Source organism: Gymnodraco acuticeps, unplaced genomic scaffold (assembly GCF_902827175.1).
Source record: "Gymnodraco acuticeps unplaced genomic scaffold, fGymAcu1.1, whole genome shotgun sequence".
NCBI lineage: Eukaryota > Metazoa > Chordata > Actinopteri > Perciformes > Bathydraconidae > Gymnodraco > Gymnodraco acuticeps.
Genome location: NW_022992079.1, coordinates 967,771 through 1,093,570, shown reverse-complemented (window position 1 = coordinate 1,093,570; position 125,800 = coordinate 967,771). Strand labels below are relative to the sequence as shown.

Below are 125,800 nucleotides of genomic sequence, written 5' to 3'. Positions count from 1 at the left end.
TGCCTTTATTCCTAACTGTGCAGCTCTTACACTGCGACTCTGAGGGGTCAAGCACAGAAACAATAACAATGAAAACTGCTGCATACAGATTATTTTGTTTTTGCAACCTCGTGTTAAGAATCTTGTTGCAATTGTTTAAAGTTTGAATGACCGTAATAAACGGACCTTTGTCTTATTGAAACATTTATTTTGGACCTTTAAGATTTGTATTTGAGTACCCCTGGCCTAGGTGTACATTTAATTCTGGTAAACTTCGACATTCAACAGACTGCTATATCACAATATGTTTTGAAAAAGAATGAATTACCAGCCTGCATTGTTACAGACTCTCACTGACAAATCGGCCATTCTCAACTGCTTTAATGAACATTTTATTTCTTCTGGTTCTTTGTTTGTGTCCCTACATTCGGACCCTGAACAGAACGTTGATTCCTCACCACCTCCATCCCATCCCGTGGCTCAGCCATTCAATTTCACTTTTATCGAGGCGATAGAGGTCCATAAAGCATTGCAGAATCTGGATTCACACAAATCGGCAGGTCCGGACAAACTTCCTCCTCATTTTCTTAAATTAGCTGCAGACTTTATAGCTGAGCCGCTTACTTATCTTTTTAATTTATCTCTTTCCAACGATGAGATTCCTAACATATGGACATCTGCATATGTTCTTCCTTTACTGAAGGAGGGGATCCCTCATCTGTTAATAATTATAGGCCAATTTCAAAATGATGTGTTGTAGCGAAGGTCCTTGAAAGGCTTCTCAGTGAACAACTTAAATTATTCTTGGACACAAATGATATTTTGTCAGAGCACCAATCCGGTTGGTTTTAAGAAACAACACAGCACAACAACTGGCTGCTGGTTTTTTAATTATTTATCAGCGAGAACCCAATGCGTCCAATTTTCTGGGTCCTCTTCTTCCTTCCTCCCGATAGCAAAGGTGTGCCACAAGGTTCCATATTAGGACCCATTCTTTTTTTACCATATATGTAAATAATCTATATAATAATTTAGCAAATGCTTCTTACAATTTTGATGCAGATGATACTGTTATTTATTGTTTCCTCCGCTTCTATAGAGCAAAGTCTAGATTTCCTCAGTCTGCCTTTGATGTCATACAAACCCATTATATCAACTAAAGTTGGTATTAAATGAAGAAAAATCCAAAGTGATGATATTTTCGAATGGCAAAAAGTTACCATCTATTCTACCCAAGATTTGTGCTGCTCAAGGGACTGACATTGAGAGGGTCACTACTTACCACATATCTGGGATTTCTTATTGAACAGAACTTGTCTTTCAAGTTACACACGGAAAATGTTGTTTCAAAGCTAAAACTAAAATTAGGTTTCTTTTACAGGAATAAATCCTGTTTCTCTTTTCAGACAAGGAAACATTTGATATCTGCAACGTTTTTACCTGTATTAGATTATGGTGATCTGCTATACATGAATGCCTCCGACCAGTGCCTAAAGAGCTTGGATACATTTGCACATATATGTGTCAAAGAGAAGTCTATATGGCCTGCCGCTCCCAAGATTTGATTCAGATGCTGGTTCCTACAGTGAGAACAAAACTGGGTAAAACAGCTTTTAAATATGCTGCCCCACAGCTTGGAACAATGTACAGAAGGAGCTGAAACCTCTCAGATGTAATCACTATTGGGGAATTCAGGTCCATCTTAAAGGACAGAGAACACGACACCATTGGTAGATGCGAGTGCTCGTTTATCCTAAAATCGATTTAAATGTTGTCAGTTTTTAATGATTTTTAATAGTTTGCTTTACTTCGCATATTGACTGGCTAATGTGCCATTTTATTTGTGTTTTACAGCTGTATTTGTCTGCCTGTCATGTCTGTGTTTTATCTGTAACTTCGTACATGCTGCCCCTCTTGGCCAGGTCACTTTTGGAAAGAGATTTTAATCTCAATGAGTCTTTTACCTGGTTAAATAAAGGATATATATATATATGTTTACTTAGTAAGAAGCCGTGTAATAAACAGGATACTATGCAGCAAGTGGGTCATCATAGGAAAAGTAACTTTGCATGGAATAATGACCGCTTTGTATTTAGATATGAATATATATTTAAGCAACAGCTCACGACAGGCCGTGGTATATATGTATATTATATCACAGCTAAGGGCTGTGGTTCAGCCCAACTGTATACAGTTGTTCTCAGACGCGGAGGGATACTGACTTGTTGTGAAAAGTAACTACAATTCTACCCGTGATATACGCTCATTATATCACGGCTAAGAACCAATCAGATTGCTTGATTTGACTTGTCCGTTTTATAAATATATTTATAAAACGGACACGTCAAATAAAAAATGTATTAACAGAAATCATTCTCAATCTCTTCTCATTATGGATATGTAGATATTTGATATTGCTTGTGAAAATATTTCTCTTTATTTTTTAGTAATCTTTCTATTTTTGATCCTTCTCTTACAAATGATTTCCCTATACTGTGTTTAGGTTTGCAGCACTGTGCACACAAACAAGTTCATTGTTTCTGTGAACCTACATGGCAATAAACCTGATTCTTATGTTATCGGAGGTTAAATGACTTCTGGGTAATTCTGTGTCGTCAGGTTCGTATGGAGAACGTGACGGTGCTGGGGGAGGATGTGATCGTGAACGACGAGCTTTACCTGAACGGTGCCAACGTGCTGCCTCACAAATCCATCAACGAGTCGGTCCCAGAGCCGCGGATCATCATGTAGCGGCAGGAGGAAGGGAAGACCAGCGCCTCTCTTTTTATACGAACTCGACTGACACCCAAACTGTGCCAGAGAGAAGGACGAGGGTGGAGGAAAGAAGAAGAAAGAGGAGGCAAAGGGGAAGAAGGTGTTTTTTCCCCCCCGTTCTGTTTATAATTTGGACTATTTTTAGCCCTGCTTGGCTGCACCGTCCATCAATAAGAAACAATGGCGTACGCACGATCTTGGACGATAATGTCCTGAATGTTGCCGAGGTTAAAGGTCTTGCGTGAGCACTGCTATAGAGAGCGGGAAATTCACACCAAACGCAGAGCGACATTTCAGTGGTCTGTTCATTACAATGGTACGAACCCAAAATAAAATATATTTACTTATGGCTAAACTGCAATAAAAAGATCCAAAGGTTACTGAAGTAATTCGATCATGACGCCGAACAAATCCACTCATAATCTTGTCTCTGCATTATATTTGTAAGCAATCGAACCACAGGAAACATTAGCTCTGCGTTTGATGTGGACGCTCCATTAGAGTTATGGGGCTGATATGTTTCTGTCAGAAGGTGGAGGGACTACTGTGAAGTGTAATCGGGGGGGAGGGGGTTAGTGAGCGATATGAACATTGCTGTTTTAGATTCACTCTGCATTAACATGTCCTGGGTGAACAGGCAATGAAGGATCACACTAAATGTGTCTCTGCTGTTGCAGCGACTGGAATCCTAACTGACATTGAGATTTCTAAATGCAGTATAAGTTATAGTTGATCAATTATTATAGTCTTTTTTTAAACTGGGTTATATGAGGTACCGATCCATAGTCAGTGTAACACCTACAGTACATGGCAGTAGCAGTTTGGAAAAACAAACACAACAGAGGAAAAAACAAGAGGCCTTCTTAAATAAAATCTATATCAGTTTTAAGTGAATGCTTAAAAATAATATTTTCAAAGCTTACATTTTCTGTCAGGGAACTGAAGCTGCAACCAGTCTCCAATCTGTACCTTGCAGAACATGGTAGCTGCAGGCCTGCTGCTGCTTCAATAGTTGAGTTTGTTGTTTTAAAATCAACCCTATCACATACCTACAGTACGTTGCATAATAACACAATGCTCTTGCTTTCTGTCAGCTAGGGTTGTAACGGCATAAGATTTTGAAAGTATAATATAGTCAAATATTACAGTATCTTATTCAAATGAGTTTTCTTATTATTTACAGTGACCCTTTAAAGAATAGGACCCGAATTACAGTATAAACCTGATACAAAAAACATACCTCTGTTATGATGGATGAATTGTAAAGGCCTTTTTGCTGCATTCTGTTCATATACAGATGCTGTATGACTAACATGAATTAGTTCCTAATTTAACTAAAGCATGTAAGTGTACACTGTAGGAGCAAACACAATAGTGGTGGCTTAAAGCCCACCTCTGCTCCGCGCCGTCCTTTAGATGAGCCTGGTCAGATTTAATAAAAGGAGTTTAAAACACCGGCATAAAAGTTATAACAATAATCTGATTTTAATACAGTAAAAAACACCAATACAAGTTTACAGAGTACTCCGGACTCCCAGTTCTACTGCTGTGCGATACAGGTATCGGGACCAGCCAGTCAGAAACAGGGGGCATTTTGCATGAAGAAACAACAGTATATATGGATATGTTTTGAGGTGTAGAATCACTTCTTATCTTCCACCGGACCCAACTCCTTTAATTTCCCAGGGAAGGTTTCACACAAGCTATTCTTTTAAAACAATCAAACATTATACACAGATATATTGGTGCTTGGGATTATTCCCAGAAAGAACCTTGAAAAAGAACATGTGTGTGTGTGTTAGTGAGGGGAAGTGTGTGTGTGTGTGTGTGTGTGTGTGTGTGTGTGTGCTGATAAGCGGAGGTGTATGTGTGTGTGTTGCTGATATCTGGGTTAAGGAGTTTATGTGTGTGTGCTGCATGGAGACAGGAGGTGTGTGTCAGGGTCTCTGGGTCATGGAGTGTAAGTAAGAAGGTTTATATATATATATATATATAGGATTACTTTAAACAGTCCCAAATAATACATGTTCACTTCAATACAGTTCAAGATAATACCTGTTTACTTTAATACAGTTTAGAACAATATCTGGGTGCTTTAACATGCAAGCACTATTTTAGCATGTTCAATTCATAAATGAAAATGACATCAGCTTAATAATGTCCTAATGTGAACATATTGTGTATGTGTGTACCTTTTACTCACACACCTAAACGTAATTTCTTTTCAACACTGTCTATAAACAAATGTACACAATTTGATAAGTTGGTCAACTTTAATACCAAGATACCTTTATACCCTTACAACCCTAGTGTCATCCTTGTTGTAAAAACTAGATTTTAACATTCAACAAGGACAAATCCATGTATCCCTGATATTCAAATAACTGGTTAAAGGTTTCTGAAGATCATCGTCACAACAGGCGGCCATGTTTGTGTCTTAAAGTCTCTCATTTGATCCTGAACACTGTCAGATCTGATCCCTGAACAGATTGCAGTTCTTTCAAGTTGTCTTTCTGTTTTTCTGTAGTGATGAACAGTTTAGGACACTGACCATGTAAAGACTTGAGTCTGAATGAATGAAGTAAACTCTTGTAATGAAATATTTTTTAAAGGAAATAATATAATCTGCTGATCACATCTCGTGTCATCCCTACCTTTCATTTTGTGTTAGTTTGACTAGTTTGAATTAGTATTCATTCTTATGCAAACAGTTGTTGTCCGTTGCTTTTTTATTATTCTTTTTTTATGACAAAAAAATACCATGTCAAAATGCAAGAAAAACAATAGCAGCACTTTTAGAACCAATACTGATAATACAAATATGAAGAATATGTAGGTGGAATGATGTGTAACATAAAGAGGTTATTTTTAAAGAGTGCATATGAACTCTGTCACAATATGAATACCTATATTATTTAAAAATAATTATAATGCTAATCAATGTAGTTAACTTTGTTAATTGTGAAGACACCATTAAGCAAAAAGTAAATTGCATACTTAAAAATGTATATATGCAGACTAAAACACACACACACGTACACTACATAGACAAAAGTGTTGGGCCACCTACACGTTACACCTACAGGAGCTTTTATGACATCCCATTCCAAATTCTTAGGCATTAATATGAAGTTGTTCCCCCCTTTGCAGCTACAACAGCTTCCACTCTTCTGGGAAGGCTTTCTACAAGATTTTGGAGTGTGTCTGTGAATGCTTGCCCATTCATCAAGAAGAGCATTTGTGAGGTCAGACACTGATGTTGGACCAGAGGCTGGCTCTCTGTTCTAGTTCATCCCAAAGGTGTTCAATGGAGTTGAGGTCAAGGCTCTGTGCGGGCCAGTCAGGTTCTTCCACACCAAACTCATCCAACCAGGCCTTTATGCACCTTGCTTTGTGGGGCACAGTCAGTTTGGAACAGAAAAGGGCCTTCCCCAAGCTGTCCAAGATGACTTGGATTCTTGGCATTGTGTCTGGTGATGTAAGGCTTGATTCAGCTGCTCGGCCATGAAGCTCCCGGCGCACAGTTTGGTGCTGATATTAATGCCAGAGCTGGAACTCTGCAGAGCTTTGGCCACTTTTACGCACTATGCTCCTCAGCACAAAAAACGCAAAAATATATGCGAATAACATTTTTTTGATGAATGGCTGAATTTGCCTTACTTTGCCAATGTGAACTAACTTAGCACTCGAGAAGCAAGTGCACCTTCCTCTTGCTTTTTCATTAATACTTTTATGTTAATTCACCTGTAAAACATTAATGTGTTTATTTCTTATTGTTACCATGGTAACAATAAGTGCATTTGTTTTGAACTGCAATTTTTACACATCACATGGAACGTGATGACATCTTCAAAGCCAATTTGACTGTCAGATGGAATGCTATGACATCAAAGCGATATTGCTGTCAGAGGGAATGCTATAAGACAACTTGGGAAACTAATTTTCTGTCATTAGGCAAAGGTTAGCACAAGTGACTTTGAGTAGCAAGACATCATTACATTTTTCATTATTTACTTGTTCAAATATTACTCTCATTAGTAGAAAGTTACAGGTTTGCACAAGTTCTTCCTCAATCTATTCAGTTCAACACAAACCAGAGACAAGCAAACATGGCAAAGGCAAATAACAGTGATTTGAGAAGCCGTGTGGATGCATATATTAATAAACATTGGGAGATGGACACCTGTAGAGAACTTGATTCCACCAGGACCGACCTTTTGTCGTGTAAGACAAGAGAAAGAGCCAAACTGAAAAGCAAGTATGAGACCCTGGGTGCAGTCCTTGATCGGCTGCGTGGCGTAGATGCAGTAAAAGGGTCAAGCTCTGGGCACCGAGATGAAATTGCAAGTCTGAAATTGAAGCTGAATGCGGCTGTGGGCAGGGGGAAAGACACTGCTGGAAACCTTGAATTCCAAATCAAATTAAATAAGGACTTAAAGTGCCAGCTTCAGAACATGTGTGCAAAGCAGTCCAAGACTAAACTGGACGAAGAGAAAACAAACGAGGTCCTCCGCAGTCAGTTGAAGGAGATCCAGGTAAGGTCAGCCTCCAGATTGAGCCTTGAATCTGCCATCAACATGGATCTCCAAAACAAGCTGGAGGTGGCCAGTAAACGGCTGGAGATGGCCAGTAAACAGCTGCAGCCGCCTCCAAGTCACATGAGCACACAGGCTCCTGAGGATCTGTCAGAGTGGCAGCTGAAGAAATCCCCAGGATTGCTGGACCTTTCCAACATCCTGTCTAGTGATGAGCAGGAAGAGCCAGAAACAGAAGCTACAAGAACAAATATCTGTTTCACAGCTGAGGAGGAGGTACCGCTCCAAGGAGCGGAGAAGGAAAATGCACCCGCTGCAGAGACCTCAGGGAGCAGCCTTGGAGGTCTCCCAAGGTTTTCAGATAGTGTAGAAGACCTTGCTGAAGACAAGTTTATCGAGAAAGTAAAACAGAGAATGGTTCACATCAAGATCAGCCAGCTGCGGGAAATAACAGAGGAAGCAGTGAATCAGGTGTGGGAGACCATAGACACCCTGCTGAGGAGCCAGCGGGTGCAGATGGACCAGCTGGTGCGTGCTGTGAAGCTGGCCCAGAAGCAGCTGGTGGACCAGCGTGAAGAGGACTCTAAAGTTCTGCTGCGGACGGAGAAGGACTGGGAGTGGAGGTTTCAACAGATCCTGACCAGGAGGTCCCCCAGAAGGAGTTGGGTTGTCCGCATGTTTGGATGCGGAAGTGAGGAGGATTGGGGACCCCCCTATGGGTAATGGCCCCCTGTTGAAGTCCCTTGCATTAATGCATCAATATTAGTTTTAATCAACAACAAAAAGAAAATAAATAGTAATAATGAGAAAAATAATAGTAAAGGTAATAATAATAACAATAGTAATGATGATATTAATAACAACAATAGTAATGATAATAATAACAATAGTAACAATACAAATAATAATAACAATAGTAATGATGATATTAATAACAACAATAGTAATGATAATAATAACAATAGTAACAATACAAATAATAATAACAATAGTAATGATGATAATAATTTGTATAAAAATACCAATAGTAATGATAGTGATAATAATATCAACTGTTTAAATAATGTAATACATATATTTATGTACATTTATTACATGGCTTAGTTGAATACTCGATTCTGATTGGTCAATTCAGAACACGTGACACGTTGTTAATCCAGAACAGACAGAGCGTTGTTAAGGACGCTCACATCTGCACAAAGAAGTCCGGTCGATTGAACTGTATACAGTTTGGCTGAAAAGCAAAGTGCATCAGGTGATCTGCCTGTCGGGTGTTCTTTTACCCACAATGACCACCTCGCTGCACATTATCCCTTACATATACAATTTCAATCATTATTATATTTGTAAATCATTTTTTTAAGACATATATATTTTATAAATATTAAATAATGCATTTGTAATATAACATGTCAATACAATGTAAACCCAAAACAGAAGTCAGACCTGTTGTTTCATTTCTGTATAAACCTATAGAGGGCATTTTAGACAATATCTCACTTCAAAACTGCTGTTCTAAGTATCACTCTTTAAAGATCTTATTTATCATTTCTGATCAGGGTGTAAGGTACTTTTGTTTGGAACTTAAAGATTTGCAAGAGTTACATTTCGGTGGTACAAAAGTAACTTAGTACATTTACTCATGCATTATGGAAAGGAGAAGAAACATTTCCAAATTGGCCCCCGTCCAGTACAAACCTGTCCTGACAAATCATTTAAACTGTCCAGAAGTCAATGTAAACTGCCACTAAATGATTATCTCTTTACTGTTGTATTGCCATCCATAGCAGTTATTGACAAACAATTAAAATGTTTAGGAAATAAATTGTTTTTTTTAATTCAATATATCAATCAATCAAATCATACGTCCCAATGACACAAATCATAAATTGCCTCGGGGGGGCTTTCATACAGTTTGTCCTTAGACTGTTGCAGCTGACAAGAAATAACTCCCCATAAGAACCCTTACAATAAGTATAGGCTTTGAACAATCTTTAGTTTTATAATTATGGTGTAAATGCGCTTACACTTTTCTCTCACTTCTCACGAATCTGGAAACTTTAACGTTTAAAAAATAAAATAAACACAAATTCACAACATTGAACCCAACTGCCTCCCGTAATTCCAGCATGGGATTTTACCATGAATTGTCTGTGATAGCTGGTTTGTTGATGCTTTGAGTGTAATTTTTGGACTTCATGCCAATACATCTGAAATCATCAGAACAAGGCTGATAAGTTATAATAAAATAAACAAACTCTCTAATTTCTCTTAACAGTGTGTAATACATTTCTTCATAACACCACCACACATATTTTTGTTTCATCTCCACCCAAAAAACCAACCCGGTATCACGGCAAGACGTGAACATGTGACGATTTACCATGCTGGGAGACGTGAAGATGTCACGGTTTCGTCCCTTCAAACGTGACAGTTACACGGTATTGTTAACATGGCCCAACCAGTGGAGAAATACCCGGAAGTGCCAAGCAAATGCTCTACCGCGACTATTGGTCGGTTTTTATTGTCCAAATTTGATATTTTTAATAAAAAAATGTAATCGTCACACTCGATCTCGACGATTTTCTTGTGGCCCTAGCTGGTCGACACCTCTTTTAGCAGAAACAAAGGCTACATTAATGTATTAAATCGATGTTAATCCATTTGCATTGTTGTGGAAATACCGGACGTGACGTTGTGTGATCGCTTAGCAACTGACCTCCGTGGAAATAAACACCACTAAGGTTCAAGGGTTTTTGTTATCAGATGCTAGCTACAGTGTAATTTTGGCATTTAAAATCTTAGATCCCGAGCTCCTCCAACAGTGCAACATAATATAAATAGGACATAATAAGAAAATTAGAAAAAGATAAATAAAAAATTGTGCAAAATACACCACTTTTGGTTCAAATTATGAAACCAGTAGATTCATTCATGTATTTATTTTTCAACCAAAAGCTGCTGCAATTGCTGAATCTCATCTTCTGGAAACAAACAAAAAAGAAAATGTTCAGCATCACAACAGCGTAATCATATTGCATCACGTATTCGTTTGATTATGTTGACACATTTCCTAACTTTCAATGATAGTAAATGTCATCCTACCAACAAGCTGAGGGGGTACTGCAGAGGTTGCTCCCGCTGGTTCCACAGTCACTGGACTGTCAATGGCAACAGTTCTGACTGAAAAATAATAATTATAATAGATATATTGATAACAGATCATAATTACAGAGAACAGGAGGCAATCGCAGGCAAATGTTATGCATTAAAAGAGTTCTAACAGTTCTAACCAACTCTAACTATTTATTACAATGGCCTATTTTTATACGTACGACGGAATAACAGATATTTGTTCAATACCTCTCTAAGCTGAAACATGCTGTACCAATCATGTTGCGAACAATCAAAACAAAAACGACATATGTTAATCATGAATACCTGTATACATGCACAAACCTTTAGTACGTCGGCAGGTTGCCCCACTTCTGCTCCTCCTTGTTAGAGGACACCCCTGAGCATCTTTGCCTACCCAGCGGATTCTGCTCCTGCTAGATGCTGCTCTGGCCCTGTCTTCTTCCTCCTTCAATAAAGTAGTCATGCATTATCACAACAAGCTGCTTTTCATTCCCAGTTTATTCCTATTCACTTTGAATTACAAGCACATAATCAATCAACCTAATCAGTACATCGGGCACAAAACCAATACCATTGAAATTAAACAATTTACCTTTAGTTGTTTACAAAGTAAATCGGCAAGGAAAATGGCGTCTTCTAGCTGTCCCTCGCCTTGTTTAGCAGCCATTTCAGGAACATCAATTAGTGTGTGTGTGTGCTTATAAATACAAAAGAGAAAGTGGTAAAGAGACAGAGATGAAGATGGTAAGAATGGGGAGAAGACAGGAAGAAATGTAGGGAATATAGCTCTGAGTAGGGAGAAGAGAAGAACTAGAAAAAGTGCTGTTTGATCTTGCTTTGGTTTGGAATCTGTTGAAGGAAAAAATACAGTTAACACTTTTGAATGCATGACAATTTACAATCTCACATATCATCAACAAGCTTTAACATTGGGGTAAATTACGAGTTAAAGCACTAATCAATCAGGGGCGGACTGGAACAAAGACAGCTCTGAACGTTTTGTCCTAAATAGGACCACAATAATCAGCGTGCAGTAACAGTCTGTAGATGGTTGTCATGACATTTCTTCACAATACTATTAGTTGCCACTGTATGCAAGTATGACAGCCACAATAGGCCTTTTTCCAAGCTTTGTATATACAGTGCCAAAAGTATTTAACTCAACATTTTCTTACATGAACTTTTTTTCCAACACAACATTTACATTGTTAGCAGTTATGTTTTGGTGTACTTCTAAAGGTAATTAGTTATTTGCTCGCTGTCAATTTATTGCCATTTATTTCAGATATATTTATTTATTTCAATTTAACAGCTAACTTGAATTTAACTTCTGTTAGACAGCTATCATACTGAATACATATTTACTGTAAATGTATGCAAAAATGTATGGCATATAGCTGTCTAACAGAAGTTAAATCCATTTCTCACTTATTCTGACAATGTACTTAACCCCAAATAAAATAACCCAATAAAAAGAGTTGTTAAATAGTAAAGTCACGTTGTAATAACAATAACTCATCTCTCTCGAGTTTTCTTTTTTGAGCTTTGCCAAAAGCCACTGTGTCAAGTGTCCTACTTGGTTTGCCGTCCGGAGTTGTCCATCTCGCACATGCGCACTGCAGATCGGGCAGAGCAGCAGATCGGGTAGTGACAATAGCATAACGTTAGCATTTTGCTTCTGGCCATTAGATTTATGATTCGAAAATTATAAAAGTAGGGTAGATATGTGGAGATTATCCGGCTGAACAAAACGTGCCTTTATCTAACAGGTTCGTTTTCCACAGATCTTATTACGAGCTATTTTCCAAAATCCTATGGAGAAATCCCATTGACTCTGATACGAGGGAACCAATAGTTGTAAAATGCTAACTCACTTCCGAGTTGTAGGACTCATCACTGCACTATATCCCCGGTCAAGTAAAGCTAATATGTGTTTAGCTAGCTCGTGCTTTAAAAAAATATGTGACTACAACTGATTTACTTGCAATAAACATTAAAATATTAGAGGCATGCGGTGCAGCACCTTACCTGCTTGGCGAAGTCAGACAGAGAGGTAGTTGTTAGTGATGTGTCGGTCGCGAACGAGCCGGCTCAAAGAGCCGGCTCTTTTAAGTGAACGACGGGAGCCGGCTCTCGCCCGCGAACGAGCCGTTTTTTGTTTTGTTTTTGCGGAGGGATCTAGATCGGCATGAAGGCACATTATGCAATGTGCACATTATCCCGCTTATTACACATGGCCACATTCTCAACAAAGTAACAACATGACTCCCAATATTAATTTAAATGCTTTTATGGATTTAGATAATGATTTTATTGATTTAAAAAATAGTTTTATGTATTGATTTAAATTGACATGCATCCGCTAAGAAAAGTAGTCCGTTGTTACTGTTTGTACTAACGTAACAACGGCAGGAACTGCTTCGATCGTGTTTTTGAGGAGCTTTTTGATTACATATTTGAAAACATCGTTGCTTGCTTTAAAAGTAACACAATTCATTGTGTCAAACCTTGGAAAGTATCTAGATATCCCTGCCCTAATGCCAAAGTAACTGGCAACTGAATATGTGTCGCCGTCTGATGTCTATGTCTGGACCGCTGCGTAAAAAGGAGGGTTTCTGCCCCATTACTTCTCTTCTTACTTCTATAAGAATAAAACACGGAGGACGGAGATCTCTTTTTCTCCCCCTCTTCTCCCTGCTGCAGCCTAGCAGCTGATCTCAAAGCACGCTCCCCTCTCCTGCAGGGGGGCGTGGTCAGCTGCAGCTCACAGAATCAGCCCCCTGAAAAAACAGCGCTGGAAAGAGCAAATAGAGCGAAATGACGCATGGCTAAAATGCAGGATCTTTTTGGTATTTTGAAAAAAAAACTATATTTATATACTTTATATAGGTCGATACAGCCCCTTTTTTTAAATAGTTGTTATAGGTGTTGCTATCTGTTTTGTGTATGTCAATGCATTCATTGGGTGGTATCAGAGAGTTACACGAGTCTGTAAATGCAATGAAAACAATTGGCCACAGCAAATCATTTATATTAAACATGTAATTTTTACTTTTGAATACTTCAGTACAAAGGATGTATTGAATAATTTAAGTGATATATGTGTACACACAGTGGCGGCTGGTGGAAAATATTTTTGGTGGGGCTGTTGATATAGTGAGTAAAACAATTTTTTTGGGGAGAAATGACCCCTTAAATTAGGACTTCTGGTGATGTAATGGCACGTTTCCAGTGCAGCGCGGAGCTCGCTTTAATGCTGCATTCAGACCGGACGCGATGCGAATATTCGCTTCGCTCTAAACGCTCCTATCACATCGCTCTAGTCGCTCGAGTTTCACCGCGGCTGCCAGCTGTGTTCACTCACATCATTCAAACAAGACGCGCTGGCTCGGGAGCTACAACTACAACAAAATGAATATATTTTACCGTGATTAAATTGTAATACACGTTTCTAAATAATGCCGACGTAACAACATACTGATACCGGTTAGTAAAAACCATGAATTAATGCTTTGACAAGTCTGCAGACAGACGGCAGGCGAAAAACCTTTTAGAATGCTTGTTTTCTGAATGGAGCTTGGCTAAGCTAACGTTATATATGCTCCGACCGTCCACACTCACAACAACGGCCTATACAGACATAAATAAACCAGCGACTGTATTCTCCATGACACAGACAGTCTGTGGTTTGTACTTTTTTTACTTTTGTCTAGTTTCTGAACAGATCGTATTTGTCCCCGGCTGTTTGAAGAGCAAGCATGGGAAACAAAAGATAGCATTTACCTGTTTGCATCCAGCTAGCCATGCCTTTGGTGTACCAGCTACGTGAGAAGCCTGCCTCGTTGATACGTTTTGTCTTTTTCACGAGCTTGCTGTGATATATACAAATCGGGTTGGTCCGGTCCAAGGTCTTTAAGGGTGCGTTCACACCTGCCTTGTATAGTCCGGTTGAATCGAACCCTGGTGCGTTTGGCCGCTTGGTGCGGTTCATTTGGGTCGGTGTGAACGCAGTCCGAGACCTCTTAAGTGAACTAAACAACCGGACTCTGGTCCGCTAAAATAGGTGGTCTCGGAAAGCTTTCTTGCGAACTCTGGAGCGGTTCATTGCTGGTGTGAACGCAATCCGCACCAAAACATAGCGTAGTATTTGCGCGTCATTTCTTGTTGTGGAGGAGAGGATTGCAAATGGTGGGGAAATGAGCGGCAGGGGACAAACGTGGAGCTATGAGGAACACAGATGCCTTCTGGATATCTGGGCAGAGGAGAACATTTCTCAACTGCTGGAGAAGGTTCATAAAAACACGGAGGTGTTCAAAAATCTTTAGCGACCGACTGAAGCAACTAGGATTTAACCGGAGTGTTGAACAGTGTCGTATAAAGGTGAAGAAACTACGACAACAATACATAAAAGTGCGCGACGCGCTGCAGAAGAGCGGCAGCTCCCCAAGTATCAAAGAGACATTTATTTGGTATGAGGATCTCGACAGTATCTTTAACACAAGACCCATAGTGAGCCCCGTATTGATTGATTGATTGATGTGGTCGAGTCCTATGCGGAGGAAGAGGTGGATAAGTCGCCTGATGAGGGGAGCCTGAGCTCCACTGCCGATGCCGGGGCTGCTAAGGCGGATACTAGCCGCAGTTACTCCGCGGATGCCGAGGACTCTGATAACAATGGTACGTTCACTGTAAACTTATTTATGCTGCCGGTGTACATGCCTTGTTATCTGTCCTTTTGACTTGGGGGATGAGCTATAAAACCACTGCAACCACTATAAACCACTATAAAAAACACACATTAATAAGCAAGCAACCTATAAAGCTGCTTATGAAATAATTACTAGAAAAGTGTGTGAAGTGTAATTATGAAATCCTATGAACATTACCTAGGCCTACATCAGCCATATGCCCAACTCCTCAACTAACGAATTAATTAACTAACGGTTATAACGTTTTTTACCGCACTTGTCTCAGTATGTATTGATATGCGTCGCCCGCTACATTCTGTTGATATGCTCTCCATATGAACAGCAGCATGAAAACAATCTGCGGATGCTCCATGTTGGGCTCCGGTGGAAATTGCCGCGATTTTCCGTGTTTACATGTAGTTTTTACCCGCTTCATGTCTGACCAATGGTTGAACAGCATTTCCGTGCACATGACTTGTGTTTAAAGTTTATAGTGTAGTGCCGTGAAAAGAGAGTCGGAGGCGGTGTATTGAGAATGGAGTTCCAATCTTTATTATCCATTACTTTCAGAGAGGTTAACACATGCACTGCTCTGCCTGATGAGCTAGCAGGAATGGCAGCTAAAGCTACAGGTGTTCCCCACTAAAGGGTCCGTGTGGCAACACAATAAGCAAGGTGAATTATGTCCAATAACGTGTCACCACACAAGCCCCCCCAGAATTCACACATAAACAAAATCAGCATGGCGGGGAGGAACGACACGCCGACCCCCACGACTCCTGAGCACGGGAGTCGGAAAAGTGACTCCCGCCTGTGCGGCCCCTGGAAGGGGAGGGACCGGAACAACAGGTCTTAAATCCGTGACAGGGGACGAGGCCAGGGGGCGGCCCCGTCGCGGAGGTCGAGCCAGCACCACAGGCTGGTCCAAGTCCAGGTGAGCAGTCTTCACCCGGTCCACCGAGACGTGCTCGGCCTTGCCACCCAGGTCGACCACCAGGTGCTTGTCCCCGTGCTCCAAGACCCGGAAAGGCCCATCATAAGGGGGCTGCAGGGGGCCTCTGTGCGCATCGTGCCGGATGAACACGTGCTCCGCCGAGCGGAGCTCTGCGGGAACCTGGGACACCTGAGTACCGTGCTGAGTAGTAGGGATCGGAGCAAAGGCCTCAGCGGCGTCACGCAGGAAAGCCCGCTGGGCCGACGCCGACCAGGGAGCCGATGCATTTGGGAGGAAATCCCCCGGAACTCTCAGCGGCTGACCGTAGACCATCTCCGCTGTAGAACACTGCAGATCTTCCTTTGGTGCGGTCCTCAGGCCCAGCATCACCCAGGGCAGCTTGTCGACCCAGTTACCGTCCGTAAGGGCCGCCTTCATGGAGCGATGAAAGCGCTCGCAGAGGCCGTTAGCCTGAGGGTGGTAAGCGGTAGTCCTGTGCAGCTTAACCCCCAAACCGCCTGCCACAGCGTTCCAGAGCTCGGACGTGAACTGAGAGCCCCTGTCTGAGGAAATGTCTGACGGGGTGCCAAAACGACACACCCACGTTGCAATGAAGGCCCGGGCAACGTCTGCGGCTGATGTCGAAACGAGCGGAACCGCCTCCGGCCAACGGGTCGTTCTGTCCACCATGGTGAGGAGGTAGGAAAACCCCTGAGAGGAAGGCAACGGACCAACCAGGTCAATGTTGACGTGATCAAACCTCCTCTCAGGCACCAGGAAACGCTCCAACGGGGCCTTCGTGTGGCGGTGCACCTTAGCGCGTTGACAAGCCACGCACTCCCTGGCCCAAGTCCTCACGTCCCTTTTCAGTCCTTGCCAAACGAACTTCGCCGCTACCAAACGCACCGAAGGTTTAACGCCGGGGTGTGACAGGCCGTGCACAGCCTCGAACACAGGACGCCTCCAGCTGGCAGGGACGACAGGCCGCGCCAGGCCCGTAGAGACGTCACACAGGAGAGTAATGCCCGCGTCGCCGAACACCACGTCCTCCAAGCGCAGCCCCGCGCTCTCCACCTTCAGGGCCTGGACGCCGGGATCTGTGACCTGGTCTGCCGCCATGCGAGTATAGTCCGGGCCCAACTGGACGGCACCGATGACGACCTTGGAGAGGCAATCAGCAACCAGGTTCGACTTGCCAGCCACGTGCTTAATGTCCGTAGTGAACTCCGATATGTAGGACAGCTGCCGCTGCTGACGTGCCGACCAAGGCTCCGCCACTTTTGACATGGCGAAGGTGAGCGGCTTGTGGTCGACAAACGCCGTAAATTCACGGCCTTCCAGCATGAAACGGAAGTGCCGCACGGCCAAATAAAGTCCGAGGAGCTCCCGGTCGAAGGCGCTGTATTTGCGTTCTCTAGGCGTCAGCTGGCGGCTGAAAAAGGCGAGCGGCTGCCAAGCGCCCTCCACCCACTGCTCATGCACTGCGCCGACCGCGTAGTCTGACGCGTCCGTGGTGATGGAGATGGGAGCCGTAGATGATGGGTGTGCCAGCAAAGCCGCCTGAGCCAACGCGGTCTTGACCTCAGCAAAAGCGCCGTCCGCCTCTGCTGTCCAGTCGATCTCCTGGACGGGGGTCTTGCCTTTCAACGCTTCATACAGCGGCCGCATGATGCGTGCGGCCCGGGCGATGAAACGGTGGTAGAAAGTCACCATCCCCAGAAACTCACGGAGCGACCGGGCTGTGAGCGGGCGAGGAAATGCCGCAACAGCCTCCACCTTCGCTGGTAGAGGTGTCGCACCGCCCTTGGTGACGCGGTGCCCCAGGAAATCGATGTCCGACACCCCGAACTGGCACTTTGCAGGATTGATGATTAATCCGTGTTCGTTGAGCCGTGTGAAAAGGGCTCGGAGGTGGGACAGGTGCTCCTGCACTGAAGCGCTGGCGACGAGTATGTCGTTGAGGTAAACAAACACAAACGGCAGGTCCCGCAGCACCGAATCCATCAGGCGCTGGAACGTCTGAGCGGCATTCTTGAGTCCAAAAGGCATCCGCAGGAACTCAAAAAGTCCAAAAGGCGTTATCACTGCTGTCTTGGGAATGTCCAGGGGGTGCATGGGCACCTGGTGGTATCCACGCACCAGGTCCACCTTGGAAAACACCCCCGTACCGGCCAGATGCGCCGAAAAGTCCTGAATGTGCGGCACCGGATAGCGGTCAGGCGTAGTGGCGTCGTTGAGTCGGCGGTAATCCCCACACGGGCGGAACCCGCCGTTCGATTTGGGAACGACGTGCAGGGGGGAAGCCCAAGGACTGTCGGAGCGGCGGACAATGCCCAGGCGCTCCATGGTTGTGAACTCCGCCCTCGCTACAGCCAGCTTAGAAGGGTTCAACCACCGGGCCCTGGCGTAGACAGGAGGCCCCCCGGTAGTGACGTGGTGTTCCACGCCATGCTTAGTGGTAAGCGCAGAGAAGGTGGGTAGCGACAGGTCTGGAAACTCGGCCAACAGTCTGAGAAACGTGTCTGCACCTGACAGCGAGCCTGACAGCCCGTCGTACGCTGCGCTGCCAAGTGTGCACACGAGGGAAGAAAACGTTAAGGCATCAACCAAACGCCTATTCTTAACGTCCACTAAGAGTCCATGAGCACACAAAAAATCCGCTCCGAGGAGGGGAAAATAAATGTCCGCTGTCACAAAATCCCAGCTGAAACGCTGTCCTCCGATGCACAAACACATAGGCCTCACGCCGTACGTGCGAATGGGACTGCCGTTAGCCGTCGTCAATCGCGGTCTGTGCCCCCCACGGGCGACGTCTTCACTCGACGCTGGAACTACGCTCCGTTGAGCGCCCGTGTCACACAGAAACAAGCTCCCCGAAACGCTGTCGCTGACGAAGAGGAGCCTGCACGTGCCGCTCAGAGCCACTACTGAGCGCCGGCCCCTCCGTTTCCCGGGGGTTTGTAGCTGCACGGAGCGATACATCTCTTCGCCCTTGTCCCGAAACGTGCGTGGTAAACGCACTCTCCGGCGTCTCCACGCCGGCTAGCCACAGCCGTGTCCGGCCTCCGCCACGCTTTCTTGACTGCCGGTGTCTCTGCCCCGGGCTGTTGCGTAGCCAGGAAAAAACGATCCGCTTCCTCAGCCAAAGCACGGGGCTCCGTGACAGGCGTGTTGGCCAGCGCCGTCTGTACTCGGGGAGGCAAGTGACGCAGGAAAATCTCCGTGAATAAAATCCGGGGATCTTCCCCCCCTAGCAGATTTAGCATTTTCTCCATTAGCTGGGATGGCTTGCTGTCTCCTAGGCCTTGAATGGCAAGTATCTGGCGGGCCCTCTCCTTAGCAGATAAGCTAAATGTCTTAAGGAGAAGGGCCTTAATCGCCTCATATTTTCCATGATGTGGGGGGGCTGCGATGAATCCCACCAACCTAGACGACGTGGAGCTCCCCAGCGCTGCTACCACATGGTAGTATTTTAGGTCCCCGTCACGGACCTGTCGGCAGGCGAAATGTGCCTCCACGTGTGCGAACCATGCCTCCGCGGCGTGCTCCCAGAATTCCGGCAGCTTTATGAAGACATCGCGCTCAGCCATGTTCGTTAATTTTCCGGAAACTTTCTCGGAAAAGTCAGGGTCACCAGTGTAGTGCCGTGAAAAGAGAGTCGGAGGCGGTGTATTAAGAATGGAGTTCCAATCTTTATTATCCATTACTTTCAGAGAGGTTAACACATGCACTGCTCTGCCTGATGAGCTAGCAGGAATGGCAGCTAAAGCTACAGGTGTTCCCCACTAAAGGGTCCGTGTGGCAACACAATAAGCAAGGTGAATTATGTCCAATAACGTGTCACCACAATAGTCCCTTTGAGTTTTTGCCAGTGTGAACGCAAACCGAACCTTCTGAAAAATGAAACAATGTAACAAACTGTGGTCTGGTGCGCACCAGAGAGCGGACTATTAGGTGTGAACACACCCTAAGTATCAATTTATCTCAAACTTCTCCTTTCGAAAGGATTGGAGAGTAGCTCTTGCACGGAATTGGGCGGGGACCGAGGTCCGGCGACTCCACCTGCACACCATTCTCATCCAAATACTGCGTCACCTTGATCACTCACGAGTCTAAAAAACAACTCACGTCAACACACGTAAGCAACGTGGGCGCCAACGTGAGCGCCCACGTGACCAACATATTTGACGGCGCTGATTGGCTGAAATTATGTTTCGGCGGCACAGTTTACTATTGAGACTTTTGCAACGTGCTGGTTGCTGCTGTTTGGCTCGGGGGCTCCGCCCGGTAATGATAAACTAATGCCATGGGCAAGGCCAGGCAGGAAACATGTGACTTATCAGTAACTTTAGACATCGTAACACAATTTTAAACGAGATTTTATTGTAGATTATACATTTTACTGATACCAATTGTATGATATTTACCTTGTTCATTAAAAAATAAAAAAATAAAAAAAATATTTTTTTTAAATATATTTTTTTTAAATATATATTTTTTAATTTAATATTTTTTTTTATACATTTTTTTGTATGTGGGAAGAGGTGGGGCGGCGCCCCTAGCGCCCCTATGGGCCGGCCGCCACTGTGTACACATATAAATCATTAGTCAAAACAGGGCTACATTTGATTTAATTAAAAGGTATAATATGTGGTAAACTGAAGAGCCGTTTGGGAGCCGAAAGAGCCGGCTCTTCTTGGTGAGCCGAGCCAAATGATCCGGCTCACCAAGAAGAGCCGGAATTCCCATCACTAGTAGTTGTAGCCGATGTCCGGTGCGTTCAAGGTCATCGGATAGTAATCGGTAGCATGGTGTTCACTTACTACCATGGTTGGGCCATGTTTATGGAGGACGGAACATGACATAAGTATAAATAAATAAATGTGTAAATAAATGTATGAAGAAATACAGGAATAAATAAATAAATACGGAAATAAATAAATGAGGAAATAAATACACAAATAAATAAATGTGGAAATAAATACACAAATAAATAAAAGAATAAATGCATAAATAAACATTGGAAATAAATACTTGAATGTATAAATAAATAGATAAAAGTCGAAAATAAAACAGAACACACGTTATTATATATCTTTAATATATTTCTACATTTACGGTCACTATTTCTGTGTCCGTATGCTAATGAGGTGGGCGGTCCTAATCTCAGTCTGAAGCATGATTGGTTACAGGAGTGTGATCATTTCTGACAGATTGGGTTTAGCAGAAGTTGCATGATTTTGTTCTCAGGAGGAGAATTTGAGAGAGTATTACCCAAAAAAGTACACAGTAAAAGTACTTCATTTTATTGTTGGTAGCAGTCAAACTAGGACTGACTCCAACAGTGTCCGTTTTATTAAGAACTTATGGTAAAAATGATTTGTATCACTCTGAAAAAGAAAGCAGAAAAAACATGCATTATTTTACTCTTGTACTAGCATCAGAGCCGCTTCTCAGCGATTACCGTAAACGCGTGATAAATCGTGCACTCAAAAATGAAGAGCTGCTGATTTGACCAAGCAAACGCGAGAGACGGCTGAGGTGACCGCAGTAACGAACGTGTGCTTCAATAACATTTGGGGGCAAGTCCTCTATACATCGTTCCACACGAAACTGGACATAGTCTTTTGGTTCTCCATTCTCTAAATGGTCCGCTAATGATCTCCAATGATCTCCAATGACTCTTAAACCAATAACCATAAATAAACCTGAGTAACTTTGAATTGTCAACTATTACAACTGTGGATAAACCATAGATGTATAAAGATAAGGGCTAAACAGTAATGCTCCTCCTGCATTCGAATCAGCGCTGTCAGCCAGGCGTTAGAAGTAGAGCCCAATCTGCCAGAAATGATCACACTCCTGTAACCAATCATGCTTCAGACTGAGGTTAGGACCGCCCACTTCATTAGCATATGGACACAGAAATACATAAATAAATGTAAGTGACCGTAAATGTAGAAATATATTAAAGACAATAACGTGTGTTCTGTTTTATTTTCGACTTTTATTTATTTATTTATACATTCATGTATTTATTTCCATATTTATTTATGCATTTATTCTTTTATTTATTTATTTGTGTATATATTTCCACATTTATTTATTTCTCTATTTATTTCCTCATTTATTTATTCCTGTATTTATTTATTCCTGTATTTATTTATTTATTTCCGTATTTATTTATTTATTTCTGTATTTCTTCATACATTTATTTACACATTTATTTATTTATTTATACTTATGTCATGTTCTGTCCTCCATACATGTTAATAATACCGTGTAACTGTCACGTTTGAAGGGACGAAACCGTGACATCTTCACGTCTCCCAGCATGGTAAATCGTCACATGTTCACATCTTGCCGTGATACCGGGTTGCAAAAAACAAGACAATGGTAGTATTTTAGACATATGATTAGTCACAGATTATTATATGATTTTTAAACTAATTGACACCATTAATTCATTCACATTTCTGAGAATTTGCATAAATCTTTTGATTGTTAAAATAATAAATGTGATCAGTTTAAAGGAATAACAATATGGTTTGAATAAAATGCGCTTTTTGATGTCTTTTATACATAAATATGTGTCCCGTTGTGTAAGGAGACTCACAAAGTGTCAGAAAATACAACCCTCTCTCTTTTCCTCCTTACCCATATCTCTAAAAACGGGGGTACAACGGAGCTGATCCAGATTTTCTGCCGATATGATGTCATATCGGAAATGTGGGCTGGCTTTACGCCCACGACCCTATCAGAAACGTTGCTGTATCAGAAACAATTCACAACGTGTTTTGGAATTAATATGGTCTGTGTTTACATTAGCAAGCATCGCTAACACACAGAGCAAACCTGTACTGGAGAGAATAAATGTAAAAAAGCAGGATATAAAAAGGTACTCACCTTGTAGTAAACCCGCGAGAGAACAAGCATTTGAGCTCCATACTGTTTCAGAAATAATCCTTGTTGTGGTTTGGAACATAATATGGCGTTTAATCACGGCAGCGTTTAGCTGAGTATCTGAGTAGAAACCTCTCTATTCACAGAGGAGAGCTCATGCATGCTCCAAAGGGGCGTGTCCAGAAGCAGCTTTGCAACATTTAAAGCTACAGACCCAGAATCAGCACTTCTCTAATGCTGCGTTATATATACAGTCTATGGTTCACACGGACACGATGCGAATATTCGCATGGCTCTAATCACTGGAGTTTCACCACGGCTGTCAGCTGTGTTTATTCGTGTCATTCAAGCAAGACACACTGGCCAGGGGGCGGGGCCTATATCCATGTAAATAATGGTAGATACCAACTACAACTAAATGAACATATTTTACCGTGATGTATTTGTAATACACGTTTCAAAATGATGCGGGAATGACTACATACTGATACCGGTTCGTGAAAACCATGAATTTATTTCTTTGACAAGTCTGCAGACAAGACGGCAGGTGAAACACCTTTAAAAATGCGTGTTTTCTGAATGGAGATCGATCAGGCTAAGCTAATGTTGTATATGCTCCGTCCACACTCACAAACGGCCTACAGACATAAATAAACCAGCGACTGTATTCACCATGACACAGACCGTCTGTGGTTTTTACTTGTTACTTGCCTTTTTCTTAATGTTGCCTTTTTCATAATGTCTTTCATTTTTTGTAAAGCACTTTGAATTGCCTTGTGTTGAAAAGTGCTATATAAATAAACTTGCCTTGCCTTGCCTTGCCTTGTTTAACTTATGTCTAGTTTCTGAACAGATATGAGGAGCTGTGAGCTCTGAGGGCTAACAGCTAACGGCTGATGTTTTGGTTTTCTGGTTCAACGTCAGTGGCAGGTTGAGATCCTCACTGTTGATTGGCTACCGTGCGAACGCGTCATGTGAATTTGATGCTCGAGTTGAAAAAATTCAACTCGAGCGATTATCGCGGCCCCCGTCAATTGCCTCAATCGCGCCGTGGCATTCGCATCAACCGCGTTATGCGCGCCGCCGGAGTGAATTTGCATTGACTTTACATGTAATCGCGCCGCCCCCAAAAATCGCATTGCGTCCGGTGTGAAGGCACCATAATAGGGCTGAAATAGAGCGGTATGAGATGAGGCAGGGCTGGAATGGGTGATCTGTTTGGTATTTTGAGCAAAACAATTCAGACATGTTTTTTTTAGGGCCGGGACTCGATTAAAAAAATTAATCTAATTAATTAGAGGCTTTGTAATTAATTAATCGAAATTAATCGCATTTTTAATCACATATAAATATTTGACCTAAGAACAGTGAGAAGCAATTTTTTTCACATGGATTTTAGTATACCATTAGGCGCATTCACACCGCAGTACTTTTCCCACAAAGGTTCATGAGAATTTAGTTCATGAGAACTCTTTGAACCTGGGGGTGGATTAGGCAAATGAAGCCGCTGACGTCACTTCTTCTTCTTCTGCTTTGGGTTTACTGGCAGGCCGCAAACCACTTCACGGCGTATACTGCCGCCCAAAGTCCCCGGCCGGAAGTCCCCGGAGTTGGGGACTGGCTTCAGTAGAAGCTGCTGGGAGTCCCAGCAGTCTTCCGAGTAAATCGCCAGAACGCCGACACCTCCTCATGTCCACCGCTCCCATGTTTTATTTTGTGTTGCCATAAGTTAGTCTCTCTGCGTTTCTGCGCTGGGCTAATGCTAATAATGCTAATACGAGGATAATAAAATGGCGGCTTCACAAAACTTTTTGGGAGTTTTACGGGGCGTGGTTTGCAATCCGCCAGCCAATCAGAAATATAGCTATTTTCTCACAAGAGAGCCGCACGAAAGTCCCTGCTCTCTAGCAGCTCTCTGCTCTCTAGCAGGGACTTTCGTGGGGGTAAAAAGGTTCTCATGAACTAATTTTAGTACCGGCTCTTTTTGGTGTGAACGCGATAAAATAGGCTAACGTCCACGCTAGCTTCCACGCTAGCTGCTATATATTTTGCATTGAGGTGATACTTGAGGCTTGATATGCGAATTCCTTTTTGCATAATTTGCACACAACCGTGCTCTTATCGACGCTTCCATCCGTCCGTTTTTTAAAACAACATTTCCCACTGTTGTTCACTGTGGTTTGTTGTTGTCTGAAGTCATGAACGTTAGTTGGTGCTCCAGTATAATCGGTACGCCTGAAACTCAACCAGTGAGAAACGTTCCGCAGTGCAAAAATAAGTGCGATTAAAATGCGTTAATTTTTTTAACGCGTTAATTTTTGTGTAATTAATTAATCTTAATTAACGCGTTAAAGTCCTGGCCCTAGTTTTTTTTATATATCCAAGACCTATAATATATGCCTAAAAATAGTATAATAGGAGACCTTTAATACAGGGCCCCTTTGTAGCCTTATTAGCCACATTTAGTATCCCTGCCTGGCATTGATTGACCCGAAAAGTTTTAAGGGTCACTCTGATTGGCTGGCTGAGCGTGCGCAGGGAATCCCTCAGGGTGCACTTTGTCTCAGATTAAAAACACAAACAGAGCAGCCAGGCCTCACCACCCCAGTTAGTCCTCCAGCCTGCTGTAGGAGGCACACAGTTCAGCTGCTGTTTTAAAGACCATACATCTGCCTACTGTGAGATACATGTTCTGCAGCTGTAACAATATTTACCTGCACTGTTAGAGGAAGTTCTCTGATCTTTTAAAAGCTGCAATACTATTGTTGAAAAAACCTTACTTAAGCAAAAGTAGAAGACTATTTGCACCAAAATACTGAAAGGGGAATTATTATGCAAATGTTTAGGTTCTTATTTGTATTTTTCGCCTCTACTGTGAAATTGTTAGATGCTTTAATGTTGAAAAAGGTCTTTATTTTTCTCCTACTGCCTGTGATTGATTAGATGGATGTTGCTCTGTTGTGATCACGTACAATGTGTTGAAGCACTGGCCAATAGAAGTGCAAGTGTTACACAGTAAAGATGTCATTATGTTACAGAAGTAAACAAAGGAGTCCAATGGAGGCGTTTCAGGCAGGGGGGGAGTGTGTGGGAGAGAAACTCCCTCTGGAGGGAACACAGGATTTGAGTGTTTTCAAACCATTTACATGCACAAAAAAACTATTAAACATAATATTGGAAAGGAAAAACCCCAAAAAGCATAATAGGGCCCCTTATTATTTCAGCTGATAGGCTCGGAGTAAATTGCTTTTGTTTGCTTAGAGTGGAATAACTAACACCTGTCTGATTTTGGTGAGATGATGACCATCCTGGCCAAAGTTAGAGATAGGATGCCAAATCCAGCAGCCAAAGCACCAGTTTTTCCAGATTTAGATGCCCCCTTTAAAAGTGAAAGTACTAGTACTATACACTTCAACTCCTTTACATTTGTATACCAATTTTGTAGCTGTCTAAATGTATCTGACAACTGTAGTTACTACTTACATGCACATTAGAATTTAAAAAACCTATAATGGTCTTATAAATCAACGAGCAAATGTTATACAGTAAATGAAGCCACCGGACATAACAAAGTGTAAAAACGTTCTCTACCTCAGTTGGCTGCAATATTTAAAAGCTACTTGCATCAATAATGTTTTCCATAATATATAGAGAGTACAGTTCATGAGTAAATCAACTTTACTCCCCCGGGAACCTGTCATATTTAACAAAGCAAAACAGAGTCAGAAAGAGAAGCAGAGGTGAACGAAGTAGCTCACTGTAAGGGAGAAAGTGGAGACTTAAAGAAAAATCAGGAGGTGAAGAATTCTGCTGAGTTCATGTTGCAGGGGTGGAGAAGTAGAGCAGGACGAATCAGGAGGGGAGAGTGAAGAACAACATAAAAACAGGAAATAAAGTCTACAGCTGAAGAGGAGAAAGGTGTTGCAAGTTCATCAAAGTAGAAAGAAGGGAAAGAAAGTGAAGTGCAACCAGAAAAAGACAGGCAAAAGACAAGCTGATGTTTTGCAGCAGGGAGAAGATGAAAGTCTAGACGGTTAAATTGCAGGGGGCTGGGGAGAGGAGTGGCGGCAGGAGTGAGTGTGGGCGGGGGGAGAGGAAGTGTGGCCGACAGGGGAGGAATTTAAAGCCCCATTGTTCTGGAAGAGCAGAGGCAGAAGGAGCAGACACTCCGGACGACATGGACGTGAGCTCAGCCATGGAGAAGGTAGGAAGCATTTACATCTGTGCAGCTGAGACTCGTATTCATAAATACTTCCAGATGTTCATCGGCACAGAGAGGAGGTCAAGGTTCAGAGGTGTAGATATTCTGTTGATGGAGGTCTGGAGACACTTCAATAAACCTTCTCTCTATCACAGCTGGTAGGATTTGAGCTGCTTTTAAAATCAGAGGTGGAAAAAGTACTGAAACGCTATGGTTTAAAAAGCTCCATTACAAGTACAATTCCAGGATTAAAAAATATGACTCAAGTACAAGCAGTATTATCAGCAACATGTACTTAAATGCTTTTCCAGAGGTATTTTAACAACATTTTGTGATATTTCTTCACCTTTTTTTATGAAATGTCTTCTCTTCCATTTTTTTCTTGTGTGTTAATTGTCAGGTCACGCAAGACCTTGTTCAGAGAAAAATGTCTAAACAAAGTAAATGTTCCCGTATAAAATATGCCATTTCAGCATCAGAATATTCTTAAGATATGGATCTAATATTTACTGTGTTGATTGTGGGGCAAAAGAACAGGTCAAAAACTGTTTCCACGTTACTTCTCTCATTGGAGTTAATCAAATCAGACCTGCTGCTAGTCTCCTAAAGAAGTGGGGTAATGGCAAAGAAAATGTACTCTCAGTGCAGCGACTTCTTCCTTCCTTCATAACAAGCTGTGTCCAACGCAGAGGCCATTTTTCGATTGCAATTTCCAGTTGGATAAATTCTAAAAAATTAAAATAGACTCAAAGATGACCCCAACTTATTTAAGCTAAATGATTTAATGGCATTTTAAGTTGCCTCTTATCAACATGCCAAGACTACTGTAGCCTACTGAAGTACCATTTTTATTTAATTGTGCTCTATTCAAGTGTTTCCATTGTCTGCTACTTTATACATTTAAACCTCTAAATTGCAGAGGTAATTACTTTACTTTTTACTCCATCTATTTTGTTAACTTTAGTTTATTTTCCTATTTGGTTTAATAATACAATTAACAACTACTGTGACATGTCTCCATGCTTTAATGTTCAAAAAGCTCTTTATTGTTCTCATACTGCCCGTGCTGCAGCACCTCTTTTCACCCTCTGTCTGAAACCAGAGCCCAGTCTGCTCTGATTGGTTAGCTGGCTGGCTCTGCTGTGATTGGTCAAACACTTAGAGATGTCTCGCCCCTTAGCCTATCATGTACAATGTGTTGGAGAACTAGCCAATAGAAGCACAAGTGTTACGTAGTGATGTCACTATGTTCAGGAAGTAAACAATAGATTCCACTGGAGGCGTTTCATGCAGGGGGGAGTGTGTGGGGGAGAACCTCCTTCCAGAGGGAACTTTTGGATTTGAGCCTTTGCAGACCATTTACATGCACAAAAACCTATATAACACTACAGGGAAGGGAAACCCCAAAAAGAAGAATAGGACCTCTTTAAGACAAGATAAGGACAGAAAATCACAGGGTATCAGAACATTACATATTCAAATGAGCATCTCCTTGTGACAGAGTATTTCTACACTGTGGTGTCATTACTTTTGTTTAAGTAATAGAGCAATTCTTCCACCTCTGATTTGTATTTATCACGTTGGTTCTCTGACCCGCATTAGGCTCTTAAATATATGTTTATGTCACTTTGGATAATCTCCCGGGCTTGTTCTCAAACAGCTGGAGATTTGTAGTTCACTCAGTGAAGGTAATCCACCATGACCTGATCCTCCCACTGGGTCGGTTCTGGCACGGCTCAGATCCGTCCTGTGATCCGTCCTCTGGTCGTTTGCATAGAGGTCAGTGTGAGGAGGACAACCTGACGGATCAGTGTCACCTGTCCGGGGGGGGGGGGGTCCTGATCCTCCCTATCCCTCTGCTGGAAAAACTGCCATCACCAGGATGGAAATAACCCACCACACACACAATGTCTTTGGGTTTTGGACTGACAAAACAAGACATATACAAACATCACTTTGCACTGTACCAATTCTGATTACTTTTTTTCTGATAAAGAATAAGTTGCTTTTAAGTTGAAAATAATCATCAGATTGTATGTATGTAACAGGGGCAAAGAATGTTTACTGAGAACCTGTTAAACCTGTGTAAAGGTTGTAGTTTGGTTGTTTTATGGGCATGGCAGTGAAAGATGAATTGTTCCTTTTTCAAAAAACATTGAGAATGGATTCCTTTGAGAGGAAGGAGTTCAAAGAAAGAATGTGTGTTAACATACAGTTTATAGGAAACAATCCTATCTTTCTCTCCCTGATATCTTTTGTTTACACTTTCAAATAGTGAATGTGCTCTTTACTGTAAATCTCAGCTCATTATGTAGCACAGGAAATACCCATGATGCCATGAGACAGAGTTGTGGACGTTAAAGAGGGTCACTCTTTGCTTCTTTGACCTCCAGCCTCTTATCTCAGCGTTTCCTGCTGTAACCGTCATATAGCCGACATGTTTGAAATTGCTCAGCTTCGCCTTATCTCACTCCTAAATATAGAGCTGACACACGTTTCCCTCTTTCTGAAGAAATGCATTTATAGTTTGGCTGGTGTTATTTGGCTGACGCTCAGCAGCTAATAATACTGAACTGTTCAGCTTTCATGGTTACAAAAGGAATGAAAGAGAGGTACAGGGATTCATGTGCTGAACTACAATGAATAGTATACATAATATATTGTACTCAAACTATACTTCCTTGCACTTTCATTTTAATAAAAATATTGTATATAAAAAATATAAAATTGTATATATTATGTTTCAGTAGTAGGTTGGTCAATACAGTTTGTTTTAACTTATTATATTCTGTATATTTAAGTGTATTCTATTATCCTTCCACTGTTTATTTGTATACATTTTTTTATTTTGGGGTTAGAAGTTACATTTTATCACATGTTTGACTCATTTTGCAATGCCTTCTAAACGTGCTGCTGCATCAAATCAATTTACCAATATGGGATCATTACATTTAATTTAATCTAACTCTAATCTAATAATAGCTCATTTCCTTTCACAAAAGACAGTTATTCTGTCTTGAAGGACAACATGTTATTTGCTGCAGATAAGAGACACATCACACACCAGAATATAAGAGCTCAATAGATGCGATGAACTCACCTTAGTATAAGCGTCAGCATTCTGTCCTGTTTTTGAACTTTCGATGCCACTTATTCTAATTTTCAGTGGATATAGGAATATTTTGCACACATTTGTTTCCTTCCAGATATAACGAGATGCAACAGGTTGTGTGTCATAATGCCACATTTGCAACAAGACAAACAGGGCAATGCCACTCAATCAGTTTTCTAAACAAGAACAGATACAAATGTTGACGAATTGAAGTATTTGGGAGCCACGCTTACCAACTGGGAAACTATATCAAAACATCTATTTACAAACTCTCACACAATTAATACAGTAAAAACTAAGTTTATATTAAAGTTATGCTCACTTTTTCCCAAATACATGTCATGTACGTTAGAGGCCTTTGTGTGAGACTGGTTTCATGAAGTGTATGTGTGCGTTATGATTCCATTGTGCTCCTAATTTATTACTTCTAAATAAACACAGATAGGACAATATGATAATACAACTTCACAAAGAGACATACAAGGCCCCATAAAAAATGGGAAAAGGACACTTGGGAAACTCTTATTTGGATGTGTGTTCAGGTAAATTAGAACTTCTAGCAATCACAAAGGAATGATGTAGAGATCTGTCAATGTAACCCCGACTCATCATTACCTGCATGACGTGCTGTGTTGTGATGCAGGATGAGTAACGGCTTTATTTCTTGTTAGTTTGGGGGAACTCTTGAGTCACGTCTGCTCTCACTGTGACTCCCACCAGTGTCACAGTGAGAGCAGACGCTCCGACAAAAACACACTTATACAAACAGTCTGCCTTTTCTACAGGAACAGAGGAGTTTTAGTGGGAGGTATCTTTAAAATGACTTCCTGGTAACCTTCAATGAAAGAAGCACTTCAATAAAAGTATTTGTACCACAAAATAAAAATAAAAATACTCTGTGTCCTGCATTCAAAATCCGTCTTAACTCTACTGGGACATGTCTCCATGCTTTAATGATCAAAAAGCTCTTTATTTGTCTCGTACTGTCTTTATCTGGCTTTTCACCCTCTGTCTGAAACCAGAGCCCAGTCTGCTCTGATTGGTTAGCTGCTGGATCTGTTGTGATTGGTTAGAGATGTTATATATATAGCACACTACAGGGAAGGGAAAACTTTGAAAAGCATTATACGGCCTCTTTAAGTCAAAGTAAAAAAGTATAAGCTTCATAATATACCTAAATGAAAAAAGGTTAAAGGACTAATATGCAGAAAGGCCCAATTCAAGAATATTACAATATTGGTGACAATGATACATTTCTTTAATTTTGCAGCTGATAACGGAGCTTATTTAAATTACTTTATATTCTGCTGGGCAGTTTATATAATATAGTACTATATTAATGTATGCATTTTTATCTTTCATAATTCAATAGTAGATTCATACTTGTAAATATATATTTTAACGTAGATACTCAAGAAAATACTTGAGAAATTGTACTTGAATACAGTACTTGAGTAAATGTAGCTACTTTCCACCACTGCTAGGACCACACTAACAGTAATAAACCCGTTCTGTCATTCAGTGTGTTCCTGAGGGATGTAATGACATTTCTTCTTCAGCTGTTTCTATTGCAGCCGCTGTCACTTTGACCTTTTCAACACAGACACATCAACAGCCTCTTCACCGTCACACACACATTACACACACACACACACACACACACACACACACACACACACACACACACACACACACACACACACACACACACACACACGCACACACACACACACACTCTCTCTTCATACCTCTAAACACACTAATCTGTCCTCTCTCACACCAGTGACTGTCGGTCTGGGTCTGTTTTTCCTCGTGGGAGTATGATGATGAAGATGAAAGAAAATCTCATAGATTTAAGTTTGGGTGAACAAATGTCAGTGCCTCGTCATGATGACATCATAGTGTTAGCTGGAGGCAAAACAAAAGAATGACTGTCGTTAGAGTGAAACAGCAGCTCATATTGTAGGTCACTATTGTGGAGGAGCGTGTGTCTCCATATATAAATATAGAGGGAATATTGAGGTGTCTGAGCAGCTTGTTATTGCCTAATGACAGATGGATGGGAGGTCAGGTCTGTCAGCAGCAGGGCGATTTAGCACAACAGTCATCAGGTTTCCTGCCAGAGGATTTTGAAACAGTCACTCATTGTCCCTGAGTATTGTTCCCTAGCTTGCATGCACACACATGTACAGTTCAATTGACCTTGTGTTAAGGAAAGGGAGTGTTATGTGTTTTAAATACTCTCTAAGTCCTGACAGCAATCAATAAATCAAATGCTCGGAAAAAAAACAAGTAGAAAAGTCTATTATTAGTTTGTACAATATTTTCATTTGTTCTGAAGTCATTGTGATGACCAGTCTTCCATAACTGCTAGCTTGAAAGTTGTGAGTACTAGTGGTGGAAGAAGTATTCAGAAGCTTTACTTGAGTAAAAGTATACATCATGTCAAAAATACTCCATTAAAGTAAAGGTTCTGCATTCAAAATCGTACTTAAAGGTCCCATGACATGCTTTTCCGGTTATTACGATACGATATACTTTATTGTCCCCGTAAGGAAATTTGTTCTGGAATCCGTCCTGCAGTTCAGCATACATGTACTGTACATATGCAAACATTACAAATTACCCGTCCCCTTGTGTGTTATGAAGGTGTTTCTGCATGTAAACGGTCTGCAGAGTCACAAACCCTCAAAGTACACCCTGTAGAGAGTAACACTCTAACACAGAAAATACCTGTCTGTGCTGCCCCAGAACGCCTCGTTGGAGATCTCTCTTTTTCTCTTCCTGGGTACGGTGACGTGACCATACCCAAATGGACCAAATGTCTGTTGTGACTAATGCTTATACTAGAAGTGTATAGTCTGGAAAAGGATAGTGGGCTTTTTCTTTTCTTCTTACTGTATATATAAAAGTACAAGAAAGCTTAGAAAATGTGAGTTACAGGAAAGAGGAGAAAACAATTAAATAGTGAAAAAGCTGAAGGAGATATAACTATTTTATGATTGTAGTGTGACTGAGGAGGATAAGGAGGAAAATACAAAATTGAGCACAGGGACTGATAAGACTGTTAGTACTGAGATAATGATGATGTCACCGGGTGGAGCAATGAGATCATCCACTATACGTGTGTGTGTGTGTTCACTCCCTTTCTTCCTCCCACACTTACTCAGAAAAGTTAGAAACATCATTTCTTCTTTCCCATCAATCACGTGCTCTCATGTCAGAATAATCGTCACTACTCCGAACTGTTGTCTTACCTCTTCAGAGACACTTTACTGCACAGGAAGCACTGCATTTTGTGTTCAAGCTAAATGACGTGAAGCAGGACATCATTTTCCTGGGAGATTGAACTTTTTGGGTGGAATTTCCTAAAACAGCTGGTCAAACAGACGAACTAGAAATAGAGAATTGGTTGGGGACTATTTTCAGCGACGGATTAATTAATTTGGCTCAGTGCTTCCAGGTTAAGTTTAGGGGTGATGTTGGATAATTAAACTCAAACGTTTTCACACGAGCTTTCACTGGCTTCACCACCCGAAGAAGTTGGTGGAATATTTTATGAATCTAGTTTTTCATAGTCAAAAATGAAGGTTCAGGTTTTGTATTCACTTTCACTTTCACTCTAAATTAGCAACAGATTACTTTTCAACCTTTTCCCGTCAAGCGTTCACATGTGGTATTGTTGTTTGGGCTGATGCTGCAAAGAAAAACCAAACCACTATCTGTTTCCCTCAGCCCCTACTGGCTACAACTTTTGTAGAACACCATCGACTATTACTGACTTTAAGCGATCTGGGGAGCTATCTATTCTAGCACTAATTTACTCAAATAAAACTTCTAGTTGGAAAATACTTGAAAACAATGCAGAATAAGCACTGCATTTTGTTTTCCGGCTTTGTGCCGCATATCAGGCCTTTATTTTCATTTAGTTTTTGTAATTTAAGTGCATTTAAAGGGATTAAGTCAAATAGAAAGCAGAATATGTGCGTTCATGTCACCTAGTGGAACAGTGTGGCTTGTTGATGTGTTTATTGGAACATCGATGGAGCTCTATGGCACAGAAGATCAGGTCTTTATACATACACTCACTACAGTAATAACAAGTAGATTATCCCCACACTCATACCTTAAAAAGTCAAACACATTTCAATTATGAGATAAGTGTTTCATTATTTTTGACTTATGGAAGAAAATATTAATTTTTTTCATCATTCCAACACTTTATTTTCCTGCTGTACACATATTTTGGACCGTAATTTAGGCTTTTTTCAGGTTGACTTCTGATCTTAGATGTTCTTAATTTAGGTTTCTTATAAGGTAGAAACCTAATGGACTGTACCTCACAGAATCAGAGTTAGCCTCAATAATGATAATAATATGAATAATTATAGTATTAACCTTTGAAAATGAGTTATGAAGTGTTTTACAAAGACATAAAGAGAACGGACAATACACAAAATGTGTCAAGATCTGTCTGTGTTGTATTTTGTCTTGTCTTTTTCTGTCTTTTGTTTCATGTTTTATTTTGAAAGGTCTTCACCTCCTGTCTTGCCTGTTTCTGTCTGTGTTGTGTTTTGTCTTGTCTAGATCTGTTTTTGGTTTTCTGTCTGCGTTGTGTCTTGTCTAGATCTGTCTTTGGTTTTCTGTCTGCGTTGTGTTTTGTCTTTAGATCTGTCTGTGGTTCCCTGTCGTTAGTTTCCCTGGTGTGTCTTATTACCCGATTGTGTGCACCTGGTGTCCCTGTGTTTTCTCCTCCCTCCTCACCTGTGTCTTGTTTGTATAATTAGTCTTGTGTGTATTTAAGTTCTGGTTTTTCTGTCTCTGTCGGTTCGTCTTGTGTTTTGACTAGGTCATCGGTGAGTGTTCTGTTCTGTCTTTTTGAATAGTTTAGCCTTGAAATAAAGGAGTTATTTTTGACACTTTAATCTGCATTTGGGTCCTGCTTCCTGCACACACCGTAACAAAATATAATGTATTCAGTAATAATGACAAGTGAGGTATGATAAAGAACAGAAAATACAAGAAATTCAAGAGAAAAGCTATTCTGAAAAAAGGGTTTTTAAAAGAGAGGTTTGAGAAAACAATGTGTATCATGATGGTGTTTTTGTTTCAGATGTCTATGAAGCAGAGTACAGCAGGGGCAGACGTCTGCCATGTATGTGAGGCGAGCTGCTCTGGATACCAGCCACATTCCTGGAGGTATACTGCTTTTTATTCTATTATTTCTCTCTGCCAGAAAAAAGAACCCACAAGAGAGAAAAAAGAATGCTGTACACACTCTTTGTGGTTTCTCTTCGCTCTCTCAACGACTCTCTGCTATTAAAGTTGGTGGTTTTGCATACTTCTAGCCTCTTGAGAGGATGAAGTGAGAGTCTGTTCTGCACCAACAAGCTTAGACTACATGGACAAAAGAAAGATGTCTGTTTTCTTACACCAAAACACTAATTGTCAGTTTCTACAGCTGGGAAGACCATGAGGGATGATGTCCCACTTATTTGTTTACTGTTAGCTCCATCAGCGTTGCACCACTTTCTTAACTGAAAACATCATTTCCCTATATTAAAGCGATTTGGCTCCCTGACAAAACCCTACATTTACGAGTTTATTTCTTGTGTTTCAGAATTTCCAATTTCTTTTTCAAAACATTACCTCATCCCTGTTTTTTTTTAATAAAAACCTACATTGGCTCCTCCTTAGAAAACCCTTTGCATGTCGATGAATTAATATTTTCCTTAAATATCTATCTCTACTTATTCTTCATTTACCTGTGCAGAAAAGCCTGTATCAGCTGTGGCTGTAGCGCGGTGGACCATGCTCCGGGGAGTGACCTTGAAGATGACCAGCGAATGGGACGCCTGCTCTCAGACTCCCCGTGCTCCCACCTGACAGTGAAAGTCAAAGGAGGCGGTGGCCTTCGCATATACAAGAGGAACCGCATGATCGTGACCAATCCAGTGGTGTCGCGTAAAGACCCGACCTTCAACACCACGACGTACGACTGGGCGCCGGCCGGCCTCCACCAAACACTGGTGAGGATCCGTGGGAAGATCAGGAAGTTGGATGCTCTTGTGAAGTTGAGAAAGCTTGTAAAGTCACATTTTCTATAGCAGATTTTCTTTGAGGATGAGATCTGAGGACTTTGCAGGACAATGCTTTGTGTTTAAAATAAATCAGTTTGTTAAGTAACTTCAGCTACGGACATAACATTATGTGATATTGTAAATCAATTTTGATATAATGTCTCACAAATGAACACACATTTTGTGAAACTTGTAACATTTAATGCAATAGCAAGGAGTAAAATGTCTATAACTGAACTTCAAAACGGTTGCAGGACTTGCATCCCCAGCACTCAGCTAAAGGCACACTCATCTTCCACATGATGACGTTAGGCAGTCTCATAGTTGTCATCAACCACCGAAATTCACTATGGGGTATTTACAGAAAGATTTCATGTCGTAGAACAAAACGTTAAAATCTTTTCAGCTTGTTTAACCATAGACCATGTTTCAGGTTGCTAACCAAAAACACTTACTTAAGACAAAGCAACCCGGGGGGCTGAAAATGCCAACTCATTTCAGGTTTTAGGGCTCATTCCTGCACCACTTTATTGGTGTTCTGTTTCTGACTAATCACTAACTGGAACAAATGTAAGACCAGTCCTCAGTTCCTTGTCTTTTATGTGTGTTGTTATCCTACTTTGTGCATGCACATGCTCACAAACAAAAATAAAGAACTTTTTTCTCCCATCCTAGAGGTTTACCAATGGGATTTATCACTATACTCATCAGTATGGTTAGTTTCTGCAGCTCTTCGTGTGTTGAACAGTGTAGGCCGTCTGGTTGTCATTAGACAGATGTTTCATATCTATCATTATAAGGACGACAGTGGTTATTGAGAGCTGCGGTCTGGAAAACCTTCCCCTAAAAACTAAATGTTGTTTGCCTAATGTTTTTCCACTTTAAATGATGCTGCTAGTAAGAAACCTAGTCCAAAAATACTTCTCCTGCTACTACACTGTATGTCTACAAATTCTCAGAGGCAAATATCTTTAGTTACTTACTTATTATAATAGTCATTTTACTTTCATACATTTACTAAAGTCAACGTTTAAATGCAGGACTTTATATTTACTTATTTGTAACAGAGTATGTAATTCATAACTGCTTTCTATGTAAAATGTAGTTGTTTGTCCACCTTTGTTGTAGCTGTAGACTGTTAGTCATTAAGAACAACCCACAGCTATGTCACTGACAACACCTAACATTTCCTCAAGTCAATCTGAAGTCAACAAGCTATGTTGGCAAGGGCTAGGCAGTCATATGTCTTACAGTATGTTTTACAGACTGCAATATAAGTATACATGTCGATAAATTGAACTTGTGAGGTAGAGGTTTTTTAGTTTACATATTTCCTTTTTCCATGTTCTATATTTGATACATTTGATGATGAATTTGCCATTGAAAGTTCATCAGACAATTCTTAACTCAACATACTAACAACTAGTGGAAAATGCAAGCTGCTGTAAAATGAAAAGCTGCAGTAAAACTAACCCAAAGTAAACTGCCCCTGATCCTCTTCAGGCCATGCAGTACATGGAGCTCATCCCGGAGAGTCTTCGTCCCGTCTCGGGGACAGACGGAGCGTTGGAGCGGCACAGGCAGCTCCTCGGTCAGCTCCCTGCCTACGATCAGGACCCCATGAAGTGTCAGAGCCTCGCCACCGAAGAGGAGGTACATCACTCCAAACACTATTTATTTCTTAAGCTGTATGTAACCAATATACCTTAAAGCAGTGGTTCCCAACCTGGGGGGCGCCAAAGATCGCAGGGGAGGCACCAGGCCTCAGATGATTTGAGGCCAAATATCATATTTAGACTTTTTTTTAATTTTTACATATAATTGTAAAATAATACATGATTGTCACTAAAAGCCTTGTCTCTACATTACAATAAAAATAAATAAATAATTGATTAATTCATTTGAATACAAATTCAAGTTATAGCTATTCAACCCAGTCTCATGGCATTTCGTGTTCACCAACACGATTTTTAATCTATTGATTCGAGTTCACAACACGATTTTCCCCTTTTTTTCGTGTTGCACAGCACGATTTTAAAAGCAATGTATTTCTACTGGTAATGTGTTTCGTGCCTGCAGCACGTCTTTTTCTCCGGTCGGGTCGTGGAAGACCGGAAGCTGTGTGGTTCATAAAAACATGTTCTTACTCAATATCAAGCCACAGTTATTGCTTTTATTTTAAATCGTATAATTTCGGACTTTTGTTGCTGTCTGTGAGGAAAATAAATGGGGCTCAGAGCCTCAGGATACGGAAATCTGTATTTTTAAATCTTTTTTTCCTTCTAATTTGTTATTCTTTTCAAAATAACAGTTATTTACTCACCAATAACACACAATTATCCTTGCTTTTATTTATTGGTTTAATTCCATAATCTCTGGCTTTTTTGGCGTCCGTCAGGAACTGAATTTCAAAATAAAATAACCGGAAACAGACGTAGGCCTATAAGGGACATTTCGAGCATCATTGCGATTGTCAACATTTCTGAGTTTAAGATGGCCGAAGAAACTACACTACCCATAATCCCCAGCTATCGTTTAGGACTACAGTCCCCGTGATTAATCTTCAAACTTTGGGATTGGATGTTGGAGTGGCAGTGCGCCAAGGTTATGCCGAGCGTCAAACAGCTGTTTGAAATGGAACGAAACCACGCCAGACTATCCAAAACTGGAATCGAACGCCCCCCCAGAACTACACATGCTGGCTATTGTGTTTCGCAAAATGTTCTATAGGACGTCTCTACTGAACGTTTTCGTTTTTCCCACAATTAGAAGTTGCCAGTATTAAACACATTGGTGTTATCAAATGTAAAACATATAATTAATAAATGGGTGAAAATCGCTTGTGTCTATAATGCGCAGCATTAATATATACCCACATGACAGCTCATTGTTACTTTGTAATTCTATTCCACTATAATTCAGAGGTAAACCTGGTATTTTTACTCCACCACACTTATTTGAGTTACTTTGCAGATTCTGATTAATGATGTGAAATATAAACAACCCTTAAATCAGACTTTAGTTACACCTGAGTAAAATTCAGGGAAGGTGATTGTCAAGTGCCAACAATCAGGAGAGATATTTGATAGTTGGTGCTTGAGAAGACTAAACATGTATCTGCAATTGACATGAATGGAAACGAGTAATAAAGTATATTCATTACTCGTTATTCTCTACTAATAGTTCATTAAAGACTGTATATTATGGCTATTTTGCACATCCCTTTCAAGATTTCAAGATTTTCAAAGGTGTATTGACATATCATATACACAACTACGGTGTAGTTATGCAATGAATGAAAAACTTGGGTCACAGGTTCCTCAACAGTGCATTACAAGACATCTATCAATATGTGTGTACCTCCACCATTAAACTGTCATATTCTGCACATTTCTTATTCTATCTACATAAGAATATAATTAATGTGTATAATATCAGTTAAAATAAGTGCTTCAACATAGTTAACATTGCAGGAAAGCAATATATTAGACGTTAAGTACTTTGTCAGGCTTAATATTTATCTGTAAATAGATACCCCCAACGTTTTTTCTTATTTAAAAGAAGACCTTAATCTGTTATTTAATGTTTAAATAAAGGTTAATTCGTTTTTCTGTTTTGCACCTCCTCCTATTAATATCTTTGTACATCCTGCACTAAACTGTTTTATTGTAGAGAACACTTACAGTATATCTTCTTGATTTTTTATATTTTATATTTCTATCACAAACCTTCTACTTTCCCCCTATGAAAGTATGTACTCTTAATATTTTTTTAATCAAATATAACACATAATAATACACGATAATTCAATAACGTGCTTTAACCACTAGGCGGTGCACACAAGGTACACACAGCCATAATAACTTTGTATTATTAGTGTAGGACACTTATGTATGTACAACATCTGAAGATCTGTAGTTTTATTCATGCTTTCACATAATTTTACAGCATATTGCTATACTATTTCAGACTCAGTATTTACATTCTTATATTCAAAGAAAATCAGTAATATCTTTAAAAACTACAAGTCCTTTTATATCAGCTGTGCCCCAATATGGTGTAAATATAACCGATCTACAAATTAGATCAAATGTAAAAGTCAGCCGAATTAGTGTTGATACTGCAAGGAGACGTATTGTGTGAAGAGAAATTGAAGATGTTGTTTAATTGTTGAATATATTTATGATCCACGTCAAGTATTCAGTTTCGGCGGCATTTCTTCAGTTTTTCCAAAGGTCTTTTCATCAGGGCTCTATAAATAAAGAACTACGGCAGATCTGTAATATTTAATGCAGCCGAACCGTGTATTACAATGCCGTTATGTGATGACTTTCAAAGAGAAAAGCAAGAGCACTCGGAATTAAGTATTTTATTCTTTTAAAATGTTTTCTGGATTTCAAATAATATAAACACCAAATCCCAGCATGCATTGAGGCTAAAACATCCAATCAGCGAGCTTAAACCATAGCTGAGGATCTTGGGTAATCGCTCGAAATGCCTACGTCTGTTTCTGGTTATTTTTATTTTGAAATTCAGTTCCTGACGGACGCCAAAACAGCCAGAGATTATGGAATTAAACCAATAAATAAAAGCAAGTATAATTGTGTGTTATTGGTGTGTAAATAACAGTGTTATTTTGAAAAGAATAACAAATTAGAAGGAAAAAAGTTTTTAAAAATACAGATTTCAGTATTCTGAGGCTCTGAGCCCCATTTATTTTCCTCACAGACAGCAACAAAAGTCAGAAATTATACGATTTAAAATAAAATCAATAATTGTGGCTTGATATTGAGTAAGAACATGTTTTTATGAACCACACAGCTTCCGGTCTTCCACGACCCGACCGGAGAAAAAGACGTGCTGCAGGCACGAAACACATTACCAGTAGAAATACATTGCTTTTAAAATCGTGCTGTGCAACACGAAAAAAAGGGGAAAATCGTGTTGGTGAACACGAAATGCCATGAGACTGGGTTGAGCTATTAGGCATAAAAAGACAGAAATGTATAATTCTTTCTTTAATAGAAATGTTTCTTCTGCCCGTAAAGTGTACAAACCAGGCTTGTCTGGATAAGCGCATTTTTAAAACAGTCATTGTCCATGCCGGTTTCAGTTGGATCATTTGTCACAGTTGCTCCGATCAGATCGGTCTCCTCCATTTTGTAGATTATTTAAGACTTTTGAATCCACACAGGGGCGGATCTACCGGGGTGGCATGGGGTGGCAACTGCCACCCTAAACAATAGCCTTGCCACCCCAGCTGCCACCCCAGTTGGCATCTTTGTTTTGAAAGAAAAGTTGTGGCTCATCGGACATTTATGAGAGAAACTCCCTAATGTCCGAGTGCAAGTGAATGCAGCACAAGATGCACGTCATGTAACCCCTCCCCCGGTCCTGGCGCGAGAGTGGAAATATGATTGGTGGCGAATTCACTTGAACGGGGGGGACGGCGCAAAACGAGAAGCCTTTCGGACCCAAGCACTGAAGGAATGAGGTAGTTGCGGTCTACAATGACAGAGAAGAGAATGTCAAGTTTGGCTGTACTCAGCATTGAATCAAAACGCACTACAGCTGTTGATCTTAATACGTTTGTGAGGCGTTTTGCTGAACAAAATAGTAATCGCCGCATTCAGCTGTAATAGACATGCCAACTTGATGCTCTGCTCACGGATGACTCGCAACTTCCAACAGGAGTCATTTGGGGGGCTCTTGGGAAAAAAGGTTGGGAACCACTGCCTTAAAAGAATACCTTAACTCAGGGGTGATTAGTTTCGATGGTTTGGGATCATTTACATTTTTATCCTGGCTTCTCTCATATTACAAAATATGTATTTGACACCCCTTTCAGCTAATGATTTGTAAAAGTATTAGCCTAGGTGATGAATATTTGCACACAGCTTCTCTTTTTATTTATTTATAAAAAAATGTAGTTACTAAAAGGAGAACCAGAAATCACACATGTTGGTAAGGTATTCCTTTACATGAGATCTCTTACTTTCTGATGTCCTCCTGCAGATTTCCGCCATGCTGCTGTTTGTGCAGAGCTACAAGCAGGAGGTGCTGGGAGTCGGCGAGGTGGCTTTACCTGGCGAGGGTGGAGCTCTGAGGGAAGCGTCCAATCAGAGGATGGCAAAGGAGGCCAAGGACCGCAGCAACAGCGACAAGAAGGATGCTCTGAAGCACCAGGACCACGGCTCAACCAACAACAACATCTCAGATGACTGCTCCACTAACGGAACAGATGGCAGCAAGAAGACTGGATATGTAAGGAACATATCCAAAGTGTATCATTTTCTTCCATTGGTGTCTGCCTATTACAACAATTAGATAAGACAAGGTTTGGTGACATCTTTGCTTGGGATCATGGGAGTTGTTGTTTTCAACACCATCATTGCAGTTAGCTTTTTCCCAGTTTAAAGTCCTTCACTCTTTAATGTTAGGATGTTTTGGTTCTGACCAGGAGCTGAATTATGTCCACACGTTTCCTCCTCTCAAAAACTAATGTACGCAGTGAATACAACTGTTAAAATCAGTGTTTTTCAATAGCTTTTTTGTAGACAAAGTACAGAGCAAATAGCTATTTTCCTAAGATACAGACGTACATTTCTTGAGTGTTTTGAACTTGAAGCCGTATTATCCAAAAAGGCCTCTTCTTCTAAAAAACAAACAGTCCAAGTGAGTAAATAAGATAAAAACACTGAATAAAGCAGTTTTGCATTTAAAGCCAGTAACATTGGAGAGAGGGGCTTCGAGCTAAAGGCTAACCTGTTCTGAGCTTATTTTTCTTAAAACTTCCAGAGTCCAATGATTATGATCCTTCATACAGTTAAAATATATTTTAAACTACCAGGATTTAGAAAAGGAGTGGCCTTAGACATGCAAAGGAGATAGAGACGGACCATGATATTGATAACAAAAACAGATTACTCTAGGTTTAAAAGGTGTTGGAAACATTTGGGATAATGTAAGTACACAACTCACAACAACGACAAAATACTTACATAAGTCTCGTGTTTTTAGAAAAAGCTTCATTTTGTATATTGGAATCATATGTTGTTGCAGTAATGTGCTTCACAACCTTCTCGTCTCACAGCAGTGCACAGGTTGCCACGGTGACGTTACCATGGAGAGTCCGGCTGTTTACGCTGACCGAGCTGGTTACCATGATGCCCTGTGGCACCCCACCTGCTTTGTGTGTGCAGAGTGTGGCCAGGGGTTGGCAGACCTGGTGTACTTCTGGTCCAATCAGAAGCTGCTCTGCGGACGGCACTACTGTGAGACGGTGTGGCCGCGGTGCTCAGGCTGTGATGAGGTGAGACCCTTCACGTACACTTCCTTTCCCGTTACATAGTCAAAGAAAATTTGATTTCATATCTGGTCAGATACCTCAAATAAGGTCTGTGGTTAACACAAGAGAAGAGATTTTCACATTTTGTCCTACAACATAAAATGTGTCAGTAAATACCCCACTGGTGCTGAAGCTCTGAAGCTTTAATGTCATTAAAACGGCGGTTGCTACGAAATGACTAAAAGAGACTGCTAAAACATCATCACACAGACAGTTAGCCGCCTTTAGCTTAGCAGTGGTGATGTAACGTGGTGATGGTAACGTTAGCCATTTACTTCTGGCAATTGCATTTACGCTTCAAGAATCATACAAGTGATGTTATTATGTACAGATTATCCGGCTGAACACAAATTGTTAGCATCATAAATGGGTCTTTAACGCTTTTATCCACAACGACTTATAATTGCTATCAACCACGAGGATACAAATACAGAAAAGCAAGAATTATGCAGCTATTAACTATAAACAGTAGTGGCCCGTGAAAATGCTGACGTCATCGTACGCCTGCTAGATGGCCCTAAGCATTGACCAATCACCATAATGTGATTGGTCAATGCAACAGTTACGTTGCCATTTATTTTAAGCTACTGTTTTACTGCCCGCACTGTTGATTCTGAAGGCCTCAGGCTGGTTTATTTGACCCTGCAGCACATTCTGACTTAAATGTGATTGGATAACAGCTCCAACATTACCAACCATTACTGGACGCAGCCACGGCCGCCCTTGGCCAACTTGTGGCCCCATGCAAAGTTATCTGATGAGGCCCGCAACACAGAGAAAAGCCATACAATGAAGAGAATAGACTATTGGAAATAATTTAAAACTTGTTAATGAAAATACTATATTAAAAGGTTAGTCAGTGATTCTGACCGTGTTTAGGCCAGGAGAGAAGGCTTTGCTTGCCCTGATGGCCCATCAATATACATTTAAACAGGCTATTGTTATATATACTGCTCATTAGCAGTCTTAACTCTTTTCTCAAAAAAGCCTGGTTCAAACACTGAAGAATTCAACTGTAATCTTGACCTTAACTTTATTCTCCAATTGCTAAATAAACATATCCGTTTTGTCCTGTTTCTCCTCTCTCAGTTGATCTTCTCTCAGTCTTTTCACACGGGGACAGATGGAAGAACTTGGCATCATCAGCATTACTGCTGCTGGAAGTGCGGACAAAACCTGGATACACCCTGTCAGCACTGAGACAGTGTTAACTCAATATGGTGATTTAAAAGATTTAGCAGTGCTCAAAAACAGAATTATAGGGTCAAAAATACCGAAAAAAAACCAAACTGTAAATCTGATATCGACTGTGGTGGTTTGCCTGTTATATACAAATACATGACATGAGTAACAAAATAATACAGAATTAGTAGCGCTTAAAGTCATTACATTTTATTTTCATTTGACAAGTATTTAAAATACTCCAGATGATATATCAATGTTTAACATAAGATGTCTAGCTGTCGTTTAAGCACTCTCAGTCGAGCCTACTGCTTTAAGTACTTAAGGGAATGTTTAGTTGACACAGAAGTGTTTAAAGTACTTACTGGTGGATTTATTATAGCACTTCAAGAACTGACAGTGACTGGAGCCAGATGGTTTTAGATCAAAGCAGAAGCAGATTTGTGTGTCATTTTAGGAATGATCCAATTATTTGACTTAAAACTGAGGGAACTGGACATGCAGAAGGCAGACAAATTAACAGAACTGTGCTGGACTGTTTTGAATTGTGTTTATCAGTGTAGATGTTGACCCTTTGCGTGTACAAATAGGAAGTATGGATTTTACTTTTAATTTGCTATTTTCTTCTCTTTTTTTTGACATGTTGTTTTAGTCAAGCTTAAGATTCACTTATTATTTTGAGTAAGGTTTTGTATCTCCATCACTTTCTGTGAGGTTCACTAAGTATTTTGTTTTCAAAGTTAGAATTCAAAACTGAAAGTCATACAGCATCTAACCTAATATAATAAATACATTTGCTTACGTTTTTAAAGCAAAATGCCAACTTTTTAGAAACAAGGAAAATATTTTATCTTGTAGTGTTACTAGATAAATAAGTTGCATATAGAAAAAAATACTTGTACAATGAAAATAAAGAATAGATACAGATTCTTATGGGAACAGCATTTTCAGGTGACAGGGTTGCAAGATGATACAGTGAAATATAACAAGCAATTTCATATTTAAAGTTTTAATTGTGTGTGTCAGTTTGAAATGTTTAGCTTAGCACAAAAACTGGAAGTGTGAGCCTAGCTCGGTAAATTATGAAATAATACAAGTTTTATATGAACACGAGATGAGCTGTTAAACTTTGTCGGGGTAAAATGACGATCAAGGATTTCTATAAGTCTGTGAACAAAAAATCTGTTTTTCTGAAAAGATAAAATAAGGAATTCCCAGATAAATTATTAACGGTGCTGTTAATATAAATTACAGCATTACACAATTACACTTATAACTGAATTTCACAGTAAAAATATGAATGAAATGTTACTGTATTAAAGGGGCCCTATTATACTTTTTTGGTTTTCCTTTCCTGTACTGTGTTATAGGTTTGTTGCATGCAAATCGTCTGCAAAGGCTAAAATCCCAAAGTTGCCTCCAGAGGGAGTAACCAATCAGAGCAGAGGTGCTTCAGCACAGGCAGTATGAGAAAATAAATAACTCTTTGAACATTGAAGCATTGAAACATGTCACAATAGAGACACTAAATAGGAACATGAAAATGAGCAGAATAGGTCCTCTTTAAATCAGAAGTGATTCTGTTCATGAAATAATTAAATGTCTTCACCCGTAGGGATTAAAGATAATCTCACACCAGGTTATAGTTGCATGGCGTGTTTTGTTTAAAGAGAAGATAAAATGAAGATATTTTTGCGTATGATGTTTTGACAGCTGAATAAAAGCCATTTCTGATTGAACTTACTGTTATCTGTTACCATTTTTGAAATAGAGGTGAATCTGGAAATCACTAGTTCATGTTGAATGTAATCAGGCGACCCAAACCTGAAGCAGAGCTCTTTTTTAAAGTTTTACAAAGGGTGTGTGTGTGTGTGTGTGTGTGTGTGTGTGTGCGTGCGTGTGCGTGTGGTGTGTGTAGCAGGTATGTGAAGTATTTCTTGTTTCCCGGCCAGCGTTCCTCTGTAGTTACATCACCCGGCGGACCGTCTGACGGCACTTCTTGAACCATGAATAAAAACCCAGAAAAGGATATTTTGAGTCCCACTATTTGGTCTGCAGAGTTTTATGGTCTTTAATAGCACCCAGCGTCATCAGAGGATATGCAAGACTGAGATCATTTCCTCTGCTTCTATAACCAAGCAGACTTCATTACCTAATCATATTGTCAATCATGTTATATACATACTCAATTGACATACACCTGCTGATTGTGTTTTATTGCTATGCTTGTTTTAGTTTTAAAGATCCTACATATTGTTATCTAATGTTTAATTTTCTATTTATTTCTGACTTTTTCTATCCTTGAGCCCTGGTGACAAATAACTGTGGCCTCTGAGAACCAATAAAAGTGTCTCAACACTTTGATAATGTTTATAATGTTTATTGTTAGAATATAAACAATTTGACAAAGGTAATGAAATATTCGCATATGTTACCAGTTAAAATAGTGATGCCACAGTTTAGAAATACAACTCTAAAAGTCCTGAACTTAACTTAACATAAGAAATATTAAAAATCTAATCAAAATATCAAAAGCACTTATCATGCAGAATTACATAATTAAAATCATATTTGACAATGAATCTTGATGCATTTACGTTACTTTAATGGGTGCATCGATCAAAGGTGGGTCAATCTTCAAGTACCTCAATGCAATTATGGATTTATTTGAAGGTTCAACATATTTTTGTAAGAAATGATTTTCCTGTTGAGGTTGTATTGCACCTGGTCTCCTATCCAGGATGTTGTCAAGTTAAATTATAATTCACATTTTCTGTGGCTGTACTTAATTTAGAATTTGAAGTTAAAAATGTGACAAGATGCCCAGGTCCCCCCCTAAATGTTATCATTTCATTCCACTGGATGTTTCAGCATGAGCTGGAGCTTTAACTTTCAAATGTAAATATGAAGCAGAGCCCTCATGTTGAGGCACTCATTTTTACTTACAATTTCGGGGGAAATATTGTCATTTTTACACCACAAAATTTATTTGACAGCTTTGAAGATTCTAATTAATAATATAAAATAAACCAACAAATTCTATTTTACGTTTTATTATACATTAAGAAAACGTTATGGATCCATTGGAAACATTCACAAGCTCCCCAGTAGTATTGTAATACCTGTTAAAAAGTCAAACACATGCTCCAACGATAAAGTGATGAACACATCAAAACATAAATTATTACAATTTATATATATAATAATAATACTATATATTTATATATGTGCTGTTCAAATACTATAAATATGTACACTGTTAACAATAAATACAAACAGAGAAATGGGTACACTTTTATAATGTTTAAAGTTTATACTTTTATAAATGAAGAATATCCAGTTAAAATGCAACAGTTGTTCCATGTTAAACAGGTATAATTTAGATGTATGATATTTCCGACGGTGCCCAAACGCAGCACAGGACTTTGAGATGATAGGTTGTTGTGTAATGTGACACGGCTTTGAATAGTACGCTGTATATCATGGGGAAAAGTGACAGTAACAAGTGTGCGAACTGTGCAGTAAAAAAAGATGTAGAACATATATTGTTACATTGTGACATCTATAAAGCAGAAAGAGAACAACTAAAGGCTAAAGTCTTAGAGGCAGAGAGGGAATGGAGTGTGGTTGGTGTTTTGGGAACAAAAGGAGAGGGAGTAAGAGATACCAGAAAGGCACTGTTTAAATTCTTGAGTGAAACTGGGGTAGGAAAAAGAATTTAACATTAGGTCAGGAAAGAACATAGATTTGTTTTTTGTTTTATTTATTTATTTAAATTGTATTTTGATTAGAGCATAAGTTAAAGAGTTGGAATGATGTAATGATTCATACTCATGTACAGTAGGTGGCGGTATGCACCTTTTAAGTTGTTTGCAATCCGCCAAAAGCAAGAGAAGAAGAAGAAGTTGTGTAATGTGGGTGAAAGAGGAGGAGGAGGTGCATGGAGGACGTCAGGCGGTGACAGAGCGAAGAGGACTCGGACAGGTACGGTGCTACTTCTCTTCAGGTGGTATAGACATGCTGTATGATATTAATGTTTCATATGCAGACGCTGGCTGTGTTATTCCTAGTGTTGGTTGAACCTGCATGCTGTGAACCTGTTGTGAGGTTTTCAAAAGACACTCATAACTAGGAGACCTGTCAATTCAAATGTAATATTTGTTGCGGCTTTTCAAAAAGACAATTAATTCCCCCTACCGTGAAACCTTATGCATAAAATATAGAAATATGTATTTTGAAACTTAAAGGAAACCAGCGTTCATGTTGTTAAAGGGAAGTTCGGTCTTCCGCTACTTTACTGTATGTACACACCGCCGGGAAAAAATTACTTTAAATGCTACCGTCTTTTTTGTTTGAGTTCATTTTCAAGTTGAATAAGCAATACAGTAAAACAATCAAAGCAATATATAGGTCAGTATATTTCGAGGCAAATTCACATAAAACGTGAATAATACCAGATGAACATAAAAAAGTAACATTTTCTTAGGTAAAATCATGAAATTATGAGCAGTCTACTATTAAGCTCTTCTCTTTTTGAGATTAATCTATTTTAATGCAAGGCTTCTCGTCTGATTTCATTCAAGCTCACTTTAAACACTTTATAAGAATTCAAAATGGTGTATAAGAATGTCACAACATTTGATGTGATAACAACATAGCAAATAAACCGTAGGGTTTAGTATTGGTGCTTTCACAAAATATTTACCCAATGAGATTTTTGATAAATAAGTATCAGTAATGTGATTTAATGATAAAGTGGGCACAGACAAAAACATTTTTTTTAAATAAAATGACATCTCCCTTCTGTTTGCAGCCTTTAGAAATCAGAAAAAGACAACACATATGTCATATTATAGTGTTTGGACATCAACAATCTAAACGATATCCAGTTTCATATCATATATTGATACAATGTAGATATATTGACCAGCCCTTTCTTTAATGGTGTATATCACACACTGGTTAATGTTTATAGAGACAGATTCATGACTTATGAGAGCCAAAATGATAACTTACTGGGTTTACTGAACTCAAATTCTTGTATTGATGATATTGATGTATTTTTGTGTGTTTTATTTTTGAAAGGGTGTGCAGCCATGGAGATGATAATGATATCAGGATGTATTCTGGTTCTCCCAGTCCTCGCGTTCATCTACTCCTTCATGTTCTGGCCTGGATCCCTCCTTAAAGCTTACAACTGGTAAACACACTCACACACACTGGTTAGACTGGTAATAGTCTGTTGATTGTAGGGCTGCTCGATTATGGCGAAAATCATAATCTCGATTATTTGGGTCAATAATTGATATTACGATTATTAAAAACGATTATCCATTTACTTTGAAAACATCAATTTATTGGAGAAAGAAAATGTGAACAGTATGTTTTTAACAGTTGATTACCCTGAACTGTAAGTATAATTCAACTGAAAAACCAAGAAAAAAATTAATAAATAAGAAAAAAAAAAGTAAAAAGTCATAATACAAAAATAATCGTTTTATTTAGATTACGTTGTTTTCGTAATCGTTGCAAGCCATAATCGTAATCGCGATTAAAATACGATTAATTGAGCAGCCCTAGTTGATTGTTATGTTATTTAACTGCCTAGGGACTGCAGATGGAAATGAGCTAACAGCTAAATCTGACATAACTAAAAAGGTAAATAAGAACATTTACTCATAAAAAAACAGCATACAATTTAGACATAATGCATCACTAAAGATGAAACCAGTGGAATAACAATTTGAGGGAAAACAAAAAGGAAAAGTTATCCAATATAAGAAGTTAAGAAAAGAAAATCATAAACATGAATCATTTGTGTAAGAGAACTTTGTCTACAACAGTTAAATATTGCTCTATGAAACAACATTGATTATTACAAAAATAATGTTATATTTATATAATAATATATTCACATGGTGGCGATTTTTTGTTGTTGCAGAATAAGTCCTTTTACTTGGGATACTTTGATCACATGTTGCTGATAATTGTGTACTTATTATATTACCCCAGTGTTTTCAACCATTTTGAAACCTAGGGAAAGCCACACTTATAATCAAAGGAGCCTTTTGTTACATTTGGTTGTCTGTAGTGGCAACATATTTTCACGTGTTGTGGTTTTTGTCATAAATTTACTTTTGACACGGTGGTGGATTTTTTTCATTAGACAACCTAGGTTGTCAAAGAAAAAAAGCGGAGCTAATGTTGCAGCCAAATGCAGTTGGAGCAAAAAACAACAAGATGAAACTGCTTCATTCCGTATTTGTACAGGTTTTAATCAGGGGTCCTTCCAAGATCTGATAGTAACCTGAGGATTTGTTAATTTTTCCAAAACCAGCACCTCTGTGTTCGAGGGTTGCGTCATTGGACACATTATGTTTAAAGGACGACCATCCCATTCTTGTGAACATAGTATCTCAGGATTGCCTTCAGGGTATTATTCACATACATCCTCTTGGACTCAAGGTCAAACTGATTAGATGTTGGCAGTGAAACGTCAAATGACAAGGTCACTGTAACATCATAATGTTATTTAGATAAAACATCTGAATCAGAAATCATTCATTTGTCCAATAGCGGGGAGGTTGACATTGTCACAGCAATGGGGCAGCGCAAACAAAAAGCAAGTACAATTTATAAAATGAAATAAGTAAACAACCATGGTTAAAAATGAGTAGCAGTATTTAAAAAAAGTAAGTAGCCAGTAACAACATAATACATATTTGTAAAGTATATATTGCATATAGCAGTGTTGTTACAGTAAAGTTAATTTTCTATTGTTTTTTTTTCCATTTATCTTATTATATATACATATATACATTTTTTTTATATTACTTGTTTTTGTATTTTTCTTCGGGTAAAGAATTTCAATTTCAATGTCTATAACTCAAAGTTAATTTGTTATCAACACATCAGAGCTACAGTATGTGTAAGCATAGTTCAACCACATCTCATCCCGAGGGTAAACATTTTCTTTCCTTCCTTGCTCAGAGGAGTTTCCAAAATCACCCCAAAGATACAAATTAAAACTTGAATGTTTGTGAAGTTGCCCATGGACATGAAGCCTTCCTCTGCTCGCCTACCACAACCAGATGATGGTGTTGCACATATTAAGCTTCAGGTGGTTGCTTCTCCTCCATGTGATAGGAAACTATAGGCCTGTCAGCCTTACAGCAGTAGTATGCAAACTCCTTGAATCCTTGGTGCGTGATGCCGTCATAGAACATCTTGACTCAAACAACCTATTATCAGACCGCCAACACGGCTTCGTCCAGGGCAGATCCTGTTCAACCCAACTCCTGGCCTGCCTTGACATATGTTCTCGTACACTTGACGAAAGAGGAAGTCTCGATGCCATTTATTTGGATTTCCAGAAAGCATTTGATACTGTACCTCACAAAAGATTACTGAATAAGCTCTATGGGTATGGTATCCGTGGAGACATACTCACCTGGATCTCAGACTTTCTCAAAAACAGGCGACAGAGAGTCTTTGTTAACGGGAAACCATCTGGATGGTGCCCAGTTCTCAGTGGAATTCCACAAGGTAGTGTCCTGGGTCCTGCACTGTTTGTCCTCTATATCAACGACCTACCCGATAATGTGAGCTCCAGGGTCCAGATGTTTGCAGATGATACTAAAGTCTTCAAGGAAATTAAGTGTAAAGAGGATGCAGAAAAACTCCAGTCAGATCTCAGAGAAATACAAAGATGGTCCGAGTGTTGGCAGCTCAAATTCAATGCAGCAAAGTGCAAAGTAATGCACTTAGGTTTTCTGAATAAAAAATACGAGTATAATATGGGTGATAATTCAAACACTATAAACCTATCCGAGACTCAGAATGAAAAGGACCTTGGTGTGAATGTTGACAATACCCTGACATTTAGTGACCATATCCGTCGGGCAAGTAACAAAGCGAATGGTATCCTAGCAATGATCCGCAGATCATACACTTATTTGGACTCTGACGTAGTACGTAGTTTATACATCTCTCTTGTACGGCCACTCCTCGAGTATGGGAATGTCGCTTGGTCCCCCATGTACAAAAAGGATGCTGAGCTCATCGAGAAAATACAGAGAAGGGCAACGAAGCTGGTCCCAGAACTAAAGGACCTACCATATCAAGAAAGACTGCAAAGTCTTAAAATCCCGAGTATGTATTATAGAAGGGCGAGGGGAGATATGATCGAAGTTTTCAAATATCTCCACAACATCTACAAAACATCATGCCCACTACAACGGGATTATAACACCAGGACTCGTGGACACTGCTTCAAGTTGAAGAAACAGTACTCAAGACTGGCTATCCGCCGCAACTTGTTCAGCCTGCGTGTGGTTGACTTGTGGAATGATCTACCAGAAAGCGTTGTCACATCCAAGACGGTTAACTGTCTCAAATCCTGCCTCGACCACTACTGGTCAAACATCACCTAATATAAAAATACCTAATATAATAATATATTTTTAAGTTAATATTAACATTTCTCATTTGCAACATAATGAATTATATATTTAAATAAATAACAATAAGTAAAACATATTATATTATAATAGGCAAGGCAAGTTTATTTATACAGCAGCTTTCAACACAAGGCAATTCAAAGTGCTTTACAAAAATGAAAGACATTCAGAAAATGGCATTTAAAAGCAAAGATAATAAAATAAACATTAAAAGAAAAAATACATGGATAAAAGTTACAGTGCAGTTTAAGATGTGAATAGTTCAATTAAAAGCAGTGACAAAAAGAAAAGTCTTCAGCCACTAGAGTGAATCTGTCCGGATGAAGCCTCTGAAATACGCTTTTATTTTGAAAGAGCAGATATGTTGGTGTGCCTTGGCCTATCGGACTTTGTCAAAGCTGTAATAAAGGAAACAGAATACTTGTTGGTCGGATTGGCAGTGCTCTTTCACCCAGTTACACACGCACGCACGCACGCACGCACGCACGCACGCACAGTGCTGAGTCACAGTGAGGTAATAGGGGTTTTTGTGACGTGAATAAAATGCGCGGTTACAGAAAACTGTGACATTGAATAAAATGTAATCAGGCTTTAAATGATGTAATCACAATTTGACTAACAGGAAAAAGAAAAGATGATACAGGAGAAGTTTAGATTTCCTCATAGATACTAGGTACTTGTGCATTTCTTTCTTTCCTTCTCTTTCTTTCTTTCTGTCTTAACTTTTGTCTAAACTCTCTGTATTTCATGTGTTCCCCCGTCACTCGTTTCCATGTGTTTTATGAGTGGTAATGTCGTTTGCTTTTTTGCTTGTGTCTTGTCCTGTTGCTGTTGTTTTCATGCTACATCAGCAGAACTAATCTCCCCTCAGGGACAAATTAAGAACTTGAACTTTGAGTTGCTGTTTACTGCTAGGTCTCCAGCTAGAGGGGCAGATTCAGATGACAGATAATCTCTGCCTGTGATCCTCCTCAGGTACATGCGTCGCAGGCTGGGGCTGGTGATCCGGTACTGTAAAAGCGGAAGTTACCGCTTCTGTTACAGCAGCCGCGGGACGCCGGGGGGGGCCACGCCGTCGCTGCTGCTGCTGCACGGCTTCTCCGCCTCCAAGGACATGTGGCTGCCCATCGTCAAGGTATCATACACACATACAGGGACACAGTTCTTTCTCGCACACACAATACAAAAAAACAAGTGCACACTAAGCATCTTTCTCAAAAGCACAGCTTTTAAAGGACCAGTGTTTTGTACTGAAAGGGATCTATTGGCAGAAATGTAATATGACAAACATAACATGCTTTCATGAATGTTTTTGTAATTTTAGTCACTTGGAAATAAGCTACTACCCCCTTTTTTCGGCGGCAGTAGCTCTGTCTATGGGGACTAGGCTCGGAAAATCCGGAAACCTTAACACCTATAAAAAAACCTCAGATTAACCACAACTAGTTTTACCCCCACTTCCTCCAGTAATTCCAGCACAGATTTGTACAATGAATTGTATTGCAGTTAAAAGGCAAAGAAAGCAAATGGCACAAACTACATGTATGGCACTGACTGGACACCACTAGACATCAGTAAGAACCCACACTACCCCGCTGTAACGGCACACCTGATCCATGACTAATGTTCTGCACTTGTTTGCTTTAGGTGTGGTGAAAACAGGGGAAAGGCATTTTGCTAAAGCATGTGTCAGTTTGTTGAAATGGTTTAGTATAGAAGTGATAGTGGACAGTCACCACTGTAGGAGCAGATGGAGCTAGCACACATTATACAGAGGGCACTCACAGAGGCTCTCCGTAACAGCGGCTTTGTAGACGCTTTAGCTACGTTTTGGAAAATTGTCAGACTTCATGCTAATAATAAAGAAATCTGAAATGTTAAAAATAAAGTAAAAATGTCCCCCAATGTCTTTTACCAGTTTGTCATGCATGACATTATTACACAATTTCTCCACTTGTTTACTTGTATTTTGGGGGGGGAGTTAAAACAAATACACGTAATCATGATGAATTACATGTTACTTGTTAGACGCTTTTATCCAAAGCGACTTACATACTCAATACTGTGGGCAATCCCCACAGGAGCAATTTGGGGTGAAGGGTCTCAGGGACACAACTACATGCTGACTGCAGTGGGGTTTGAACCTGTGACCATCTGATCCGAACACCAAGGCTCTATCCACTGCACCACACGCCTTCATCACAGATAATTTGTGTGATAAATGGAATTACATGTTTGAATCCATTTAAATGGGTTTCCCCCGCAGAAGAAAACCCATCTGTTCTCCATGTAAACCCATAAGCATTTATAACGCTGGCCTGGAGGCTAAATCTTCTTCACAGGACGTCAGAGAAACGTACCACGTTCACACTTGGTCAAAGAAGTTCTCTATATGATTCATGTTAGAGAAGCAGAGATATACAAAGCATAGCTCCCGGGATAGATATTTATAACCTGGGAATAATCTAATCAAATGATGCATAATGTTTTCCTGATCTTAGTGTTTTAAACACTGCTAAACAAAGGGAATTGTCTACTGTATATGTAATTAATTCAATTGTTTGAATTGTATCTTATTTTTACATATTTGATAAATGTTTTGTCCCGTGTGCATCTTGTTTCTGCACTCTATATTTCATTATTTATAAAGTATTATCTTTTCATTTATTTTATAATTGGGTGCGTGTGTTTTCTCTTCCAGCATCTCCCCAGAGGCCAGCATGTGGTGTGTGTGGACATGCCCGGACACGAGGGGACAACTCGCACCGGGGCCCAGGATTACTGCATTCAAGGCCAGGTCGCCAGAATCCACCAGGTGTGTGTGTGTGTGTGTGTGTGTGTGTGTGTGTGTGTGTGTGTGTGTGTGTGTGTGTGTGTGTGTGTGTGTGTGTGTGTGTGTGTGTGTGTGTGTGTGTGTGTGTGTGTGTGTGTGTGTGTGTGTGTGTGTGTGTGTGTGTGTGTGTGTGTGTGTGTGTGTGTGTGTGTGTGTGTGTGTGTGTGTGTGTGTGTGTGTGTGTGTGTGTGTGTGTGTGTGTGTGTGTGTGTGTGTGTGTGTGTGTGTGTTACAACCCACCTTAATGTCATGCACAGTAAGGAACAGATACCCTTCAATATTTCTAACGCCAGGAAAGGAAGGAAGATCTACGGGAAATAAAAATAGAATGGGACGTATAGATAGATATCGACCCCTAGTTTGTGTGCCGTAGCTGGAGTCAGGACATACTGTTGTTAGCTTAGCATAACAACTAGAAGATTGGGAAAACAGCTAGCCTGGCTCTGTTATAAAGATATACCTATCAACACTAACGGCCCGTCCACACAGCAGCTTTAGACGATTCTTCCACCGCTTCCAACGCTTCTCTGCCAAGCCCCCAGGAAGTGCGCCGGACTCAGATGAAAATATTCGTGCCGGCCAAACGGCGATACTACACTTCCGTTTGGTTGTCAGGCCCGGAAACACTTTTTCCCATTGACTTACATGGGGAAAGAGTGGTCTGTAACTCGTTGGATAATTTTTTTTAAACTAAATAAACTACCCAGTATGAACACTTGTATAGCCCTTATTAAAAACATTCGTTCCTCAAGTTGTAAAAATTAGCTAATAACGTTATTCTGAGAGTTATTTCCCTCTGCATTATGAACGCGCATCTAACCCACGGGACCGCGCCGCCCGGCACGTTCATGTTACGTGTCCCGACCAATCAGAGCACACTGTGCTCACAGGGAGGGTGGGGCTGGAGCTATTGGAGCTACAACGAGCCGTTAAAGGCAGAGAGTGAAATTCAGTGAATACACGTAGTTTACAGAGATGCTGTATGAGGAACCAATGTGAGTTGCGTTTATCTTTACCCATGGATGCACAATAAGAACGGACCCATATCGTCTTACTGCCATCCCACGGAGCTGTAATAATGAATATATTGCACATGTTTGCTGTAATTCATTATCATACATGGGCTGTATGATTAAATCTTGTACAGTAAATGTTGTATTAAATAAAGTTAATATTACCGACATTATTAACGTCCCTGTAGCTTCGTATTGCACTAAGAAGCTTATTGCACTGTATATAAATGTGTATATATATATATACAGTGCAATAATAATTTCATGCTAAATGAAGCTCTGTTGGATATCACTAGATCCTGTTACAGCGTAATATAAGTACATAACGATTGATGTGTACATTAGCATCATTACTAGCTAGCCGCTAGCTGCTAACTGCCGCCTCGTTCATATCAAATCCATGATAACAACATCCATTACCATGCTGTCATGAACGCGCGGTGCTATTACGTGTACGCAAATTGACGTGCTTGATGTGAACGAGCATTTTGGTTAAAGTTGCGCATGCTCTATGAGTGCACATACGGGTACTTCTTAGGCATGCTGGGTAATCTGTGACGTTTCACTCTCTCAAAAGTTGGGCCATTTTATCATCATGCGCTAATGAGCAGCTCTCATAGGAATGAATGAGGCCCCGCCTCCCACGCTGTATCCAGTTCTTATTATACATCCATGGTCTCTGCCCATTGACTTTGAATGGGGATGACGTCACTTTTCCTCGCTTGTCGCCGAACTGCATTGTGGGGGAGCGAAGCGAAGATTTCCAGGATTTCCAGGATGTTCAGGATTCAAAAGTTGAGCAATGTTCAACTTTTGAAGCTGCTCGCAAAAAATCCCCAAGCTGTCAGACACGCCCAGCTCCAAGATTTTCAAGATTTGTTCAAAGCTGCTGCGTGGACGGGCCGTTAAAGTCACTAATAATCAGATATGGTCTTCCACGTGGTCCCCTCTTAGATATGGGCTTGCAATCTGGTATCTGATCACAACGTTTTTATATAGTTTAATGCCCAGAAATGGGGCGAAGCCTGCGAGCTAGTTCAGGCAGTCAACTCGAGCACTTATGCTGCATTCATACATAACGCCCCCTTGCCACTCTACAACCAACCAAACAGAGTCTCCTTAATATGCCGCTCTATTTAACCTGCCAGATCTCTCTCTATGCATTGCTTGCTGCTGCTATTGCTGCAGCTACCTCTACGTCGCTGCTGCTTGCTGCCCCACCACCACCCCAGCTTCCACCTGTAGGCTCGGGGGTTAGTTATTTAATCATCACTCATCGTGCTATATATATCTATGGAGTGATGAGGCCCAAGCCTAGACGCTAAACTCAACTATATGCTGCTTCTAATAAACATGTTAAAGAAACACGTGAGTTGTCTGACTGAAATGTCCTAAACAAAGCAAAATGGACTACAGGGAATAATATCTCTTCAAATGGCTTCATAGAATCTTAATCTGTAATAGAACATACATTATAGTCCATATATTTGTCTTCTAAATTGCACATTTTGAACATGTAAAGTGGCACATTTCTATTGCATTAAAAGAGAAGACAATTAATGATATGGTATTCTTCTTTATTACTGTTTTCATCCACTTCACACCTGTGCCCACTCTCTGTATCCAGCTGTAGAGGCTGCACTGAGCAGACAGTGATCCCCTCTGTCTTTGTGTCTCTCCCTGTGCAGTTTGTGAAGAGTATTGGTTTGGACAAAAGACCCTTCCACCTGGTGGGGACGTCGATGGGGGGGAACGTCGCTGGAGTGTACGCTGCCCATCACCCTGCTCACCTGTCCGGCGTCACCCTGATGTGTCCGGCAGGTAAACTCAGCACACATCTGATCTGTGTGATTTCTCCAGGATTCAAACCCCATACTGATCGGTGTATGTGAGTGACAGAAGCTCTCCTCCTCTCTGTCCTGCAGGTCTGGTTTTTCCCACAGAGTCTGAGTTCATCGTTCGCCTGAGGGAGATGGAGAAGACTCAGCAGCAGGGGTCCATCCCTCTGATCCCCACTACTACTCAGGAGCTGGAGTCCATGTTGAAGCTCTGCTGCTACACCCCCATCAGCCTCCCCAAGCAGGTACAGAGACAGCCCTAGGTCCTCAGTCCAGATGTGCACAACAACAGTTTCTATAGATCTCTGCAGCTACTATTGGTCTACTCTACAACTATTACTATTGCTGCTGCAGTATAAAGTGTCTACCAAGACAGAAAAAGAAGATTGGATTTGAAAGTGTGTGTGTTTTATAAGTAAACTGTGGCAACAAAAGTTGATGATTCTGGCAACTTGTCTTCTTTATCAAGAATGTTATGAAAACCTAACCTCCTGTTTCCTCAATCTCAATGACGTTCATTTATTTATCCCCTCTATTTATAACATATCAATACACCCCGCGAATCTCCACCCAGATTTAAAGTCACACTCACATAAACTGAACCCCATGAATTGGACCCTCATACAACCAGCACAAACCATGAGTTTACAGCACACATACTGCCTGTGCTGCAGCACCTCTTTTCACCCTCTGTCTGAAACCAGAGCCCAGTCTGCTCTACGTCTTAGAGATGTCCCGCCCCTTAGTTTATTTCGGAAAATGTGTTGGAATGCTAGCCAGTCCTCATTATGTTACAGAAGTAAACAAAGCAGTCCAATGGAGGTGTTTCATGCAGGGGGGGGGAGTGTGTGTGAGAGAGACTCCCTCTGGAGGGAACACAGGGATTGTAGCCTTTGCAGACCATTTACATGCACACAAACCTGTAGAACACTGCAGGGAAGGGAGAACCCCCCAAAGCATAATAGGGCCCCTTTAAACACTAAAGGGCTGTTAAGTAGAGGAGTCTCTGTCTTCAGCTTTGCGACAGACTTTTCATTTCTTTGTTGCAAACATGCTTTTTCATATCTGGCGTAAAGGAACCATTAGCACAGTGCACGGTGTACCCATTGATGCGTGTTTGTGTCTCTATTTAATTGTGTGTGTGTGTTTTAACAGCTCCTGCGAGGTCTCCTTGACAACAGGGTGCCCAACAATGATTTCTACAAAGAAGGTCAGTCTGCTCCTCTCTGAACTCCTTCTCTCCTCCTCCACTAAGCAGTGCACGTTTGAAAAGAGTCTTAAAAAGAGTCATATTCCAACTTAGGAAAAGTTTAATTCCCTTCTTTTTGCATTAAAACGACACACATTTGTTTCTGATTTGCAAATTCTGAATACCGTGCTTCTTCCCATTTATTGCTGGTCAAATGAACCGTAACACTTCCTGCAAAGGTTGTTTCACATTCAAAGCAGCTCTAGAAAATAATCCTTCCCATCTCCATGGGGATCCAAATAAAGAATACCAAGTTTGGAGTTTTATTGACAACATTCTTTTAATTTAATCACCCAGGATTATTTGATGTCCTAAGTCTTTAATTATTGTTATTTTATGTGTTTTTGTAATTTGCTCCTTTTTAATGATTGTGTGTGTGTGTGTGTGTGTGTGTGTGTGTGTGTGTGTGTGTGTGTGTGTGTGTGTGTGTGTGTGTGTGTGTGTGTGTGTGTGTGTGTGTGTGTGTGTGTGTGTGTGTGTGTGTGTGTGTGTGTGTGTGTGTGTGTGTGTGTGTGTGTGTGTGTGTGTGTGTGTGTGTGTGTGTGTGTGTGTGTGTGTGTGTGTGTGTGTGTGTGTGTGTGTGTGTGTGTGTGTGTGTGTGTGTGTGTGTGTGTGTGTGTGTGTGTGTGTGTGTGTGTGTGTGTGTGTGTGTGTGTGTGTGTGTGTGTGTGTGTGTGTGTGTGTGTGTGGTTCAGTGTTCATGGAGATCGTCGGGGAGAAGTCTCGCCACTCGCTGCAGGAAAACCTGCACCTGATCACATCCCCGGTGCAGGTGATCTGGGGGAAGGAGGATCAGGTACACATAAATCATTTGGAGCCTCGGACTCACCGACTGATCTTAAAACGCTCCTCACTGCCTCTCCTCTGCATCCTGTTTTATAGGATTTTATTTTCAACTCTTGGCCCTACATATTTGATCTCTTATGTGGTTTCCTTTAAACGGTCTATGTTTCTTTGATCTAAAGCGCTCTAATAGAATATATATATTTAAGTTATATAGAATATATCACTCTGGGTGGCGATAGCTCAGGGACTTGGCGCAGGAGCCAGTGGGTCTCTGGTTCAAGTCCCAGAACGGACCAAGGACAGAGAATCTGGTACTTTGCAGAGCACTAGCCAGTAGCCACTGCTTCTTTCCATATGCAAAAATAGCTACACAGTAGTAGATGGCAATGAAAATGTTAAGTCCTAGGCTCGTCCAACAATGCAACAAACAGCTGACTTGAGGTCAGGTGAGGGGTGTCCGGCACACATTTCCAAAAAGCATGTGCTGAGATGTTTAGTTAAACAAAACAAAACAAATGTAAACATCAACTTGACTTTCCAGAAATGTAAATCATAATCCAAATACAACGTCAACTGAATTTGTGATCTAATGTCTAGTGATGTGATCGGAAATGAGTTTTTTCTCCGGCATGCAAGCAAACAAAACCACTCCCTTGTCTATATATAAAGCCCGTGTATCCGCAGTTCCATTATGAAAACATGATTATAAAAAATGTAATTACAAAAAGCAGATTTCCAGTTATAAATGATCAGACATTTTAGAATCAAAATACTTTATTTATTAATTCATTTGTTTTCATTAAGATATTTGGTAATTAGTTATTTTATTTATTTATCCCTGGGAAAATGGTGTTTCGTGACAGTTGCTTCTATTAGATTTAATTTGACTAAAGTCTCTAAATGGCTCAACCAACCATGAGGAGCTGCTGATGGGCCTGCTTCTCCTCCAGGTGGTGGATGTGTCGGGGGCGTCGGTGCTGCAGGCGGCGCTGCCAAACTGTCAGGTGGAGTTGATAGAAAACTGTGGTCACTCTGTGTCGTTGGAGCGGCCCAGGAAATCTGCCAATCTCATCATGGACTTCCTGTCTAAGAAGGAAGTCAACGGTGGAAACGCTAAGAAACTTTCCTGAAGCAAGCTTTATAACCCTATGACCTCAGAATGGACGATGAAGGCTGTGAATTTGGTTTGATGCTCTTTTTTTGTTTGGTATAAGAGTTTTGCTATGACAGAGTTTATATCTGTAACATTTTAATATTCCAAATACTTTTTTGTTTTTGCATGTAACTCATAAACTGACCGCTGGGGGGCAACACATCTTTACAGCGTTACCATTTCTGTCAAAGAGTAGATAATTTATTCAAGATACCACTCCAGAGCAGAAGTCCCTTTGGTGTGTACATTATTATATTTGCTGAGAAGAATTACACAAGTCAAATTAAAGTTATTATTGTTGACTCAATTTATGCCTATTGTTAGATTATTGAAATTCTGCACTTTCTGAGATTGAAACATCATATTTGTATTTCTCATGTAAGCATGGTTTTTCATGTATTTAACACCATGCCGGAATGTTTGTTGGTTTTTATTAGATTTATTTCTAGATAGTCATCTCTACTATCCAATTTTCTTTCACAATATCATAAATGGATCGCAAATGTAAAAAAATGAAATAATAGCCATTGTACTATTTCTTAAACTATCAGCACTTTTTTAGTATACCTGACATTTACCACCTTTACTTTATATTTTGCGATTCCTGGATTTTGGACGGAGTGAACCATCTTACTATTGTGTACTCTTTGAGATATCCGTCTGTGATGACTGCGCATGCGCTGACTCCAGGGGCATGCTACACTTCACAACACGCTGAACTCTCAATGTGGATGTAGTCGGTGAGTTAAATGCTTAACAACTGAATTCTTAATAAACATTTATCAAACCAGAAACTGCATTTACTTTACTCTTAGGTGTTTTCAGCTGTCAGTGTAGCAGCTAGAAACTAGAGAAGACTTAAAAGCCAGTTCACCTAGTTTAGCTACTGTTTGACCTCCTGTAAGCTAGTTCTAGATTCAGGTTGTTGTTCTTTATACATATTGTTTAAATGTCTATAATTGCATTCATGTTCCTGACATTTTCGTGACGAAAAGGTTGTCTGTCAGACTTTAAATGCAAGGGTTATTTATTATGTCAGATGTTACGTTTAATGTAACAGCAAGTTTGAATTGTGGCTTAGCGGTTAGCTGGCTATGTTGTTAGCTAAGTTTATTATTTGCTTGTGTGAAAAAACATGTTTGCTATAAGAGTGCAGGAACACCATTCTAAACGTTTTTTGAAACAATATATTGTGCCCCTTTGTTGCATTACAACTAAAACCGGGGCTTTTATAAATCTCTTTCAGTCTCCTGACCTTCATAACCTAACATATGAAAACAGAGATATATGTAGGTGGGGTTTGTAATTTATTTCAGATACACTTTTTGTTATATTCCATGGAATGCTCTGAACATCCCGATAGCAATGAATATCTGAAGTGCTTTGACAAAAAATCCATAAAAAAAATTCATCTGTGGAATCCGTAGTACTGTAAAAAGCACGACCAATCATCTGAGCCGGCCCGGCTAAAAGTAACTGGATGGCCTACCTGCCTGTCAGCCTTCCTTCTGTGCACAAACTTATCTCGTGCCCTCATTGGTCATGTGCATGTTCGTGTGTGTTGGAGGAGGGGCTCTGTAAGGAAGTGGCAGATTTTTTCCGGTTGTGTATTTTCAAATTCTAGCGCACTCGAGCTGGTTTTTCCAAAATGACCTACCCTACCTTTAAAGATCAAATGCAAAGATTTTTTTTATAATTGCCAGTAAAATTGAAATCATATAGCTACAACACTATCTAAGATATTGCAGTATTAAAATCGGAGATAATATGCGTCTGGCAATGCGCAATATTTATTTTGTTCAACCCCAACACCAAGTCCGAAATCAGCCGCTCGTCTCCGCAAGATGGCGTCGCGTGACGTCAGAGTGGCCAAACATATTTCCACCTGGCTTATCGCTCACAGCTGCTTCCGCCGATAGTACAACTTAGTTTCGTTATCATGTCTGATTCTGAGTAGACTATAGACTAAAAGCTTTAGGAATCCAAACTATAACATATAAGTACCCTGTATCAAGATTGATGCAAAACAAGTGACATTTGACCTTATTAGAGAGGTTTAGAAAAATAAAGTCCAGGCGACCTCTGGGTAATTTGGGAACCATCAGTTCCATTTGAACTTTTTCACTGTAAAAATCATTTTATTACTTTGAATTATCACTATAGGTATTCATTCCATCCAAATACAACTGTTGTGAAAATAAAATAAAACATACTCTGTTATCCTCTTAGCCCCACGGACCCGAAATCGCGTCATTTACAGGAAACGACGTCTAAGGAACCTTAATATTTAATAAACTATGAATATTTTATATCCATATAACGGGAAAAAACTAATTTAACTGATCTTTTTCATTTATTTAAAAAAAAAAAACACAATGCTAACAGTGAGCCTCTGAATTAGCCCCGAGCGAAAAATGCTAACCTATTACTGCACCGAAAATCACTCCTAGCTCCCTTATTACTTATCCTAGCTCCACATCCAACACATTGTTTATGATCGTAAAGACACAGAATCTAACGGTGCCCACCTCAACACTGAAAGATACAAACTCGCGAGGTTATCAACAAAAACGTACATCAAAACAAGTGGCGCTAGGTACTAACATGAGCTAGGCTTACCTTCCTCTTTGTCTGGTCTAAAATGGCATTAAAACGATAAAAACGATGATGTAGTTAATCCATAGGTTAATATCCAATGGGGCTGTGTCCCCTTTGAAATGTTCTGATAATCTATAAGCAATAAAACTGCAATTCCGTTATCTGCTGTCCGCTCTGTGCTCCGTGCGCTTTGAAATCAAATCAAAATTAGTTTACCTCAATTCTTTGGCGTTTCTGCATTGCCCGGCTCTTTCGTTCTTTCGGTTGTTTTTTGTGCTCAAATATGGAGGGGACGGCTCCGGGTTTCAGCCTCCGATGTACTTTAAATGCTTCTCCACCAACAGACTTGACGATGGCAGGATCAACATCGTATGCATCAGACGCGAAGTGGTCAGAGCACAACTTGCTCCATTTTGTCGGCTGCCAGCCAACACGATTCACTAAAATAATCCAGTTTCGGCGGATGATTTCGTCTTGGGGAAATGAATGAAAAATTCTCCCAGATCCCGCACCGTTCGTACATCCGAAAGCACAACAATAACCCATGTTTTGCGTGATTTCGCGGATATAATTCAGAGTTTTCTGCACCAGTCATGAGCGAAAAACACCGCTGACATGTGAACAGCACACGAGACTGCCGAGTCGGGATATTTGGCCCAGAGACTGTTTGGCCACAATGACGTCACGCGCGCGGAGGCTGCTGGGAATGACATGTCAGAAATTCAGACGGCTTTGGGTCGAGTTTTGTATCAATAAAAAGCTTTTTTTCGGGTGTATTATCTCGATTTAAATAAAATAAAAAATACAGGCAGTCTTAAAAACAAAATTTCTATAAAAATGTAGCATATTTGGAAGCTTTGCATTTGACCTTTAATTGATCCTAAATAGGGAAATGATTGTGTTACAGCATGCATTACACTGGAGTAAAAACTACACAATAAATATATGGAATATCTGATAAACTATATATAAATATAAAGAAATAAGTTGGAATGCACTATAATATCAAACTAGTACTCTACATTGAGGTAGAGTGTAAGATGGAGCAAAACAGTAAAGTCTGTTTAAAAAAGAGAGGAGACAAAATACGAGTAATGAGTTTAGTAATAGGGATGCACTGTTTTACCCTTTTCACCTAAATAATACATTTTATTTTATTTAAATACCAAACTTAAGGTACCAGCCAGTATTGATCCTATACCAGTTATCACAAACTTCAATCTGGTGTGTTACTGGCAAACTTTTTGCAAATATAGTTGAATTTCTTAAGAACAGCATGTCACTGTAGTTGAATCAAACCTTTTTCACACCAGGACGTATAGCTTTAGTTGGGGACTATTTCCAGCTGTGGATTTAACCACACATGGTTCCCTAGTGAGCTTTTCCAGAAGTCACAGTCTACAAAGTGAAATGCATACATTTCTTTAAAATAAATCATGTTGAGTTTAGTTGATGACTTTTTAATCTTGAATGATTTGCTTTTATAGTCTGAGCTGATTACTATCTGTTGGAGTTCCCTGATGTTCCCTGATGCTTTAATATAATGAGCTGCGCCGACACAAAGGGCAAACCTGCGCTCTACCAACGGGTCGTGTTGAAGAACGCCTCGCCGTACCACTACATGAAGGTCTGCCTGTAAGTCTTTTTGATACTGTTTATAAATACCGATTTATTGTTTTATTAATTGGCTCTTCATTAACTCTTTAAAAATGATCATATTTATTTTTGTTTGAGGGTGCATTTACTGCATTAGGCTCAGGTAAAACAAAAAGTTTACAATTGGAAGCTGGGGGAAAGGGGGTACAATTTACAAGATAACATTTATGAGAAATAATCAAATAAACTCAAATATTATTTGAGATCAAAGTTGTAAATTAAGGAAATATTTCAAATGTACAGATAAAAGAAAATTCTGAAATGACAGTCACTAATTTACAAAAGAAACATTGCAAGGTAGGATCAACCTCACCACACTGCGAGAGATTTTATAAAAATAAAGAATCTGTTAATAAAGAGTAAATAAAGAATACATATATTAAAATAAGATGAAGTGCAATATAAGGTATAAAACATGTATTTTTATAAATTATAAAAACAATATACCACAATTTACTACTTTTATTTTTATGGTTAATTAAGTGGGAATGCTGATACAGCACAAAATTCTTTATTATTCTGCCGGGTTATTTTGCGCTTCTTCTCCCACATTCCACATCGCAGAAACTCCGTTCAAACATCAAAACGTTCAGCTCGGTCGGGAATCGATGGCTATTACTTTTCTTATTCATAACTTTCACAATTCCAGAGATACATCCCATAATTCATCAAATGTTTAACATGGAAGTCAATGGAGAAACTCTTCAGACTTGAACAATCAATACAACTTCAACTGCTAACTGCTCCTTCATACTTTCACTCAGAAACCTCATTCCAACTTTAAAATGTTACACAGCAGCAGCCGCACACCTTTAGTTAATCTGCCAAAAAGGCCACATTATTAACCTGAAAGTACACAAAAAGCACACTTCAGATGCTCAAGGTCCTTGAGATGCTTCACCCGTTGAAATTTCACCAATATCTGTTACGGTCCTTCAACAAAACGTTCACATGTAAGAGGTTTATCTCTCATTCAGAACAATGCAAATGCTCTCCTCTCACTGATTACTGCACATCACTATGGAAACCTTTGATCTCTGGACACAGTCATTAGCTCAAATATAAACACCTGTGTCATGGAATACGATGATGTCATAACTCCAACAGACATGCTCAGAGCAGCAGACTTCAGATAATGGTTAACACAGCTCTACATCAAATCTGATGTTACGTAATCTGGTGTTACTATGGCAACGCATCCCTCGCCATAAAACAGCAGCAGACTTCAGATAATGGTTAACGGTCCTGCCCTCAACAGCTCTACGTCAATTATGGGTTGTCATTATATGCCGTTTCCATGGAAACTCCCTCGCCATAAAACACGATGTAGCTCCAATGGACACGGTCCGGTCGTCCCACAATCTTCACCTGTATATCACCTCTCCATGCCTCAACAGCTCTACGTCAAATCTGACATCTCACCATATGCCGTTTCCATGGAAACACATCCATCGCCATAAAACACAATGTTGTCGTAACGCCTATGAAAAGGCTCAAAATAGCACCAGACTTCAGATAATGGTTAATGGTACAGCCCTCAACAGCTCTACGTCAATTATAGGGTGTCATCATATGCTGTTTCCATGGAAATGCAGCCATCAACGCATCTAAGCGTATTATGGAGTGTCATCAAATGCAGTTGGCATGGCGACAGATCATTCGCCATCAAGTTAGTTCAAAAGTTTCCAGTTTCCAAGCCTTTTTACTTTCTTTTCTTCTCTTATCACACATTCAAGCCCCCAGTGTTCATGTATCATTTCAATCTAAATTCTTCACTTTCTTCTTACACATGATTACATTTCAGCATAGCAGTTTAGCGTCAGCTTTTCAGCATAAAGCATTCCCACTAGCAATTTCTTCAGGAATTGCATTCTCTAGTTGCACTTATTGTTAGTTGCTTTGGATAAAACGGTGTCTAATATTGTGGTGTCTACAACATGATAATATAGTTGCATCTTTACCCATTAAATCTGTACCCTGATCCACATGATGTTTCTGTGTGTAGCGTTCTGGAGGATGAGTCTACCCGACTGAATGCGGTCGATCTGAAGCAGTTCATCATCTCAGGGCTGGACAGTCTGTATGGAGAGGTGAGCTCACCAACACTGGGTCGACGGTTCAATTCCCACAGCGGGATCTGCTCTGATAATCCATTAAATGCTGGTTCAAGTTTAAATGTACTTGTACTTTCTTTAATTTGGTTATTTGTTGATGACTACCAGTTAACCTCAGGAAATTATAATGGGTGTTTTCACTATTTACATTTTAAAATAATCATTTATCAAAAAAAGTTTGGGAGGTTTGTCTTAATGAAAAATACCTCTGAAGTTATATAATATAATTTATACAGATGTAGAATAAATACAATACTCAGTTTTAAGTAGAGGGCCTGTATTAACTTTTTTACTCAAGTCATATTACAAAAATATATTTATAGTACCAACAAGAATACTCATTATACAGAATGCCCCATTTCAGAGTCATAATTAATATATATTACTTAATTTATAGTTAGTGATATACACATTTGTATGATTTTCATGTTGTAGCTGATAAAGGTGGAGCTAAAAATTATTTTTTAATTTTTTAATTAACATATAACCAGGGCAATAAATGTAAGTAGTAACTAATAATGTAGTATATAAATAAATATAATAAACAGTGCAATATTGGCTTCCAAAATGTAGTATAAAGTAAAGTTAAGTACCTCAAAACTGTACTGAAGTGCAGTATTAGAGTAACTATACCTATTTAGCTTTTGTGTATGTGTTCCAGGTGGGAGCAGCGTTGAACTTTGACCTGTTGAAGTATGATGAAGACACGCTCACTGCCTTTCTGCGTGTTTACAGCAAGTGAGTTCAGCAGCAGCACAATGGAAAACACATTTTCACTCCTACACAAGATGTTTTTTTATATCTATATTTACGTGTGTTTGTGTGTGTGTTTTCAGAGGCTTGGTGAAGCTGTGGAGCTCCCTGACTCTGCTGGGCTCGTACCAGAAACAAGCCTGCGCCTTCAGAGTGCTGCAGGTCAGCACATCCACTCCAGATCAGTGTGCAAAAAGGACCTTTATGTTGTGCATTAGCTGCTTAGAGGCAGTTAGATATCTGAGTCGAAGTTAAAATGATACATCTTGGGCTGCACAGTAAGCTCTAGTAGAGAGCTAATAGTACTGAGGCTCCTTATGGCAGTGGATAAGGGTTAAAATCTGATCCGCAAACCTTACCAGTCCCTCTGTAATAAGGGCAAAACAGACAAAGAAAAAAATAAGAGGACGCAGCCTTGGATTCACCTTTATACTGTACACCTTTGTGTATTTTGAATGTTGATTTTTTGTATCCTAGATTTATGTCTAAAAATACAGAACCATCAATGCAATATAAAGAGACCTTCTTCTTCACTGAAATCCACTCAGGGATGAACCTCAATGTTTATATTATACTGCAAGCAAAACAATGTGTGATCACGTATTGTCGATTTATTTGTGCAAATTCAAGACTGCTTTCTTCTCAAGACAATAATCTCGATTTGAGCCATTGCATAGTAGGTTTTCAAATGAAAGGAATTTGCTTGGTGTATAATGCTGCATAGATGAACACAGTAGGAGAAATTCAAATGTTAAAAAATACAAAAAAGGTAATATATAATAAGTATATCACAAATGACTGTATCGCATACAGTACAATTTGGAAAGTGGTAGTATTGTGCTAAATTGTCTTAGGAATGGGTAAAAAAATTATATATATTCAAAAACACAATTATCTTTATCTGTTAACTTTAACCTACTCTTTGTTTTACTTAATTCTATTGTTGTAAATGTTATGTATACTGTTACTTTTCATATTTTATTCTTATTTATCTTTGATTCAACTCTTGCCTGTCCTTTCCTGTGTATCACGCTTATAGATAGATAGATGGATGGATGGATGGATGGATGGATGGATGGATGGATGGATGGATGGATGGATGGATAGATACTTTATTGATCTCAATTTTGGAAATTCGTGCTGTTACTGCTCTGACACCTGAATTTCCCTACAGGTATTAATAGATTTTTATTTAGGGAACCTGAAGTGGGAAAATAGGAACTATTTTTGTGTTTTAGGGCTCATTTCTCAACCTTATTTATTTTGTTTTGACTTCAGGTGTCTCCGTTCTTGCTGGCGCTGACAGGAAACAGTCGGGAGCTGCAGCTGGACTGACTGAGGATGAGTTTCCTGTGGAGCAGATTCTTTATTAACCCGAGGCGGCGGCGCTGCCTCTCTCCTCCCTCCTGTCGTCTGCTCCACGTCGGCCAGAAAGCCTCCCTCACCAAAGCGTTCTCTGCCCGAGATGTGCAGCTGTTCGCCGAGCTGACGGGTGACAACAACCCGGTCCACCTGGACCCCGTCTACGCCAGCACCACCGCCTTCGAGGCGCCCATCGTCCACGGCGTCCTCATCAACGGTTTGATCTCGGCCGTGCTCGGGACCAGGATGCCGGGCCGCGGCTGCATCTTCCTGTACCAGGAGATCCGCTTCCCCGCGCCGCTCTACATCGGAGAGGAGGTGCTGGCCGAGGCCGAGATTCGCAAGATCAAGATGTCGTTCGCCTTCATCGCCGTGACATGCTCTGTGAAGGACAAGGTGGTGATGGAGGGGGAGGTGATGGTTATGATGCCTGAGGAGCAGCAGAAGAAGGAGTGAGAGGAGGAAGAACATTATGTTATTTGCAGTGAATAAATAAAGTCTCCATTGCAGCACAAACAGTGCAGCCCGACTTCCCGAAATATTTTGGTTGCAGCAGTATTTTTTCATGACAGAATCCCCTCCCTTTTGTTTTTGTGTTGTAATTGATGTTTTTTTTGATCATGTGCACAGCAGGAAGTGCATTTGGATAGAGCAGCTAGAAGAAAGAGGCTTCAGTCGTTTCATTACATTTTTTGATGTTTAATCTGCTGTTTATTTTGTGTGAGATATTCTGTGTGGAATAAAAACAAAATCTTTTTTTATGACAAAGTTATCTTGAGTAATAATTACAACCCCCTTTTTAAAAAAAGACTGGGAAAACAATAAACACAAACAATATACTGCACAGCACAGAATTAAAACGTTTCAAGAATCATGAAAAACATCTAATAAAGTATTTATATCGTGTCTCAGATATTTTCTTTGTTTTTTCTCGTTGAGGACCTACACATTTTTTTGTTGTATATATTCAATACTGCTTTATATAAATTAAAAACACTTACACCATAAATAGATGCATAACGATCACAAATTGGTACAACATTCTAATGAAAATAGGTGATTATGTTCCCCCAATAGAAAGCTTATTAAGCAAGACATTTATACAAATGAAAAAAACGTTTAATCAAACTCCGTGTTTTGTTCAGCTATGGGGGTTAGGGTCAACTTCATAATTGTGTAATAGTTCATGATGGGCATTTCCCTTTGCAGTTCTCCCTCCGGACCAGCAGGAGGCACTGACGCTCCGCGACGTTGGTTGCGTAGCAGCGTTTTTTGGTTACGGTAAAGCTAAGCTAACAGCTAGTTTGCATCTCTCTGGCTGTTTCCTGCTCGGCTCAGCGGGGCTCCTCCTCAGTGTCTTCCCGGCGTTTTCAGTCAGTGACACACGGACGTTTACATCAGACTTTCACCGTTTATCCTCCAGGAATGTCTTACCTGGAGAAGCCGGCCCCTGGCAGGCTGCTGCTGGACGACACCGTGCCGCTGTCTGCGGTGATCGAAGCCAGCCAGAACCTGCAGTCCCACACGGTGAGTGTTTATCGGGAATACAACGGCAGCTAACCGTTAACAACATGTAGGTTTAACGGTAACAGCTTATTTAAATGGTTAATTAGTGGTAGATGTTAAGGTCTGGCTATTGGTGAGTTTACAAATATAGCTAAGTTGATTTACAAGTGGGCGTTTGAGCCTCTCGCTGCGTCACCGGTTCCTTTATCGGACACAGATGTGAAAGCTTTATTTCGTATCCTTTCCTGTACATCGTTACACTAACCACCAACCGTCGTTCACAACTAAATACATAATAGTTTTAAAACAGAACAATCAACTCAAACAATACGTGTATAGTCAAATTGTAAGCATCAGTGTTGTAACATAGATCCATTATCGGACAGACAGGCAGCTGACCCTGTGTCGCTGTCACTGATTAAGCCATTTCCTGGAAACTCTCTGCAAACTGCTGATATACAGGCTTTTGGAGTGGAGCACTGACAATGACTGACTGGATGAAGGACCAGGAGCTGAGACAGTGCCAGTGAAAGCCCGAGAACAGCCGCTGATCTAAAGCACATTAAACCGGTTAAAGTTTTGCGTTGTATAAATTCCTCTTAGTTCTGACCCACAAACACTCTCTGAAATGCAAACTATGGTCGGTTCGAATGTGTAATGGTCTGTTGCAACATAACATTTAAATACGTGTGTTACATGATTTATCCCTTTTACATCATTCTCAGAACATTGTATCAAGACCACACGCCTTTTACAGATGTAAAACATTCATAATTTACAAGTGCCAAATGATGTATGTTATCTATGGTGAATTCAAGATGGAGTGGGTTGTATAACCTTTTATAAACAACAAACAATTAAGTATGTTTCCTCTAAAGGAGCGTGGCATCTTCAACCAACATTACAATTCCATCATGCTGGGAGTAGCCAATGATCAGCATTACTTTGAACTGAAATGTGTACTTTAAATTCGTGTGTGCAATACAAAAAAGACGTTAATAACAATGGAACTAGCCTTGTTAATATTAAAGCAGGACATGTGGTCTGTCCGATAACGGACGCATGTGCGGTTGTTTGTTGTTGTCAGTCCGACAGGGATCAGCTGAGCTAGCCGGTTAACCAGGCGTGCTAATATCAGGCATCTGATCATTGTTGGTGTTAATGTTAGAGTAAAAGAAAACCATAAACGCATAGGAGAGACTAATAATGTTGGACGTAATCATTATATTCATGTTTTTATTTGTATCAAAAACATTGCCTTCTCCTCGTTGCTATAGACTTATTGTTTTTTCTATTAATCCTCATTGAAAATCAACCAAAACAGCCACATTTCTGTTATTCAGAATCCAGATTTCCTTAAGGCGGGATCTGTCAGATGACTTCTGAATTTCCCAACATAAGCAGCTGAAATGAATGCAACACTGTGAGGCCAGGCCCCTGCTTACTGTTACACTGTGCTGGGGAAACCCTCATTTAAAGTCACACACAGACATTTGTATTGACACAAATTGCTAAGTGAGTGCTGGATAATAACCTTGTCGTTAGGTCAACTACATTTTTTCTAGATTGCAAATACAAGCATAATATTATTGTTAAAAGGATAATACTCCAACTCGGTGAATCTGCTGATACTACTGAACTTATTTTCCCCAACTGGAACTCATTGGGATCATTGACATGAGGGGATTACTACAGTGAGTCTGCAGCTCGGCGGGACTGCATGCCTGTGGCAGGGGAAAGGCCACTGATTACCCTACATATAAAACAAAAGAAGCACATGACTGTTACAGTAAACATCAACACATTATACAACAATCAGGCGAAGTGCATTAACATAAAGAACATCAACTGAAAGAAAACACATGCATTCACACTGCTCTGTCAGTCAAACGGGATTCAAATTGGTTTAACGGGATTAGCTCGTCTAATTTAACAAGCTTTTGCAGATTGTTTCAATTGTGTATGGTATAGTATTAAAGCGCGTTTCCCCATCTCAGTATTAACATGATTAATTTCAAAGGCCAACTATTTTTGGAAGCTAATTAACTTTGAATTTGATTGATAGTTAAAAAGACCTAGAAGATATTAGGTAATTTGTCACAAAGAGCTTTGTAAATGTCACCCAATATTTTGTATAAAGTCAGATGCTGAATCATGTTCCAGCGTATTGCAGCATCCCTATTTTTTAAATATTTTTGTTTTTAATGGCTTCCGCACGCCCAAGATGATTGCAGATTAAAGGTTAGCCTTACAGACTCACGAGTGGAGAGTTATGAGGATACCAAGAAGGCAGGTTTATTATAACTGCACTATTAAAAAAAAAAAACAATTCAAAGTACTTTGCATAAGGGATTTTAGTTCATATCGGCAAGACAAGGCTGGTTTATTTATGTAGCACATTTCAATGAGGCAATTCAATGTGCTTTACATACAAACACAATAAAAGCATTAAGATAAAGTGTAACAGAAAAGCATTATGAAACAACGTCTCAAATACCGGTACCTGTAAAAACATTACATTACATTGCATTTAGCTGACGCTTTTATCCAAAGCGACTTACAATAAGTGCGTTCGACCAGGAAGACACAACCTTGAAGAAAACAGAATCATATAAGTACATCAGGTTTCATAGAGCCAAACATTTCAAGTGCTACTCAACTGGCTTTAGATAAGCCAGTCCTTTATTAGTATATAAAGTGCTTTGTTAATAGTTCTATCGCTCGAAGTGGAGTCGAAAGAGATGAGTTTTCAGTTTGCGCCGGAAGGTGTGTACTTGGGTCCCATTTTACATACATAAAAAAGCCACAAATAACATAATGAATACAAAGTTGCAGTGCAGGGTAAGATATGGAGGATTATTTGATTGAGTAAAAGGCAGTGGCACATATCTTCTGCATTTAACAAAAGATATGTGAAAGACTTGGAAAGACATCAGAAAAGTGAAATGGTGATATCCATTGAGTATGCTGGCTGAAATGCTTTCCCTGATCATTTTTGATTTTAATGCATTTTTTGTTGTTGAAACTCATGGTTGCTGCTATCTTTGAGCCAGGTTGTCTTTATAAAAGAGTTACTTGATCTCAGTGAGACTAATCTCGTTCAACCAAAGTCTATTAAAAGATAAAGAAATGGTTTTGATGGCCTATAATAGACACTGTCATGCTGGAAAAACCGTTTTTGTCATGATTGTTTAAAGTCACATTACAAAGCCTGATTTGTGAAGCTGCTCACATGTCACCTCAGAGCAGGAAATGAACTGTACAAAGGATCAGATTAAAGAAGAATAACAGACTAATACCATGGTTGTTGTTCTCATACTGAAGCTCCTCAGATTCTCCCCTGCACTATGTTATGTAAAGCGTTTATTTGGAAATGAAACAAAGTAACACACCCATGATCTAAAACCTGTTTGATCTACGTGGCATTTTCTGTGCTTGTGACCTGTTGAAACTATGAGTCGATTCATCATAAAATCATGACCTTAATCTAATGATAAAGACTTACTTACATATTTCAACTTCATCTTTTTGCGTCGTTAGAATTGTATATATCTTAATGACAATTTTTGTTAATAATACTACAACTTAGTTTTTTATACCGAGTTATATATAGTTACTTTATGAAGTCATTCTTATTTAAACACTGACTGAACTGTGTATGTGTAATGTTATCACTTAAAACGATCCTAAATTCCATCATAAAACTTCCTTTCTTTGATAATAATAATGTGTATATTTTTCACATAAATTAAATCCTTGTTTTAATATTAAAATGAAATATTCCCTCTCACTAAAATATCACTTTTATTTTCTTGAATTACCTTTTAAAATGTTTGCTGAATGTCAGAGACACACAGACACAGCTGCTTGAAATGTCAAGGTTTATTTCACATTTTTCACCTCTATCCTTCGCCCAGTGTTTCACAAACGTATATTTCTACTGATAGTTCAATTGTTTTATCTTACAATAAAGTACTATATTTTCTCTCTTCTCTCAGGAGTACATCGTCAGGGTCCAGAGGGGCGTGTCTGCAGAGAACAGCTGGCAGGTAAATTACAATCACCTGGGAGTGAATATCATCACTCTGAAAACAGGGTTCTTACGGTCATTACAAATCTGGAAAAGTCATGGAAATTCAAAATGCTAATTCCAGGCCCTGGAAAAGTTATGGAAAACAATATTTTTCCTAAAGTTTTGGAAAAGTCATGGAAATGTAACTAAAGTTGCACCAAATATAATTTATATTTTATCTAATCGGCGAAATAGTAATACTATAATAATAATACATACTGTATCTTATAGTAATGAAATGTAAAATGACATTTAGCTGATGAGGTATTTTGCTGGTGAGAGATTTGAGTTGCTTCAGCGTGTAGAAGCTAGTAAGCCTATTTGATTTGTTTTAGATAGGCACAACATGTTTCATATGCAGACCTTATTTTCCTGTTCCATGTTAAAATAAACCCTTTTCAGTGGTACCGCTGAGAAAGAGTCATTCTTTTGGTCATGGAAAATTAGGTAAAGGTCATGGAGAAGTCATTGAAAATCATTGGTAAAAAGCCAATTAGGGAATTTGTTTGGCAGTAAAATGAACCTTCAATACTGTCCTTGTTTAATCATAACACCATCAAATGATGAATGGACTGATGTGTGTGTGTGTGTGTTGCAGGTTATTCGGCGCTACAGTGACTTTGATGTTCTTAACAGCAACCTGATGGTGAGTTTAACATCTTAAGAGGGGCCCTGCTATGCTATTGGGGGCTTCCCCTTTCCTGTGGTGTGTTATATATGTTTTTGTAAATCTAAATAGTCTGCAAAGGCTAAAATCCATGGGTTCCCTCCAGAAGGAGTTTCTCTCCTACACTCCCCCCATCTGTAAGCCGTTGACCAATCACAACAGAGCCGGGTAGCTAACCAATAAGAACAGACTGGGCTCTGGTTTCAGACAGAGGGTAAACATTGAAAGAAAATGAGGATAAGATCTCCCCTTTAAAGTTTACCTGATATTGCAATTGCAATATGATTGAGGATATTGGAAGGAATGATATATTTTACATAATTTATCTCATTATCATTGAAAGGAATACACACACACACACACACACACACACACACACACACACACACACACACACACACACACACATGTTTCCTGTTTGGAAACGCTACATGGCGGTGTGTTACAACATGTTTCAGACTTTGCTGTTGTGTAAAGATTACCCACAAGCCTGACAAACAGTTGGCTCTACGTATGTAGTGTGGCAGGTTATCCCGGTTGTGACTTGTCTTCTCTTCAGGTCAAAAGATTATTGGATAAAAGGAAGTTAGCAGCAGTTTTTCTGCTGAGGTTTCTCCTGCTCATTTCCTTTCGGGGTCTCAAACTGACCCTGATCCTCAGTCAACAAGCAGAACTGAGTGAACCCTGATGTCGTCTGCTTCAACGTACACAAACAGTCTATAGTGGATAACACAAAAGATGTTTCATGTTGATAAGAAAACGCGCCTCTCCATCTTTCTCTGCAGGTTTGTGGCATCAGTCTCCCTCTGCCTCCAAAGAAGTTAATTGGGAAACATGGACAGGGAGTTCATAGCAGAGAGGCAGAGAGGACTGCAGGCCTTTCTGGACTCCATTACCCAGCATCCCATGCTTTCCTGCTCCTTGACTGTAAAGAGGTTTCTGGACCCAAACAACTATTCTGCCAACTACACAGGTTTGTTTCTTATCTTCTTATTCAGAGGTGGACAGTAATATCAAGTACTTTACTTAAGTACACGTTTAGGTACATTAATGTTGCTTTATTCTACACATGTAATGTTGTACTTATTAGCCAACTACATTTACCTCATTAAGTTTAATATAATGACTTGCTTTTCAGATTAGATTTAACATTTAAAAATACTAATTAATGTAGTAATTGATCAGGTTTAACCAGCAGAAGTGATTAAAGGGACCATATGTGAATAAAGCTTTTTCTAGACTCATAAATAAATTATGAATAATAAAATGTTTATATTTTAATATGATTTGTTCAAAGATGTTGGCTTTCGGGACATAATAACAAGGCAAAGACAGTCGGACCAGTCATTGTTATCAATCACCAGGAAACACCTTTCTATTTTCTAAAGCTAATGTAAGTGTTCTCTCTCTGTGTGTCAGAGATCGCCCTGCAGCAGGTCTCCATGTTCTTCAGGTCGGACCCAAAGTGGGAGGTTCTAGAGCCGCTCAAAGACAACGGTAAGAATGGGACTAATGTCATCTTTTTAACATTAAAACCGGTTGTGGTGCTAATGCTAACCGCAGGTTCCACATGCTGATGCTTGCTTTGTTATCATTGTATTCATATTTGCGTTAAAAGGCTGATACTTGATTCTTTTTACTATTATAATGATGTTTAATTGATTGTATAGGAACTTAAAGAATAGTGAACAATGGCTTGATTGAAAAGATGTATACAGAAATACTAAGTTTACTTTAAATCCCAAGATGATCAAACTGCTTTTTTTGTGTAACAGTTCTAAGCTAAATATATGTAGTTTACTTTGAACGATAACAGGAAAAGAAGCAGATCCTCACATTTAGGAGCTGGAACTAGTTTTTGATGAATTATTAAAATAGTTATTATCTTTTCTTTTGATGGACTAACCAACAATTGCCGAAGTGTTTCAGGTCTACTTGATGTATACGTTATGCAGGGGTTTTTCTAGAAAGATATAGTAACGAGGTTCAATACTGTGTCGATGAGGGAAACACCGTTTACGCTGCGGACGTAAACAACAACGCAAGATCGGAGCTCCGTAAAAACAAAGCTATCTATGCTGTCTGACGATTTTCATATTTTCAGAGTAATTATACAGTTTTTGGCTAACCAACATTTTGTTTTCTGGCATCACTTTCACGGCGAGAATCAGCATTTTGGTATGAGGGGGCAAGCCGAAAGTAACAGGGTGCATAACCCCTGTTACCCGGTTTAGAAAAAAGCCTGCATTATGTATGTCAAGTTTTGTCCCCTTTAACCCTTTAACAGTAAACAGACTTCATACAGGAGAAGAGCCATTTTATTTACTAATGACTGTTTCACTCTCTGTACTGATTTAAAATCACATTTTGAACTGTTGTTTACTCTCCATTCCAGATGAGTTTCATTGAGCCCTCACAATGATCCTGAAATACAAATAAAAGTATAATACAGCACATAGAAAGTTTCCAGTACATTTTGAAGAATGCATTTATTTGATGATGTGCCGTAATGCTTGGATGAGGAGGAGTTGTTTTCATACTTGATGAGTTGAGTGACATGCTGATTGTTTTTCAGGATGGAGGATCAGGAAGAAATACTTTTTAATCAAAAACAAAGAGCAGCCCAAAGAGCGGTATCTGCTGAGCTGGGTGAGTGACAGGAATCAAATCATGTGACACCTTGGTCTCCTTTTGACTTTAATCTTCATTGATCGAATTCACTGATTAAACCCACATTTGTATACATACTACATATATCTAGCCAGAAATGTAATATAAGTGCAACATGAGGTTTTATCTGGGTCTTTACAAAATGAATTTAGATCATCCGAGTTATTTTTTAAATGTTTATGAAGTTCCAAACACGTGTAATAACATGCCCCATCATTTTGTAATGCATGCCTTTATGCACTGGGTGTATATAAAGTTTTTATTTTTGGAAATATTTATTTTTTATATCAAATTTTAAGTTTTGTTTATTTGGATGATATTTATTGTATTTTGAACCAGATTATGCCGCCTTTTTCTCCAACTATTGTAAAATCCCAACTTCCTACTGCTTGCAGTCTGGTGATCTCTTCATGTTGTGGTCCGTCTGTCTGCAAAAATCTGACATGTGTAATAGAAAAGCGTTTAAGGAAGCCGTGAGTTCAGAGAACAAATAACACGTGGAAAGTTTTACTATATATATTCTTACTTGTCTTTCTCTTTCGAGGGAGAAAGAAGAGTGTTCCTCTTTCACTTCCATGTATCACATACTCAAAGATTTCCCACAGTCCAGAAGATTGAATTTATGCTGATTTAAACTCAATAAAATGTTATTAAGTGATGTGTAGTTTCAGTCAGAAGCAACAGATATCATGCAGTCTGTAAACAGTCTGGTTAGAAGTGACTGTTTTAGTTTTTACTGAAAATGTTTTAAAGGAAACAGATTTAAAGGAATTCCTTCAGGGCCTTTTAATGCACTTAAGGATTGAATCTGATTTATTAAACAGTACATGGCTTAAACTACATTTGCTTTTAGAAGGAAATCGGAATAAAACATAAAAATCCAGAATAACTAATAACCTTGTGTGTGTGTGTGTGTGTGTGTGTGTGTGTGTGTGTGTGTTGTGTGTGTGGTGTGTGTGTGTGTGTGTGTGTGTGTGTGTGTGTGTGTGTGTGTGTGTGTGTGTGTGTGTGTGTGTGTGTGTGTGTGTGTGTGTGTGTGTGTGTGTGTGTGTGTGTGTGTGTGTGTGTGTGTGTGTGTGTGTGTGTGTGTGTGTGTGTGTGTGTGTGTGTGTGTGTGTGTGTGTGTGTGTGTGTGTGTGTGTGTGTGTGTGTGTGTGTGTGTGTGTGTGTGTGTGTGTGTGTGTGTGTGTGTGTGTGTGTGTGTGTGTGTGTGTGTGTGTGTGTGTGTGTGTGTGTGTGTGTGTGTGGTGTGTGTGTTGTGTGTGTGTGTGTTGTGTGTGTGTGTGTGTGTGTGTGTGTGTGTGTGTGTGTGTGTGTGTGTGTGTGTGTGTGTGTGTGTGTGTGTGTGTGTGTGTGTGTGTGTGTGTGTGTGTGTGTGTGTGTGTGTGTGTGTGTGTGTGTGTGTGTGTGTGTGTGTGTGTGTGTGTGTGTGTGTGTGTGTGTGGTAGGTGGACCTGGGTCCTGATAAGTTCCTCTCTGACAAAGACCTGCAGTCAGCCATGAAGCTGCTGACCAGCCTCTCGGTACGTGAACATCAAACACAGTAACTTCACAACACACAGAACTGAAGACCATAATCTGACTTTCTTTCAAGTGCTTTATATTTTGGCATAATAAGCAAACATTAATATGCGATAGAAGAGTAAAATGTGTTTCTGAATTTGCAATAACAACAAAAATGAGCCAATATGTTGTTACATTACAAGGTCATTAACATGCATCACCATCCTGCAAATTTGACAAAGATTATCTTTAAATTATATTAAAAATGATTAAATACTGAAGACAGTCCTAGCTAGTAATAGAAAATGATACTATTTAGATTTTAATAAATCCAGTGATGATTTGTTTCTACTTAAATAGCTGCTATAAATAATCTTCTCCCCCGCTGCAGGTCCCATACCTCTGTCCACTGCTGTTCTCCAGCACCAGCGAGTCCTCAGCTCTGCTCATCCGGCCGTTCAGTGAGAGAGGCTCCCTGAGAGACCACATCTGCAAGGTGTGTGTGTGTGTGTCCTAGCATTACTATACTTGTGGGGACCTACATCTGTTTACAGTCATGTGTGGGGAATCGCCTCCCTTATGGGGACAAATTGGAGGTCCCCATGAGGGGAATCATTAATTTTAGGGTGAAGACTTGGTTAGGTTTAGGATTAGGGTTAGGGTAAGGTTATGGGTAAGGGTTAGGGTTAGGCATGTGTTGGTTAAGATTTGGATAAGTCTCCAGGAAATGCATGTAAGTCAATGTAATGTCCCCTGAAGTGATGTATACATGGCAGAGATGGGGACTCGAGTTTGTGACTCGGACTCGAGTCGCACTTAAGTCGCACACACAGAGACTTCAGACTTGACTTGGACTCCTGCTCAAAAGACTTCGGACTCGACTTGGACTCGTGTTTTGGGACTCGTGAACAATCATTGTGTTTTCTATTTTTGGCGTATTAAAGGTGGGGTAGGTAAGTTTGAGAAACCGGCTCGAGATCGCTAGAATTTGAAAATACACAACCGGAGAAAATCTGCCACTTCCTCACAGAGCCCCTCCTCCAACACACACGAACGCGCACATGACCAATGAGGGCACGAGATCAGTTTGTGCCCCGATGAGAGGCTGACAGGCAGGTAGGCCATCCAGTTACTTTAGCCGGGCCGGCTATCGGGATGTTAAGAGCATTCCATGGAATATAACAAAAAGTGTATCTCGAGCCGGTTTCTCAAAGTTACCTACCCCACCTTTAACATTAACATTAACATCATGGTAACACCATGGCGACCGGCGGCACACCTGCAGCTGTACCGCTTGTAATTAGGTTCAACTATAAAAACTTCGAACAAAACGCCGGCGGCACCAACAAAAGGAGCGCACACTGCAAAGTGCAATATTAAAATCAAGGATGCTGGTGCAACAACGTCACATTTCATCAGGCACTTGAAAACTCACCCGGAGAGGTCAGTCACATTAACGCATATGGACGGTTAGCAAACATGTTTAGCTCAGCATCAGCTATGTAATGTTAACTTAGCTTGCTACTAGCTTTGTAACTGAATATTTGAAAAGATGAGTGAATGTTTGCTTGTCACACTTGTTTGCGTTGAGTGGCGTTGACATCCAACTCTTAACGTTAATCATTACGTTCCGCTGCCACCATCTACTGGCTAACGTTAAACGTAGAAAAATACATAGTTACATACATAAATACATCTGTCGGTTTATAGGCAGGTTACAGCCAGGTTTATTGTTGACCACGTAACGTTAATGTTACAGGTTTATCAGGTTACCATTACACTGGGTTTGAGTGAGAGGATAGAGGAATATGTTTATTTATAGTAGACTTAAAAGATGTCATTAGAGACACAGTGTAATTAAACAATACGGTTGCAGAGGTCAAATTTTAACATTTTTGTCCACTGGCCAAATGGCTAGCCTAGTGAATGTTGAAATGTTACCAGCCACTCAATATATTGCCATTGTTATTTTTGGCTGGTGCGTGCAACATACAGTACCAGCCACTTGCATGATTTACCAGCATTTGGCTGGTAAATGGTGTTAATGGTAGATATCTCTTTTGGAACAGGTCATGTTTTAATATCACCAGTTCAGTATATTTCAGATAATATTGCAGCAATAGTTTTTTAGTTGCAAATGGCACAGAACAAATGTTTACTTTTAAGTACTTTTAACACAGTTTCCCTGCGGGGGATTAATAAAGTATTTGTGATACTGATTTCTGATTCTGAAGTGTTTTGCTTATAAGTTGTTTGCATTTAGCTAAACTGTGATGTTTTTCCTCATATTGCATTGCAATAGCCTGTTTAAAGTGATCATATAACAAACAACTAATCAGTACTGATACTGTATGCTAATAGATATAGGAGTGATAATAATACAGTAAATGCTTTGAATGTCTTAGATATAGCTGTGCAGTATTCTTAACAGACTGGATAGCAGCAGACAATAGAAGGCTTATTACAACCAGAAGAGACATGAGACTTTTATTTTTTAGAGACTTGAGACTTGACTTGGACTCGTGACCAAAGACTTGAGACTTGATCAAGTCTCACCCCACAAAGACTTGAGACTTGACTTGGACTCGTGACCAAAGACTTGAGACTTGATCAAGTCTCACCCCACAAAGACTTGAGACTTGACTTGGACTCGTGACCAAAGACTTGAGACTTGACTTGGACTTGCAAAAAAAGACTTGTGAACATCTCTGATACATGGTGTGTGTGTGTGAAGCATCTGACTGTCGGCTCAGAGATATACAGATGTGGTTTGGAGATATCTGGATATTAGTTTTGGCCTCTAACCTAATACAATAGTGATCTAATTTAATAACTCTGTAAAACTAGACGACACACCAAACACAATGTTGACAGTTTTTGTTCAAACTACATTTCTTCTCCTGCAGGGTTTGAAGAAGTACTCAGAGCTTTTACTGAAGTGTAGTGATGGGAATTGCAAATTAGCGTGGGCTCTAAATGTGTGATGTGTGGCATTATGCTACAAACCTGTTTCTATACTAATGAACATTTAAATAAATTAAATATAGTAGCAATTCCACAGTGTAGAAAAAGTAGCATAAGTAGATACTTAAAAGTACTCATTATGCAGAATGAAACGCTTGAAAGTAATTTGTGTCATACTTGTGGTTTATAATTTGTGGCTGCATCAATATGTTGCAGGTGGGGATAATTGCACTACTTAAAGTACTGCCTGGTTACTTTATCCATAACAAGAAATGCTAATTAAAAAGGCTATCCCACTGTTCTGAGGCAAGTGACATTTTAAAGTAAATCACCTCACATGGAAGAGCTAATGTTGTAAGTAGCTATGGAGGTAACTATCTCACTTCCTTATCTCTGTTCAGAGTTGCTGATGCGGCAGCAAAACTGTCTTTGTTTTGATTTTATTACCACTATGAATAAATATATAAAAACTTTTTGTCAAGTAATAATTACATTTGGCCAAGTAGCTCTCTTACTGACTTGTGTAAAAAAAATACCATCATGTTGAATCCTGCACAATTTATGAGTTGCTTTATTATTTTTTTTCAAATCAAAAATCTTTTTATTTAGTTTCGACAATCAATAAACAGTGTTTGTCATATAGTAATGGTAAACATAATATGCCAATGCAAATGAGCGATTGGTCTGTGCTGATTGTATGTACAAAATACAAAACAAAACAAGAAACACACAAACAAACAATAACAACGACTAAAGTAATCCCCTATCACTGCCAGTGATCCTTATACACACGAATATATGCCAGACATATTGTTGGATGAGTATATATGCATGTCAAACAAATGCATATACACACACGCAACCTACAGTACGCATACACATTTGCTGTATACATACACATATATACATACATACATACATACATACACATATATACATACATATGTTGCACTTAAGCTAAACCAAAATGTGCTGTTTGAGTATAGAAGTGAGTATCTGATCTTTTCAAGTTTCATACAGGACATAACATCTGTCAACCACTGTAGATGAGTGGGCGGGAAACTGTCTGTCCATCTAAGCAGGATGGCTCGACGAGCTAAGAGGAGAGCAAAAGACAGAGATAGCCGCCGTTCTGCAGTTAAAAGGCATCTCCTTTCCTATTACCTCAAATAGGGCAGCCAGAGGCTTTAATGTTTTTTATCAACAATCTGAACAGTACCTTGTAACTAATGTACAAAAAAGTAGTCCCAGCTGTGTTGGCTGGTGGAAAATGAGAACTGTTGACCCTCTGTGTGCAGGCGAAGCCCAGAGAGAGCTACCTGAAGAAGTACTGCAACCCCAAGAAGAGTCAGGGTCTGGAACTGCAGCACATCAAACTGTACGGCCGTCAGATCCTCGAGGTACACTCTCTCACACACACACACACACACACACACACACACACACACACACACACACACACACACACACACACACACACACACACACACACACACACACACACAAAAGGGTTTTTCATTATTAAATAGTAACTGTGTTTGTGTGTCAGGGTCTGAAGCTCCTCCACGATGGCGGCCTGTTTTTCGGACACCTGCACGCGTCCAACGTAATTGTGGATGACGGTGTGTGTCGACTGATGGATGTGGAGAACGGCATGCTGGGAGTTCCCTCAGCGCTGCGACCGGCCTTCATCCAGCTCAGGAAGATCAATGTACCTAAATATTGACCAATTCTAATACATGGGGATTTTTGTTTTAGAAACCTATCCTTATTAATAATAGTAATAAGAGCAAAGACAATTCAAATGCAATACATTTAACAAACAATAATATTAGGCAATGACAAGACAGTAGATGATTCAAAACAGAGACCATGAAAACTAAAAACAATTGGAGAATAAGTAAAGAGCATGTTGGTATTAATTAAGTAAAGGTTTTTAACTTCATCTGTAATAGCTTTTGCAAGAGTATTCCATCATTTTTTTGTGTAGTAAAAAAAAACAACCTACTCTGCTTTTTTCTTATCGGATTACATAACATAAAACCATTCCCATCAAAGTAACACACATACAAAATCTCTCCTTCATTTAGCTTGTAATTGTTCATTTAATTAGATGATTATTAGCCAGTATATTCTTTTATTGTCTGAAAAATGGACACGATTTAAAAAAAAAATATTATATATATATTTGAAGGTGATAAATGGAGAGGAAAGAAATATTGATAAATGAGCCCGCTTTTCTATGAACAACATGGTACAAATCTACATAGGCCAAGTGATCCTGTAATGTAGCATCATACTTAGTGTGTTTGTGTGTGTCGTCTGCAGACCACAGAGAGCATCGACGTCTTCTGCTTTGGACATTTACTCTACGAGATGACGTACGGCCGACCGCCGGACAGCGTCCCCGTCGAACAATACCTCGATGTCCCCTACACTGCTGTGGGTGAGTATATTTAAACACACACACACACACACACACACACACAGATGCTGTCACATGTCAATGTGTACCTCCTGACATTTAAACCTGAACCATAGTTTACTCCAATGCCCCATTGAACTATTGTGCTTTGTTTCTTTTCTGTGTGTGTGTGTGTGTTCAGTGTCAGTGCTGCAGTCCATTTTGTCCGCAGAGGCCTGTAAGAGCGGGATGCCAACAGTGTCGGCGCTCATGCAGACACCGTGAGTCCACATGTTGTCAGTCTACTCACATGTTGAGCAATAACACACATACAGTCTGTCAGCCTATTTTATTTACATGAATCAACTACATGTTTACAGATCTGCTCGGGAAACAAGTTGGTATCAGTGTAAATGACAGTCTGACAACATCTTGATCCAACACAGGGAATGTAGCCTTTGCAGACCATTTACATGCACACAAACCTTTATAACACACTACAGGAAAGGGAAAACCCTAAAAGCCAGATAGGGTCTCTTCAAGACAAACACATATCTGGAATGTGTACTATGAAATGAAAAGGAACCGTATCATATTTTCCTTTTGGTTGCTTTTGAGTCACAGTTTTTATGTTTTGCAGGCTGTTCAGTGACGTCCAGCTCCAACACTCAGACAAACTCCAGATCAAGGTGAGGGTCTCAGTTTGATCTCTCTGAGAGTTCGTCCATGCATACACAAGTTTCCTTCAGGATATTGGATTTATTTCATAACCAAATGTATTCAGATATCACTAAACATCAACTTCATCTTTCTTTATAAAACAAAACATGGCCAGCTCTCCCTCAGGTTTCAAGGTTTGCAGATAAGAAATGCTTAAGCAACCTGGTGTTTTAATATTTATTTATATATATATATATATATAACTTTTTTCTGTCTTTTTTAATCTATTTGTTTTATTTTATTTATTATTATCTTCTGGTTCGTTTTTTGCTTTTTTAACCTTCTACTAAATCATGTAAGCATAGTTTTCTCGCCTTATCTTGTTTTTTTTCCTTTTTTTCCCTTTCGTTCTAAGCAAATAAATAAAAAATAGAGATCAATATTTCCTGTGATTAAAACAACAAAGATGAAGATGATCTCTGACCCCCCCCTCCTCTCCTGCAGGTTCCCAGCAGGCTAAAGGAGGCGCTGAAGACGGCGAAGGAGAGTCTGGAGAGGAGGCTGCAGGAGGAGCAGAGAGTGGTTCGTCTCTCATTCATTTGTTTATTTATTTCCCCTCTGCTCCCTTTATACGGCTATGCAGCTTCACTGGAGACATTTTGGAGGTCGTGTCCTTCATGTCTCTATATTTTAAATAAATCGGTGATGAGGTGGGAACGATGCCTGAGGGCTCATGTGACATTAAAGACTTTGGAAAAACATTGCAATATCATTTCCCACAACCTTTTCATGTTGCAAAAACAAAAACTCTACTGACACTAATGAGGATTATTTCAAGACGAACTTCCTGTTATAGCTAGTGGAACATTTTCTATGTAAAAAATACAAAGTGACTTCATGCAGCCATTTCATATTTTCTAAAGTCAAATTGCATTCGGACACATAAGGATTGTTACCCCTGCTCCTAAAAATAAACTGATATCATTTCTCAGAACTTGTCCATGCATACAAGTATACAAGGTTTCCTTCAGAATATTTAATTCCAAAAATAATGTGTACTATATTGACATAGTGACCATCTTTATGTTCCTTTTATAAAACAAAATATGGCCAGTCCTTCCTAAACGATTGTTTGTCCTCACCACGGGTGTCCAAACTACGGCCCAAGGGCCAAATGCAGCCTGTTGTCTATTTCTAATTGGCCCTCAGCAAATTCAAAAAGTAATCTTTTCTTATATTGTACTCCTTAAATACATTTCTAAACATATATTACACAGTAGTGTTCATGTGTTAATTAGCCCACTTAATAAGAGAACAAATCTTAGCTTAGCTGCCTACACTTTTAAATTTAAAAATGTTTTTTATTTAACCAGATAAAAGCATTGAGATAAAATCTCATGTGCAATGCTGACCTGGCCAAGAAGGCAGCAACGTTACACATTTGTACACATAACACAGACATGTAAAATACAAAGAACACAACTAGGTAAACAAAAGACGAAAAGCAGTCGCTACATTGTGCACATTTGGGACAGTAAGGTACACTACTCATTATAATGAATAAGTGAAACCCTACGGAGAGCTGTGATGTAGGCTGTTTGTATTCATCAAAGCAGATTTAAGTATCAAGCATAATGTACCAACGTTTGATTGATTTTGCTAACTCATAACTTCACTTATGAGTTAATACACCTCAGCTCTAGTGAGGGGCCCAGGCCTTTGTATGCTTTTCTGTATGTGGCCCTCAATAATGTTGTCATATTTGTATTTGAAGTGCCACCAACACAGAAGGCTGACCCGAGCGAAGTCTCACCACGGCTCAGAGGAGGAGAAGAAGAGGAGGAAGATTCTGGCGAGGAAGGTAGGCAACAAAATGTAGCACCAACTGCACAACAGAATACCATCTGACCATCCACACAAACAATACAACAGCTACAAATAATCTTTACAGTGACTCTGGTGCTAAGAACCATGGGATATGTTGTTTTCTTTTTTCAGAAACCTACAGGAACCTGTTTCAACTTTAGACATTACAAATTTATATTTTATGTTTGAGTTTAGTGGTTGTACTTTGGGGAAGTGGAAATGGTGCTTGTTAGTGATGTTTCATGCAAAGTGAAATGTAATGTTTTTTTTTTTCTTATTTGCAGAAGTCACGACAGTCGGCTTTTGAAAATGAAGAAGACGTCTCTGTCAGAAACAACAATAACTCTGGTAGATCACTGCTGTTAATGAACTCAACAAATACTCAATTTATGTTTTATGTTTTTAAGGTGCTTGGATGTCCTTTAGTGGACACAAATGTTCGCACGACGTCATACTAAATAAGCCAACAACTTGATTCAAAATATTGATTTTAAAATGCTTTTATTAATTAAAAAATTAATAGGGGGGGGGGTGCTAGTGACTTACCGCAGAGGTTGACATTAAGGGTAAAATGGACTTGTATTATCACTGGCTCCACCATTGTAACCACTGGCCCGGAGCATTCGTCCAAAAAAAATCGACTAATAATGAACAAAATGAACACATTTGTTAATAGTAATTTATGCACTAACTACATTACTACTTGTACTCATACTTGCCAACCCTCCTGATTTTCGCGGGAGACTTCCGATTTCATTGCCCTCTCCCGGTTTCCTCCCGGGGTCATATTTCTCCCGCATTTCTCCCGATTTCTGACACAATCAGATTTACTCAGGACTGTTTCCACTCGGACTTTAATACAGCTACACCATTGTTTGGTTTCCATGGTAGCGCGTCTCTTTAGTCACAGAAAACAGAACAAGAAGCGACAACTCTACCCTCTGCTCACTCCTTTCCTGTTTTTGAAATGCTCCCGATTTCTGAGGTCTCAAGGTTGGCAAGTATGCTTGTACTACAACATTTGAATAATCAGTTCTTCCTAATTTTCCTCAATTGTTCATATTTGTTTTATTAAAATAATGATATTGTGGTCATTGTTAAAAAATGTCTGCTATTATTATGAGTATTATTATTTGTATAGGCCTAATGCACTTTCTGCCTTCCTGTCATTAGGAGTTAGAAATGTAATGGCTATGTATTAGATTAGATCCTTCATTATCTTAAACTGCTGGGACATTTCGCCAATACCTTTTTATATTGTCTACTCTTCACTTACTTGTCAGCATAGGTCGGCATTGATGTACAGAGCCGACAGAAGACCTTGTTTATATTGGCATCATATTGTGAGGTGCAGCCAGTGACGCGTCCTAAAACCAGGAAGTAAGCTGCTGGTTCCCTCCACAAAAAGCAATGGGATTTCTCCACAGGGTTTTGGAAAATAGCTGGAAATAAGGTCTGTGGAAAACAAACCTGTTTGATAAATGCACGTTTTGTTCAGCCGGATAATCTCCACATGTCTACCCTACTTTTATAATTTTCGAATCATAAATCTAAACGATAGATTATAAAAGCGTCACTGCAGCCAACTCCATCGATCAAGCTGGCTGAAACTTTCTCTCCCTCTTCTTCTCATACTCCCTGTCACTCTCCTTTAATTCCTCCGGTGACTTTCTTTTATTTGAAGATAGTTTTTTGCCCGGCGCTTGGCCGGTTACCGCTGGTATTAAAAACATTTTGGCGAATGGTTAGGTGGCGCGATTGTCTGTAGTGAAGGAGCACGCTCCCGCTCACAGGAGCCTGCTCGCGCTGCGCTCCGCAGCAAACAGCTGTTTGCTTTTCACCCAACAACGACAACCGACTCACGGAACGCTATGTTGTAGCGTTGATAAACGAAACAATTGATCTAAATTGCTAGTCAAAATACCAATACCACAGGACCATTTTTTTTAAAGCAATATTTTTAGTGGCCCGAGCGGGCAAGTGGAAAGTACGTTATGCTGGCCCGGGGTGTCTAAATAGTGCTTCCGGGCCAGCGGGCCATTTAATGTCGAGCCCTGCCGGTTACCGGCCGGCCGACATCGTCCGACCGGCCCACTTCAGTACCGGCCCACCGGGATTCGTCCCGATGGCCAGTCCGCCCCTGTCCAGCACTCTCTTTCCTTCCCTTGCACTGTTTTTCTTTTCTTGACTGGGGACAGTTAAGAATCCAAAGTTTCATGCTCTCCACAAATATAAACAAAAGTATTCCACAGTGTTTTCTGACAGATGAAACTAATGTTTGTTGTCCACAGCTGACGTTAAATTGTCTGCACTCCTTTCTGCGGATTGATATGACTGCACATAGTCTCTTTATCCTCCTAAGCACGTTCTGTTCTCCTTAGCAGCGCCTGTTGTAAAAAAATAACAGACCTCTTGAATGTCTGAATTGACCAATCAGATTAGAATATTGACCTAAGCCTTGTAATAATTGGTGTTTACCGTCTGCACAAACCTCGTCATGGATTGAAATGTGGATAGTTATCCATTGTCTGTCTCTTGATCTGTCACGTTAAAGCTTTATCTGTAGATTGAAGGGATCCTTTGTAGTTTTTCTATAAACAAAGTTACATTCAGTGTCGACACACTGTGACCTTAATATCATTTATCTGTGCACGCAATTTCTTTTTTTTTTATTCAGATTTTTGCTAAATATAATAATTTGTTTTTTTTAATTCTTTCTCTCTTTAGGTTCTGGAGCCAGTTCACCTCCCACATGCCCCTCCTCGCCCACCCCCCCACCCACCACAGGTAGGCCTGCCTGTCTGTCTGTCTGTCTGTCTGTCTGTCTGTCTCTCTCTCTGTCTCTCTGTCTCTCTGTCTGTCTAAGTATGAAACAGACTCCAGCGCCCCCTTGTGGTGAGGACCTGCTGTGATGTGTCAGCATGTTACTCAGAATAATAACGTTTTCCTATTAACCCAGAAATTCCTCCCATTCCTTTTCATGAGAGATGTGCATATGTAAATATGAAGACTTAAAGTTGTGTCTGTCTGTCTGTCTGTCTGTCTGTCTGTCTGTCTGTCTGTCTGTCTGTCTGTCTGTCTGTCTGTCTGTCTGTCTGTCTGTCTGTCTGTCTGTCTGTCTGTCTGTCTGTCTGTCTGTCTGTCTGTCTGTCTCTTCACCTCTTCTCTCATGATAATCACAGGTATTCTTTTCTTCTATAGTAGGTTGTATTATACACTTTGTGTCTTTAACTAGCCTCACTCAGGGTAGGAAACACTAATGTTTACATGTATACGTTAAAGTGTGAGTCTGGTGATTAGGGATGTAAGAAAAATATTGACATATGATTGTTTGTCAATAACAATGCATGACTTTTAAATTCATTGTTTGTAAAGGTCAATGTCAGAAAGTGGCTCAGATTGCCCAAAGAGCTACGATGCAGCCTATGGCCATCTTTGAAATTGGCCTTCATTTAGCCGTCAAGTACACATCAGTAACGTTTGTGACTGCATCTTTCACAGTTGCCAGTCTGTGCACAAGCTGACCAGGTTAAACCAAAGTTAGAAATGCGTCCAGCAGTAGAGGTTTCCATCATTGCACCTATTATTACGGGACTTGTGATTTTTGCAAGATTTTACAATATTGCATATCCAGCCGCAGTGCAAAGCAACACGATTAGGAAAACATGGAGGAGAAGAGTGACACTATAAAGTCAAGATGAGGGAGAGCTCTTGTTACACGATTACAAGATTATTGCACTGCAGTTTATTTTGACACTGTCAGCTTTTTGAAGGGAAAGATGATACAAACAATGTTTATTGTTATGCTGCTTGATTTTCAAATATTACGCCAGCATTAATATAAACTGTTAACCCTAAAACAAGAAACTACATTTTTGTTCTAAGGTACCTTACACCTCATACATTCATTCATTTTTTGTTTTACTGGTTTGAACCTTAAGTGATGCAAAAAATAATCAAATGTGATGAAGTATAGTATTATAAAACACTTTGAAATGTAATTTGTAGACCATTACAATATTGTGATATAAAAGTACATTCACTTAGATTTTGAAATACTTCCACCCATACCAACGCCGACAGAATATCACCAGACTCAACATTTACATTTCCACAACAATGACATTAATACGTCATCAGTCTCCTACCCTGATGTTAGTGTCTCCTTTCCTTATTTCCTCTCCTCGTTGTCCTGGTGATTTTGTGTAAATGCTGATTGGTTCACTGAACAGATAATTGTCATCTCCCTCTCTTCTTCCCGTGCTGTCTCCACCGTAGAGCATGCTCCATTCTGACCGTGTCGTTGGGTAAAGTAAAGATTTAAAATGTCGCTGCTGATGATGAAGGTCACTGGTGTTTGTTTTTTAAAGCCGTCGTACACCCTGGCTTCCCAGCAAGCCCACAGAGGTCTGCCTCATAATTGTGATCTCAAGTTAAAGAAACTCAAGAGTAGAATAGACTTCAATCTAATTTTAAAGTCGGACAGAGTGGGATCACGAGTGTGGATCTAATGCAGTGAGCAGCAGGTTGAGATCAGAGACTTATAAAGTAAAGCTGAAATCCAGGATTTGTTTGGTCTGGGGAAGTGTTAAAACTTCTTAAAGGTCCCATGTCATGCTTTTCTGGTTATTACCCGTCCCCTTGTGTTATGAAGGTGTTTCTGCATGTAAACGGTCTGCAGAGTCACAAACCCTCAAAGTGCACCCTGTAGCGAGTAACACTCTAACACAGAGAAGACCTGTCTATGCTGCCCCAGAACTCCTTGTTTTTATTTTTCCATTTGTTTCTTCCGGGAACCGCATGACGTCATGCGGTTCCCGGAACCAAAATGGACCAATCCGCGGAGCTCCTCACACACCAGGATCCCTTGGCGTCACTATCAAAAATATTTCCCATTGACTTGCATAGAGCTCCCTGAACGCTGGTAATAGACGAGTTGGGATGGCGGAGAAATGCTCTCCGCAGACCCAGACCCATTCTCACAGCGTTATAAACCTTTTTCTTACTCAATATCAAGCCACACTTATTGTTTCTACTTCGGCTGTGAGTGTTTGTGTGCTCAGGATGAGTTTCGCTTGTTCTCGCTGTATCGCCGACCAGGAAACCACACCAGTAAGCCAGCTCACTGAGCAGCGAGCCTCGTAAAGTCCCGACCAATCAGAGCACACTGGGCTCACAGGGAGAGGGGGGGGGGAGCAGGAGCTCCAACAAGGCGTTTAGGAGAGTGAATACACATACTTTACAGAGATGCTGTATGAGAAACCAATGTGAGTTTGGAACATTGAACAATGTAAATCTATTCTAGTAGACCTCAACAATGGAATTATGATCAGTGGAAATGGCCATGACATGTGACCTTTAAAACCTGATACTGGGTTTTGTGGCAGATACTAATATTGATAAATCAGATATCATTATTTAAATTGATATAATTCTTATTATTTTTTAAATAAAAGCATTATGTTTGCGTATAATCTTAAGCTTTGGTTTCTAAAGAATCTGATTGTTATTTAAATAATCCATGTGATTTAATGGGCTTAGTTAGATTGGGACCACAGTGAAAATAATGTTTTTGGAAGGCTTAATGTCAAAAAATGAATACTGAAGCAGATTAGTTTGATAACAAATCTATCAATCTCCTGACTTTACAACACTGTGAAGTTATTGAAATGTTTACGTGAGTCAAACAATCTAAGTTAGCAACCACTAATTCTACAAATACATTAATACTAATAACATAAGTCTAATCTTTATGTACGATTATGCTCAAGTACTGGGCTCTGGTTTCAGACAGAGGGTGAAAAGAGGTGCTGCAGCACAGGCAGTATGAAATAGATAGAGCTTTCTGAACATTAGAGCATGGAGACATGTCACAGTAGAGACTCTAAACACTAATATGATCCTGAAATGAGCTGAATCTGGCCCCTTCTAGGAATCAGCCAGTAGAAAGGGACCTGATGAGATGAAGTAAAGCATTAATAAAGCATTGCTTGTCTAGAACAGGGTGTACGCACATCTTTATAAAAACTTCACAATCTGCAATGATCTCCAAAGCTCACACAGTCACCCACTGGTTCAGAAGTTCTCATTGGAGATTGTGATGTGTCAGTTACAGCATGTCCGCCCGTCTGTCTCTGTTTCTGTTGTTCTGTTTGCTCGTGTGTCTGTTGGGGACGGGGAGTCACGGTGAATACGGGTCAGAAACATTTGTTTTTGGTCAAAAATGTATTTAAGTTACGATAACTTCTTTGTGCTGCTATTAGCTTTTTCATTTGTTGTGCCCATGCTGCAGGTTGCCTCCCAGTCGTATGGAGCTGCTCTGCAGTTGACCCTTCAGTGAATCTTTTATAAGGATTTTCATTTGTGTTGATTAATATTCAGATAATACTTTGACTATTTTGCATTGTATATATTTTTTACACTGGTAGTTTTTTTCAATGTTTAGGCACATCAATTACAATGTGAATATTTAACATCCATCTTGAACATTTTGAAGATCTGAGCCCGTATTTATCAAGCCTCTGACTATAGGAAATCAATCCTGAAGAGTGAAACAAAATCTCAGTGACACGCTTTAATCCTTCTTTTAGGACTACAAGTAAAAGCATATTAGCAACTTCTTAGGCAAAGAACAAGACTGCCAAGTCTGCCGATATTTAAGAGAGTTCCTAACCCAGGAGTCGCCAGAAGAAGGCTTTCAGACGATTCAGTTTGGTTAATACGTTGGTATTAATATGCGTGACCGACATTGGGCAGTGTAATAACAAAGAACATGCAGTAATAAACTTTGGTAACTCTTACATTGCCAAATGTCATACAAAGTATTTTTTATTGATTTATACTTACTCTATGTTGACAAGGTATTTAGTTCTAACAGGAATTGGACATAACATTTAATGTTCTCCATCATTATCACTGTATGTGAAATACTGCAAGATATACACTAAACATGTCCCACAGCTCAGAGTCAAACTTCCTGTATGTATTTATTTTGGGTATGGGACTGTGTTACAGCTTACTATGTAAATGGTTGTGGCAAAGCTATGCATCTATTTTCACATTATAATATTGCATATGCATTCTTGGGTATTGGTCAATTTGCCCAAACACAAAAACCCTCACACAAAGATTGTTGCACGACTTTGAAGAGACGCTTGATAAATACGGGACTACTTAACTTGCAGACATTTAAAACATAATGCAGATAATTTAAAATGTTTGAATACATTTTCAAACCTCCATGGTGGCGTGTACTGAGGACACCGCCTGTATTAGTCTATTGAAACTCTGCCAGCATGTGAACTCAGAGCTGAGGCCAGATTTCATATTAAATCAGATGAATTATGAAATGTTGACACATCTGATCACAGAGGTCTCACTGCAAGTGTAACTGAAGAATCGTCTGAATATTACGTGGGGGAAAACAACACTAAAGGTCACTGTTGCTGCTATATTTAATGAAAGTCAGCTTGGAGATAATCCGCCCCTGCAGGCATTAGTGGGTCTACAATATTTGACCTATTTGTTATGTTTTCGCTCTTCACCACAGCCAAACAACGTATATTCCACTAAAAATATGATCTTACAGCATGTTATTGTCTCCTGCAGTGGCGAGTTTCTCCAGGTGTGGTTAGCATCTGTCTGACTGACAGATGTCCTTTCATTACGCCACAGATAATTCACTGTTTAGTCAAACAGGAAGGTGGGGTCTGTGGACTTAAGACGCAGCTTCAGGCTCTGCTTCACCTCTACATGCTGGAGCGCTTTTTTGATTTGCTTTTTTCTTCCCTGTAATCCCTGGGTTCTGTATAAAAAGGCACACGTGTAGGAGGATGTACCAAATGTATGTTCAATTTACCATCAGTGCACTGTGTTAATCAAAGCAAGAAAAAGACTGAAAACACAGGGGCAGTACCTACTTTAGGACAACAAGGATGTAAAGCCACAACTAGTTTAGAAAACAACTCCCAGAAGGCATTTATGAAAGAATCATCCAATAAGAAGGCCTCAGACGGTTGCCGTGACGGTGAGGTGAAGTTGAGCCTTGTTGGATGAATTCAAGTTTAGCTTTGATCTGAATATTCCAAAAACTATGATTTAATTTAGTCTCCATAGAGAGGCATCCCTCCCCTTTCTGGCGTTCCTTCATGGGATATTATTTTTAAGAACATATGTGCGGTAGTTATGGCAACTCGTCAAAGAACAATCATTTTTAGATTGCGTTTGAATTGTGGCATGAAAACATATGTTTGTCAATTCAAAGATCATTTTGCAAGTCAAGTACGTCTCTGTTTGTTGTAGTATAATGTACTCACTGACACTAGCCAGCTAGATAACTTAGCTTTGTTCCAGAAGTTAATCCAAGTTCAAAACACTCAGACGTCGTAGCTTCAGAGCTGGAGAGCTAATGAAGTGTAACTGTTTACCAATGAACTGGGACATATTAGGGTCCCATAGTGGTCCACTGGGAACTTGAACATAACTTAGAGTATTAGTTCAGGAACCACAGGGCCAGGGATTTTCTTGAACAATATTTGTGTGCAACTGACCAGCATCTGTTTGTAGAGTCAAAACATGTTGGATGACCTGAACTGAAGGTTGGGTTTAAACTGATGGTGGATTGAATTCAGCCTGGAATCTGCAGACGCTGGTTACACAAAGTTACTCAAATAACAATTACCACTTTGTATTTGGTCTTTATAAAGGGTTCATTGGTTCTATTTAATGATCAATACACATTTGACTAATGCTTCATAAATTGGTTAGAAGCCATAAAATATAACCGATGTTTTCAAACTCTGAAACGCGCGTGTGACTTTCTGAGGATATCTCCAGAGCTAGCCTGAGAATCAGAATCAGAGTAATACAGTGATACTTGTCTGTAAAATCACGAGTATATTGCAAAAATAATTTGGAAATGGCTAATTCAGAATACTTTTGTTGCAAGTTTGCCCAAATGTAAACCGATATCAGCTAATGTTAGGGTTTTGAGGTTTTAAAATACCTATTTTTTTCATCACCGATCAGACGGAGCACCTTACGCTGGTTGAAAACCACTGCCTGTAATGTTGAAGCCTACCATTTCTTTAGCCAACCACAGATTAGATGCTAACGTTATTTTATCACAAACCATGAACTGAGATAAAATAGCAAATAAGAAGTCAGGTCATTATTTCATAGACTTGTATACATTCAGACTTCTTTATGCAACCTTTGGAGTCACCCCTTGCTGGACATGATAGAGAATGCAGGTTAAAGCCACTTTCACATTGGTTTATCTTAATTTAGTCTTGGAATCTGAAAAGTAAAGCCAGACCAGTTTAAACCAGTTTATTTGATCTCTGTGTAACCAGCCTCTGGGGAAACTAAATTTCAGAAGCTAATCGTTTTGTTTTCTCACGCTCTCTCCCTTCGTTCTCTCCTTTATCCAGGAGCCCTGCCTGCTCCTCCCCCGCCTCCTCCTCCTCCTCCCCCTCCTGCACTGGACTCTCCCTCCTCTCGTCCTCCTCCTCTCTCCTCTGATGGAGCGGGAGGAGGTCGCACCGCCTTGCTGAGCTCCATCCAGGACTTCAGTAAGGGAAAACTGAAGAAGTCCGAGACCATCGACCACAGCAAACCCATTACCTGACCCCCCCCCGCCTCCACCTCCTGTCCTCCACCAGGAGACCCCCGTCACCACGACGCCGCCGACCCCCTGGTTCTGCACTGTGGTCCATGTGGTTCATTTTTGTTTTTATCGCTACTCGTGCTTTTTCAGCTTTTACATTTTAAAATTTGTGGTGGGAGAGAGTAGAGGGGAAGTCTGTCCTTTCAGGAACTGCACAATCATCTGAAGGTTTGTCCACTTTGACTGCATTCTCATGAGGAGACACCGGGCTCCAGATAAAAACGCTGGTAAACTGGGTGTAGTTGGGTCTTTGCTGCTGCTTCTTTTCTGCTTGTAAAAGTGGTGGGATTTGAACATTTTGGAACCACTAAGGATGCTTCATCCCGCTGATCATGACGTGTGTTTCATGGGGTCGAAACTCTAAATCAGTGCTCTGATACGGCGGCGCTGCACTGCTTCTGTATCTGGTCCAAACACAAGAAAGTTGGTCCAAACCTTTCCTCGTTTGCAGTCATCTCAAAATATCCAAATTCGAGTAGACTGTCTCACTGCAGGAAGTCCGTATGGCTGCACAGCTAAATGTAATTCCTGTCTTTAAATATTTTTTATTTTCCTAAAATAAATGGGGGAAAAAAACCTTTTAGTGCAAAAATATTCAACTTCTCTATTTTAGATTTTTCTAAAAATGCATGTTGATAAGGGAGGTCGCTGGATTTGAAGTGAGAAAAAAATATTTACATAAAAGATGATTTTCATCAGAAGCAAGTGGGAAATGAAAGCCCAGATGTATACAACTCAAGTACAGACAGAAATGACTTGATACAAGGATGTTTGTCTGAAAGTCAAGCTGGGATCACACCTGGTTTTGTTTGATCTGAATGAGAGTGAGAGATTTGTTTGACTTTGTTGCTTTTTGAGATTCTTACAGTGAGAGCATCTTTGTTAAAACCATGACATGGATGCTCTGCAGTGTTTGTACTTCTAAAGAAACCCCACATCATTCTGTTCAGCTCTAAGAAAGAGATCGCCATCATACTGTAACATCTGCCACACGTCACGAAGAGATGTCTGGCCGATAACGTGGCAGAGTATAAAGGTAGTGTGTGCCACTACTATTGCTTGTGCAGCTGCTCCCTCCATTGGAAATAATGGCTTTGCTCTACACAATGTCAAACATGCACTTTTTGGTGTGAAAGACAGAGATACAGGTCAGACATCTGCTCTGTCAGAGGAACATGGATCCACAGCTGTGATTGTTTTTAGGGTCTGAAATTAATCTTAAATACTTTTTCTTCACCCAGATCACTAACAATGTGTCATATTTTTATATTATTTTGCCTCTTTGCATGACAATAAATTCCTACTATTTCACATTTCTGACCCATACTGCTGCTTGTCCGTTAACTTGACGTCACTGTTGACCTTATCCCAAATGATCCATCATTCTGTAGATTTCCTTCCTTCATGCTTGAGTAATCAATCCAAAATCAAATTGCAGAGACTAGCTACTGAGAGAAAATCCACCGTAGTCAATATTTACTGACGTTTAGTTTGACTTTATCACTTCATAGCCATGTGGTGTTACAAAGTTGTAATAAAAAGAATAACCCAACTTCAAATTGGGATTCAAGCAGCATCTTTGCTCATCCTGCAGAATTTGGATTTGAATTTCATATTATTAACTAATGCAACACATTTTGAAATAAGTAATCAAGCTATGGGTCAAAATTGGGTTTGGAAAATGTTGATTTAGGAAAAGCCTGATTGGTTTATCAGTATCGATTTATTTGATTATTATCTATTGATGCATCACCAAGGAAAGATGTAACAGCTATAGGTGGATGTTACTTATTTCTTTATAGAAATAACCTGAAGGAAGGAGATCGGTCCTTGTTTTCGTTTGATTTGATCATTTGACCTTCACTGTCGGTGCAAATTGTTTTTGTTAATCATCTCTGCTGACAGCATTGTAACCTTTTACCTTCATTTGACTTTCATTGAGGCTTAATTTCCGACCCTTAAAGTGCTGATTCCTGGTATTCTAAGTCTTTTATTGCATCTGTTTATATTCTGTTGTATTTTATTATGTGTTGTCACGGAGCTGAGATTATTTTATCGTCACATATGGATCCTTGTGCCTATGGAAATATGAATGTTTTCTTTTAAGATATAAGTGATAATATCCTATATACCAGATGATCTGTTTGTACAAAGTTCTGTCTTCAGGTTAGGCGATGTTCATTCAGATGGACGTTGAATTTGCATCAGTATGTTTGTCTGCAGCACTTTATCTACGAGGGGTGAGAGACAAGAGGTGTATTCTTTTTATTCTTTGAAACAATTAAAAGCCCCAGAGCGGTCCTGGATTACAAGTCAAATGGTATGAAAACCACTCTTCAATCTCCAGTAGGTAAATGTATCAACTGTATTGCCTTGTTATCGCCTTCAAAATCAACAATATCTCCTCAGCATTACATGCATCTGCAAAATAACCCTCCTCATCATCTATATTTACATTTAAATACAAAATCTAGCAAGCCTGTTGTCATGAAAACTATTTGAATAAAAAGTGTTTCAGTAAAATTGAGAGTAAATTGCGATTTTTGCAAATACTTGTGATGAACTGTGTTGTTTTTAACACAACTAAAAAATCGTTTTAATAAACAAAGATTAAAGTTTTTATTTAGTACTTTTTTTAAATTAGATTGTGTGCTGAAGCTCAATTTCAATGTTGGAGCAACATGTCCCTCTTATAAACCTGTGCTTGATTTAGATCAGAATGTTTTTCTTCTGAATTAACTCAGAGATTATGGAGTGCCATAAAAAAGAATAAAACTGTAATGAATCCTTAAATATAAAACTAAAATGACTTCTCAGCATTTTAAATGAATTTTCTTCTGTATTTATATATTTTAAAAAATAAAAGATTTATATCAAATGTATTACTTTTAAAGAAATAATAATAAAGAAATAAATGTGAATATTAATGAAAATTATTATAATTGTAGTTATTTGTCTTTTTCCACGTTCACTCCTCTGACTCCATAAAGTTGCAGAGAAAGAGCTCAACACTTGTTCACATGTCATTGCAAGCACACGTGTTAATACAATTAATTATGCTCCCGTTCTGTCGGTATCCAGTTAGACAGCATGCACATAACACACCTCTAACGAATGTTATTAATTACAGTGGTGTGTGATAACGCTGCGAAGACCCTGCTGAGGAAAGGTGTGACACATTGACATTGTAATTTGGATTTTAGCCACTCAAAAGCTGTATTTACAGTGCAGGATCGTTACCTCGATTATAAATCTATATTTTATGTGCACTATCACTGAGTCTACAATCAAAAGCTTTGTGTTTTTTAAAGTCAGGAACAAAGGAATCAATGAAAGGACTCAAACTCGTGTTTGTCTTTAACCCATATCCCCCTTTTTGTATGCAAGGAAAGGAGGACACCATAATGAAAGTGATACAGTAGAACAGCATGCCGTTAAGGCCTGAGTTTGAGCTCAGTCTTAAAGTCAACAGATATTGTTTTAAACTGTATTAAAGTAAACAGGTATTATCTTGAACTGTATTGAAGTAAATGTGAAGGTAAACTTCTGTTGTTGCAATGTTGAGGTAGAATGAAGGAGTCTGGAACCGTTGTTAGCCAAAAGCACTGAAGAGTTTTATTGGAGAAAGTACAGACAATAACGGCCGGGGAGATCACTTAGTTGCACACCGTCCCGTGTTTCACCAGCGATCTCTGAACCAAAAGACACAAAACATCTAACCAACACGAGGAGAGGCGGGCTTCCAGAAAGCCCGTGTATAATCAATAGCCGATGCAAGACAATGATCTGCTTGTCTCAAAGAGATGCTGCCAGGTCAACCCTCGGACATAGGAGAAGCGTTTGACCTGTGACCTCAACCTACAGAGGGGTCTTTGAGTGACTACAAGCAGATGTTTGCAGTATCACAGATTCTATAAAACAATAAGAAACTCTATAAACAGATCAGATGAAAATATTCTCTTACAGATTCACTCTTTTTATCAATCTATTGATAACCAATTAACATTAGTCTAAGAATATTTCAGTCAATACTTAAAATCAATAGGCGTCCTCAGAGTTGGGTGGGCTCAGATACATTCATTACATTAAAAATAGAACAAGATTGAAAAACACTTCAATCACCATGATTGAACACAGTCAATCATAATAAAAATCATCTCTCTTCAGTGCTTGGCATTTTTGTCAAAAGGTACAATAATAAACACATGGGATACAAAATATTATAGCAAAATATATGTTTCAAAAATAAGATATTTTATCATTTATCACTCAGTTAATCTCATTCATCAAACACAGATTCTAAATCAGCTTGCATCTTAAAGATTTACTTTAAGGCAATTACTTATTAAAAACACAATTAGAATTATAAGAAATCAATTGAGGTATAATTTAGGATTATGAGAAATCCAATTGAGGTATAAATCAGAATCATGAGAGATCCAGCTAAGGTTCCTAGTTAAGGTATAAATTCACAGTGATGAATCGATCAATCTGTAAACTGTAAAGTTACAGTGTCCTCAATCTTTAACATTACTTTACGTTTACTTCATTACGCTTTATTCAAGAGTAAGGCACTTAGTAATACATTTATTTCATTCAAATACACTTGTTCAAAATCTGAAAAGGAAAATCAGACATTTTATTTGTATCACAACCTGCAAAGGAAAAATCAGACATTTGTCCTTTAATCCAGTGTATCAACTGTAATCAATTATCAAAACATCTGTTCTTTATTCAGAATATCAACTTTAAACAACATCTCAATCGCTGAATGGAGGTACCCACGGGTCGGAGATCACGATGGAGACCCAGGGGTCCGGAAGCTCGGCATTGTACATTAATATTGTGTCCTGTACAGTCGAATGTCCAACTAGCCTTTGTGGGGCCTGGAGGGCGGTCTTGGCAACCCTTCGTATGGCTAATTTAACCACAGTGATCAAACAGATCACTAGGATTAGCACAACCAAGATAAACACTGAAACAGTAACAACAAATTTAACCAGCCCCGCTCCCCAAGATCCAAAAGTTCCACTTAATTCCCCAAATGTAAACCCATGAGTTTCATGCAATTCTTTTATTCCCCTGGCAGTATCATGAGCCATGTCCATAACTTCAGGTGTGGCATCAGATATGAAAGAACAGCACTCACTTCCTATCACCTTGCATGTTCCTCCTTGGGCCGCTAAGAGGAGGTCAAGCGCCATACGATTCTGTAGTGCTACTGTCCTAACTTCCTGCAATTCTTTGTGTTCAGCTAACATCGCTGTGTTGGATACATTTAAATGATGTTCTACCACTTTAGACAATGCGACAATTTCCTGCTGAGTAACATAAATACCGTACCAAGGCAAGAATAGGCTAGCTATCTGTTGTCCTTGTGTAATTGACCTGCTGTTCCTGTGTAGAGAGGGAAGTATTGCTGCAATCTCAGTAGCCTCTACTTTACGGATTAAAGGGATTAGGTAGGCTAGATAACAGGTACCATAAAAAACATCATATGGCACACATCCATAGGCCCGGTCCCCACAAACTAAGTAAACTCTCTGTGGGAGGGGAATTCTGGCTATATGTACTCTCACTATGGCATTACAGTCGCTGTGTCCCACATCAGGAGAGGTGTGAGATCCTACTGCATTCTGGAAACAGATGGACACATTCTTCCATTCATGTACAACAATTGGGGGGACATATACTGAGCAGTCACGTGTAGGGGGCTTGCCTAAGGGTATTGGCTGCGTACAGTCATGTATTTTAACCTCAACGGAGTCCACTGTCCTAGAGCCGAACCAGGGCACCACTGTTACCAACGCTTCCACTAACAAAGCGGGTGTGTGTGGTTGCATTGTACATGTTGGACTTGTAAAGTTAGCTGAACAATTAGTCTGAGCTAGAGCTAACTGGAATCTATATTCAAAAGCTAGGTTAACGTATTTCTTCATATATATTAATTTTAAAAACATCAAACGTTTGAAACCGTCAGGCAGGTAATCTTTATTTACTGTATCAACAATGAGAGAGACTAAGCCCTTGTACTGTAAAGGTTTTTCAGAGTCTATTGGGTAGGAAGGAGTGTAACAGTCCTCAGCCTCATCGCTAATTCTAGATGCTATGTCATTCCAGTTTACTAAACCGTAATCAGCTTTTGTGAAAGGAATTGGGCTAAACATGGGAGAATACATTGATTCTGGCATATTTTGGCACAACCAACAGTTGCTAACATTACGTTCATGTGCATAGTCTAACATTAAACTTACTGCAGAATTAGTTTTAGTTTGTTTATAAGGAGTAATTAAGGCCTTTTTTGAAGAATCTACCTCGCCTCCTGATTGTTTAAGTGGAGTAGATGGAACATTTGTTTTGCTATTTGGTCCAGTAACTGTGCATGCAGTATCACCTAGATTGGGAATGCGGTAATCTGGCTTCCGCACTGTACATTTTACCTCCTTCCTTATCAGTGCCTCGAACCGTTCTATCGTGCTACACCACAGTTCTGGGGGCATTTCTTCGATGGTGTTAAGAACCATCCTTACCCCCTCTGGTGCGACCCTGAACCGAGAGTACTGGTTTTCTGGATATAACTCCCATGTTGAGTAAACTGAGAACACAGGAAACACAATAATACAGTTAGATGAGTCACATATTGAACTTGGGCAGTTAACGGCAATAGTCTCTGACTTATGATCAGGGAGGGAGACAATCCTCCTTATTCTCCCTCCTTTTCTCTCTCTTTTTGTCTCTTGCACCATACTGAGTGTCTGTGTGGTGTTTGGATACAACCTGTCCTTGTCGCTAGGCACTTCTTTGCCCGTTGGTGTTGTTTTGCCCTCAGGGTCTGGACCCTGAGTGGTCAAGTCGTCTGCGCTCTTAGATAAGAGCACCTTATTTTCTCCCTCAGATGGGCGAGGTCCCTTGCCACCTGTCGTTGGGATTGTCACAGCTTCATCTAGCAGGGCGTTCTTGGCCAGGTACAGTAAACCCAGAATGACGATGATGGTGACTGCCTTCACACGCCAGCATCCGGTAGAGGAGAGAGACGACATCTTGAAGCGTGAATCCACTCCGCTCTACCTTGTACTCTCAGGGCTGTTCTGGTCACTATTAATACCTGGAAAGGACCTTTCCACCTGGGAGACAAAGAATCTTTTTCAAGCGATTTGATTAGTACATTATCACCAATCTGAAAAGGGTGGGTGGGCTCCTCACCAGGCTGGGGGAGCCTGTCAGCCACCTGCCTGTGAAACTTTCTCAACATGTCAGTTAGATATTTGACATAGTTAGTCATGTAATCCTCTGTCCACAAAAGAGTGAGTCTGTGGGGCATTACTGGAGGACTAGATCCTGTGAACATTGGCCTTCCCATCAATACTTCATGTGGGCTAAGCCCTGTCGTTGCATTTGGTGAGTTTCTGATTGAGCACAGAACTAGCGGCAGCGCGTCTACCCATTTTAGTCCTGTGGTCAACATTGTTTTAGTGAGTTTTTCCTTTATAGTCAAGTTTATTCTCTCAACCTGGCCTGAGCTCTGTGGATGATAGGGAACATGCAATTGCCATTTGAACCCTAACACTGTAGCTAGACTCTGGGTTATCTTAGAAATGAATGCTGGACCTCTGTCACTGTTAATCCCTGCTGGAACACCAAATCTAGGGACAACATCTTTAAGAAGACACTTTACAACTGTTCTGGCGTCTTCTTTTCTGGTAGGGTAGGCCTCTACCCATTTGGAGAACTGGCACACTATTACCAAAAGATATTTGAATCCTTGGCATGGTGGCATGTGCGAAAAGTCAATTTGCATATTTACAAAGGGCCCCGAGGGGGGCGGTAAATGTTCATGCTGAAACTGGACCTTTTCTTCTTCTTGTCTGCTGGCATATCATGCATCTATCTACAAGGGTCTGTGTAGCTAGTGTAATGCCTGGAGCAAACCATTGTGACTTTATAATCCCATTCATCCCTCCTTTTCCTACATGTGATTTGCCATGTGCAACATGTGCCAAAACATGGAGGAATGAACGGGGACAGACCATCCGGCCGTCTGGGTGGAGCCACAAGCTGGACTCAGCGTCAAGTGTACAACCTCGTCTTAGCCATAAATCTTTCTCCCTAACATCAGCGCGGGCTTGCATGTCCGCGACATCATTAAAGGAAGGCAAACAAATGGTTTCTGCGGGTTGTGTCGAGGGGCATTGGAGCACCATAGAAGAGGAGGAAACTGCTGCTTGTTTAGCCGCGGTGTCGGCTAACGCATTTCCACGCGAAATAGGATCATTAGAATTTGTGTGAGCAGCACATTTAACTACTGCTAGCTGTGCAGGGAGCAGGATAGCGTATAATAGCTCAGCTACTAACGCATGATGTTGAATAGGCTTACCAGCCGATGTTAAGAAACCGCGCATTTTCCACAAGACACCAACATCATGGCACACACCAAATGCATACCTGGAGTCTGTGAAAATGGTTGCAACTCTACCTTCAGCCAAAATACACGCCCTGAGCAGAGCATACAACTCTGCAGCCTGAGCTGACGTGCCATTTGGCAAGGCTCGGCTTTCTAAAACTTCCCAGTCATTCACAACAGCGTAGCCTGCTAAGTGTACTGTGTCAGACGGCCTGCTCGCAGACCCGTCTGTGTACAGAATCATATCTGAATTAGGGATAGGGGTTTGCAACATATCAGCTCTGGGGGAGGAAGACATGTCAATCGTTGTGACGCAGTCATGTGTTATTTCAAAATCTGGAATTGGCACCAGTGTAGCTGGGTTTAGGGGGGGGGAACGTTTAAGAGTGATGTGTGGACTTGAAAGAATTACAGCTTCATAACCAGATCGCCTTGCTGCCGTCATATGCTGAGTAGCAGAGGTGTTCAGAATATGCAAAACTGCATGTGGGACATGTACTACACAGTCACTGGCCAGTACAATGGGAGAGGATTGTTTTACCACTATCGCCACTGCGGCCACAGCCCGCAGGCATGAAGGCATACCAAGCACCACAGGGGAGAGTCGAGATGAGTAGTATGCAACAGGCCGGAAATTAGAGCCATGCTTCTGCACCAAGATGCCCGTTGCAAAGCCCCCCTTCTCATGGACGTGCAGGTGAAACGGCTGATGGTAGTCAGGGAGTCCCAGGGCAGGAGCAGATGTGAGGGCCTGCTTTAAGTCCTGAAAGGCAGTGTGCATGTCCTCAGACCACTGAACAATGTTAGGGGCAGCCTGCAGAGTGGCAGCACGCAGGACAGAATCCATCGCAGCATACTCAAAAATCCAGTGTCTGCAATAATTTGCCATGCCCAAGAAGGAAAGCATGTCCTTCTTTGTGCGAGGTGGTGGTACTTTGTTCAACAGACAAATCCTTGCTGGCGAGAGGAGACGGTGTCCATCCCTCAGAATGTGACCCAAATACGTGACCTCAGTCTGGCAGTATTGCAACTTGGCCAGGGATGCTCTGTGTCCGCATTCAGAAAGTCTTTTCATGAGCAGAATGGAGTCGATGCGACAGGCGTCTTTATTGGGAGAAGCTAACAACAGGTCATCTGCGTACTGAAGCAAGGTACTACCTCCTGTCAGGACCAAAGTGTCCAGATCTCTCCTCACAGCTGCTGCGTACACAGTAGGCGACTCAACAAACCCCTGTGGGAGGCGCGTGTATGTGATTTGTTTACCTTTAAAAGTAAATGCAAACAGATACTGGCTGTCTGGATGCAGAGGAACAGAGAAAAATGCTGAACATAAATCAATCACTGTGTAGTACTTAGAGTCCGGGGGCAGAGAAGCTAAAATCGAATTGGTGTCCGGCACAATTGGAGCTGTCGGAATGACAATAGCATTAATAGCTTGCAAATCTTGGACAAAGCGCCACTCATCAGGGCGATTGTGTTTAGGTATGGGTAGAATTGGAGTATTACAGGGACTAGTTGTGTAAATTAACACGCCCTGATCAAGCAAAGATTGGATGACTCCTTCAATCCCCAAAATGGCTCTATGGGGCAAATTGTACTGTCTGATAGCTGGCAATCTGGCATTGGCTTTAAGTGTTACTCGATGTGGAGGCGCTCAGGCAACAAAACCAACATGGTTCTTGTGTTTTGCCCATAATGCAGCCGGTACTTCTGAAAAATCTGAGGGGGGGGGCCATACTCTGTGGGGGGGTTTGGTTGTAAATGAAGGAAAGTGCATTGTGGAAGAGCAATTGGCTCCGCGAGACGCAGCAGGAAATGCTCCCCTCCAAAGTTAATTACGTTAGGCGTGTGTGTGTGTGAAAAAAGTGAGGCTTCTAGCTGGGCCTGGCAGCGGGCTGCCATGGCCCCCACCTCTTTGGGTTACTGCCTGGCGTAACAGCCACCGTTATGTAGGGGAGGCTTTCTTCAACTTGGAGAACCTGCTGGGGTGTTGTGAGTCTGATGGGTAAAACACATCCTTGTCGGGAAATGAACAAATATTGTTCACTTGTCAACCGATCTGATTTGTTGCAAAAGCCTCTTACTGATTGCGCGTAGTCATCTGACGGATTAAAGGCTGCTGTGCAATGACAATTCAACACAGGTCGCATAAGAGACATTAAAGACGCACATACCGGAGAAATGCTAGCAATCTTCTGAATCCCTGTTGTGGAGAAAACAGAAATCATATTGAAATCTGGAAATGACCAACAATACAGGTTGTCTCGCGATGATTGAATGAATTGGACAGCCTGATAGACCTTACTGTCAGGAATTGTCAAAAACAATCCGTCTGAAGTGCAATGTATTGTTGCCTGTAATTTACATAGTAAGTCCCTGCCCATTAAATTAATAGGACTTCCATCTGAAATAATGAAAGAGTGTTCCACGTTTGATCCATTAATTGAAACATTAGTGTTCTCTGAAATGGGTTCGGACATAGAAATTCCAGCAACACCGATGGTTGTGACAAATTTATTGGTTGCTTCACAGACTTTCTCCTTAGTACGCACGGCAGACAAGGTGGCTCCGCTGTCAATCAAAATATCTACAGCCGTACCACTAAAATCAACGGGCATAATTGGATCTTCACGCGGGTTATTGGAAAGGCGAATTGTTGTTGCTTGAATGGGTAAATGCTGTGATTCTGACCCTATATCTTCTTGGCACCACTATCTTTTATTAAATCCACTTTGTTGAGCGTTCTGCCCCTGGTTCTGTCTGTCATAACGTGGAGACTGCATTAATGCCAGATGTCCGGACTGCTGGGGAAGGTTGGGGGGAAGTGCGGGCTGGGAGAAGGGGGGCTGGGTGAGGGGGGGCTGTGTGTGCTGCTGGACCCCCCACCGCTTACCACATTGTCCTGCCCAGTGATCGGTTTCTCCGCAAACATGACATGGCATCAACTTTTTGGGATTTTTGTTCTGCTGCTGTCTGCTCTTATTATGATAATCCTGTGATCTCCCCTGATTTTGATACTGCTGTGTGTGGTTTTGTCCCTGCGTTTGATAAACCTGGGTGTTTTGAGGCAATTGTTGAAGCAGTTGTGAAATTCTGGGAGTAAGAAATATTTGGCTCCTATGCAACGCACGCATTGTGGCGATAGTCGCTTTCCAAGATTTAATTTGCCATTCGGGAGTCGACATCATGTAGGCCTGAGCCGTTTCTGGGATTAAATTATGTAACAAGGTCTGTATGGCAAACAAATCATTACCGTCTCTTTTAATTCCCGCATTATTATCCCACACTGTCATGAAACGCTGGATAAATTCTGGGACATTTTCCGCTGGGTCTTGTACACATGCCGTCACTTGTGAGAAATCTGTGTGAGTTTTAGCGCATGCTTTGATAGCCAATGCGGCGACGTTTTGTATCCACATGTCTCGCGTCTGTGTCGTGGGCAGTCCCCTGCGGCTGTACACTCAGGAAATTTAAACTCGTCTCTGCACGTGGGCCAATCTGCCTTGTATGTTAAGATTATCAGCTGTTTAACATCATGAACCAAACAGTTATAAACTGAACCAATATTAGTCAACCATGACAGATACTCATCTGGACTTTTAGTGGGACTGGGAGCGTGGTTAGTGACATCAATGACCTCAGCGGGTGTCCAGGGTTTGCAAACTGGAACATCTCCTATCAGAATTTTCGGGGCGGTCACACTTTCTTCAGAATTATTATCCTGAGATGTTTGCTTTGTCGTGTACATTTTACGCTGGACATTATTTGGAAAACTGCTGCCGTACGGTGAACCTGGGTAATCTCGTAAAAGGAGTGGCTGAGTGCGAGGAGCGGGGGTCAATCGCGGACTGCCATGTGTAACATTCCCCTCCCCCGCTGCTGCCCTCCGCTCGGCGTGTGCCGATTCTAATTCTCCATGTTGTCCTATCTGATATCTCAATTTATTTTCATTCATGATAGCTGCAGCTGTTATTAACAGATCATCATCGGAGTTTCTCGCAACGGGATTTGAGAGTTCTGTCGCGGGAATTATTTTCGTACAGAGAGATACAGCCTGCTCTCCGTCCAACAGCCCTGCGTCTGTCAAAATACAAATGAGCTGAGATGGGGTTGGAGTTTTACCTTGTCTTTTAATCCAATCATAAATTATGGATTTTGCAATGTCTGGAACATTCTCACCGTGTCTTTCCCTGAATCTGGACATGTTTTCTGATCTCACATCAAAAGCAGCCTCTAGGCTAAGCAAATGAAAACTTTTTGCACATTGAGAAACTTTATCAATAGCCTAAGCGCCTTGAGCTCAATGGAGCCTCGCTCGCTGCCAACAGATTTTGCATTTTTCCTTTCTTCATAACCCCGCTTTTCTGCCAAAGCCATCCAGGCTTTCACACATTCTGTCATGTATCCTTGATCCCATGAACAATTTGAATTATCTTCCACCAGTTTAAATGCTTGCCACAACACGGCCATATCAAAACTACCTGTCAGAGGCCAATCAAATCGAATCAATCCTTTCTGATTAATCTGTTGTGAGTGTTCGCAAAGTAACGATGTAAACGGCATAACTTTAGACCAATCCAAAGTTCTTCCGACAATTCCAGACGGCATGTTTGGAGAAAACAAATGCGTGTAGTGGTTTTCTGCAATCGGGTTTTTTTAAGTGTCTTTGTGCGTGAAATGGTTTTCCTCTTACCAACTGAATCGTTTGTGGAGGCAGTATTACCCATGTTTAACGGTTAGTACAATAAAACAAACACTGCAATTAGACAAACAAACATGTACTCGCAACAAAATCAGTGCCCTGGCCAAAAAATCATCCAGTTTAATTTAGTCCGAGAATTACGGAAAACGTCAACGGGAGCACTGAAATATCTGTTTAATATGGGCTCTTCTCAGCCATATTCAATCTATTGATGAGCAATAAACTACCTTATTCTCAATCAAAACCACTATGCAAATGTAGTGGTAAAACTGCTCAACCGACCGAGAGCAGCGATTGTTTTAATTAATTCAGTGCTTCTTTTTTTTTTTTTTTTTTTTAAACAACAGCCAATTCAATAATCCGTTAGTTTATTAAACACAGTGTGAACGTAATATTCTGCCACGACCCTTCCCATTTAATAGCTCAATTTAGTTATTGAGCTTATGGTGTGATTAACAGAAAATACAAGTCTGTGTTCTTAAACATTACTCGTGTGCCGCTCACCACAGGGGGGAGGGGAATTCGCCCTCCCTCGTGCAGCCTGAGCAGACACCCGAAAACGGATAGGTCTGATTTAAACCCGTTGAAATCTCCAGAATTCGGCAATTTGTTTCAATTACAAATCCTCACATTGCTTTTTTTTTTTTAAACAGAGGTTCCACCTTGCTGATGCTTTCCTTAAGGTCTCTCCGAATATTTGCAGTGTGTGATTGTCCAGTAATTTAATTCTAGAAACCACACACAGCGGACATCGTTAAAAGTCGATGTTCCGAGGTTATTTATTAGCCCCAAATATTCTTATTGTTTTATACATGAGCTGTGCTTGCTTTTGTTGGCACTTGCCCCAGCAGCATTCACAGGAAGAACCGGCCAGGATAAAATCCCCTTTTGACACCGATTCCTCAGGTTATGATTAAGCCTTCAGATGTACATAGTGGAGAGACCAAAACAAATTGCACTCGCGCAGTTTCACAGATAATTTTGATACCGTCAATCACAGAGTCTGGTAAGGCAGTTGTTCAAATAGATTTGAAAAAAAGCACTTACCAGCCTTCTGAAGAAATCTCGGTATCCTGTTCGTAGACGCCAAAATGTGAAGGTAAACTTCTGTTGTTGCAATGTTGAGGTAGAATGAAGGAGTCTGGAACCGTTGTTAGCCAAAAGCACTGAAGAGTTTTATTGGAGAAAGTACAGACAATAACGGCCGGGAGATCATCTTAGTTTCACACATGTCCAGTGCTCCACCAGCGATCTCTGAACCAAAAGACACAAAACATCTAACCAACACGAGGAGAGGCGGGCTTCCAGAAAGCCCGCGTATAATCAATAGCCGATGCAAGACAATGATCTGCTTGTCTCAAAGAGATGCTGCCAGGTCAACCCTCGGACATAGGAGAAGCGTTTGACCTGTGACCTCAACCTACAGAGGGGTCTTTGAGTGACTACAAGCAGATGTTTGCAGTATCACAGACTCTAAGGAACCATAAAATACTCTATAAACAGATCAGATGAAAATATTCTCTTACAGTAAACATGTATTATTTTGGACTGTTTTAAGTAATCCTATATATATATATATATATATAACCTTCTCACTTACACTCAATGACCCAGATACCCTGCTACACACACATACACCTCCTTCCACCAGCACACACACATATTCTTTGCTCACCTACACTCACTGACCAGATACCCTGCTACACACACATACACCTCCTCCCACCAGCACACACACATATTCTTTTCAAGGTTCAATCTGGGCCAATATAATCTCAGGCACCAATATATCTGTGTATAATGTTTGATTGTTTAGGAAAGAATAGAATTTGTGTGAAATATTCCTTGGGAAAGTAAAGGAGTGAACCCAGGTGTAAGATAAAAAGTGACTCTGTCCTTGTTTACTTCCGAAGCTCTCACGCTCTGTTCAGAAGAAAAATACTTTTCCCCAGAACTCTGATTCGCTGTATTGGGCCCGACCCGAAGTGAATCCAACCAGTAAATAACACCTAGGGGAGTGAGCAGCCGACACAACTCCTCCCCACGGACTCTCTGATTCGCTTAGGAGTAAAATGGGACGGAAGAGCCGACACAACTCCGCACCAAATACGTCAATGTATACCAGGGGTGCCCAACCTTTTTTGAACCGAGAGCTACTTTTAAAATTGCCAGTCTGCCGAGATCTACCAGTCCAAATAGAGAGGCGTAGCCATTACTGACAGCCTACTACCAGGTAAATACACACTTCTACTTGTATAAAACTGACCTTCGTACGATTAATACTCCATAAAATACTGCAGATCCTTTATTTTACCTCTTTCTAATCTACACACATACAAGTATTTAACTGAAGTTACACAACAGTGTTGTTGATACAGAGTTGGAGTTTATTCACACATCACACTACAGTGGGTAATGTTTTCAAAAAAGATTGAACAGTGCTGCCACATACAGTATGACACAGGGAAAAAGAAAAGACTCTGTCTGAACCCTTTCTTTGCCATTATATAAAAATAGTGTTGCTACAAAAGTATAAATTAGGCTTACTAATAAGACAACCCAGATCTGAAGCTACACAGGAATCTGCTGCAACAGTGCAATAAAAAAGACAAAATTAATCAATCAAATCAAACCCTTTTTTTGTTGCATTTTAGTAGATTATAAAAATAAATGCCTTTTTAACCTGAATTGATAATAGACTATAATCAATTTAAGTTTGCATTCTTATACCATTTTGTACAATAATTATAATGAATAAGTTCAAACAAACTCAAATTTACAGCTGATTAATAACGGTATCTAACTTGAGTTTTTATCATATCAAAAACCTGTTGAAATGCTACTGTTGTTTTTATTACGCATCGGCAGCCTCCAGGAACGCTTCTTTCACAACTTCGCCGTCTTTGAAAGACTTCATGTGTTTCTCAAGAACGTGACTGACACGATAAGATGCTCTGGTAGCAGCCTTGCTCTTGTTGTTGGGCCTGGTGAAAATGGACTGCTGTGCATTTAGCTGTCCTTTCAGGCCCCTCCCCTTTTGGAGCGTAGGGCAGAATTAGGAGGGAATTCCGTCTCGTAGCGTTTGTGCACTGTTTTGAAATGCCGCTCCTAAATTACCCTTCTTCGATAAAGCCACGCTCGCATTGCAGATGAGACAGATGGACTTTGAATTGGAATAGATACAAAAATAATCATCCTCCCACTCGGAGTGAAAATTATATATGTTTTGCTTCTGCCATAATTGCGGTCTTGTGTGTGTGCGGACTGTCACTCCTGTTGACACGGACAACGTTAGCGAACTAGTGCACTGCCCACTGCTCACCAGCCACGCCCCGACACATGGGGTCACGCCGGCCAATCACAAAGCTTTGATGCGTTCAAGTGCATTATTCTGGCACAGGAAGATTATTTTACAGGACATTAACGATACAACATAATATTGTTGTTCTATTTTTAGACACATCTCGCGATCGACTGGGAATCTCCCCGTGATCGACCGGTCGATCGCGATCGACTGGTTGGGCACCCCTGAGTATACTGTTGTTGATTCATGCAAAAATGCCCCCTGTTTCTGACTGGCTGGTCCCGATATCTGTATCGCACGGCAGTAGAACTGGGAGTCCAGAGTACTCTGTAACTTGTATTGGTGTTTTTTTAACATTAAAATCGGATTATTGTTATAATTTGTATTCCGGTGTTTTGAACTCCTTCTTTTATTAATCTGACCAGGCTCATCTAACGGACGGCGCGGAGCGGAGGTGGGCTTTAAGCCACCACCACTGTGTTTGCTCCTACAGTCTTTACTGTAAGTCTAAAGCTAGGATCTTATAACACTTGTCCTGATCAAACATAGGAACATATCCTATCACAGGCAGCTGTATGTGAACAAATAAGATCAATATAAAGAGTTGTAAAGCTGAACTGATGTGTGTCTTCAACATTGAATGCTGGATATTAGCTTAGCTTAGCATAAAGACTGGAAGAAGAGGCAAACAGCTAGCCAGTATGTGTCAAAAACACACACATCAACACCTCTAAAGCTTACTATTTCACATGTGTTTTCTTGTTATCTGTTCACAAACTGAAAATGGAAAGCTCGAGGTATGTGCTGGATGTATTTCTTCCCCCAGGACATGGGTCTTCAAAGGTTTCTCCGGCCACGGACATCTTAGCTGGAAGAGAGACGAAGCAGGTACCCACCGACCTTCATGTGTAAAAAACTGAGTTGCATACTGGCCTACAATAATCTTTCAGGGCGACTGAACAAGTGTTGTATGTATTTAAACACAAATATTTGTATGGTGCATGCAATACTGAATATTAAACTAGAAAAATTACATTTCTAAAGGAGTTGCAGTGTGAATGTTGTATGCTAAAGAGCTGACGCTACACTGCAATGCTAGCTTGAATGTGTACGAGAAAAGTGGGACATAAGGAATTGTAGGATACATGTAATGGGTTTAATATGTGTGAAGGTAATTGAAAAGTTAGGGTTAGGGTTAATAAAAGTTGAATAATATCCATTATATTAAAAAGTTGTTTAAAATGTATAGCTAAATAGCTCATGTGATTTGGGGCAAGCGGCTAACTAGCTTATTTTCTATAAATGTCTGATTTTAATTTGTCCCTGCAGATCTTACAAAAAAACAGTCCTCTACAACCGAATGTCTGTATCCCTCTTCAACATGCCGTGGTTTTGCTTATGCCAAACTGTTTCCAGTCTTTATGATAAACTACAACAACTTTTCTGCCGATTAGATATTTATTTTACAGATCGGTGGTTGTAAATGTGGTAATGTTTAAACAATTAAAAAAGCTTTCTTTGTTCAAGTAGTAGTAGTAGTAGTAGTAGTAGTAGAGTGAAATAAGATTTTTAGAATCAGTCCATCCAGGAAAAACTGAGAGATGCTAGAGGGAGTGTCAAAAGTGTATTCATTTTTATTGTCATATCAAGAATGTAACTTTCACAAAATAACTATTTATTCTCCGTTAAAGAATCGCTCAGGTGTGTTGATGCACTCTTACAGGTTATCATGTAATGCTCACATTTAAGAGGATTTTGCTTTGGTAATGGCATTTCTTTGTGGTATGTGGCTCAACAGCAATCATAACTGAGCTTAATCTTTTCAGGAGATGATGTTCACAAAGATATTCATGTGTCCAGACTCTTCATCTGGAGGTCTTCACCTTGTCGACAGGTCTGAGTCTCCAACCTGAGAATAAAGCATCCACAGTTGTCACTGCAGGGAAACGTTTCTTTTCTACTCCCAAATTGTAAGGTAAGCAGTAAAAAGTGTAAAACATTTGATAAAGTCAACAATTTGACAAAGCATATAATTCGCGCCACCTGACTTCCATATAAGCTCCACTCATAACTACAGGTCACCACCTAAAAATGTAGAACCTCCCTGCAGCATCCTGCTTAGGAATGGATGATAAAGGCCTACTGAACCAACTGGTATAAGAGTAGGGCCAAACCCTTGTAATATATGCTCCAAAACACAAGTGATAACAGCCATTCAAGGCAGGTGGTGATTCCTTGTTGTTTTAAAGGTTTTTAGTGGAGGTATTAGTGCGACTACATCGTCGCTGGTGCTCATTAGTAGTTCATGTGTCTTACCTAAGTACCCCAGGCCATGATGGGTGCTATTCCACCACACGCGCCGCGTTACGGCTCAGACGCGTCCCAGAAGCGGCCCAGAAGCGGCTCGGCGCAGCGCTTCTCTAAAATTAGGATGAATCCTATTTTTGCCGCAGCGCAGCCGTAAGGTCGAGCAGGCAGCCCCCCCTCGCAGGAAGTGGAAAGGTGAGCATCCGGGCCAGGCCCATCCCCCACATATACTAATTTAGCAGACCCCCCTCCTTCATCACAACACCTCCACTACAAGACAGGAAGTTAATTTGTTTATGTTGGCTAATTTCTGTAATCTTAGTGAAATCATCAACCAATAATAAAAATGTATAATAAAAATGTATATATTTGTTAGCTAGCTGTTTGAATAGTAATGTTGGAGCACTGAACGTGAAAAAAAAATTAGACGTAGACTGTAATTAAATGTATTGGTGTCAACACATTTTGTTAGTTGAAAGCAATAATATAAATCAAACCAAATCTTGTTATTTAAACGTAGTATTATTGCTTTAAACTAAACTAATACAGCCTAAAGTGTTTTATATACTGGCCCGTTTTGTGATGCGTCGTCTTTAGAGATCCAGTACTTTCGTTGTTGGCACGTTGGCTAATTTCTGTAAACGCTAAAATACTAATTCAGTTGCTGTCCTAATTATAAAAACCGTTTTTATCACTGTTAAAATGTACATCATCTGAAAATAGCCATCAATCCTTGTCCAATCCCGTGAGCAAGCTAACCTGTGCCAAAATCACTGTGCCGTGATAAGAAAATATCTTTATAAATGACACTTTAGTCCACTTGAAATTGTTTGACACATGATCCAAAGAAGGATCGAAGGATTAAATAACTGAATCGGTTAAAAATGGGGGCTTCATTTAAAACAACAAAACTCAAAAGCTCAAAGGTCGTCTGGTAGGGGTCAGCTTCTGTCCCCAGACACAAAAATGGATAAGCAGCATTCAGTTGTTCTAAAACACTTCATAAAAAATATGTCTTTCATGATTCTTTTAATGTTTTTTTTGTAAAGCACTTTAAATAGTGTTATGCTGTGTTCGTTATTCTCGCGTCCAGGAGAGAGGCTTTAAAAAGGAGACTAAATGGAGTCTCTGAGATGGTTCCAAATTGGTACTTTAATTAAAAATAAAGGTGCGCCGCGGGTATGTTTACAAGCAGAATATTGTTCAGTCAGGAGAGAAAGGCTGCAGCTTCCTCTCGCAGTCGCGGCCGTGAAGAAGAGACCTCACAAGCCTTCGTCTTTCCCGCTTGCTGGCTGTTCGCTCCTCCTCTCTGGGGGCTGTAGTGAAGTAGGGGACTTCCCCCCTCGTTCTTCTGTGTCCGATATCGCGTTAAACAGAGGATTTCGACATTTTACATTCATTGCTTACTTCCACATGCCTTTTCTCCTCCTTATATCTTTCATAACTTTATATGTAATACATGTTAACGGCATCAATAGCCACTTTAATGATACTAATGGACGGTAGTCCCGGATGTCGTCATGAAGGATTTTCAGAATAAAAGCTTGGTATTGAGAACTTCCGTTTTTTTCCAGAATAAAATAGCATTTAAACTGACGGTATATTTAAGGTACATTATGCTATAAAAACATTGATTTTAATTTCTAACAGTCCCTCCTTACACACCTAAAAGGTGTGTATAATACTGAAATCAATGAGTTCTTCATCTGAACTTTGCATTGTACACAACTCATATCAAAAACATACAATCAAAATGGAATGGTTCAATAGCCTTAACTTTACAAAAATACAAAAAATACTTTGACTGTGCTTAAACATAAAAGTTTTCCCTTGTGCATAACTTCTAGTGTTAACATTCAATATCATTCTCCAAAATAGCAGCAATGGCTTGGTATCAGAACATTTCTTCCTCCCTCCTTTCACAGAAACCTTTCTCATACCACGCTCAGTGTTAAGGCACTTGTTTTTACAAAGTGAAAAGAAACAAACCATTTTAGAATAGCAATTATTTATAAAACATGGAATCTACCATTTTAGAATAGTATACAAATAATGAAGAATAAAATAAACTATCTTGGAATAGTAATAATTGAAATGGATTCACTCCATTTTAGCATTTTAGTTTGCTCACTTCTTCACATGATTTCATAATTTTAAGTTTCACATCAGCTGGACATTCATTGAACAATCTCATCATTTTCATCAACATCTGTATATGGGGGTGGGTCGTCCTGTTCTGCTAGCATTTGTAACTGTCTCCTCATGAGAAATGCACCCTCCCTCCTTTCATACACCGCCCCCCCCCCCCGTTGACAGTTCACGAGCGTGCTCTCTCGTGAACTGTTCAGACCCGACGGGTAATAAGGGATTATGACGGACATTTTACGATCCTGTCTGTCAAAATGACGGACAGCGAAAAAGTCTAACACCACCTCAGTGGGACGGAGAGATATGCTTTGGCCATGGGTGACAGCAGTGGGTCAAACTGTGCATTGTCTCTCCACCACTTCAAAAACAATACAGTTTTTGCCAAGAAGGTGAGGCTTATTGACAGGGCGAGATATAAATATACTGTTGGTACTTGTCAATGTCTCTAGGTGTGTAAATGTAGCCCTGTAAATACGATGTCCTTTTGTGTTCTGTTGTTTTATGTTCATCTTGTAACCTACTTGCTGCCATGTTGGACAGGTCTCTCTTGAAAAAGAGATCGATGATCTCAATGGGACCACCTGGTTAAATAAAGGTTTAAAACAAAAAAATGTGTTTTTAAAAAAAAAAAGTCTTTTTAAATAAAAATACAAATTTCAATCGCGGTATATTTTGTCAGTCTCACGACGGTATTGGGACGTTTATTTACCGCGATAGATACCCCCAAAGTTGTTTTCTTATTCAAAAGAAGACCTTAACTTAAAGTATTCTTTAATGTTTGAATAAAGCCTTATTAGTTTGTCTGTTTTGCATATCCTCCTATTAATATCTTTGGACGTCCTGCACTAAAATGTTTTATTGTAGAGATCACTACAGTATCTTCTTGATATTTTCTATTCTATATTTCTATCATTGACCTTCTACTTTCTCCCTATTTTGTATGTACTGTAGGCTACTCTTAATATTTTAATGTTTTCATGAAATATAACATATTCAATAAAAAAATGCAATAACGTGCTTTAACCACTAGGCGGTGCGGGTTAAAAAACGGTCAAGTTTACAGTGTTAACACAATACATTATACTTTATGAAGATGTTACAAATAACACACAGCATACAATGCCATAATAACTTTGTATTATTAGTGTAGGACACTTATGTATGTATAACATCTGAAGATGTGTAGTTTTATTCATGTTTTCACATAATTGTACAGGATATTGCTATATTATTTCACATATTGTAGTTCTACACATTAATATCTGAGGTACATCCGTCATTTAATGATAAGCTATTGAAATTCTGATTCCATAGGTGTGTCTCCCATCACCCAAAACCCCTGACTATTCTCTCAATTCAGTATTTACATTCTTTAATTCAAAGAAAATCAGTAATATCTTTAAAAACTACAAGTCCCTGTCTATCAGCTGTGCACTGTTATGGTGTAAATATAACCTATCTACCAATTGGATCAAATATAAAAGTCAGCCGAATTAGTGTTGATACTGCAAGGAGACATATTGTGTGAAGAGAAAATTGAAGATGTTGTTTAATTGCTGATATATTTATGATCCACATCACATATTCAGTTTTGGCGGCAGTTCTTCCAGTTTGTCCAAAGGTCTTCTAATCAGGGCTCTATAAATAAAGAACTACAGCAGATGTGTAATATTGAATGCAGCCGAACCGTGTATTACAATTAGTGTTAATTTCGCTGACTAAAACTATGACGAAATATGTTCGTCAACAACCTTTTTTTCCATGACGAAAACGAGACGATGACGAGACGGCACCGACGGCAATAAACAATAACTGTAACGAAATCATCATGCAATATCGTTGACGAAAAGTGACAAGACGAAAATGTAGTTCACTAAATAAAAACTATGCCAAAATCTATAGGTTACTAACGTAACCCCAGTTCTCAGAGTAACATGAAGTGAGATGTGTTACGGTGTGTGAAGCAGGCAGGACCCAAATGCAGATTAAAGTGAACATTCCTTTATTTCAAGGCTAGGTGATAAACAAAGACAAAACAGAACACTCACCGACGAACTAGTCATGACACAAGACGAACCGACACTGAACACAGGAAGAGACAAGACTAAATACAGGGAGGGGTAATCACAAGATGAGAAACAGCCGGGCAGGGGAGGAGAAACACAAGGGCCACAGGTGAAAACAATCAGACAACTAGACACACCAGGGAAACTAACGACGGGAGGAAAAACACAGGGAAAAGGACCAGACAATATACCCAGAGGAAAACATGACAGGGAGAACAGCAAAACACCCAAAACAAGACATAGAAAACGTGACATAACACAATAATCGTAACAGAACCCCCCCCTCAAGGGACGGATTCCAGACCTCCCTAAAACACCAAAACAGTCCCATAAACGTCCAAAAAAAAACAAAAAAACAATGTCCAGCAGGGTGGGTGGAGGGGGACCGGAGGAGGGACACAAAACTAGGGCCACCAGGGTGGGTGGGAGGGTGTCAGGAGGACGGGACTGAGCTGACCGCCCAGGGGCACAGCAGAGGACCAGGAAGGGATCTCGGGCGGACGGCCCGGGGCAAGACAGAGTCCAAGGTGGGGGTTATGGAGGGGGCGAAGGCCACCGCGGGCGAACTCAGGGGGCCGAGCATGAGGGCGAGGACCGCGGCCGGAAAAGTCAGGAGGCCGGGGCCCGAGGGCGAGGACCACGGCAGGAAGGAGTCAGGGGGCCGGGCTAGAGGGCGAAGACCGCGGCTCTCAGGGGGCCGGCCTCGGAGGGCGAAGACCGCAGCTCTCAGGGGGGCCGCGGGCTCGAGAGCGAAGACCAGACATCTCCGGAGGCCGGGCAGGACCCGGTGTCGGCCGAACAGGAACCGGAGCCGGCGGGACAGGGTGATGGCGGGGTCTCCAACGGAACAGGACAAGGGGTTGGCAGGACCCCCGGCAGAAGAGTTGTCAGCGGGACCCCCAGCGGGACTGGACATGGAGCTGGCAGGACCCCCAGCGGAACCTCAACGGGACAGGACACAGGGTTGGCAGGACCCCCGGCAGGAGAGTAGTCGGCGGGACCTCCAACGGCACAGGACATAGGATTGGCAGGACCCCCGGCAGGAGAGTAGACGGCGGGACCGCCAACGGGACAGGACAAAGGGTTGGCAGGACCCCCGGCAGGAGAGTAGTCGGCGGGACCTCCAACGAGACCGGACAAGGAGCTGGCAGGACCCCCGGCAGGAGAGTAGACGGCGGGACCTCCAACGGGACAGACATACATTTGGTAGGACCCCCGGCAGAGGAGTAGTCGACGGGGCCTCCAACGGGACAGGACATGGAGTTGGCAGGACCCCCAGCGGAACCTCCAACGGACCTGGACATTGGGTAGGGACTTGAGACGTGACTCGAGAGGGGACTCGAGAGGAGACTCGAGAGGAGACTCGAGAGGGGAACTAGAGAGGGAACTCCAGAGGGGACTAGAGGAGAGAGGAGGGACTAGAGGAGGGACTAGAGAAGGGAACTCGAGAGGGGAACTCGAGAGGGGACTAGAGAGGGGACTAGAGGAGGGACTAAAGGAGGGACTAAAGGAGGGACTAGAGCAGGGACTAAAGGAGGGACTAGAGGAGGGACTAGAGGAGGGAACTGGAGAGGGGACTCGAGAGGGAACTGGAGAGGGAACTGGAGAGGGGACTCGAGAAGTGGCTAGAGGAGGGACTAGAGATGGGACTATGGAATTGACTAGAGGAGGGACTAGAGATGGAACTCGAGAGGTGACTCGAGAAGGGACTCGAGAGGGGACTTGAGAGGGGACTGGAGGGGTGACTTGAGAGGAGACTCGAGAGGGGACTTGAGAGGGAACTGGAGAGGGGACTGGAGAGGGGACTGGAGATGGGACTAGAGAAGTGACCTGAGGAGGGACTAGGGAAGGGACTAGAGGGGGAACTCGAGAAGAGACTAGAGAGGGGACCAGAGATGGGACTATGGCAGCTGGGGCAAGAGCTGGGTCTGGAACCATGGCTGCGGGGGCCGGAATTGAAGCCAGAATCATGGCTGTAAGGTCCGGTTCTGGGAGCCGGAAACATGGCTGTAAGGTCCGGTTCTGGAGCCGGAAACATGGCTGAATGGGCCGGCTCTGGAGCCGGAATTGAAGCCAGAATCATGGCTGTAAGGTCCGGTTCTGAAGCCGGAAACATGGCTGTAAGGTCCGGTTCTGGAGTCGGAAACATGGCTGTAAGGTCCGGTTCTGGAGCTGAATCCATGGCTGCTGGGGCCAGAACTGGGTCTGGAACCATGGCTGTGTGGGCCGGTTCTGTAGCCGGAACCATGGCTGCTCGGGCTGCTAGCCTGGCCTTGCGACGACTCCTCTTAGCAGCCGCCTGAATACTCCGTGGACCTCCATAAGCCAGCCGAGTTCCGGAATACAACTCCTGGACAGGAGCAGGAACTGGAGCAGAAGCACGGGTTGACTTCAGGCGGAACCCACCAAGGCGTATGGTGCCAGGTTGGGAATTGGGAGACATGGAGTTAGCATACCTGGGGCTAGCAGGCCGGGAATCACATGTTTCAAGGAAGTCCAAAATCCAGTCAGGTAAGAACTCCACAAAACATAGTTTCTCTGCTGCCAACCGGTGCGCCTCTACCAGAGCGGCCCTCTTCTGCCGAACACTGGACGCTCCCTTCCACCAATCGAAGCAGCAAGCCAGATAGAAGGTAAAATGCTGTAATTCTACCTCCCATGGATCATCTGCTGGGTCCATTTGTAGGTCGGTTCGTAATGTTACGGTGTGTGAAGCAGGCAGGACCCAAATGCAGATTAAAGTGAAAATTCCTTTATTTCAAGGCTAGGTGATAAACAAAGACAAAACAGAACACTCACCGACAAACTAGTCATGACACAAGACGAACCGACACTGAACACAGGAAGAGACTAAATACAGGGAGTGGTAATCACAAGACGAGAAACAGCCGGGCAGGGGAGGAGAAACACAAGGGCCACAGGTGAAAACAATCAGACAACTAGACACACCAGGGAAACTAACAACGGGAGGAAAAAACACAGGGAAAAGGACCAGACAATATACCCAAAGGAAAACATGACAGGGAGAACAGCAAAACACCCAAAACAAGACATAGAAAACGTGACATAACACAATAATCGTAACAAGATGTCTCACTATGGGATGCGCCTCAACGCGTATGCATCAGAAGCATCAATCTCATTACGCCAATCCTGATTGGCTGGTGATCTTGACGACTACGTCAGGGAATCCACCCACCCTTTAAGTAGCTTGCGCTACGTCGCAGCGTCATTCAAAATAAGCACCTCTTCTCGCTTCGCCTCAGCAAGAAGGGCCGTCTGGTGAGACATCTCACTTCATGTTACTCTGAGAACTGGGGTTACGTTAGTAACCTATAGTTCTCATTCATAACACTCCGTTTGATGTCTTACTATGGGATATTGAGACTCCCGTATTGCTAGACATGCTTATCTCGAAAATCACCAAAACAAAACAGTACTTAACAGGTAGAACCCTGTCCCAACACGGGGCCCAGCACTGCACGGGCCACATTTGGAGCAGAGACATCTAGTCTGTAAAAGCGGACAAAAGTGAGTGGCGAGGACCAGCTCGCTGCTGCACAAATGTCAAGGATGGAAACACCCTTGAACAAAGCCCAGGATGTAGCCAGTCCACGAGTAGAATGAGCACGCAGGCCCGTTGGTGCCTGCAAACCCTGACTCGTATAAGCCAGAGCTATCGCTTCCACAATCCAATGGGAGAGCCGTTGCCTGGTAACGGGCTTGCCCTTATGAGGGTTAGCCCAGGATACAAAGAGTTGGTCATTGCATCGAAACTCTTTTGACCTGTCCATATAGGTGCGCAAAGCACAAACTGGCCACAGCAAATTCGGCCGCTGTTCTTCAGAGGAACATAGCGGTGAAGGAAATGCCTCAAGGTCAATGGGGGGGCATGAGCCAACCACCTTGGACACAAAGGCAGGGTTGGGCTTCAGCAACACTCTCGTTTGCCCCGGGGCAAACTGAGTGCAAGAAGGATGTACAGAGAGCGCGTGAATGTCACTGACTCGCTTGGCAGATGCCAGAGCCAGTAACAACACTGTCTTCAGTGACAGGTGTTTTATTTCAGCTTCTTCCATGGGTTCAAATGGAGGTCGAGTGAGCCCATCTAAAACCACTGCCAAGTCCCATAAGGGCACCAGTGACCTGGAAACAGGGAGGAGCCTGCGAGCCCCTTTCATAAAACGGCAGACCAAGGGATGTT

At 40.5% G+C, this 125,800-nt stretch overlaps 5 protein-coding genes and 1 long non-coding RNA gene across 9 annotated transcripts; 5 read left to right on the top strand and 1 right to left on the bottom strand.

Annotated features, from left to right (window-relative positions):
• Positions 1-10,304: 10,304 nt before the first annotated feature.
• Positions 10,305-12,550, bottom strand: LOC117537208. Its single transcript, XR_004567689.1, has 4 exons — positions 12,456-12,550; positions 11,020-11,276; positions 10,749-10,872; positions 10,305-10,472 (listed from the first exon to the last, which is right to left on the bottom strand). It is a non-coding gene; the product is annotated as an uncharacterized LOC117537208 (long non-coding RNA).
• A 14,551-nt stretch (positions 12,551-27,101) lies between these two features.
• lmcd1 (LIM and cysteine-rich domains 1) lies at positions 27,102-46,614 on the top strand. Of its 4 annotated transcripts, none has more exons than XM_034202357.1 (7): positions 27,102-27,156; positions 35,379-35,464; positions 36,039-36,294; positions 37,849-37,998; positions 42,361-42,609; positions 43,442-43,657; positions 44,783-46,614. In XM_034202357.1, the coding sequence occupies exons 1-7, from the start codon at positions 27,130-27,132 to the stop codon at positions 44,891-44,893; spliced, it is 1,095 nt and encodes a 364-aa protein (XP_034058248.1). In that variant the 5' UTR covers positions 27,102-27,129; the 3' UTR covers positions 44,894-46,614. The 4 variants fall into 4 exon arrangements, with proteins under 4 accessions (XP_034058248.1, XP_034058246.1, XP_034058249.1 ...); XM_034202355.1 differs by having other exon boundaries at positions 43,439-43,657; XM_034202358.1 differs by lacking the exon at positions 27,102-27,156 and adding an exon at positions 35,097-35,121 and having other exon boundaries at positions 43,439-43,657.
• Positions 46,615-48,453: 1,839 nt separating this feature from the next.
• LOC117537200 (monoacylglycerol lipase abhd6-A-like) lies at positions 48,454-62,513 on the top strand. The gene is made up of 9 exons (XM_034202354.1): positions 48,454-48,859; positions 49,961-50,075; positions 54,310-54,469; positions 56,036-56,149; positions 58,869-59,001; positions 59,106-59,263; positions 60,174-60,228; positions 60,963-61,063; positions 62,004-62,513. Exons 1-9 carry the CDS (start codon positions 48,709-48,711, stop codon positions 62,181-62,183), a joined length of 1,167 nt encoding a protein of 388 aa, XP_034058245.1. The 5' UTR covers positions 48,454-48,708; the 3' UTR covers positions 62,184-62,513.
• On the top strand, positions 62,238-70,881 carry rpp14 (ribonuclease P/MRP 14 subunit). Its single transcript, XM_034202362.1, has 6 exons — positions 62,238-62,946; positions 66,292-66,439; positions 68,466-68,550; positions 69,236-69,312; positions 69,411-69,489; positions 70,606-70,881. Exons 2-6 carry the CDS (start codon positions 66,348-66,350, stop codon positions 70,660-70,662), a joined length of 390 nt encoding a protein of 129 aa, XP_034058253.1. The 5' UTR covers positions 62,238-62,946; positions 66,292-66,347; the 3' UTR covers positions 70,663-70,881.
• On the top strand, positions 70,390-71,457 carry LOC117537205 (hydroxyacyl-thioester dehydratase type 2, mitochondrial-like). The gene is made up of 2 exons (XM_034202361.1): positions 70,390-70,501; positions 70,606-71,457. The coding sequence occupies exon 2, from the start codon at positions 70,669-70,671 to the stop codon at positions 71,143-71,145; it is 477 nt and encodes a 158-aa protein (XP_034058252.1). The 5' UTR covers positions 70,390-70,501; positions 70,606-70,668; the 3' UTR covers positions 71,146-71,457.
• A 493-nt stretch (positions 71,458-71,950) lies between these two features.
• Positions 71,951-101,288, top strand: pxk (PX domain containing serine/threonine kinase). Its single transcript, XM_034202347.1, is given in 19 exon segments — positions 71,951-72,216; positions 76,194-76,244; positions 76,866-76,913; positions 77,720-77,758; positions 77,760-77,907; positions 78,354-78,431; positions 79,510-79,583; positions 81,053-81,127; positions 81,499-81,603; positions 85,370-85,471; positions 85,621-85,782; positions 86,400-86,517; positions 86,678-86,756; positions 87,116-87,164; positions 87,640-87,717; positions 88,910-88,996; positions 89,286-89,349; positions 91,729-91,788; positions 98,433-101,288. Coding segments are annotated over 19 exon segments (1,716 nt in total). The 5' UTR covers positions 71,951-72,114; the 3' UTR covers positions 98,630-101,288.
• The last annotated feature ends 24,512 nt before the right edge of the window (positions 101,289-125,800 follow it).

What these genes read in the sequence shown, in the direction of transcription:
- lmcd1 (XM_034202355.1), top strand. Translation starts at nt 27,130, where the DNA reads ATGGACGTGAGCTCAGCCATGGAGAAG. An exon ending in TACCAGCCACATTCCTGGAG is followed by an intron (nt 35,465 to 36,038) that starts GTATACTGCTTT and finishes TTACCTGTGCAG; the next exon opens with AAAAGCCTGTATCAGCTGTG. An exon ending in GCAGCAAGAAGACTGGATAT is followed by an intron (nt 42,610 to 43,438) that starts GTAAGGAACATA and finishes CTCGTCTCACAG; the next exon opens with CAGTGCACAGGTTGCCACGG.
- LOC117537200 (XM_034202354.1), top strand. Translation starts at nt 48,709, where the DNA reads ATGTACAGTAGGTGGCGGTATGCACCTTTTAAGTTGTTTGCAATCCGC. An exon ending in AGCGAAGAGGACTCGGACAG is followed by an intron (nt 48,860 to 49,960) that starts GTACGGTGCTAC and finishes TATTTTTGAAAG; the next exon opens with GGTGTGCAGCCATGGAGATG. An exon ending in TGTGGCTGCCCATCGTCAAG is followed by an intron (nt 54,470 to 56,035) that starts GTATCATACACA and finishes TTTCTCTTCCAG; the next exon opens with CATCTCCCCAGAGGCCAGCA.
- rpp14 (XM_034202362.1), top strand. Translation starts at nt 66,348, where the DNA reads ATGAGCTGCGCCGACACAAAGGGCAAACCTGCGCTCTACCAACGGGTC. An exon ending in TGGACAGTCTGTATGGAGAG is followed by an intron (nt 68,551 to 69,235) that starts GTGAGCTCACCA and finishes TATGTGTTCCAG; the next exon opens with GTGGGAGCAGCGTTGAACTT. An exon ending in TTTCTGCGTGTTTACAGCAA is followed by an intron (nt 69,313 to 69,410) that starts GTGAGTTCAGCA and finishes GTGTGTTTTCAG; the next exon opens with AGGCTTGGTGAAGCTGTGGA.
- LOC117537205 (XM_034202361.1), top strand. Translation starts at nt 70,669, where the DNA reads ATGAGTTTCCTGTGGAGCAGATTCTTTATTAACCCGAGGCGGCGGCGC.